Here is a 118,658-nt window from a genome sequence, read left to right as displayed (position 1 = left end):
CGAGCAACGCTGAGAAGCCAACCTTTGTTTCCAGGACAGGCCCCTGGGAGTCAGCAGCGTGACAGCAGAAAGAATCTGTTGATTGTGAGAGCTACCCCTGCCACTGCCCCCATGGCAGAAAATCCCCAAACACACGGAAGGAGGAAATTTTCAGCAAGGGGCCCGGCCTATAGCAGCGATCTATTTCCAAGCAGTGTCATCGGGACACCAAACAGGATCGTCTGTGGGCTCACCTGTAGCCTGCTGCCCTGGAAGCAGTGGTGTTGTCACAGCCATGATCATCTAAGACTGGCATGTCTCAAGCGGCTCACAGAAATGCCACCTATGTGGGGAATGTCTGTAGACCAGGCAAGCATTTGGAAGGAGGGCTTTACTCCATTAGCGAGAAGACAGCAGCGTTGAAAACAACACCACTGACATCCCTCCATGCTTTGCTGAAGAGCAAGGAGGACTTGATCTAGTTTCTTTCATATGTTTGTGTTTCAGTGCTATCTGTCTCACTCACATATCCTAGATTAAAAAAAAAAAAACCTTCATATTTCATATTCAGACCATGATTCATAATGCACATCTCATATTTCAGCAGTATTTAATAAAACAAACCTTTGAAAGAAACTGAGAAGCTCTTGCTTGCTCTTTTACATGTTTTAGGAAGACAGTGGTTTATCGATAAGCACACAATTCCTTTTTTCTGGCCAACAGTCCCTGGTATAAACGTGCAGCAGGTCAGGGAGTGTCATTAGAACTGGCTGTGAAAGGAAAGATCCCTGGAGTTGTAAGAACAAAGGTGACAATGTTTAGAAAATGAATAAGTGAAGTAAAATGCACCCCCTCCAAGAGTCTTCAAATGCTTAGAGTCTTAAATATGCTGTATTAGACCCCTTCTTCCTTCTTCTGTATCAATTAGAAACCAAACTTCCAGTTTGCTAGCTGACAGTGTGAAAATCCGATCATATGTCCATTAAAATCAAAGCCAAATATTTCAGTGCTCTCTGCAGGGGATGAGAGCCTTCCTATATTTCCATAGCAATTCTTTTTATTCCAGTGAAGAAGTTTATTTAATTCTGCTTAAGCTCTGTTCTATTTTAATAGGCATGCTTCAAACATTATTTGTGTGGATTTAAATATGCCCCCTTTGAGAATTGAAGAAAATAATTGAAAAATTCCTCACCAAGAGCTGATCTTTAGTTGTGTTTACCAGCTTCTGCCCTTCAGATGGTGATACAATTCATGTCATATAGGTAAGTTTTATATTAATAAATAAAAATGGTAAGCTGTCCTTCTAAAGTAGCATGAAGTGCTTGGATAACATTTAGAAATGGTATAAAGGGAGAACGCATCCCATCTGGCAAGCTGGGGTGTAAAATACGCTACATACAACCAGAAGGTTACACAAACTCGTGTGAAGTTACAGAAGGAGGTCACCACTTTTTTTCTGCCGACTGCAGGAACCTGTCAGCAAGGTCTAGTGTTGTGTAGGAGCTACCATAGGGCTTGGCAGAGGAGTTTGGAAGGCAGTAAGCAGGTGACAGGGTGGAACTGGGCTGAAATAAAATGTCTGTTTCAAGGTGTGTTGTTTTTTTTTTTTTTCTTCTTTTCCTGCAGCTGGTATTTAAAGTGTCTTGGTTCCTTTTTTTTTTTTTTTTTTTAATAACCTGTTACCTGTACTGTACATACAGAAGCACTGTGCTTTGTATGGGTTTCCTGCACACATGCAAGCTTTATTCATGTCTCTTCCAGCTACTGTCCCCATGCCATGGTATTTGCTTTCTCAAACCTATCTCACTACAGTCAAAGAGGAGCAGCTGAACAATAGGGCCAACAGCCCTGTGTGCATTTTAAAATGCTTCGCGAAAGACCCATTAAACCATTCAGTGAGGAGTCCTTTCAGCCTTGAAGTCAGAAATTTAGAGATGTGAAACTGAAACAGTTCAGAGCAGCTGAGCGATGGCTCACAGGCCGAGCGGAGGACTTGGTTTGGCACCGGCCTCATGGTCCCCGCTGCAGCTGGGCGATGGTGGCAGTGGTGCTCTGACATCCAGGTGGTTCCTTTTCACTTCTCTGCTTCCCTAAAGAGAAATGGCTGCTTTCCAGCTGCCCATGCTATCTCTTGGACGAGGCATTTAGGCTTGTACCTAAGCCTGAGAGATGCTGGTGTGCAAAGCAGATTTCCTGTTCTAAGGTCCAGTTTTTCCTACACACCTTTCCCTAAGTCTTCCCTCATTCCAGAGACTCCCTGTAGCCAGGATAAGCTGTCTCTTAATAGCAAGGATTATGCCAGAACGCCTTATAGTTTAATAGCATTAAGCTTTCTCAAAGCTTGGTTCCCAAATGCGTATGTCTGCCTTGAACCTTCAGCAGTCATTATGAATAACAGGAGGATAAAGACAGTTGAGGGGAATTCCCCTCACACAGATGAAGAATAAATTCTTGCTAAATCGCCAGCGTGTTGGGGGGTGGGTGGGCAGGCACTGCAAACTTTTAAAGTAAAACGTGACTTCTACTCTACCACAGCGCCAGAATAATTCCAAAGAAGCAAAGGGATATGCATTTATGCAACTGGGATTAGAAGCCGGGCTGCTCTTCCCACAGAAAGATCCAGTCTCTAGGCTTTGTATTGAATGAACGACTGCCACATATTTGGGAGTTAGAAATTTTCCTTGTTAAAGATGAAGTGTACTCCTCGTGGGTCAGCTTCCGAGTTACTGATGCTCTGCTTGTTGAGCGTGTCAGCTAGGCCCTCAGGTCCACACAGAAAAACACCTATTCTGGAACTGTGAAGAAAATGAAAACATGGTCAGGAACTAAATATAGAGCAGCTGGATGTTGTTTGTGCATATCAACCTTATGTTCTGTAGCTGCAAGTCGTTTTTTTCTCAGTGACAGAACTTAAAAGAGAACAGCATGTCTCCCCTTTAAAACTTATAACCCCTTCAAACTTGTAAGGCATCTACTACTGCTTCTAAAGCAGATGGTGGGCTACATCTCAGCTCAGCAGAAGTCAGTGAAGACAGTTCTATGGACCTCAGTGGAATAAATAAAGTGAAGCCTCAGAGTTTATGACACAAATTGTTGAAAGGAACTGTTCTATTTTTTCCTACAAATTTTGGGTGCTCAGCCAAAGGCCATCAATATTTAGTTTTATTTATTTATTTACTTATTTATAGGTAGAAAGCATTACTATTTGAGGTATTTAGAGGTCAAATGACTTTCCTATCTACTTCAGCTAGGAAGTTGTGATATGTGTTTTCTAAAACATTGCTAGTAATTGCATACTGCATGAAGTACCTCACCAAACATGGATGATTTTTTTTTTTTTTTTTTTTTAAGCTGTAGGTCAAGACTCCAGGTCATGTCCATGTCTGAAACCAGATTAGAAGATACTTGGAGATTGTTTTTTAAATACTCTAAAATACTCTCCTCAAACATTATTGGTCAAAGGAACAAGATTGTGCTATTATGGTGTTCAGACAGAGGACTATCAGTACAGGTTTACCCTGGATGCTGCCTTGCAATGGTTTTGAACTCGTTTTCCCAGTTAGGTCTTCCATACAAGGTTTTCTGCTTAAGGCCTGTAATCACATCCTTCTCTTCTTCATGATGCACTACAAAATGAGTGGCCTGTGGGAAACGAAAGACAAAGGACAGCAGCATGTCAATATGCACTGAATTATTTGCAAACTAAGAACATTCCTGAAGAATTTATGGTGTTTAGGAAGGAAAGTTACATGGGTATAGTCCTGACTAGTAGTGTCCATCTCCCTCTTTTCCCCTGATTGGTTTATCTCAAGACTTAAAGCCATAAAGTGTTGAACACTGAAATGACATTTCTTTTGGAATGAACTGTTTTAGTCCAAGAACTGTAATCAGTACATAAGGCAGTGATATTTTCTGCAGTGTTTTTACCTGAGATTCATCCCAGCCTGTAAGGTAGATGTTATAGCTGAGAAACTCCGCGTTATTTCTCTCCTGCATTTGAGTTTCCAGAGACTGCAAGAGGTCAGCAAACCATTCAAAGGCATGAGTGTCCCTGCAAAGCCAGTAAAAATAGATCTGGAAGAGACAAGAGTAAACTGTCAGGGGACATAGTCCTTTAGGTTTCCGGGTTTCTGTCTGCTGACTGAATGAGGATTTCAGAGTTCTTGTAGAAATTTTCCTGACCAGTTCAGCTAATGGGTAGGTAGTACTGAAGCTATTCAGGAGTTGTGACACTGGGAGGGTTGTGAAGCAGAATGAGTGACTGCAAGAACAAAGAAACATCTTTCTATTTGTCTTTCACTAGTGGGTTACATTTGTAGTTCAGGATGTTTCCCTAGTTGTAAAACAGCTTGTTAGGATGTAAAACAGTGACCTGGAGGTAGATTCTATCTCCCTGTCTGCTGGCAGGGAAGTTAAATTAAAGCAGGTAACGAAATCAGATCTGTCCTCTGGATATGCCCATAACTGTGGAGTGTGGCCCCACATCTCTGCACAGGGACTTTCCAGGGGCAGAAGGCAAGAAGAGGATGGCAGCAGGGTGCTTCCACTGTCAGAGTTGCTCTCTTTGTTGTTAGGGAAGGCACACAATGTTTGCATGTGCTGGGGAAGTATGGCATGTCTTTTTGTATCTAGCATGGCTTGAATGGCACTTCCACCACAGGTGGAAATCCCCAAATCCCCAGGACCACAGCCAGGATTTGCGTATAGGACTTTGCTTCTAGGGTTTTTTTCTTTTTTTTTTTTCTTTTTTTTTTTTCTTTTTCCATCCTTTTGCTTCCCTACCTGCTCCTCTTGTGAGACAACTGGGCTCTTCTTTCAGGATTTATGCATGTTTGGAGCCAGATCCCTTTTCTGGGCCTGTCTCGATTTGGGCTGTCAGCCCTCCAACAACTACATGAGTTCTGGGAAATTTCTGTGACAAAGAGGACACGTACCTTCTTAAGTTTTAGGTTGGTCGCATCGTGGCAGTATTTGTACCAGACAGACTTGAGCACGGATGCAAATGGTGTGACCCCTATCCCAGCTCCAACAAGCATAACAGTTTCATAACTGAACACGTCCTCACTGGCGGTTCCAAAGGGGCCATCCACAGCTATCCTGAAATCAAAAGTACTCTTAAGAAATCAATAGTGAATATTTGTTAGCACCATTTAAAGTAACAGTAGAAAGGTAAAGTATTTGTCTGTTAAAATGCATGTTTGGGCTGAATGCTAGAAAGTAGGAGAAAAGGTGGATTTGATCATAGGAGGGAACTGGAAGGAGCAGTCCAAGGTCAGCATCTGTGATGGAAGTAGTTAATGACTGCATCGCAGGTGCCACCAAACTGGCTGAGTACAATTTAAAGTGTTTAAGATTTTGGTTGGCTTTGTGGTGGAGTCTCTCTGTACATACTTGGGCAACTTCCAGGCCTCCTGGAATTCTTGCTTGTCACATCCGCAGGCATTGAACAAGCCCTCTGTCCAGTCCCCCACAATACGGACATGAATACTGAAGTAATCCTCTTCTGGGGCAGAGGTTAGAGTGAATGGATGCCATTCCAGTTTAGACACTGCTGGACATTTGACAAAAATATATTGTCCGACCTCCATCTTGAAACCCTTCTTCATCATCTGGAGCTCAATTGTCTTGAAAGGATGAATCACCACCTACAGCCAGAGGGACAAGGGGAAAAAAAAAAGACAAAAGGAAAAGGCTGTCTTCCCTGATCACTGGTTTTATCTGTCCTTCATCATCCTTTCCTATGAAGGCAAGGAAGGCAGGTGAAACTTTGTTCCTAGTAAACTGGGAGTGAGAAGCAATGCCTGACAGCCAGGTGAAACACTGCAGAAGATGCTAAATTGTTGGCTGAGGTACCTTTTTCACACTGCACGTGCAGTCACTCCAAAAGGGATAGGTCACACTGGCACATCTTGTGACACATCACCAGATCTGTGTATGCACATTGCTAATTCTAGGTGCACCTTACACAGTGGCACAGTGTTAATGAAACTGGGTGTATGTATCAACAAAGAGCTATCATAAAGGTAGGGAATTAGACAGATAGTACCACTGGAAACTGAAGTTTTCGTGTTATACCTGGGTGGGAACTATAGTTGTGCCTATTGTACCTATATTTAGCCAAGAAGTAACAGTAGGAATATTCTAGAAGCAAGGCGAGTATTTCAGTCACTGCAATTTTTTAATCCCAAAGTTGTTTGCCAATGTTATTTTCAATTTTTAGAAGAGAATCAGGTCTCTCTGTTTATTAATGTAGGTATCAATAATAGCACTCAGCATTGTGGAAGAAGCTTCCGGCCAACAAGGAACCAAGTAGGCACAATAGACATATGATGCAGAAATAGAGAGATTTTGGTAAAGTTACTAGAAAGCATGCTAGAGTACAGGAGCCTTCCAATATGTCAGCATGGTGCCAGGAACAGTAGAGGCATCTGCTATGATCCCCCAGATCCTGCTATGACTTGAACAGGGTAGGTCCATGAGATGCAACACACTGCCCGTGAAGAAATTATGTTGGGAAAGGCCAGGGGAGTTTTTGTATTTCTGAGTTTGATGCCATGATAATTTGCCTATCATACTTTCAGAATCAGCATTAACATCTCTGCAACACACCATGGGGACCTACCACCTAAGCTTAATGTTAGCTTTGGCTGTGCAAAATAGGACCCCTTAGCTCTCCTACTCAGAAGACATTTGTTCTGCTGAAAAATCAGAATTCCTAAATATCCAGGTAGTTTTGAAAAGAAAGATTTGTTATCCTAAATTACTCTTTATGCCGTGGAGTATTTACATTGGTGAGCATTTCGCTAGATCTGAAGAAAATTAATTCTCTAAGACTCAGTCCTGTGCCTTAGCTAACTTCTTCCTGCACTCTTTTAAAGAGCATCCTGGGGACAACTATCCTTGGATGTTAGAGGTTAGTATTATTTTTGTGTGTTAGCAGCCAGGACACACCTGAGAGGTCTTTAATTGACCACATTGTCTAATTTGTAGGGACTGCTGGCTTTGCTGCACTGTCTGGAAAAATTGGTAATGTTTTGCCCAGTGTTAAGCATACCATCAACACATACCTTTGTGATAACAACCTTCTGCTGTGACCTCCAAAACCGCACCAACCTCTCACAGAGGTACAAAAACATGGGACCTACTACCCACTTCCATGTCTGTTAACAGAATAAAATGAGAAGTCAGATCATGAAGATGGCAATTGACATTACACTGAGTTCTGGAAGTGCTATTAACAGGAGTTAATTTAAGTTACTTATCAACCAGAGAAGGGAAGCCTTAAAATATATGACACCTTCAAAATAGCTTCTGCTCAGAGAAAGAATTTCTTTCTTTGTTGAGAATTGCAGTTGGATTTTTAATGGATACAATAGTTACAGCAATGCACTTTCCTATGGGTGATTTTGTCTATACCTTAAAACTAAGGTAGGTAGGTGTAATGAGGAATACAACTCTCAATGTGTTACTGACTCAGGTCTGTATTACTGCAGGGAAGTTTTCTGTTAACAGCTCTGTCTGAAACATAAATGAAAGCCAGCCTGGTTAGTCAGTAAGAGCTGAAGTTTCAGCTCTTGATGTCTGGAGACAATCATTTTCTGTTAATGATTATCGATCCATTAATAATATGAAACTATTATGTGGATTATAGCACTTTTTAGGAACTGCCACAAGCTGCAAAATACATTTCGTAAACACGTTTTACGTAAAGTAAGCCGCTTTCTGAAGTGACTGTATACATTATTTAACAAAAAGTGAACTCTAAACATTTTTGATTGACTTTACACTCAGAACAATTGTTCTTACCATAGGAGGATTCCCTGAAAACTGGGGGATTGGGCAAGCTCCTTTTCTCCCCCACTCACTGAAGTTCTTATAGCAAATCTCTGGTTTATGTACAGCCAGACTTTCCTCAGTCTGTCCACGTACAATACGCCTGAAAAAAAATTGCAAAACATTAAGGGAATGAAATGTAAATGAACTTATTGTCATGAACTGTCACTTATTATTATTCTGTTTATGTACTAATCTATTTCCATGAAGTTATGGACTTCTGCAGTGCTGGTGTTCCTTTTGATTCAGTTCTATTTCTCTGACCAACCCACAAAATTCCTATTAAAATGATAATAATGAGGAGGAAAGTTTGTGGGGGAAAATACCAACAACAAGATCAGATGAGGAACTAAGGGGTATGTTCATTATCATTTCCAGTACATGGTCACAATAGGAAAACTTCATTCTTTTCAAAGCAATCCTACTTTTTCCTTCAATAAGAAAAACCAAACAGGGAGTGGGCTCAATAATCAGTTTCCTAGCGAAATTATCAGTTTCCTAGTGATCAGTGCAGAAATTATTACTGTTATTTAGCTTAGAAATCATAGAGAACCCATTCCAAAGTACCTCCTTTGATACTTTCTCTCTCTTTAAAGCTGCACAGTAGATGTTCAGTTGGTGTGAATGGGCACAGGTTCCTCTGGCTCAGTGGAGCTACGCCAGCCTGCCAGCCAAACCAGTTGATGTCAGCTGATGATCCTGACTCTATATTTCAGCTTGTGTTTTGGTTTGGTTTGTATTGGTTGTTTGTTTTATTATAGAGAAGCCTGATTGCTCCAGTTCTAGCTTTCTAGTAGCAGAGCTGGTGCTGGAAGAAAATTTCAGTCTTGAGGACGAAAAACATACTCAGAACTTGTTCGCCATTTCCTGCCTCTGTGTGGAGTTCTACCAGCCTCTGGGGCACGTGAGAGTCCCCAGAATGACAGTAATTAATAGGATGATGGTGATAGCAAAGAAATGAAGATTTAGATCTGATGACTTTCCCTGGAAATGGTCTGATTCTGATTGGCTTCATGCCAATATGATCCTGTTGATATTTTCTTTCCACGACTTCTCTTTCTGCATTTCAAGATTGGTTTCCTTGAACTGAACTGTGTTTCTGATGTTTCAATGAAATTTGGTATCTAAGTTAAATGCGTATCTGTCTTTAAGTGACAAATGTATCAGAGGATTATTGCAGTGCCTGTGCACTATCTTGAAAGTTAAAAGATTTCAACGCTGATAGATACTACTATCGAATCGCTTCCTCATTAAGGGTTTCATTGTCATCCTGCCTGAAAAATAAAGGGAAAGAATGACACTGTCCTAGGAGCATCACGAGTTGCAGTTTGCAGGATCACCAGTTGCAATTCACTTCCCCACTAGTGACAACGGCTTCAGCGGAGCCGCCCTCTGGGGTGATTTACAGGAACAGGAGGAGCCCATTTTCCGCCTGTTTTCTGACAACCCTCATCCCCATCACTTAAGGGAAAGAGTGGGCCTGGTGGCTTTTGCCCTGCCCTATAATCCACTCAGAGTTTGACAATGCTGGGAGCTTGTACAAGAAAAGGGAAACAATTATTTTCACTTACTGTGCAGTGTAGATGCTCTTCCAGTACTGAAATTAAGCGTTCAGTAATATAGCCTTATCATTACTTCTTTTTCTGCTACAAGTTTTACTTTAACTTCCAAGGCAGGGTGATCTGAATCTCTGTACTCTTTCCTCTTCACATTTACTACAACAGGAGGATTTGGACTTTTGTCTGTGACATAACTCGCGCACAGAATATCGGTGATGGAAAAATGCTTTAACAGCTTGTAACAGACAAGAATTTGCCCCCTTCATTCCATTAACTATATTTGCTTCAGTTTTCTGTATATACACGCATATATGTATGTACATATACCTATGTATAACACAGCCTTTTCTTTTGAGATACGATGACATCTATGCCTCTTTCAAACATACAACTTTGAGAGTGTCAGATCATACTTATTTTATAACATCTGTCTTTACACATCTAAGATTCCTTCCCTGAGCATAAAAAGACCATCTAATATTTTTTCAGTATAGTATCATTTTCTCTAAACTCGAAATGTCTTTTGCTTTTAAGGCAAAATAGGATGGAGCTATCTTTGCCTGAAAGTGATCTAACACCTATCCTGCATACAACTAACGGCCACTCTGAGTTCACTGCCAGAAATCATTCTTCCATCTACAGATAATAATATTCCTGTATTTCTCTCCTCCCAAAGTCTAGCTGAATCTCTCTGACAACACGTCAACCTCTACTGCTGCCCAAACTCTGTCTTTTCAGTACTATGTTATTAAAATGATGAAGATATAGTCCACATCCAAGTAACCAAAAAGTCAGCTTTTATGAAATATATGCTACTCACTGACTGCTAGAAAGAGCAATGCTTGCTTTCTGACAGCATTGTGTAGTAGCTGTTGACAAGTCTGGACATTTTGTTGGTAATTATAATGTGTTTGCTGAAGGAAACATGACCCATTTGTTCTTTTCCTTCAATGTTTTACTCAAACATTCTTCTTGTTTTGGAAGTTTAAATGGACTATCGTTGCTGGTGATCCTCCTCTGCCTTCTATTTTTGCTGTTCCTGTTGTAGTCTCATTTCTGTCGTCTTTTTTTTTTTTTTTTTTTTTTTTTTTTCTAGCACTACTGGACTAAGAGGAAGTGTTGTTGAATAGTCATTTTGGTTGGGCATTTTTAAAGGACGCTTTCTAGTGCTCTGAATCCTTAGCTATTTTTAAGGTAATAACACCTAGAATTTCATTGTAAATGGATAAAATGGATAAAATAGCATAATTATCAACTATGAAATGTGGCTTGGAAGATTTAGCTTTTTTTTTTTTTTTTTTTCTCTTTATGCATCAGTTCTGTAGTTTTAAAAAATGAAACTAAAGTTCATTTTTCTAAGCAGTTAAATTGCTTATGCGTAGTCCTAAAATTGTTTCAATAGGCTATTCAGGTAATTCAGAAGGTATGGAATGAACTTTCCAACTGAATGTTGGAAAAGAAAATGTTTGGCGTTTAAAAGTTACAAAAACTTACAGCTACCTGTATTTGAGCTGCAACAGCTAAAAATCTATTATGAAATGCTGTTGATACTAAAAGCCCCAAAAGTCATCCAAGTCTGAAAGATAAATGCATGTTGTTGTAGTTATCATTTATTCCATAAAATCCTAGGCCTTATGTTATTACTATTCCTTTTAGGACACAAAGATAAAATACAAATTAGAAACCAGAACCCTGGGAAAGAGCTTTCCAGTTTAAGTATCAGAAAGAGTTGGTTATCAGTGAACTGATAGGCTTGACTTTCATAAGCCTCATGCATGTGAATAATGTGTTGCTTGTATCTGAGGGCCTATTGGCCTCAGAACCCATATTGGTGCATCATTACCATAAAACTAACCGCTGTTTAGTGACTTAAGTCTCTATATACATCTGTGGGTAGAGAACTTTAAGCTAAAATATAGTAGTTATCTATAGTAGTTATCATGTATTGTGCGATAAATGAGAATACTCACCCAGCACCATGGATGACAAGGCCAATAAAGAAGATGACAAAGAGATGATGTGTGTACCAAAATACTTCAAAATATGACCTTCTGATGGTTTTGGTGGACGACGTGATGATTAGTATGAGGGCCAAAGTGATGATAACACCAGTGAGACCAGCCAAGTATGTGAAAGCCACATATAAGCCCCCCACGGGATTCTGTAAAATAATTGAACACATTGGTCTAAGGACGAGGCTGCATCAAAGCTGAGCCAGCTGAACCACCAGTCTGTCTCCCTTGCCAAACTCTTTATCTTGTTGCAAATCTTTAAGTCATTTTCTATGAATTTGCCAACAATGTTTTGAAAACCCACTTCATTTTTGTTTTACTGCGAATGTACTCTTACTAAAGTAAGTGGAAGTGGAGATAAAGGATTTTCCACATATTAGCACACCAAGGATTGTTTCTTACTCTGCCACTGCTCAGCACTACGGGCTTGGGGAAAAGCAAGATTTTTGAGCAACTCTGTTTCTAGAGCTGAGGTCCTACATCCATATTTAGGAAGCTAAATTAAAGTTCTCATTTTCAGTAGTGTTGTGCAGCTGTGGTTCTCAAAACTTATGTCAGACTCTTGGTGCTTCTGAGGAACTTTTGCTTTGATTTCTGTCTGCCTAATGAGAAGATTTCTTTATGGGGCATTTGTTTTTATGAAACGGTTTAAAGCTAATGTGAAAACCTCACGTGAAAAGATATAAAGTATTACCAAAAGTCAGCCACGTTATTATTGACCAACATAAGGGAATTAATTACAGAAGACTGTCCTGCAAGATGGTTCAAATGCAGATTGTGCACTCCAGAAATAGGAAATCTACTGGGATATTCTTGCATGATTATCTAGATGAATGGAATAATGATTCTTCACAGCCTGATGTCACTTACCGGAATAGTTTGCCTAAAAAAATTGACATAGCTTTCTTCTGGCTTATCACCAAGTTTCGAGAGTACAGATGCGAGAGTGTTTTTGTCCTCAACACGTGCTTGCACACTCCACTCCACATTGAATAAGTGTGCAATGGTGTGAATTGCTAGGAGTGACAGGAAACAAATAATTAGGGTTAAGCACAGGGTAAGTACTCAGTGTTTTGGGGTAACATTTGAGTGAACACTGTAATGCTTCTCAACAGCAGCTTAGAACCTTTGCCACTCTCACCCTCTTCATCACAATTTCAGATCACTGATGTGTGTTATTGCTAAAGTTTCACCATCTGAAGTTTACACCTTTTACTGGGTAGAGGAAGGAAAGAGGTAAAGGGAAAAAAAAATCTAGAACATCTTTGTTCAACAAAGGTTTTCAGCAATTCAAGTTGAAGAGCAGTGCCCTAATTTTATACTTGGGATGGCTTAAGTTATCTGTCAGGATCATACAGAAACTATGTAGAAGACTGAAGCAGTGAATCTGGATCTCTTTGGTGTTAGATTTTTTAGGGCTTCTTTGCCCTAACAAAGCTTCTTTGCTTTGTTTGGCTAGCAGTTATTAGAAAGTTTTTGCTGGGCTGGACTTGTCCATAAACTAGTTCACCTGAAGTATTTCACACTATTTTCACAGTGTGTTATTGCAGGGGTAAGCTATACAACACTTCTCGAATATTTTCCACTTTTATATAACTGGATATTTACTCACATGCAAATCAGGGCCTGAGTGGCCTTACATAAACTGAATTGCTCCGTTCCTTTCCTGTGAAATGGTGAGCTCAAGTAATCTACTGATGTTACTACTGTTCTAAGATACATGATTTGTTAGATACTTGAATTGAGAAGTGACAAATTTGTTGGGGGTGGAAAAAAAACAAAAACCAAAAAACTTTAGTTTACCTGATAAGAGATAAAACATGAAAATAATTCAACAGCCTGCCCTAGTTTTTACAATGCTTTCTTTAATTATTTCTATTATTTTTTCAGATGTGCCAGCCAATTTATAAGCCTAAACAAAAAAATTGCTAAAGTACCAGGTTCTCAAGGCTTTGCTAAATACTCTTTATTAATCAGTGTCATGAATTCTGCTAACAGTGCAACAGAAAGGTATCATTTCTTACTTATCTTTTGCTCTCTGCCAGTTGCAGATCAATGACTGAAAACTGTTCTAAGCCTTGATACATGCTGACTCCTTTAGGTTAATGAAATCAGCTCTCTGCCCATATCCATAAGAACTTGAATCCCACCTGAATTTTGCCTAAAATGAAAAAGCAAGTAATAAACAGAGAAACATTTGAGTACCAACCAGTATGAAGGGCGATCATCCATGCCACCATTTTGTGAAAAGTGAGGTTCCTGTCCAGCTGTCGTCTGACACGGGTAGAGCAGCACTTTGGGGTTGAAGAAAAAAAGTATTTGTGGACTACTTGTGATGCCTTTGCATATTTATTTAAATGCAGGGAAAACAAAAAAGTGAACAAAAAATAAAGGCCCTAAGCATAACAATTGCTCACATTGGTGGTAAAGAATATTTAGGAATTCAGAATTCCTAAATATAAACAAAAATATATCACTCCATACTTAGAATATAATCATAATATTATATTTTACTATGTCCCATTGAAACAAAGTATATGATAATGAGAAAAAAATAACATGCAGTATGGCAAGAATATATGCCTTATCTGTGTTAAATTTAAGTTACATGTTATAAATGGACGGGATCATCACACTCTGCCATGCTAGGACAAGGTGACTGTTTTGGTAGGGATTCAGGTTGCCAGCTAGCATCAGAATCCTGTTGTGGTTCACACTGTAGAAATGGACTGCAAAACCATAACTGTCATCTCAGAGAACTTCCACTCCAAACGCAGCAGGCACTTATGTTCCTAAGTGATTCCTTCCCCAAAACACTGGGTGTACTTGCCAGACATTCATTTGCAAATTGTCACTAATGTTATCCAACGGGAAACAGGAATAAAAAAACCTCTCTGCTAATACAAGCTGAAGAACTTGGTTCTTAAGAAAAACAGAATGGTATTTTCATTAACGATTATGACAGGTGCCTGAGACCCTATCTAAATTGCGTTGTAGTCCGTGGCTGTTCTCCTATAAATTGAAGTTCTTGTAAACCTAGCATTTGTTGCCTCCACGCAGTAGAAAGCATAAATATCCTGTGTTGTGTCCTTATATTGCTTTTGCTAACTGCCAAAAGTAACAGAACACTAAGCAAGCTAAAACATTATATGCCTTGGAGCCATATAAATGTTTCACACAAGAAATTAAGAGAGATCAAAATTTTCTTCCAAGTGCTTGCTGAACATTAACTTTGTAGACAGCCAGGTAAAGTATCTTCCCATGTAACAGGGTGGATCTGATCATTCCAGATCATTGTTTTGTTTTGTTTCATTTTGTTTTGTTTTCCAGCTATGACTTTGATTAAAAGGCAAACTTTAACACTACTACAATGACTTCAGCAGACTATAACAACAGCCAGAATAAATTTCACCTTCTCTGCATCACGTGCCTTGAGATATAATTAAAAAGCTTGTAGAATAAAGAGTAGTACAGCATGGAAGTGCCCATCCTGCTTTTCTGCCTTGCAAAAAGCAGGTAGGAACACTAGATCTTGCTGTTTAAGAGTTTAAGACCAAGTGATGGCAAAATGCTGTAGTGAAGTTCGGTAGTGAGGCTCATTAACAAAAGCAATGAATATAGCAAGAAAGGGCATGTAAAGACAACACAGCTGTTCTTTCAATTAATAATAAACAACTTTGTGGTGTATCATTTCTGGGTGGCAGAATGTAAAGGGCAGGAGTTTCCATCACATTCCTATTGAGCAATTCACCCTCTGCCTAACCCCAATGGCATTGCTACTGGAAAGGCCGCTGCCCCTTCAGTAAGTAACATGACATTTAAAAATCCTGATTTTCTTAAGAGATCCTCACAGGTTTTACTTCCAGAGCATAGCTAATTAGACAAAAGAGTAGAACAAGCACAAACAGCTGCACCACTGCACCATGGCCACCACAGTCCTGTCCCTACCAGTGGGACACTAAGCTGTGCATGTTTTGCTTAAGGTATACAATTCCTTCCTTCCTGAGGTAATACAACACATTGCTACATTGCTATAGATATATTGTATAAAATTGATTTATGTCTATAAATACATTGTATATGTAATATATAAATAAACAAATGTAAAAAAAAAGCTATTGAGATTTATTGAATCAAGCAACAGAAGTTAAAGAAACTCCAAACAGTCTTAAAATCCTATTTTATGTCCCTCCCTCATGTCCTTATTCATCCTCAGAGTCCTGAGCTTCCTCACACAGCCTGGTGCTGTCAGCTGCAGGCAGGCAGCAGAAATGAAGCTGTAGATCTCTACATGGTTCAGACTCGCAAACTGGGTAAAAGATGAGCAATTCAGGACAAGAAGCTTTAAGACCCAGTTGCAGTACAATTCTCAACCCTTGGAATCAGTTTTTAGCATTCCAGTAATGTTTCTGAAAATGTCTTCAGCTCTTTCATTGCTTTGAGCTCAGAAGACTTCTTCCCAACCTGCTTACAACCCAACTTTGGACAGCATTGGAAATACAATTTAGGAGCTTAATGTGGCAGAAACAGTTCACTTTTTCATCCACACTGATTGTCAAACCATATGTACTGGATGAGTGTACAGTGTGGGTTGTCTCTGATTATTTTCTTACGTGTTCCCTCAGCTGACAAGGGTCATCCATTTTGTATTAATAAGGTTTGCAACTTGTAGATGCTTTTGGAGGCCTAATCATCATAGCTGTGGAATGGGAGCCTTTTCTAGTATGCCTGAATAAAATCATTTAATCTTTCTGTCTGCATTATTTCTGCTGTAATAGAGATCTAGGTTTCAGTAATGTGATACAGTCAGTGCTATCAGAGGAAGCCACTCCAGATATCACCTAGAATTGGTTGTCCTTTTTCTTAGTGGTGGTTCCTTGGTGCTGTGCATAACGTGTGTATTTGGGAGCTAGAAATGGTCAAAAGGCTAGTGAACTATTTTATCCTGAGATAGAAATGCAATGCAGAAAAGAAAGAATGTAACTTATGAACCACTTGAAAAGTCCCATTCTAAGTCTGTGAAAGGATACGTTTGCTGTAAGAACTGAACATGCACAGACAGAAGACATGGGTTAATTTCTCCTACTATAAATGGGCATTGTATCATTGACAAATGAGGCAAATATGTGTAAGCATCACCAGTGGTGTCTGGCAGACAGAACAGGGCCCTTGCATCCAAGGCAGCATGATGCCCAGAAGGAAACAAAAAAGGGAAGAAGTCTAAGTCAAGGCTAAGTACCTCAACAGAGCTCTAGGCATGCCATTGGCATAGAGACCTCAGTCTTTCTCATAGCAAAACTTTGGCCTTCTCTACTTCTTCATAAAGGACATCCCCAAATAACAGTGTACTTGGGGAACTTGGGCTGTCACTTGGGTGTATTTGTAAGGCTACTTGGGTTATTATCTTTCATAAATTTTGAAATTCTTTCTTCATCTTACCGCACTTGATCCTCTGAGGAAGGAGAGCAAGTTTCGACATACTGGCAGCAGAATCAGCATGCAGTTGAAATTCAGACAAGCTGCAGGAGCCCTTGCCAGAGCCAAAGCATGCTGTAATTGGAGAGATGCTATTATTAAATGAATTACCTAGGACATTATCCAGGAGACACATAAGCAAAGATTTCATTTATGTATTATATCACAAGTATTAATGAGTGTGAGATCTAGAGTTAATTAACAATGCTTGCATTTCAGAGTAGCCATGCTCTGGCCTAGTTAGGGGCACATATGCAGAAAGAAAACCTTCCTTCAGACAGACACTTTCCATGCCCAGTTTTGAAATAATATGGTTGTATGAAAAGCTCCCTCTCAGACCTGACAGTTCGTGGCCAAGCACAGATGCAGCTCTAAGCCATCAGGAGAGTTTTCTGTCCCAGCGTTATAAAGAAAGAGGCCCTGTTGTGGTTTCAGTTGGCTGAGGGTTAGGACAGAGAGAAGGACAGCTAAAAAGGGAAGTGGCTGAGTGTTCCAAAAGACAACAGGACTGGATCAGGACTAGTCTTTCGTGTAATTAACATTCATATCACAGAAGCTTTGTCTTGCTCATAAAGCTCATGTTATCTTCAGAAGGTTAATGTCTAAGGCTCCTGCTCTGACCTGTCCCTTGTGCGTGCACCTTTGTTGTCAGTAAAGAGAGTCTAGGGAAATTCATTGCCCCGTCTTTTAGGCATGTGTTCCCTAGATGTTGATCTTCACATCCTGAATAATTTCAAATTTCGACTAAGACAGTTTGGAAGGAGGGGTTAGTGACCATATTAATACAAAAACACTGAAGGAAAGAGAAATATAGTGTGTGCTCTCCTTGCATTGACTGGGACCCTTTCAAGTTTCAGATCACAGTAAGAGTAACTTGGGATTACACTGAGTTATCCACATACAGATCTGTGCCCTGATAACAAAAGGCAGAATTTGATCCATAGATCTGAACCCTGCATGATCTGAAATCCTGCATGAGCAGGATTTCCTGCTTGGTAGAATTAAACCATTGATTTGCAGAGCTTCTACAAAAGGATGTGTACTGTAATGTGAAGATGAGAGTGATTTTTGAGTCTGTGATCAGGCTTTTAAACTATATGAACAAATGAATCTCCTCTATTGGCCATGACCCTTTGTAGCTTTGGAAACACCTTCACTGTAAGACACCTAATGTTGCATCAACCAGTTAGGTTATATTGAATAGCCCATGGTCCAGGAGCACGTGGCTGCTTGAATACTATCCACACACTTGATGAATTATGATTTCTTTTCAGAGCTGATAACTATGTAAAATATTCAGGCAATGAAAAAGGGAAAATGGTTGCACAATAGTTCCAATGGCAATATTTTATTCACCTTCTGCTAAATAAAGCGGCAACAACACGCTTAGTTTAATTATCAGGAGAATAATAGTTACCTGGAAACACCTTTAGAATGAGATATCTCTATTTTGCATACCAGCTTTCTATTCAGAAGCACTGGATGTCTGTCTGCATTAAGTTATCTGTTTATGTGTGAATTTAACTCCTACATGAACCTGCTGCTCCAGCAACTTGATCCTGTTTCAGTCACAAAAAAAATAGGGAAAAATGCTATGTCTATGCTCAGTCTATGACAAGATAATGTATGTTTTGTACTTACACCAAGGAGTTCTCTGGTGTAGAAGAATTTTTGTGGGACGTCATATGCAAGATAGAACCACCAAAAGAGGAAGACATTTAACCCCAGCCACACAAGCTGAAAGAGAAACAAAGAGGAAACTTTACAGTTTGTTGTTACAGATCATATAGCTGAATTTACACAGTTCAAAAAATCTTCAATTAGTTCATTGTGCTTCTATTTGCAGAGTTAGGTGTGCTGCAGGTGGAAATGGGAGCACAGGAGTGGCAATAAACCAAACCACAGATATTGGTAGCTGAAACTTTTGCATAGTCTAAAAGACTTACAGTTATGTAAGGACTGTCATATTACAGGTGTCTAGCTAAGTCTGTGAGTCTAGATAAATCTCCAAACATCATGAAAAGTTCCAAATGGCAGTTTGCCTGAAAATGTCCTTCCCATGCTGCACAAGTCCAGGAAAGTGAAGGGATTTCCATCAGCATAAGGCAGGATATGGGAAATCCCCAAATCCTCATTATAGAATTAATCTAATCTCAGGATTAAATGCTCTTGAATACACATTTAAAGTGACAGCATGCCAGTCCCATGTAGCCTGACAGCATGCCCAGGAGGCCAAGATGTTTGGTGTGATCCTAGATGGATTCTCACATTCCTTGGTGCTGACCCATACAGAACATGGACCCTCTGAAAAACACGGTGACACTCTGGCAACTTGTGCTGAGTGGTCGAGTTAGGGGCCATCCATGCTTTTCAGCTAGGGCCAGTGAAGATTGAGCATGCTGGAGTTAAGGATGCTATGTGTCTGTTTTATAGAGGTAAATCAATACAGACTGTGGCTGTCCTGTTCCTATCAAGCACTGGACATCCCTGTAGCTAGTCAGTGTATAATAAAGCCATAGTGAATAATGCAGAATACTTTGGTAAGGAAAGTGAACTGTGTGTTCACTTAGTTGCTTTCTTTATTGGTGACTCCTTTAGTTTGTTTCCCTACTAGATAACCTTGTATACCCCTGAGACTAAAAAAGGAAATAAAAAAATCCTACTTAAACAACCTAATGGCCTCTTACTTAATTCTGTTAATATTTCAGTTCTGATGCAAAAAATATGCCCGAATTCACCTCTTGGTAGTTTCAACTTCCTCAAGTCACTGAGGGTGACAGCAAACGTAGTTACTCCTTTTCAAAGTACTAAAGTGCTAATGCTTTATTCCTAAACTAGAGATAAGCATCTACAATGTTGTATGTAAGTATCAAATGTGCACGGCAGCAGCAATACGTTTTTTGAACAAAGACATTCACATTTCAGTCACCACAAATATAGATTGTCTATGGCTTTTTTGCATTACTTTCACTATTTACATATACTAACCCCCCTTGGCAGAAATCCCATAAATGGCATTACATTTTTATTGTATATATTATGTAAAATAATATTATCATATCATATCATATCATATCATATCATATCATATCATATCATATCATATCATATCTACACATATTAAATGTTATATATGCATAGCACTTGTATCACAATTATGTGGAAAAAAGTGAATGTTGAAATACTTTATCGTGCCTACATTTTCTTCAAGGAGGACTGCCTTGCCTTACTCTTCGGCTCTTTTAAATGGGAATGAGATTTCTGGTACTTTTAAATCTTGCTTGGAATGAATTTAACCTACTTCCACGGCTACTCCATGCAAGCTATATACAAACTCAGTTCAAATGCTAGTTGTCCTAACAAAGCATTCATGAATCTCTACTCTAAATTCTGGAATCTGACTCTAATATAAATTCTCTATCCTCAAGACACATCCACAGTGCTTTCAGTTACATCTACTTTTGTTTACAAAAGTGCAAGAAAGGCTTGTTGTTGTGATTGCTTTCTATTTTTGAAGTGCACATGGTTTACAGTGATATGTAATGTTATTATTTCCCCTTAAGTCACTGTTGCATTCAAATAAAATAAATACTTACATTTATTTCTAACAAATAAAATGACAGTTAACATAAGATCATTTCTAAATTGACAATAAAGCTGATAGCAATCAAGACACCAGCCAGGGCTCCTAAAACATCGTGTTCTTGAAGTGTGTCACTGCACTTGCTGCCCTAGTTTCAGAATAATCAGATAAATCATTCACTGACACAGTGAGATCTGCTTATTAAAACCTTCTGTAGAACTTTCTAATGGATACAAATCACAATAAAAATTGTACTTACAACAACAAAGATGGACAGTCCTTCATTCTCCACCCAGTTACCCATGATTGTCTGAGACGAGAGTGCACAACAGCCCTGCTCTTTCTGGGATAGTGTCTCTGTCTTCTCTCATAAGGAAGTGAGAGCAGAAGCTTGCAGCAACCTGTTTCCTTTCTCATTCATTTAGGAAATAAGTTAACCATTGAATCATATCCATAGTTCAATTTCAAACACGTTTCTACCCCTTTTTCATAGAACTTTTCATAACTCATACATATATAAACCATTGAAATACACTTTTCCTCATGATACAGAATTTGGATAAAATAAATAACGTAACTGGTGAGGTTTTATGCTGATAAAAATATTGCTACTTTATGTAACTTTTAATGCTGAAGTATAATACACAAAGCACAGAACAGTTATCTCCTCTCCAGTCTTGTCTTTTTTATCACCTCAGCTCTGAATTGCCATTCCTGCAGATCCCCTTTGATAAATTATCAATAGAATTATTTATCTTTCAGTAATTTAATGTTCACAGAAGCCTTCAAATGTAATCTAACACTCCTCTTGTCTGGGACATACATGCAAACCTTGCCACTTCCTCTTTGCTTGGGTCAAAAGCGAGGACGTGTCACTTGACAGTCTGTTTTTCATATTTGGTACTGTCACACAGTTCCAGTCCTGAGAATCCTGTCACTCTATAAGAAAGAAAAAAAGAAAAAAGAAAAGGAAAAAAAAAAAAGTAAGGTAAATATTTTTCTTCTGTGATTAGAGAGAAGAAATGGAAAATCATCCAAATGTATTTTAGAACTTGCAAGCCCATGGACATTTATCCCAAGTGTATTCATTTAAAAATGTATATATATGTTTGTGGGAAATTAATGATTCTGAATGTTTTGCCTCTGGTACCACAGTTCCCATACCTACAATAAAGATGGCAAAAAGATAGACTGGAGGAGGCTTTGGGATTGAGAAAGCACATCTTTTGGCAAGGTACAGTCCCTAGAGAGGAGAAATCCCTTTACACATGCCTCATGCTCACTTTTTTCTCCAATTCCACCTGTTGCACCACAGAAATACAGATCTCCTCCCAAAGTGACTGACAGAAGTCTGATTTCCAAGGAGGTGAGATGCATGTATGGATGATGGTAATGCATTCTACAAAGATCTTTTTAAACATTAAAAGCTATGTTCTTCCCTTCCCTTCCCTTCCCTTCCCTTCCCTTCCCTTCCCTTCCCTTCCCTTCCCTTCCCTTCCCTTCCCTTCCCTTCCCTTCCCTTCCCTTCCCTTCCCTTCCCTTCCCTTCCCTTCCCTTCCCTTCCCTTCCCTTCCCTTCCCTTCCCTTCCCTTCCCTTCCCTTCCCTTCCCTTCTACGGAAGAGTTTGGCTTGTGATCTCCCTCTGCCAGAGCCATGCCATGTGGTTCTGCTTGCTCCCATCCTGCAGAACTTCATGGCTTCCCAGAAAGAAATTTTGGGAGAGCCTGGTGGGGCCTAGCACAATACTAACAGCTATAGAGAACAGGACCATTTTCAGAGGCTTGATTCTGCGCCTACTGTAGTAAATAGAAAGCATCTTATCAAGCTTGTATAAATTAATTTCTTGGAGCCTGATTCTGGCAGTGATGTGATATTTGGTCAGGATGTAAAACTGAAGATGAGGGCACCCAGCATAATTCCCGATGCTCTTGCTGTTTTCTTCCTGTCTCTTCTTCCAGCATACTACCCTTATTAAACTTCTCCTGGAATATGGCCTCTGTAAGGTGACATAACTGGGTCTTGAACAGAAATCCACTGCAGAAACAACCTCATTTGTTGATTTTTTCATTCATTTTTCTCTCTCTCTCTTTTTTTTTTCTTTTTTTTTTTTCTTTTTTTTTTTTTTTCTGCAGAAGCAACCTCAAGCCTTTGGGAGCTGAACAGCTGGGGTGATCAGGGAAGGAAAGGAGTCAGAAAGACTCAGGGATGTCTGTTCTTGCTGTCAAGACTAGCCAGTTCTCCCCACACAGAAATAGCAGTGCTAGCACTCCATTTTCTTCCCCTGTTCAGGCCAAGTTACTCATGGCCTTTACAAGCAAGTGTGGGCAGCCAGGATGCTCTGAGCTTTGGCAGCCCTGGCTTGCCTGGCAGCTCCTCAGACACTGCAGCCACTGAAATGTGGGCTCACTGCTTCAGGAGGTTTCTCAAGGGCCATAAACCCAGTGGGGGCTGATCTTAGATTTGTCACAGTGGTCACAAACCTTAATATCCTCTTAGCAGTCTGACTAGCAGCCATGAAACAGAACATATTTTAGCTGCTCCAAGCCTAGCAGTTATCAAATACTTATAGTTTATCTCACTGCCTGAACTCAGAAGAAGAGGTGGAGGTCTTGGATCTCTGGATGTTGTGTTTTGTGTCTCACTGATGTTTGGAAGCTTTGCCATTAATGTGAAAAGCAACAGCACTACATGCAGCTGGCTTTCCCTGGCTTCCGTACATAACGGATGTGAGTAGAGCTGGTATCAAAACCACCCACTCATCACCCTTGATTTAATTCTGATGCTTGAACCTTCTGAACACGTTAAATATCATTGGTGTAGTATTACCGAGACTTTCTGGTTTTGTACTTTGGTCTAATTAAAAAAAAGAAAAGAAAGCATCATGTACAAGAAAAAGCATCACTGGCAGCTGTGTATTAACCATTATGTAGGAGTGTGTGAAACTCAAGTATGAGAAACTTAAACTCTTTTTTCTTACTGTGTTTCTCAAATTTCTTTCAAGGTCTTTGATTACTCACATCATTTTTCATCCTACTTTTAAGTGAAAAGTTCAGTGAACAGTGGTCCTCTCTCAGTGAGACAGTTTGAAAAAGTAAGTCTCAGGCTTCTTCATTTCTTTGCAGTTATTTTACCTCTTTGCTTAGGAGGTTACTTCAATTTCTATGCCGATCTGTGCAACAGTATTCTGTTTGTAGGCTGAAATCTTTGTTTTGAATGCTGTGCAGCCCTTGTCTCTCAACCTTCCCCTGATTCTACACCAAAGAGGTAGAAATGGAAAAAAAAAATCTTGTCAAGACGCCTTACCTGAAGGCTAAAGCCCCATCCTTAACCTTGTATTTGTTCCCAAATAGCAGAACTTCTGGAGCTTTCTCTGCTCCACCACACTTAAGACCTGCTTTCACACACAGTCTGAAGTTAGCACTGTATTGACTTCCCTTCACTCAAGGGAATGACATAGTCTGAAATTCTTTCCTTTCTGTTTTGTTTACAAGGTAAATTATTCTATGCTGAGTCCAGGACAGAAAAGTGCATAGATGTGAGCCAGGAAAAAAAAAGCCAGTGAGACTTCATAGAGGATTGGCAGATCCTTCCTTATATTTGCTTTACGCCACAACTGTCAGTGTTGCTCCCTGCTCCTGTACTTCGCCATGCTGCAAGTTGCAATGACCATGTCAGGCCCCTGTTCTAGTATTCAAAACATCCGAGTGTGATCAATACGATACTGGCCATATCAGCCCTGGCTTGTAGTCAAACAGCATAAGTCAAAATGCCTGCACACTGCTATGTTGGAAGGAAGAGCAACTACCAGTGATGCACCTTAAGTACAGAAAAAAAAGTTTATCATATTAAGCTGGCAGTAGTTTCCGGGTAGAGGCTGTAGTGAGCATAGCATTAGGATATCATGACCTCCCATGCATAAAGCCAGAGGCCAAAAAAAAAAACAGTTTTCTGTGGGACTGAGGAGGAGGGACCCCAGCTTGCAGCCTTCAGGCAGGCTCCCAGGCGTTATGATCTACCCGTCCAGCTGTGGGACTGGAACGTGGCCAAAACATGTTTGCTGCTCCCTGTGCAGCTACTTCTCTTCACATTTTATCCCGTGCTCCCACCACCCGCTGCCTAGGAGGGGTTCAGCCACCCAGGGCTGGCCGGCCGAGGGCCTGCAGGCAGCGGGGAGGTGGCAGGCACCAGGGGCCCTTGGCTGGGCACCGGGCCCCAGGCCCCTTCCCTTCTGGGCCTTGCCACCACAGGCCCCTGCCCTTTGCTGTAACACCTGCTTCAAGCCATGCTTGCTTTCCAAAAATCCCTCTCCAACTCCTAGAAGTCAGCCCTGGGATGTCATCTCCCATTTTTAACTAGCGGCTCACAGGTTGGGAAGGGACCTCCAGAGATCAATTGGCCCAGCTTTGTGCTTCCAGGCAGAACCGTGCTGCTCACAGCGTGCCTGCCTTGCCACATTTAGGTGCAGAAATAACTGAGGTGCTGAGCCTGTGCTGGGCAGAGGAGTTAAAAATGTCTGAGGGAAGAGGACTGCTCCAATTGTGTCAGTGGAGCAGGCCAGCACACCACTTTGTTCGCTGGATCTGTGTGTACAGCCTTTTTCATGGTCCCTGGATTGATCCCTACAGTGAATCTCCCATAGGGTTAGGGATGTTAGGGTTAGGGTTAGGGATAGCTCTGAGGAGAGATCTAATCTTTGCTGGGGCACATTTTCATTCATAAAGCTAACATGCAGTCTTTATTCAAGACACTGGGGAGTCCATGAAATTTTATTTTTTTAATCCTTTTATCCTGTAAAAGTTATATTAGAAAATGAGTCCACTAACAGTAAATGTAAGTTTACATTTTGTGTTAAATGTGAACTTACCAGTCAGGGATCTGCACTTCCACTGGGAAATACTCTGGGAGATGAGAAATCAGAAACAAGCATGAAAGTTACGGGTGTGAAATTTAGGTAAAATATCAACACACAGCGTCATTTCACTGCCCACTACGGCCTACAATCTCCAGGCAGCAGCTTTTTTTCTCCTATAACCAAAAATGTCACTTTCTCAGTGTTTCCCTTAGGATTCCATCCCTGGCTCATGTGGGCTGACCTTTGCAGCTGTAGATCTGATCCTAGAGGGATCTGAAGGACAGGTGAGTGGCTGAGCGTTAATCATGGGAGCTGGCCTTTCTAGCCTTTCGCCAGAGGAAGAGGCTATACTGAAACTATTATTTCAACTACTAATAAAAAGGGGAGTAAAATATGATCCCTTTAAGATAAAGCTACTATTGAAATTTTTGCAAAAACAAGGGCTCCCCTCAATGGCTTCTGCAGTATTTGATGTAAAAACGTGGGACCAAGTGGGGGAAAAAATATGGGAAGCGGCGTCTAGGGGGGATACTAATGCTGCTGAGGTGATGACTACGTGGCGGCTGGTGACTGAGACTTTTAGATCTGGAGGCAGAAAAGCAAGTACAGAACACTGCTACCCAGACAGTAACAGCAGCCAAACCGAGATCAGAGCCTGCAAGGTCCCCAGAGCGGTGCAAGTTGATAGACCTGGGGGATGATGACAAGGAAAAGGGCAGCGGACCTCCACTGCTGAGCCCCTCCCCACTGACCCCCTCAGCTCCCACCCTACCTACCCCTGATAACTCCTTCCAATGGGTCCTAATTAAAGAATTAAGAAAGGCTGTGACTACACATGAATTACGCGCACCATTCACTCAGTCATTATTAGAATATGTTATGACTGGTCAGTTGTTGGTGCCTTACGATAGCCGCACTGATTTTAACGCCAAAACAAAAATTGCTCTGGGAGCAAAAATGGGAAGAGGGGTGATAATTAGCTGCCCTAGGTAACATGGAGTGGCAGCCTGGCGACCCCCTCCGGGGGGCCGGGATCCCACAGCTGATGGGGGACGGAGCCGTTCCTTGATCCGAGATTGCAGGCTCGGCTCAACGATGCCATCCTGCGGCAGCCCGCGTCTCTGGCCCTCCAGGCGATGCTGAAGCTGCCTGAAGTTGAAAAAGCCGAGCCATCATTTACCAGCATCAGGCAACACGTTACGGTGCCTGAGGTGCTGGAGCAAGCACGGTTATCCCATGCCTTTCTCCATCAATCCGCCAAAGTCTTGACAAAACAATTCACTGTATCGATCACTGACGCCAAATTGATTGTCCAAACATGACTGTTTGGACAATCAAACTGACTGTCAACAACATGATTCAACCCCGTCTTTAATGGTAAACCATAGAGGGCTACGGTCCTTACAGTTATGTCAGACCGATGTAACGCATATTCCAGAATTTGGTTGCTTGAAATATGTTATAATAATAATAACTAGTCACCATGTCCAGGCTCACTGCTGTGTTGCTTTCTCAGGGCGAGGCATCCCAAAGGAAATAAAAACTGACAGTGGCCCCGCGTATTGTAGTCTTCATCTTCTTTCCCTCTGTATCTCTCCATCCCCACAACTTCTAATCCTCTTTCACTCCAGGAGCAAGAGGTAGCAGGTGTATCACTGAGCGTGATACACCGCCTTATCACACCTAAAAAGAGTGCTGATTGCTTGGCAGGTGTGGGCTTGCTAAGTGGTCAGCCAGAAGGTCAAGTAGGTAATTTAATGCTGAAACGTTGCTTATCAGTAGGTTCATTCTGTCAATCTGCATCTTCTCCTGGTAGATGATTGTCTTCACAAATGTGTATAAGTCGTTTATTTTTCCCCTCAGATTTCTACCTTCAGAAAAATTTTAAGTTGCCAAATGAATTTGGTATGTTCTGGGGAGAATGGGTAGGCAGAGAGACAGGATGGTTACCCAGACTCTTCTCTTTAAGAAACCACATTGAAGACCAAAAGCAGGGATTCTATTGAATCTGTAGGCAGATACTATCAAGATTTTTTAATAAAACAACCACAGAAATTATCAAAACTGTGCCTGAATCTGAAATATTTCATTTAGTTTTAAATCTCATTTTTTTAAAGTGTAGTTGTCATTCATTTAAAAATCATCCCCTGAAACTAAAACCAGTATCTGTAGGAAAAGATTAATTACTTTCCATGCTTTAGGGAGGGAAGATAGTGGTGTCCATCACCACCAGTACCTTTAAAATTCTGTTCATCATTTAGGTGGCATGCTGACATTTTAAGCTGATATATGTATGTATAAAATAGATATCACATGACTCCACCGTAGTTCTCAGTGAGGATTTTGCTGGCTATTACCAAGATCAGAGACGAGCATGTGGTAAACCCAGATGAGCATGAAAGGAGTGTTCAGGAAAATGTCACAAGGTCCTTTATAAGGTAATGACGATTTCTTTCTGCTTCCCAATGTAAAACAGTTAAATACAAAATGAAATCTTAACAACAAATAATCTAAATTGTTTTTTTATGTCACTTCTTTTAAACCACTAACAAATTCAGCTGAGATCCCCACCAGCTAAGTAGCATTAAAAGCACCACTGGATTTAGGTGAAGAACTCTCAGATCAATCACAGATTATTCTTCTGTCCGATTTACTTGAAAACATTTCTTCTGCTGTGTGGTACCAGATGACAGCGTGCTATATAACCTTTAACTTGGATTTCTGAGTGCAGTATACTAAGAACCGACACCAAAACAATGCAAGTTAGTGTTTCAACAATTTAATTTGAGTTGTTTTACAAGTATAAAAGACGTACCAGATCTTGCATACTCATATACATGAACAATCCTTATTGAGCAATCCTTTGTGTGACTCAGGACTACTCAAGTGAGTTAAGTTTTTAACATTAGCCCTATACCCTGAACATATACACCTCTAACATTGAAAAGCCACAGTAAACTCACAGCAAGACATCACTCTTTCATATACATACATCCTTCCTGGATAATACTACCCTTCTCTCTGTGCAGCCACAAGGTGTATTGATGATAATACTATCTAGACTGTCACTATCCTGGGAAAATCTGCATCTCCTGGCATTATAGCACACTTCAGAAACATAAACTTGTCCTCCAAAACACTGGTCTTGATGCAACAGAACATGTCTGTCTCTGACTCCCTCTCATTCCTTCTTTCTACCAACAATGACAGCACCGCAGGATCAAAACATACACAGAGCAGTGATATGGCTAGTCAGTCAATCTGCATGTGATGCTGCGGTGACACGAGGCACAGAAAAAGCAATGGCACTCACAGTTAATGAGGCACAGCAAAAAGAAGGACAGCAAAAGCAATGGCACTCATGTTGATGCTGTGTTTAAGCTGTATTTGGCTAGTATATGGCGAGTCTGTACCTAAGGCAAAACCATATGACAGTGATATAAGCCATACAATCTTATTTTCAAAACAGTGATGTAAATATTCAGGCTCCTATGCATGCACTTGAGAAGACTAGTATAAAAATAGGAAGTAATATGGTACATTCTCTAAAAATATGCATATACATTAGTCTTCATCGTTAGCATGTAAAGTTGAATGATACTCACTGCATATATATACTGGACTCCTGACTTGTTTACAGTTCCCTCCTGTTGACTTCCCTGTAGCATAAGCATTTAAATAGCTGAGGTTTGTGAAGTTTTCACTGTTTTCAAGTGGCAAAATCACAATCAGACCATCACTTCCAGTGTCCAAAGTCTGATTTAAAGACTTGAGAGCTCTATTCTTAGCTGTGAAGTACTTCTACACATGAAGTCAGTTTGTTCTCAAAGACTAAAATTTCTCACCTGGGTGCATATGTAGTTAGGCAATGACTTTAATTCCCTGATCATCAATGACCGTCCAACTATGAAGTTAGATATTCAGTTCTAAGAATACCTGAAAAATTGTCCCCATGTGCTGAACTATGAAGGTTTGGAATCAAGGGGTGACATTCTCACTTGCTCCTTTAACTCACCATTAAAAAACAAAACAAAACAAAACAGATACTCTTCTATATCTAGAAAAGTGAAAGGAAATATTATACTGTACCTTTACGTACAGAAGTACAGAGAAATACTGTATTGTCTTCAAGGAATCACTTCACTATTCTAATGCTACTCAGAGAGAAGTTAGAGATGTTGGTTTTGGGTGCCTTCCCCAAATATATCAAGTACATTCCCATAGTAAGCTCATGTCAAAAACTCCTATTACCACCCACCAATAATTTAATGAAATCTACATACACATACCACACACATACACACATCGAGCAAAATGAAAAACATAACTCCATTATAAAACTGAAGTAGGAAGACATTCATTCACAGTGCAGTAAAGGAAAAAATAAAAAATAAAAAATAAAAACAGCTTAGCTCTGTGCAGCGCTGCATGTGAAATCTCATTACAAATGACCTCAGACCCCAGCTTGAGACGTTTCCAATAAAATGGTGTTGATATCATCCCTACTGAAGAACTTCTCATCTTCCATAAAGTAGGATGGAAGTTAAGCTGAGGACACAAGAAGGTCCTTTGAATCATGAATTGCTTTTTTTCCACTAGCAGCCACAATGTGCCATGCACAGAAGAAACCCAAGGTGCTAAGCCATCAAAGTGCAAAAAGCTTTCACTTATTTTTTTAAAATGCAGTTGTTTTTGTGTATTTTACTAAATTGTACTTCTTACCTGTCCACCTGCTAAAGTTTTCTCAGTGATTTGCAAAACACAGAAACACTTTATTTGTGGTGGTGATATAGTGCATTGAAGAAAAAGTCAACAACTTCAATTTTCTTTCAGATTTCAAGCCTGTGGTAATTCTGAGGTATAAGAAGCCTGAGGTTTTTGCAGTACTGATATCACCTAGGCATAATACATCACAGCCTCAAAAAGGACTCAGTCTTTTCTGTCTCCACTTAACAAGTTACTGAGTTGCCTGCTTGGTGTACTATCAAACTGCTGACAAACACAGTAGCACTTGTCCCTACTAATTTTAGCCATCTAAAATGGAGACATGGTCAAGACTAGTGGTCAAGACATCTGGTTAACACTGAGAAATAGGTCTCCAGAAATGATCTGTGTCACCCAAGACAACATTTAAGATGCGCTCAATCACTCACTGGAGATGCTCCCTGGAGAGCACGTACCTGACTAGTTCATACAATCCACCCAGCTTCTAGATATTTCAAGTCATGTAAAGCGAACCCCACCCTAACAAAAATAATAAAGTATTATTTAAATGATTATATCAGAACAGTGAGCTATTCCAGAACATTACAATTAATGTGTTAAATTTAATTCCCTTACTAACAAGCAGCAAATATGAAGAGTAAAACAGTGCGTAAGCCAATAACCCCTCTGTCCATTCTCAGTTAACAGTCACATTTCAGTATTAGTGCTGTCTAATTAGCTGTTCCTTGGCAACCTAGGCTCCTGTGCAATGTAGAAGTCAAATTCTTATGCCACAGAGAGAAGAATTATTTTATGACATTGATTAGAGTGTAAAAAAAGTCTGCCATCTGAGGAAAGCAGACCACAGCTACAGTCAATATATAGTCAAAGACTATACTCTGTTTCCATGCTAGGGTGGCATGCCTTAATGACATCCTATCTGAAATAAAATGCATTTCCTTCCATTCTCAGATTTCCTGAGTAAGATGAGAATCAGGTTAGTTTTTGAAGGATGTCTTCTATAACGATTTCAAATTGAGCACATGATAATAAAACCATGTCAAAAAGAATCTGAAACAGAAATCTGCAAACAGTGACTGCTTTCTACATTCTACATAATCACGCACAGGTACACATACCCATAAACAACGTTTTCCATAAAGGTAGGCTTGTCAGTCTTCATGCAGTGTTCACCTGCAAGAAAGAAAACCCACCCACAAGACACAGTATCCAAGATGCCCAACATTCCCAGCAGGTGACCTGCAACCTTCCCAAGGCACATACTTGTTTCCAGTTACACTAGGCATTGGAAGAAACACTTTGATGACGATTCCCATTTTGAGAATCTGTTGTCTTGTTACTGCTCTGTGATCCATCAGCATTTTCAGATGATTTCAACTCTGCCTTGTCTGTTACTCTGGTGGACTTGGGAGGCTTGCAGACAAAGCAGAGGAACTTGAAACAGGAGAGCAAACCTTCGGTAATGCTGGATGAAAAGAGTTTTTTGCATGGGTGGCAGAACTGGTAGAACACCAACATGAAGAGGATAGCCATGCAGTAACCTATCAGGAGCTGCAAGACCAACAACGGGGCACAGACGTACAAGTAGATATCAGTTTTATAGATGTACCACATCAGCAGTAGGAATGCATTTTCAATGAATCGCAGCATATAGTATACAGTCAGACGATACCAGTTTTGGGACTTGTTAATTAAGTCAGGATCATTGAGCTTCACCTGCACTGCCGACCAGCAGAACATGTTAATGCCTGCGTACAAGAAGGTGAGAAGGCACAAGACAATGGTGGTGCCGACTCTGCTCAATGCCTTCTCTATGTTCTCGGGAAATGGGGACTTGCTTTGCCAGAAGAGAATCCACGGGTAAAAGAAAAAAACAAAGAAATTCACTAGCACAACAGGGAGAGTCCAGATCTGAAGGACTGAGCTGAAAAGGACCAGCACTATAACCCGTGTAGCAATCTCAAAGCTTCTCCACATGAATATGCAGAGGTAGGCAGCTGGTTTCACACTGATATCGTAATCATCATACTTAATCTTAATAGCCAGGATGTTGCAGCGTAAGGCGCCATATACAATTGATAGGAGAGAAAGGACCATAAAAACACCTACAAAGAGAAAAGACAAATCAGAACCATCATCTTCACAGAAGACATTGCATCAGAGTAACACAGAGATGCAACTAGTTGTTTTTACAGCACTTCTAGGGATTCCCAGCAGGGTATAAAACCAAAAAATCCATTCTTTGTATCCACTTCTGGGTTCTTACTCTAACCCTGTGTCCGTTTTGGTTCCCATTTGTTACATTTCCAAGTAGACAGGAAGAGAAAAGGTGGTGAAAAAAAAATCACAGGTGTCTCCCCACCACCTGCCCAGGACTCTTTGTGCACGTACTGTTCTTGGTGATTACACAGCTCAGTTGTAAGAGTATGCAAGTTGCTCTCAAGCAGTACTCTCACAGTACTCCCTAAGGCCCTGGGGTGCTACTCACCCTCTGTACAGATGAATGACTGAGCCACAGAACCGAAAACTTTGGAGTTAGTTGGGCACACAGACACCACAATGCTTTTGATGTTTTATGTTGAAGCAAATTGTCTAAGCTCACAGAAGGGTTATGGCATAGCGCTCAAAACTGAAAGTCAAAGCAGTTTAAAGCCAAAAGCATCTGTACCTTTTTTTTTTTTGGCCTTTGTAGACAAGTACTTGCTATATTGTGATTTCCTATACGTGTATTTTCCTTATGCAGCTATCTATATCATGCATTTAAAAACATTTATTTTAAAAATGTCTTAACATTTAGATCAACTCTCAGTATCTCCCATCTACCCAGTATCCCTCATGTGAAGGTTTCCCTCTATTAATGTTCTGTAGGAAGTAAAGCCAGGGACTGGCTATTACCTGGCTTCTACTCCAGAAGCAGCAGGGCCAAGCTTTCTAGCACTGCAGGAGGGACTCCTAACTTGTCACATGAAGGCTCACCCTGCTGTTTTGAGAGTCCTCAGGCACATTTAACAGCTGAGTCTCGCCAACAAGAATGAAGAGAAGCAGAGGACAGAATTCTGAACTGCCCCATAACAACCAAGATGCAGCAATGCACAACCTCTGGGCTACAGCACTCTGTCAACTGCCAGGTAGGAGATGTGCAAAATACAGTACTGAATTAACAAGTGCACTGAGATTGGGAACAAAGTAGGAGAAAGTTATGACCTAAGAAGGTATGGATGCATAAGAGCCCTGGACATCACAGAATAAACACAAAAGCATCCCAGTGTTCAAGAGTGCACTCTTTTGTCAACATCTGCATAGCTTCTACACAGTTTTTACCAACATGCTGAACAGCTGATACAGGGGGCTAATTTCAGGCATCCTCATGCAATACTTTGACTTTCAATCTGCAATCTGCATTGTTTCCATGCAAGGATCATTTCCAATTTAAGTCAGTTATGTACAGTAAAAAAAAAAATATTATTTTTTTTAAATTGTGTGAATGAAACTAACCAAGCTAACTGGTCATGCTACAGAGCATTATATTACCCCAGATAGAACCAGATAAACAGAGTTGGCAATTCTTGATTATGTCAATTACTTTTGTAATGCTCAGCTGCTAGTTCTTGCTGCAGCCTTCAATTAGTTCATGTCATTATCCAATACATGAACTGGATTACCTACTTTGCTATAGCTATTTAACCACGACTATCATGTTTTTCTAATTAAAGTTGCTAATTTCTGAGCATGACTTTGAAAGAAACAAGTGTATTTTAGGATCTCGAATAAGTTTCTCACAAGTTATTCTCAATCCTTTTAGCTAAACTCTTTCCCTCAAATGCTTCTGAATTAGTTTGGAAAAGAAATAATTTTTTATATCTAAATTTTGAATAGCTCAGTAAATTGGAATACTGAATTTTGAATACTCAGTAAATTGGAAAAAAAAATGCCATTTTATATTGTAATTTTGTACGTGCCAGTTTCATGTTGCATATATTATTTGAAAATAGTTATTTATTTTCTTGTTTCACATTTAAATTTTTATTGTGCATTTTTAAATATCTTTCCTACAGCCCTACACTTGATCTGAGTTTTTTTAAACATTAGAAAGCATTGCCTAAATAAGGATGAGCAAGTGAATAGAGTCAATAATACCAATGTGGTTCTTTCCAAAGTCACTCCTGTGGTTCCTTTCAAAACCTTTTCCTGTACTTTTGTGTTGAGTCTAGAACTGTGAGAGAACAGATAACTTCAATGAGCTAATTAAGCAAAATAATGCTCTCAGAATTTTAAAAATAAAAGCACACAGAGCAAGTAAACCACATACACAAACAAATCCACTGGAGAAAGAGTGCTTCTATCCTGGAACTCAAGCTTGTCTTCTGCTTCTGATTCCATTTTAGGGATTGTCAGTGAATCTCAACCTTGCCTTAATAACTCAAACCTTCAAAAGTAGCACTGCTCTACTGATAGGAACTACATTCCTGCTGACTCTGGTTTAGTACTGTAATCCAGTTCAGCCGCTTTTCCAAAAGCTCAGTACTGCCACCAGACTACCAGTTCAAACATCACTTCTAAGCCTGTGATAAAGATGGTTTTAATCAACCATATGCAGAAATGTGGAAAGGTGATGTCATTGTTGCTTTCCCTTATGAACTGTCATCTCTTTGCCTGCTCACGATAAAGGAAAGTATCTTCCTTTGGAGAGTTTAAAATCCTTTAGCAGTTCTTATGAAGGTGGCATTTCTGTTCTTCCTTCCTACTCATAGAAAACTATATTTTTCTCACAGATCAGAGTTGCACAGTCCCAGAATCATTCAGGTAGGCACTGTTTTACTTTTTGGTTTTATCACTACTACAGCTTTTAATGGAAAAAATGCATCCTTTTCAGCAGAATGATTTTATATTTAAATGGCTGGAAATCCCCTTTTTGGGATTATTTCATGTCTGTAAATGACTTTACTGCTGCTAATAGAAATTAGAAAAAAACAAAAAAAAAAAACAACAAAAACAAACAAAAAAAAACAACCTTTAAACTAACAAAGGAAACAGATCTTTCACATTTGATACTGCACACTGAGAACTGGCCTTTTTTCAACGATAGTAGGCCAAGTCATGCAATCCTTCTACCTCCAGCCAGCTATTTTTGTCATTTAAAATAACTCAGGTCTTTTCAGCACCTCCTGGCCTTGAGCTTCACCAGGTGGTATTACCTAAGCAAAGCAGTCCTGCTGGCTGCCCAGCACTGTGTAAGCAGTCATGAGCCGAGCCTGATGTCAGCCATACCTTAAATGCAATATTTCAGTTGGCTCTAAGACAATGCATGATAGTGACAGATGCGGTAGCGTTTAGTACAAAGTGAAGCCCAAATGCAAAAGAGAGATTGTATTGGATTTACATGGCAAGGTTTTGGTATCAGGCAGCTGCAGGGGTGGCCTCCATGAGAACGAGCCCAACAGCTGCCCCATGTCAGAAAAGGGCCAGCTCCAGCTGCCTCCAAAGGGACTCACCACTGGCTAGAGCCAGGCCAACAGATGATGTTGTCTGTGCCTCTGTGAGAACAGATATAAGAAAGGAAAAACAAACAAACAAACAAACAAACAAACAAAAAAACCTGCTGCACCACAGCAGTTGGGAGACAGGAGTGAGACCCAGCCCTGCAGCCCCCCAGGTGAGTGCAGCAGGAGGGCAGGAGGTGCTCCAGGCAGGCAGCAGCAGTTCCCCTGTGGCCTGTGGAGAGGCCCCAGGTGGAGCAGGCTGTCCCCCTGCAGCCCATGGGTCCCACATGGAGCAGATCTCCACGCTGCAGCCCATGGAGGAGCCCCCGTGGAGCAGGTGGATGTGGCCTGGAGGCAGCTGCGGCCCATGGAGAACCCCCACAGGAGCAGGCCCCGGGCCGGTGCTGCAGCCCGTGGAGGGCTTTATTCTGCTTTTGCAACTTTTTACTCCTCCACATCTTATGTTCTTGGCAGACAGTGAAATGATAATTTCAGACAATGACAGACACTGGCAAGAATCTGATCATCCAGAATAAAACATCCAGGGAAATCCATTAATGCCATGAACTACATAAGAAAGACACAACATGGCACGGCTCTGGTTAACAAAGGATTAGTGAAGGTTGCACATTGCTTTCAGAACTGTTTGATTCAATACTGGAAGTAGTGATGAGTTTCAAACAGATCTAAAAGGGACAAACCATATTACAGAATCATAGAATCTCTTAGGTTGGAAAAAACCTCCAAGATCACCAAGTCCAACCTAGCACTGCCAAGTCTCCTGAGTTGTCAGGAGTGGGAGGTGGCACGATGGTAAACAGTTTTAGATTCATGGATGTTAGTGTCTTTATTACCACTGACCAAGCAGAATCTACACAGAATAACAGACGAGGTAATGCAGGGATCCAGAAAAATATAGACTTATGAGAAGACAAGACAAAAACTATCAAAATCAGAAGACAAGAAGAAAAGCATAACAGCTATAACATGGACAGATGTACAGGAGTATGTCAAAAAACAGGGAAGTTGAAGACATCTGAAGTGTGGAAGAAGAGCTGGACTGGCTGCTGATTACTTTGATAATGCCATGAGATCCAAAAGGCTGAAGTCATGTCTCTGTACATAAGAATCCCCATGTACACATTACAAACAACAAGCTGATACTGTGCTATGTATCATTCCTGCTTGCTGTGTAGGCTGAATAACACTGCTGGACGAAAAGATATTACTGCTGAAATAAGCTGGCTGAAGAGCAGAGAAAGTCTCAAGACTTCAGAAGGTAAGATATAAACAGAAGTGGTTATGACTTAAGATACAAACAGATATTGTTACAACTTAATTTTTCATTGAATCATAAAATGGTTTGGGTTGGAAGGAACCTTAAAGATCATCTAATTCCAGTCCCCCTGCCATGGGCAGGGATGCCACCCACTAGATCAAGTTGCCCAGGGTCCCATGGTCTTGAACACCTCCAGGGATGGGGCATCCACAGCTTCTCTGGGCAACCTGTTCCAGTGCCTCACCACTCTCTGAGTGAAGAATTTACTCCTAACCTCTAATCATCTCCTCTTCTAGTTTAAAACCATTACTCCTTGTCCTATCATTAGCTACCAAATAAAAAAATTGCTCTCTATCTTTTTTATAAGCCCCTTTTACGTATTGAAAGGATGGTACTTTTCTTTTTCAGGCTGAATGTCGCTGACTCTCTCAGCCTTTCTTCATAGGAGAGGTGCTCCAGCCCTATGATCATCTTCATGGCCCTCCTCTGGACCCGCTCTAACAGCCCCACATTCCTCTGGTGCTGGGGGCCCCAGACCTGGATGCAGCACTCCAAGTGGGGCCTCACAAGGACAGAGCAGAGGGGCACAATCAACTTCCTCGTCCTGCTGGCCACTCATCTGTTGATGCAGCCCAGGACTCAGTTGGCCTTCTGGGGTGCAAGAATGCACTGCTGGCTCATTTTGAGCTTTTTGTCCATCAGAACTCTCAAGTTCCTCCCAAGACTTCATCAGAACTCGTTTTTCTGGTGAATGAGTTCTTATGGACACTGCCATTGTTCTAGATCATGGATTAAGAAAACATATATATTTTTTTTTCTTTTGATTTTTGTATTTTACAGTTACACAAGACCTGCTAAACAGGTAGCTTCTGGGAGACATGAGGTAAATACTGCATTTTCTGGTAGTGTATTGCCCTCTACTTCTATTCATACATATTCACCGAACTCCCTGGTGAGCCACCTTAGCTCTGGCTGTTTAACTTCACTTCACCCAGAGAAGATCACTCATCAGTCTGTGAGAAAGGATTTACCTTGGCAGTGACAAATAAAAGTCAAAAGTAATAGGGAGTTACAAATCATTGTTAAATATGCATTTTTCTAATGATCTGGAACTCAGGGCTTCTCCTTGGCAATCATGACCAATAAGGTCAACACTAGTAATAGAAGAAATACAATAAAAAGGTGACCTTTCTTAAGCAAATGCCATATCCAGCAAAGTGCTTGGAAACTGTGCTAATTACACTGCTCAGCAAAGGATTCAACTGCTTTGTCCTTATCCCAAATCACAGATTTCATGGTTATTTGAAGAACCTACTTTATCTGTGAAGTACTCAAAAACTCAGGAGCAATATCTTTCAAGTATCAACTGCTACAACATTAAACAAGTACTTTTGTATGAAGACCTTCACCTGTTGTAATCTCTTTATGCTGACTAAACCTTCAGCATGCTTTTGTCTTCCACCCTGAGTTGTGAGGAAAACCCTGACATCACTATAAAGGCTTCTTCAAAACAAACAAACAAGGCCTTCAAAAGACCTGTGGCCTCTCACAGTGTCATAGCTACAAGAGCTGTTTTGTATTTCAGAGGAAATCCTGCGAGTTCTCACAGGTGCCAAAGCCCTTTCTTACATCAAAAAGCCAACTGTCCTACCACTACATGGTACAGGTCCTTTTTCTAGCAGCTCAGCCACCAAATCAAGATTGTATTTCCACACAACTGGATCACATCATGGAGCAAGACGTGAAGAGTCCCATGGTAAGAGAGATGTGTCCTGGTAAGTCCATGTGGTGCAGCATTGCGTGGTGAAGACTTAACAGCTTGGGTCCAGAGATGAGATGGTAACATTTGCATACTAAGTTATGCCTTTTGATTCCAAATTCAGATGCTGGCACAAGTAAAAACAGTTTGTGGCCTCAGTTACACGCATTCCTGAAAGTACACCTTTCACAATGTATTGTGACAAAATATGCTCTGCATTGTACCCCAAGGAATTTTCTAGAAAGTTTGCTCAGAAGCCAAAAGGAGTTGCGTTTTTTTTCTCTTCATGAAGACAGCTCAGTCCCTTCAGCTGCCTCCCTCTCATGCCATAAGGGCCACTTATCAAATTAATACTTCTACAGCAACCAAAGTACACTAAAGGAAACGATAGTCTAAAACATGATGAAATAAACTTTGTCAGCAACACCACTGTCAAAAGCTAACAGATGAAACCATCTGCAATGTGTACAGCTCTTGTCAGAGGCAGCTACTCCTGACTGCTGACCCTCCTCCTCTCCCTCCCACCAAATTACGGAGGCAATGACAACAGCTCTACCTACTTCTGGCGGCCGTTATCTCCTGCTGCAGGACACAGATGTAGAGCTGGAGCGTGAGCTGGGGGGCTGAGCCGAGGAATGCCTGGATCACAGAGGCCCTGCTGAATGCAGACCTGTGCGTACACAGCTTGCCTTCGGCCTGGCCCACTTCCTTCTCAACTTCTTCTGAGTACCCATCCTTGGGCATCTGCCTCTTCTTCGTGATGCTGACATACGGCTCTTCGACTCTGCCGGCATGGAAGTAAATGTAAAAGACCTCCACACACCTACAAGCAAATCAGTAAATAGAATAACAGGAACAAATGAAACCACAGCATAGGGATTCCCCTTGCTTAGCATTTTAAGCCATTTTGTACAAAGTCACTAAGTCTTTTGTTTACAGAGCAAACCTTGCACATTTTCTCCTCTTGGTACATTTGCAATAGGACAGATTTTGTCATGCAAAACATGACCTGTATATGATGTTAGGGCAAGAATCTGGGAGCACTATTGGGGCTGCTTGTAGGAATACTTGGACATAGTAGGAGGTTTAGCTTTTTCTATGAGCTGCCCATGTCCTCTGCTGTCCTGTTAAAGTTCTTAAACTATTCATCCACCACAAGTTTCCCAGCCTGGGACCCAAGCTGAAAGTGTTTCTTTAGATTCTTTCACCTTCTGGTGTTATCCATACACCTATGACCAATTGGACACAACAATAAATTCACTTCTCATACCTTTGTCTTAAGCAAAACATCTCAAGACATCAGAGAGAAGCTCAGAGTACAAGTGGGTGCATGCACCTCAAACACAGCTGGACTCAAACCCTTGCTTGCTCAAATCCTTGCTCAAACTCTTGCAAACCCTTGGTCCAGAAATACGAGTAATAAGCAATAGCAGCAACAATGAGAACAAGCAGTTTAGCACCTCACAACTCATGATATTAGCTTGTTTTAAAAAGATACAGAAACAGCACCTTTACTTCTTACATTTGCTTAGCTTTACTGAAACACTTAAGAAATATGAAACAATCTTGCAAAACTATTCTAAATTAAAAGGTGAATGTTTCCAGTTCCTGCAGTTATTCTTCATTTTAAAACATTGCTGATCCAAACCTTCTTGTTTATGTAGCTCTAACTTGCCACACATTAACTTCCAAGGAAAAAAAAGTTGTGCCAGTACATACATTTTTATTCACAAATTACATACTGTTTTAACATGTTTTATTACAAGTTGCCTCTACCCATGCACAGAGAATAACCTACACACTAGAGTGGGAATGGAAAAAGGATGAAGGGGTTGGCATCAGCAAGTGCTACAGCAATGAGGATAATACGGCTCCCTGAGTACTGAAGAAGATAATACAGCCTCAGGCAGACTTCTGAAAGGAAAGTTTCTAAAACTTCCTTCCAACAATCAATTTTAGACTAGCAAAATTTTTACAGACACTATTTTAAGAGAGTTCTGTGGTATGAAAGTGTCAAGGTTGGGCTTTGGTGTCAAGCAGGAACTGAAACACTTAAAGGAACAGTCAGCATTGTCTGAAAAGTAATAATGAGCAACTATCTGCTGAGGTATAGGCGAAGTTGCAAGATGAGGGGGAAGAGAGAGGAAAGAAATGCTCTATTTCTGTCACATTGCATAGGGTCCTGAAGATACAGAGCCTGCTGTGGAGAAGTCTATATATAGAAGAAACATAAAGGATAAACAGTATTGGCTACTGAAAACAAAAAATCCTCTGAAACCTAAACCCAATGTGGACAAAAACTATTTGGTCTTTTACGCCTAACGCTGCCACTTCAAAACCAAAACCAACTGATGCATGAGCTGCACCATTAATGGCGGATGGCTTCCACTGAAGTTCTCTCCCAGCTGAGAGATGACTTCAAGGGGAGTGGAAACCCCAATTGCATGGGCACCCTGTGACACCATGTCTAGTCACAGCTCTTCTCATGGTTGGACACGTATGTCATCGTCCTCTTTTGTAGGCATCATCCTCTGATGAGGACTCAACTGTCTTCTTTCTCTCCACAGTGCCCTACTGAGGTTCATCTCTACCCGGTTGCTTCCATAGATAACAGCTGCTGGAATGCAGTAATCTCTGAGTCTTTTCTAGGCCAAATTTGGCCAATGTGTTTTTGCAATATGCAAATAAGGCTTGTCTTCTATTTAAAACTATCTCACAATTACAAAGCATAGACCTATGCTTGCCTGAAACCATTAGCTTCCATTACATTTTAACCTTCCCCCACTCCTCCTCACTGCCCCCCTAAGAACTGCCAATTCAGTCTTTTGGAGGAAAGCCTTTAGAGGCCTTTTAGAGGAAAGTCCATAGGCTGATCAAAAAGCAGCACTGATAAAAATTAATTTCCCCCCCTAACTGGACCACTAGCAAGTTTCATCTGGTCTAGATGGAGAGCAGTTTCAGTATACTGTAGTACTATCCTTAACTCAGTAGGCTTCAGCTATCATGCTCACTAAAAATATCTGAAAGGCCTGGTGCGCTGGAGGCTCCATTCACAGTGGTGACTTTCTATTTTCCCTTTGTTAAACTTTTCAGTCCCTGCCAGCTTTGTTCCATGTGAAAGAATCCATACAGCCAAAAATAAAGTGTGAAGAATTAATAAAGCACAATAGCTTATGAAGCCAATAGAGATTTTGAAAACAACAAATTGATTTTATTCCAAAAGAGAGGTCCCAGAACATTTATGTCTTGCTTAGTATTCAGCACCATCTATTCATCCTGAGCTGAGGGCAAGTCTGAAGCTATTATGGAAAATGAGATCTCAGCATCAGCCTCTGAACTCTTGCAGTGTATGATTAAAAGCAGATATAGCTGAGGGACCCATCCAACAAATTTGAGGTAATCCCATAAAAGAGGCGATAAGATTCACAGTATTTGCTACAGTCAGAAGGCCTATTACCAACAAAAAGATGGGTTTTGGAGCAAGCATTTGATTTGTATTTATTAGGTAGGTATTAAGTAACGGGATATTGGCTCCACTTTTATGATGGGAAACGTTTCCAATACAGTGTGAAATGAATGTTCTGATCAGCACACCTTACAGCCAGAGGAGACTTTAACCAGTACAACAGAGCAATACAAATGATATCTGCAAGCACTCAGCCTTCATCAGTAGTGATGCCCATCTTCTCTCAAGTCCTAACCACCACATACAGAAGTGTCTCTGGAGATGATGCCCTCTGGGGCCCACAACAAATACATTCAAGACTGCACCTGGTGCCACAGCCCATGCAGCAGCTTCAAGCTCTTCTACAGAATGGGGAATTCTGGAGAAGACCCCACTGATCACCGTTCATCCCTGCTCTGGAGGAACAGGAGTGGGATGTCCCTAGTTCTGCAGAAACCATTTCCTGCAGTCCAGGGACATTTAGGGCCCTTCAGCAGATCCTCATACGGAGTCAAGCTGAAGGCGTTCAGCTTGGGAGTTACACAGGATGCAAGGCAATGCCAGCTGTAGTACAGGCTAAGGAGGAACTAAAATTAATTCAAAGGAAAAAAAAAATCAAGCCTACTCTACACACTGGAAGTTAAGAGGTGGGAAAGAGATGTGCTGCTTTCTCCTTTGCTGCCGAATCTTGGCAGAGGGATGAGCTGTACTTTTTCAAGGGTCCTGATGGTGCTTGCAAAGAGTGATTCAGCAGCAACACATACGTCTTCCACACTGTCTGTAGGAGGAATAATCCTATGCCTGTTAAGAGCAAGCACCTCATTCCCTCTTTTAATCATGGATGCGTGGAATTTAAATACAGGCAAAATAATGGTGCTATGGAGAAGGAGCAGGCCATGAAGACATGGAGCTTCCCACATCCAACAAGTGCTCCAAGAGCAAACATCCATTTGAGAAGCCTACCCAGGTAAGTTCATTGCAAATGTACAAATGGATTTCTCTGATGCTTCCATTTTAGTAAATCCTTTCCTTTAGTGCAGCGTGCAAAAAGACTGATCACTCCTGCAGAACTACTTATCTGTGTCAGACAAAGACTTGTTCTCACTCATCTTTCTACCTTCCAACTGCACTGACTTTCTGTTCATCGCATCTTGGACACCTAACACATCTGCTCAAGAAAAAGGGAAAAATAAAAACAAAAACAAACCTGAAGAGGGTCTAAGGCATATTCATCCCATCTGGAAAAGAGGGAGATGCACCAACAGTTGTAAAGCTTAGAGCTAGCTGAATCTCCTAAAGTCACGTCTGCCAATGGTAGTCCTACAAGGAAAAGAGTTTTTTAGACCTGTGCTATTCTGAACTATAAAGCAGGTTGCTAGGAAAGAGAGACTACCCACAGGAGACAATACTTCTGCACAACAAGAATTATTAAACTAAAATGGTGAAGATAATGAGTATTATATTTCAAACTGTAGAATTAGGTGCCCAAAACATTAATAACTGATCATTTCAGCCTACCAGTGTCTTCTATTATTTTCTACAGCTCACAGATATCCAACATCAGCCATAACAACTGCTCCTCTGGCAGTTTGACTCAAACTTCCCACTACCTCTCCTTTGCTGCTGTCTGCATGGTACATACATGCACATCATTTTGTTTCTCCTTACGAAACAAAGCCTGGTCCCATTTAAAATCTATACTGTATATCCTTGTCCCAATAAAATCTGAGGAAAACAGTCATTGTTGTTCTTTATATGGGTCTATTTTATTTGCTTTCATTTTTTTTATTTTTTTTTTCACAAGAGAAATTCATCTGTCAGACAGAGACAACTCCATGACCACAAGTCCTTTCTGTTCAAGTCTGATGGAAATCTATGTTCCTTACTTCACCCCCCTCACCTACCAATAGCTTGCAGAATAGAAAAGGGTAAATAAGTTAACAGGGGTTTCTGTGGCACCCTTCACAAAGCGTTGTTTGTATTCTGAACAAATCCTTAGAGCAATACAACAGCAAAACCACATCCAGTGTTTTATTGGAATTGTTGAAGCATCTGAAATCTTGAGACGATCTTGGTGTTACAGGTGTTGTCTAAATGGACAGAGAACAAAGAGACAACCCTTGGTCCAGGAAAAGCCAGTAATAAGCCAAAAACATCCTTGTAGTCTTTTCCAAATAAAATAAAAACGTCTTCAATCTCTCATTGAACTTGGCTATCATATTAAGTCCTCTTTTGTGTCGTAATTTATTTTGCATGGTAAAATAATCTCATCTGAGAAAAAAGAAAGAAAGAAAGAAAGAAAGAAAGAAAGAAAGAAAGAAAGAAAGAAAGAAAGAAAGAAAGAAAGAAAGAAAGAAAGAAAGAAAGAAAGAAAGAATAGAAAAGAAGACAAATATCCAAACATTTTCTAAGTATTCAGATGCATTACTGCATTCACGAGAAGTGGCACCAACATGAAATGCTGCAGGACTCCCTCCAGTGCCCAGAAACCTGCAGTCAACTTGTTCAGCCAACTACTGCAAGCTGTTTCTGTCAGCCTATGCCCTGGAGATCTGCGTCAGGCCATCAGAGGGGATTAGGAATTTTACTTCACAAACTGCTCTGACTTTATAGAGACACTGTTCTTAGGGGGAGAAGGAATTAAGAAGGGCAAGCAAACAGTACTCTGCAGGTACAGCACGTGACTTCCGCAGGAAGAGGGGAACATCCTAATTTTAGTGCTTCCAGCGGCAGGCCAGTGAGTGCCTCAAGAACAGGTGGAGCGTGGGTGTCTGGGGAAAGCAGTAGCATGTAAGAAGGTTTCGTAAGAGAATATGTTTTTTTTTTTTTTTCTCCTGTAACACAGAGGATTCAAAATAGGCCGGACCATTTGGCTTGCTAAGCTAAATACACTCCCTCCCCTACCAAGATATTTCCATGCTGTTCTCCAAAATTCAGTCTGAATTTTTAGGGGAAAGAGAAAGGGGAGAAAAACTTCTTCATGATCATAAAGGTAGACATCTCCCACATGTACAAGTGCTGTCTGTCAACCAGTGTGCTGATGTTTGAGTATTTGACCAGAAGAAACACTAAATAACCTGTACCACGCCACAAACCCAAGAGAGATGGTTAAAAAGCTAATGCTGGCTTTCTTAAGGCCAGCCAAAGCAGACCGGCCTCTATTGAATTATACCAAGCTATTTAGGCTCCAGGCTATTTAGCATTTCCTTCTGATGTCGCAAGTGGACAAAGTCTGTGACAACTCTACTGCCTGTGTCCTGTTTGAACTAATTTGACTCAAAAAACATGCTGGGTGTGGAAGTGTGGAAGTTTGGGCCCACTAACGAGGGCCCAAAAACAGGAGGTGGCACGAGGCTTTGTGCTGTGGATGCAAATTCTTGGGGTCCAACAGAGCTCACTGTGCACCTCAGCTGGCTCTGTTGTGTGTCCTGGTGTGTATTTTGGATAGATGTGATAAAAGGCTATCATTCAGAACAGATCATCCAATTTTTACCCCTTTTCTTCAGTCCCTAGGAACTAGTGGGTATAAGTAGTTTTGAATAAAAAAAAAAAATAATTAAATACAAACAACAACCAACAACATAGGACAGAGACAGGGATAAACAAACCAGCAGCCTTTTTAAAACAAGGAAGCAGATGACTAACAGCATCAGGGCTCTCTCATTCAAAGCATCAAGGTTTGCCTAAATGGATGGGACCAAATGGCCTCAGGGACATTGTTTCTCTTCATCTCTCAGCGGTAAAAGCCACAGTGAAGTGATAATACAGCAACATGTTTTGCCTTCTAGCTATCCCCCTCCACTTGTGTACATTCCAGTCCACACAAGACAGAAAGCCTACTGTGCAAATCGGGGAATGGTGACATATTTCATAGAATATCCTGAGTTGGAAGGGACCCTTAAGGATCATCAAGTCCAACTCTTGACACCGCACAGGTCTACCCAAAAGTTCAGACCATGTGACTAAGTGCACAGTCCAATCTCTTCTTAAATTCAGTCAGGCTCGGTGCAGTGACCACTTCCCTGGGGAGCCTGTTCCAGTGTGCAACCACCCTCTCTATGAAGAACCCCTTTTCACGTGCTGAAACACTTCAGCATTCCCAGCTTTGATCTACACTTGCTGGGAATTGACATATTTCCTCTCCGGCCACACAACAGTGTTTAGTGGCAGCAGAAAGGAAGGCAAGGCAGAGTAACACAAAGTCCCTCACTGTCCATCTCAGACCAATCACTTCACCTTCCCAGCCTCCTGTAATGTATCCTACGAGTAGATACATTTCTCTGAATCCAAAGAGGTCGTTTTCTCTGAAACTTCCTCTTTACTCAGTTAATTTGTAGAGTCCCTGCAGCCTTTAGCCGGAAGCAAGTTTTTCAGGTGGCATGTGTACCACCCTCTTTTAATTAATTAATTTTGGTTATCCCGGGTCTAGAGAGAGGCTGATATGCATCTCCTCATGCTGCCTACATGATGCCATAGGAACTGTGGCACAGGCACACCACAACACCTCCAGACTCTCTGGAAATGCTGAGGTAGCAGATATTGGAGGAGGTGCACACACACTCACTGCAGCCTTCATGGACACGAGAGGGCTCCCAGATGCCCACTGGTTTCACAGCAACGACTGTGCCTGGGAGTTCACTGACAGCAGACAACATTTCCTATGTGACATGTGGCTCGTGTTGTAAGCAGATAAGCTTACTGTTGAGGTGGAAAAGAAAAGTGAAATCACACTTGGTTAAGGTTGAAGCAGAAGTCTGTGTCTCTTCCAGAAAATTAGAAAGAAAAATTACTAATTTGTTGTTGCTGTTTATGTCCTTTGTTGTTTCTTTACATCTTGCAGCTTGACATGACAGTCATTTCGGGTTTGTCCTCAAGCAACTGTTTTAGAAGGGCAAAAATCCTGAACAGCCTCTTTATTTTGGGAGTTCTCTTTGGGTCCACTCCTGTTTTCCAAAAAAAAAAAAAAAAGTGCGCAGGTATTTTGTTCTTCACTTTTAGAAAGCCAGAGCTCTTCAAGAACCTGTTATGCTGTAACACAGTAATTGTTATGCCATAACAGGGTAATCTCTTTAAAGTATTAACAAAAACAAACCAGCCAGAGTTACACAGGAATTCAATGTTGTTGTTTTTGTGAAGTGTAAGACGTTCTGAAACACCCAAGCTGTTCACCCTCCTTAGTTTGAGCTTAACAAACCTTCCATTTCCACACTGTCTGGGAGTTTCAGAAAGCCGGGGACACTTCTCCTAACCTCCGCTCCACAGATACCACATTTATTCCTCTTGCCTTTTAAAGATTTGACCGTAAATTGGAAACGAAAATAAATTCCCAAATAAACTGGAAACGAATGCCCCCAGCCAGTGTTTTGTCGTGGGTTTTCACTGACTCTCTAACTTTTCACCTGCCTTTTTTATTTTTTCTCCCTAAGGACGTTTTCCATCAGCTGGACTCGGGCTGTACAATTCTGCGAGGCTGATTTGGGGCAGCTCGGTGCCCGAAAGAAGCGACGGGTTAGGGCGTTACCGGCATTTCCAACAGGCTGGGACCCTTGCTGTCCTTTTAAAGGGGAGACTGAGCAAGCCTTCCCTCCTCTCGTGGAAGTAACCTTGGGGTGTGCGGCCGGGGGATGAAGCGGCAGCGAGCAAACCCAGCCATCGCACGGCTTATCTCGCATCCACCCGGGCAGAAGCTACGCGCAGAAAGCACCGAGAAAAAAAAAAAAAAAAAGCCAGAAGGACGGAAAGCAGCACCAAAACACGCACCGTAGGGGCTCTGCAGAACCACAGCACCCCTGCCCCCAGCCCCCGGGCAGGGTCTGCGCCTCCTCCCCCTCGGCAGCTCGCAGGCACCGCCGCCCTCCGCCTCCCCCCCCCCCCCGGGGGCTCCCCTCCGCCCCCCGAGCAGCAGCCGGGGGGGTCCCTCACCGACCTGACGAGGGGCCCGAGCTGCAGGAGGTGCAGCAGCAGCACCAGCGGCCGGTCTCGGCTCACGTCGCGGTGGATGAAGACCAGGCTGAGCTGCACCAGCGCGCAGGGCAGCAGGGCGAAGAGCAGCGTCAGCCACTGCCACATGCGGTCCCCCGCCGCCCGGTACGCGCCGCTCAGGCACAGCGCGGCCGCCGTCTCGGCCACGAAGAGGACGACGGAGACCAGGACGGAGCCGGGGAATTTCATCGCCGCTGCCGCAGCCCCGGCCCGACAGACGGAACGACAGACGGACCGACACACGGACAGACCGAGCGCCGCGCAGCGCGGCCGCCGCCCGCCAGAGGGGGCCGCAGGGCCCGCGGCCGCCGCCCGCCGCCGCCGCTCCCCCCTCAGCCTCGCCTCGCCTCGCCTCGCCTCGCACGCCCCCGTGGCCACAAAACCCAAAGGGTGGACCGCGAGAGCCGCTGTAGGGCGGTGTGCGCATCCCACAGCCTCTCCCCTTTCTCCTCAGGGGCCAGGAGACGCGCCCTGCCCCGTCCCTCTCCCCTGCGGAGCTCGGGATGTGGCTCAGGGCACCCTGCGGGTGGCAAAAGGTGCAGCCCAAGGGGCAAGGCTGGCCTTTGCAGGCTCTCCGTAACACCCCTGGAGAGATGAAACACCCTGATTATAAGCACCTGGCACGATGCAAAGCTCCTGGGGCATCAGCTGGGGCCTGCACACAGTGCCAAGGAGGGGTCTTCAGTCACTGCCTCTCGGCGCAGACCCTGGGTCCGTGCCCACCCGGCTCTCCCCTCCGAGCTCATCTTTCTCCTGGCTGGTGCCCAGGTAGCTGCGGACCTGCCCGAGCAGGTCAGCTAGGAACCAGAGACCGATTAGGAGTATGCAGGAAAGGCGAAGATGTGGAGTCTGGGATCCTTTTAGCCGATTAATGGCACAGCACTAATAGCTACTTCTGCATGCCAGCTAATAGGCTGTAATGCTACTTAGGTTGTCACCAGATTTATAGAAAAAGTGCCAATAACACTTTGTTTGGGATGTTTCTTGACTGCCTTTGCACTGGCAAATCGCAAGTCCCATCACTCACCTCTAGCTGAACTCAGCTGCTGATGCCAAAGGGGAAAAACCTTGCTCTGGGTGCACCTAGGTCATTGTGGTGCTCTGGTACTGGGAATGGAGGGCTTTTACTGGGATCGAAGCAGGGTGAAAATAAACAGCCGAGCGGCAAGCTTCAACCCACAGCCCGAAAGCAGCCTGTTACCTCCTGTGACACGACCATGGGACAGTTCTGCTGAATCACTAAATGCAGCCTGGATGTTTTGCCTAATTCTCACATAAATGATTCTTACCTCCGATAACACAGTACTGCTGAGAGCCCTGGAGCACTGAGTCACTGCTCCAGAAAGGAAAGCTGCCGGTGATAAAGAAGATAAGGAATTGACCGGAAGATGAGGAATTAACCAATGCAACACAAAATCATACTGTTCAAAGTTGGGCTTTTATTTAAGGCAAAATATAGTCACAGCTTTAATATTAGTATTACGGATATACACAGTTTGTTCTGCCACTATGAAGCTTAGTATTATCTCTGCTTTTAAAAAGCTATAAAATCTATTTTCTATCATAATCTACAATACAAAACTAATACAATAAACACATTCTGAAAGATCACAGTGTTTAAAACATCAGAGGAGCAGGGGTCCTGCTTTTAAACAATAAGGTGCATTTCTAAAGAATCAAATCACCTTGATTCTAAAGGGACTGTACCACAGTATGGCTGCGGATGGCTATTACGCTGAGACATGAATCTAGGGTGCAGCATGTACTCAAATCAACACTATGTTGGAATATACTGAATATTCAAGTGTCGCCAACACAAACTAGATGTGAAATTACACCCTTTATTGGTAATGCCATTTAGTTCCCTGCACTTCTAATTGGTATTGGCTTTCATGCATATTGCAGACATACTGAGTAAAAATGGGTGTAAAACTGCTATCAGATAGGGCCCTGCATATACAAGCACGTGTGCTTTCCTCTTACTATACGAACAAGTCTCGCTAATACCAGGGACTCATGTTGAGAAAAGCCTGCAGGTTTGGGGCCCAGAATGATGCAGTTCTGCCCCAGTTTCACACATGTGGAAGGCCCTAACCTCGCATGCCTGAAATCAAGTGGAGGTTCACCATTGACATCAGCGGGTCGCATATCTGGCCCTGAAAATGAGAGCATGAGGCCAAAACATTAGCAAAATTAGACTGTTAGAAATATTTCTTCTCTTGTGTGGTCATGGTAATGAAGACAAAAACAGAGCCCAGTTTCAGGTCAGACAGCCTTTCTCTTCGGTATGAAGTAGGACTAAATATTTTAATAAGATTTGTTTTCTGTTCATTACAGGTTATCATTAACTTCGGGACTTCTGGTAGTATGTGTGAATCATAGAATCACAGAATGGTTTGGGTTGGAAGGGACCTCTCAAAGATCATCTAATTCCAACCCCCCTGTCACAGGCAGGGACGCCGTCCATCACACCAGGTTGCTCAAAGCCCCATCTAACCTGGGTATGTATAATCATGCAGTATTGTTGATGAATATCACTGCATTACAAAAGATCTTTAATTCAAATACCATTTTACCACTAGTCAAAATAAGTTTTTATTGATTTTTCTGCCATTTTAGTTGGTATTGCTGTGTTTGACCTAAATGCCTTCACCTTCTTATTGGGTCATGCACTGAACAAAGCCAAGGGACCCTCCTTGTACATGTTAAACATAAATGCAGCTGTATGTATTTTCAAACAGATTGCTGTTTATGGATTTTTTTTTTCCAGAGCGTGATGTAAAGTTTTAAATATACAGAGTACAGGACTAACAGTGACATCATTGACAGTATAAATATATCAGAAAATTTATTAGGTGAAAGACAGGTCAAAAAGTTTGTGCATGTTGGCTTTTTTTTTTTTTTTTTCCACTTTGTAAGCATTGATAATGTACATCCCTTTTATTCCATTGAATGATAGGGGTAGGCAGTAGGTTCAGCTACAGGCAATTCCTTCTTAGGCAGATTTTTTTTTTTCAGCATATGATGACTTTGCTGTAATGACAATGAAGAGTTCAAGGCAGCTATAACCTGTTAAGTACAGCGCATACTGTACCACAGCAAACTGTGCTATTCTCTTGGAAAATGCCTATTCACATCCCTAAACTGCTGTATTGTTTTGTGGACCCTGAGCATTTTTGGGTTATGGCTTTGAAGTATGTCGTTCTGTCAGTAATGTGATTTTTGGTCATTTTCTTATTTATTTTTAATTTAGTTTTATGCCACTTCCTACTTAATCCAGGACATCTCTGTATAAACTCAGAGCAATCTGAACTGTGCTGTTAGACAACAATTGCTCATCTGTGTAATTTTTCACAGGAAGATTACTCTTTAAAATCCACAGAGCAATTCTTACTCCTGATATACTAGTTTTTCCTACAGATTAGAATATGCACTCATGTCAGTGAATATTCAATGTATGTAGGAAATTACTGCACCTGAGATTTATTTGGCAGACCTTTGAGATACACTCTGTCCATGGATCTTATAGGACAAAATTTCAAGACAAATAACAAGGTTATATTCTCCAAATGCATGCATATGCTAAAATAGTTTGCTGTTTGCATAAAACATGCAATATCTTGGCAGATGCTATAACTGTATATGCAGGTAATGCTTCACGTACAAAAAACTGATTGATCATGAAAGTTTCCATTTGTATACATTGCACCTGTACATTTTTGAATATATCAGATACCTACATTTATTTTTTTCCATGGGATTAAAAAAAAAATCAATATTCTTATCATGCTCACTTAATGTCCGTGTAATTATTATTAGAACACCAGAATGGCATTACTTAATTTCACCGAGTGGCGATGAGGGTGACCACTTCACTTGCATTCACTTGTGCATAATTCCTAGAACTATTTCAATGCGTATTTGGGGAGGTTTGGTTACTTCCCTTATTTCTGATTGAGATCCTAGATAAGTGAATGTGTTGCCTAGAGTCTTCCCCTTTTGTTTTATTCAATGACGCATATCATCAGTTACAGTTATTTTACAATATAATGATTTTTCCTTAGCAGTTGGGAAACGGCCAAGCCAGTGAGAAGAGACCACCTGGGAGCGTAAAAATAATGTAATGCAAATAAGTGGAACACTCCTTTTCGGCAAAAATCAATTGATCTTATTTTCAAGAATAAAAGACCCAGGCTGCTTGTTTAGCCTTCCAAAGTTAGAAGTCTTTCCGTAGACTGGGAAAGAAAGGCAGGGAAACCGAAGGAAACAACGGTGCAAACAAAGCAGATATTGAAAGCAGTGGCACAAAACAAAATCATTATCATGCTGGGAAGTTGTAAATGGCAGGGAAAAAATAAGATGTATGCATTAGAACCGTACTGTTGCTGAAACGGATTGCATGTGGCTCTATGAATGCTAAAATCACTAAATCTTGACATCACAGATCTAGTTTCCCTCAAAATTATTCTATGACAGTAATCTATGGATGACCTACCAAAAGTCATGGATAGCATATAGGTCCTTAAACTGCTTTGTAATCTACAGCTTTACTCACAAACAGCACCACACAAACACAGGTACATCACAAATAAGCACCAATACCAGCACAATGCATCCCTTTTGCTTTAACTGCATAATCAGAAATACTATTATATCACTTAAATTCCTATTGCCTACGCTTTAGAAACTTAACACAGTAGAGAGACTAATGTGCAAACGTGACTCAGTAACTTGTGTTTTACACTTTTAAAAGAGGCTTCTCAAGTTTCTGGTATCACAGTCTTTTGTCACAGCACCATGGCACAATCTGTTCAGAAGTACAATTTTTCAGTCTATTAGGCTTGGTTTTGGAGCAGGAGGAAGCAGCATCCAGCTGAGAATATCTAGCGAAGGACACGTAATTGATTTCCCCGAGCAGTACGAAAGGAACACAAAGGACCTTATTTTTTATCACACCAAAAAGTGCCAATGGCTCTACTCAGGTTGCTGTCCTGTCCATGCATTTAATGCAGCAAATAAAGGTTGCAACAGCGTATGTGTAAAATAGTAAGAAGGAAAAATAGCAATTAGAAGATTAAAATTAGGAAAAAGATAGAAAACCGTGCCCATTTAACGAGTGGTATTTTCAGAAGAGCCCTAGGGTATACTGACATTGTTCAGAAGCTGTGACTACAGCACATACCTTAGTCCAATTGGATCAGATAAGAAAAGCAACAAAGCTGTAAGAATGAGCTCAAACTGACACATACAATGTGACAGATGAGTCACTATATTCCAAGATTTTACACAATGTATCCTATGAGACTGGATGTCTATGTTACTATGATTTATATCTTAAGTTTCAGTAAACACACTTAGTGTGTTGCTCTTGCTGACCTCAGTGCTGAACTTGTGGAACTTGCAGAGAGAGAGTTGGGACCCAGATTTTGAAAACTGGGTGGTTGCATGGGTTTTCTCATTGCTGAACCTATCAAGTGAGCATTTTCTTTCTCATAGGATTAGTATCAAATGACGCCAAACACATGGCTTCATATACGGAGAAGGGTAGCAGACACAGAAGATTGTTTTGCTGGTGCTGCAGAAAGCAACACAGAGCAGATCTAAACCTTCTCTGAACCTAAATCAGAAGAAATGAAATCTACAAAGAGACGTGGAGTGGGGTGGAGGGAGCACCAGAAAACTGGCACTGAATTCTTCAGATAGATTTATATTATTATAGAGTTATATTAAAAGATAAACGACGGTTGGAAGTTAAGCATAATAAAATGGAGCGATTTTATCTACTACTGTTATGGTAAATTTTAACATATATGTGGTGTAAGTTACAATATCAGCATTCATGACCTGGTCAGGGTCTAAATTACTGTATTTATTTATTGTGCTCTAGACTTACTGAGGTTTTGGCAAAGGTTTTCTCCTTCAAGCATCTCCTGACAAATAAACAAGTAAATGGATGCAATTAAATGCTTTGGCATAGTGAAAATTAAAAAGTGCGTGCTGGGAAAATCGAAAGGTCATGATTACTCTGTTGATAGGCGTAGATTCTGTTAAGGCTTAATTTTTGTTTGTTTCTTTGTTTTTTGTTTGTTTGTTTTTTTTTTTTTTTTTTTTTTTGACTGTGTAGTTATCCGAACACTAGGCTTCTTTTTTTGTTTTGTTTTGTTTTGTTTTTGTTTGCATCTATAAATAAAATAATTGGCAATAAATGTAGGACTGCAACATCCTGTGCCAGATTGTGGCAGAACCCATTTATTTCTCTGTCTTACGATAAGATAAAATGCAATTGCAATAGCTGTCTAAATGCTCTGACACAAATGTTACTTACATATTTTAGCTGAGTGCCACTACCCTGCAATACAAATTGAGACTGACATGTTGTTGGTCATGGGGAAAAAGTGGATAGGCCACATTTACCTTCCTTCATCTTTTGTGTAAAAAGGTTCCGGTTATGACATAGATTAGCCCTATGCATTACAGTAAGCAACTAGAGGAGAATCCCAATGGGCTCAGGATCTGCACTGCTGAAAATGGACTTTGCTCTGATTTAACACGTGCTTTTAAACATGGCTGGGCAGAGCACATGGACTTCCCATTCGCTTCTGGATTTAGCCTCACATGTGTACCTCCCTATGAAATACCTGTACACAAAAATCGTACACATCTCACTGCTCACAGTGATGAAGTGACAGTAATGGCTTCCTTAAAAGACCCTTTATCCCACAAATGAACCTGTAACAAATGTATATTGAATTTTAACATTCATCAGAAGATTCCCAAATACTTGCTAAGCAGGTACAGAACTACATTGCTTTAGTCACCAGTGAAATATGGTTACTTCTATGTTTAAATAATTAATTAGAGCTGCACAGTGCAAGACAAATAGCAGAAATCCCAATCTGCAGCTCATAATAATGCAAGTCATCAAGTTAAAGTAAGAGTGGCATGAGGAGAAATAGGATTACAATATTAAAATATGGAAGGATTGCAAGACTTGGCTCCATGTTATAGCCTGACCAAGGCCCACTGAAATCAAATGGGAACTTTAATCCATTAGGCATAAAAAATAAAGAAATTGTAATCTCCCTCAGTTAAGAATGCAGGAAGAGAGACTGCAATGCTTGGCAGTGCACAGAGGTCAGGTTTTTTTCACTCTAACTGCAATCTTTGACGTACTGGCCTTCCCAATCTATCTGTAAAAGGTAATTGCATTACATTACTCCCATATAAATAAAAATAAATAAAAATATTTAAATATAGGTATTGGCTTTATATTTTTAGTACAAATTACATATTTTCTTTAGTTTTTAATTATCATAATATATATATATATAATACGTATAAAACTGGATATAATTGCAACCTTAAGTGCTAGTGCAACTAGTGATGAGGAAATCATTATTTCTATAGAAATAATTTGGGCATATATATTATTTTGTTAACCAGAAGAAGCAGTTTTGTTATCATTTTTTTCTTAAGCTCAGTATGCCACCAAGGGTTTGCATTCAGTTTGCAGGGTCTTTAATGAACAATTCATCAGGAAAATAGTTTTTCCATTCTCTGAACTATGTATGTCTTAGTTCAGAAGTGCTGCTATAGGTAATTAATTTTTAAAGGGAGCTTTTGTATCGCTGAACAATACCTATCTAGCAATGCTGTACTGTGAAGAAAGCACCTGCCTGCTGTGTCTTTGCTATTTAACTTCTTCATCCAAGTCTCCTCCACGGCTCCACTCATCTTCCCTGTGAAAGGGAAGGTATTGATGAGTGACACTGTTACGATAAATCAGTAAAGGAGACCAGCTCCCTACCACAGACTGTGCTCTGAAAAGAATGGTCAAATTCAGTCCTGATTTACATACGTGAGACCCCACTCACTGAAATGAACCTGTGAAACTGCCAGCTGAATATGTATCTACCTACATAACTGTCATTATATGCATATGATGATGAAAGAGCTCCAAGATACAGTTATTTCTAATACATGGTACTAGTACTAGTAAACGTGGTTTAGGTAGAAAATCCCAGATTTTGCCTTTGTGCAGTGTAGTGACATATCTACAACACCCTCCCCGTTAAGTGCATTGCTGCAGAAGACTTGCTTTTACAGGTCTCTTTTTAAAACATTCTGGATGTATCATTTTCTTCCTTCTTTGCGTGTCCCTGTAATTCCACCTTGCCTTTTCTATTCTCCTGTGTAACCACCAAATTAAAAGTTTGATAATGCCCCTTTCTCTCTCACTTGAATAATTAGATTTTACTTCTTATTACAGATAAATATCTACCCCTGTCAGATTTAATCACTTCCCCCCTTTTTTACTGACCCATTTTTTTGGTCACATGCTTCCCTCCCAAAGCCCCAGAGTATTTACTCCTTCACCTGACTCCCAGCTACATTAAGGCTAGCATTAGTGGTACCACTGGCTTGATTTTTGTAAATAACCTCTCCCGACACATAAGTGAAACTGCAGGTGCCCTCTCCCGTTGCCAATGGGATGCGGCCCAGAAGAATGCTATTCTCTAGACAAAGACACTGAAGAGAGGAAACTCAGCTTGGTTGGGTTGCAGCAAGTCAGTCAGGAAACACACGGTTCCCGAGAAGCCTTCATACAGACTATATACACTTTCTAATGCCCGGGAACCAGCCTTAAATTCTTCTGTAAATAAGAACTCTGCAAACCTAAGAAACAGAAAAAAAAAAAAAAGAATTTGTTATTATCTGATGTCCCTGTATATCTACTTCCTTGTTGCTTGAAAGCATCTTTTTAATAACGTTCAACAATTAAAAGAGTTAAAGGTTCATTATTTAACCTTATCTTCAATTTTTACACTATTTGATTTCCACTCTAAAGTCAGGTCCATTAGATTTAGAAGACTCAAGCCTTTGTGATCTCTGCATGTGCTGTGCTTCAAGAGCCACACATTGTTCTGATTTCTATAATGCATAGCATTAAGCAAATACTTTTTCATAACTTTTATATCAATTGTTTTTTCAGCAAGACTCAAGCAATGTTTTGAATTGACACAACAAATTATATAAAGCTGAAATAACAAACTTCCAAGAACATGGCTGAAAATAAGTCAGAATAATTACCAAACTACTTCTTCTCATTAAAGAAAACAGTAACAAACACAGAATACTATCATATTAAATGTATAATAAATGACAGAAATATAAATCAAAGATAACTGCAGCACTATGACAATTCTCATTGGGCTGTACTTTCCTGCATCAACCAAATTGGGCTTGACTCCACCAGGTAAGCTGGATAGGACAATGTCAACTGGGCATGGTGAATTAAAAAAAATGTGAAATACACAGCACAGCAGGTCCTGCACTTCTTTTCCACTTTTAGTGGTCAGGGGTAGCGTGAAATGCTCTGAAAACCAGAACAAATCGATACGATGAACAGTATCTCATCCCACCCTGCCTCTGGCCTTGTGTAGGCAGCTTGGCAGGTTTCTGACCTCAGGTCAGGCCGAGGCATGGCTGTGGGCCATTCCTTCTTTTCCCTCTGCAGGGATCCCAGGCTATGGGCAGGGAGGAAGGCGAGTCAATGCCGCCACCTCTGCCGCCACAGGCAGGCTGGCCTGCACCCCAACACTCCCATTACACCAGAAGGCTGGGATCACAACCCCCGAGCAGCTTTAAATTCAGTTTCTGAGGCTGTCTGGTGCTACCCTCAATCCAGACGGGTAGTAATGCTAACCTTTGTGCCCTGTAGATGTATTTTGAGTTCCCAGTCAGCCTATAGAGCAGCAGGAACACGTAAGCACTACCAGCCACTCCATGGCATATGCCAGGTCCCTTCTTCAGCAGGCCTTTCTGCCAGGTTAGCTCTCCGCAGCGGATACAAGTGTCCAGATACTGAGGCTTCTTGGAAACCAGATAAGCTTTGGCAAACAGATACGCAATGCCTAGGGAAACAGCAATAAAAATAGTCTTGTTATAAGTTGTACACATAATAAAACAAAGATAATGCATGAATACATAGTAGATTGACATGCAATACACCTACAGTCTCATGCTCTACACATGTCAATGTTACATGTCTACATGTGGAGGGGAGAGTATCTGCTACACTAAAAAGCGCAAGGTAAGATGCACTTTTGCACTCTGTGTGAAAACACCGCTTTCAGTCTTTTCAATGCTGTACTTAATTTCAGGTTTCCCTCTAATATTCCCAGTCCTTCAGCAATTTAAAACAGTAGCCACATTTCTGCCTTGAAAACAATAAACTCTTACCACTGCCTTCTACCCGTTTCAAATCCCCATTCACCTCACCAGTTTACAGTGAGAGAAAAACAAGGATGGGCAGGACAGGCAATATAGTTTCCTGCATTAGCAACAGATACAATTTTTCTTGAGAAAAGAATCTTGTCTTCTCTTCAGTAGGGCACACGTTGCTTTACTCTGGTTATGAACAGTAATGAATACAGACTTTTGTAACAAAATGCTGTTCAGCTTATTTTTTGAGGGATTCAAATAATTTAATCATAATCTTCAACAGAGCATTGCACTGTTTAGTTCATGGTAACCCTAAAAGAACGCATATGACATATAACCAAATCAAGCACCTGAGGGTATATTTTGAATAGCTCATTTGTGGTCTGAATATGAAATACACCGAAGTAGCTAAAAAGCTACTTGTAAGCTACATGTGCTTTATTACGCACGAAGAATGATGGGATGAAGGAATTTCTGGGAAAGAACAATAGCAATTAATGAATTTAGATGTCTCTAAATGTTTGCTAAATTAACTTCTTTATGCCCTTTGGGATTTTGTCACCTTGGCTGAGTCTCACTACGTTTCCACTAATAGTTAAACCCACATCAAAGTCTCAAGAAACTGAAACGAAGAGGGCATTTCCTCACAGATTTAATCACTAGGCCAGCCACACCATAGAAGTCACTTTTTCCCTCTTAAAAAAACCCGTTTTCATTAGAGTGCAAGAGCAAGAACCTTGTTCCTTAATCATACCAATAAAAATATAATGCATCAGCAGAAAGCACATTTGAGGAATATTAATTATGATGTACTTTTTGTAATTTAAATAGAAACCTTTAAAAGAAGTGCCTCAATGCTTAAGGCCATTCTTGAACAGAAGTCAGCTTCTCTGTAACCTATGTTCATGTTACAAAACCAATAGGACTGGTCAGCAACAAAATTCTGCCTGGGGTTAAAAGAGCAATTTCTACATACAGCATTACTTGCCAAACTTGGTAGGGTATAAGACTAGATTCTGATCAGCCTTAACTCATGAACCCAAACTAAGTCTTAATGGATCAGGCCTTTTTCTGCATGTCAGTGCTCAGCATTACAACCAGATCCCTAGAACTTTTTCAGCTACGATCACATACATTTATAAACTAAAGTAGGATGTATGCCTACCCTTCCAGCTGCTTGAGCAATATTTAAAACACTATTAACTGCAAGAAAAAAGATTAAATAGTTCACCTCCATCTCATAAAATGTCAAAATCAGTGACATTTAACCTGAGATTATCTTCTTCATGGCATCACCTAATGTGGAAAAACAATGTGATCAGAATCTGGCTATGCATAGCATCAATGGGGAAAGAACCTGGAGCTCCATGACACCAGTGGACAAGCTCATTCTCCCTCTCGATCGTCTCCCCCAGCTCAGGAGGCCAGTTGCTGTTCTGCTCTTGGTCCATGAGGAAATCAACACTCTGCCACACAAGCTCCTGATCTGCTGGCTGCAAGTACTCGTAGTAGGAAAGTAACATCTGAAGGATTGATGAAAGCCCATGTGCTGCACCTGCAAGGAACAGCAACAGTCAAAAGGAGAGGGTAGATTTAGGTGCCACCTCCATCCCCCTGGATCTTTCCTTCATGACTGATTTCCTTGTCCAGAGCATGGCTCTTTGGTCTTCTTTATGCACGTTACAATAGTGCTTTAAATGAAAGCATTTCAGGTGCATGACATGATGCTTCTGTCTTTTCCAGTTCTCCGAGCTAAGGAAAAATATGCATGGATTTTGTCTGCTCTCTCTCTGGCATGACTGACATTCTGTGCATGAAGTTAAACTGAACATTAACTGAAAACTGTTTTAAGATGTCATTTTTCTTGATACAGTGCTGAGTCTGAACCATTGTTCTGAAGTCTCTCTTGAACCCAAATTGAAACTGGGCCAAAAAAGGCATTTCCAGTTACTGACTGAGAGTATCATCCAGCTAAAACCTGAAGTTCAGCACAAGAACTGTCTGTACCTGCCAGAGTCCGTGGAGCAGTATTGCTCCGTGACACCTCTGTCTGCTCCCCTGCCAAAGAACTCACTAATATCTGCAAACCAGTCTCGTTTTCTGCACTATGGCACAGCGCCTTGAGGACCCCACTAGTGATATGCTCAACAACTTTTCATCAGTGCCTCAGAGGTGCTCCAGCTAAGCTGCTCATGATGGTGACCATATGCTTGAGTTGCATGGCAATTACCAGAAATGCTCCCCAAGTCCCTGCCTGGCAGCATCAGCTTACAAAGTACCTCCCCTGACACTTCTCTCCAGAATTCTTCTCCACATATGCATGGGGACCAGAACCTCTCCCTGCCTCCACCTGCCAAGGGCAAACGCACCAGGGCAGAAAGGAGGGAATGAAACTGTTCTGTTGCTGCATAGGCACCTTTTGTGCCCTCTAGCTCTAGAAATCAGTCCTTCCCTCTATCTCCTCGGTCCCATACAGCCAATTTAGGAAGCTTGATACGAGCCATGACACTAGGCTGAAGCTGCATTTGGTGCTGGGTTCCAGGAGCTGGGGGTCAGGAGTGTTAGACACCCTCCTGGGCTTGAGGACACTCTTATTGTGCTATCTGTTAAAATATCTGCTGCTACATGTTTTTTCCAACTGGAGCTGATTGTGCCTTGTTAAAACAGTTAATGTACCCGCAGAGAAATAATCTCAGTCACAGCTAGACCCAAACTGGAACCAGACGGAAAAGTATAAAGGTTCAATTATCCTATTTTAGAATAATGAAAATTAAACTTTTTTTTTTCTTTTTTCACACACAGGAATAAGCATTTCACAGCTAGAAACACTACTTTTAGGAAAGGAAAAGGTCCCAGCTCAGTCAGGAGAAATCCCACACTGTAGATTTTACTTATTTTATTTCTGAATCATCTACTGGCTCAGTATCTACACACTGCATTGCTTTGAAGTATTTGGTGTGTTTTACTCACCGAGATACTCTGTTCCATAGTAGGAATACATGAGTGGGAATGGTTTCCTCTTCTTCACTGCATACTGCTTTCCTGATTCCAATATGGCCAGGCAAATTGATTTTATTTGCGCTGGGGTCAGCACCTAAACAGACACACCAAAAACAAACAAACAAACAAGTCTATTATAATAATTTTGTATTTCAGACATTTTTCAGGACTGTGCTATTTTCCTGGTGCACAAGACAACGTACTGCCTTTAATCTTATGAACATGCTGTAGTGTACATTCCTGTTAAGAGTTCCTTACATAATACAGTAAATGTACATAATATTTCTCAAAAACAGAGTTTGATCCCATCTCAGGAAAGTGAAAGTCAAATCTTAGGTGCACAGAGGTGAAAAGAGGCCCACTAAGAGCCTTTCTTTCCCAGAGATACTTGAACCTAATGAAAGCAAACAGCAAGTATCAGGCAAGCTGCAGAACAACAGCTGTGAGACTGGAGGAAGAGACAAGATGGGAAGAAAAAAGACAACATACCTAGAGAAGAAGTAAATGTTACAGGCTTTATTGGGACATACTGAGCAAGGCAGATTTTTCTTCAAATAAGATTAAAAAAAAAAGAGTAAGCAAGGAAGAGGGTATTAGACTTTATTGAAAATCAACACTACCTATGTGGGTTCAGAAACATCTTACTCAAGAATCACCCCTTGTAACTTTACAGAAATGCTAACAAAAATGAAGTGCGGGAGATTCCTATGAAGGGAGGCTAGCTATGTTTACAGGACTTTGTCATCAAGAACGAGTCAATGCTGCCTTTGTTTTAATGGAGTGCTAGGAACTGTCTAACGCCTCACTTTTAGGTGTGTTGAAAGGAAATAGGATTGACAAATCACATGTTCCACCAGACATGAACTTTGTCAAGTTGCTGACCTGAAATATCCAGTGAGGAATCTGTTTTACAGCTTTTAACTGCAGCTCTAACGATACATATTTCACTGCAATCATTTGCAAGTTCCTCCATGTCAGCCACTTGTGCACATTACTGACCAGTAAGTACCTAGGTTGTTGAAATAATTCAGCTCAGCTCAGCAGCATTTTGGCTTTCGAGGAAAGCCTGTATGTCACCTGTGTTTTGCAAAAATACACTTCAACTTGTGAAAAGAGAACTGGGAAAGAAAGGGAGAACAAGCAAAGTGAGACACATAAAAGAAAAAGGTTGTAGGATAGCCTCAACAAGATAGATAAAAATCCTAAAACTAACTGGAATAACAAGATAATGTATTTAAAATGTTTTTGTACACATTTGTGCTTGTAAATTGTATTATCAGAGGTCTTACAATTACTTAAGTTTAAAAAATACCATTTGCAGTAATTTTGCAGGCAACATTTGTTATAAACTATACACTTTGGCAAGTAAGATATGCTACAGATAGTTAATGTCACTTAGAACTTCACTGAAAAATCTTGTTTGTCCATCTTACTTTACTCCCTGACAACAAGGCTTTTTATTACTGCTACTCCAACAAATTTGTACAACCTAGAGAACAACCCAGTTCTGCTCGTGATTAGTGTTCTTTCATTTAACTGCAGCAGAAGTAAATAAGCTCTTAACATCTGGAGACTTCACTCATTTCCAGTCATTTTAAGATTAATTGTTTCAGCTTCACTGAATTTAATAACAGCTTAAATCCTAAGCAAATGAGAAGATCACAGACGTAGAGAGACACACTGCACTCTCTCCAGGGTTCTGATTTATGGTCTTGTAACTTGGGACCTAATTCTCCAAATCCTATACTTTGTACAGGATCAGTAACATAACCCTTGAAAAATAAAAGTAAAGGTTAAGATCTCCTCTTTGTAATGCTGGAAGGCAAATGCATGCGGATTAGAAAACTCAAGATCAGTTCATTTTCTATGTGCAATGGTTTCTTTACTTAATAAATGAACTGGATTTCAATATAAACCATGTTTTGATCAACTTATTTTCATGTTTGGCACATTTAATTTTTAAATTGAATTAATGACAATTTCAAAATGCTGATTGTATTTTTTAAATGGAATTCAACTTCTACCCAAATCCAGCCTTACATGACACTGTGTAAAGAAGTATCAGCCACTAATATGTGTATCATCACCATCTTCTAATGTAAATTAAGAGTAAGAAGCAGAATGCTTAAGCACTACGTGTACAAACAGTATACCCTTTTGACTGGGTTAATGAAATTATGTCAGCTAACAACTTGAGAATGGAAAAAAAAAACAAAAAACAAACAAACATGAAAAGCCAGATGAAAACTTAATATTTAAAATCATGACTAGAATGGATGTTAGAAATCAACCTATCCTGAGGCACATCCGCGGTACTGAAGAGAAAATGGAGAAGCAAATAACCTGTATATCTTGAAAGCAACCTTCTTCTCTTTGGCCACTCAGAGTGGCCTGTACGCATGAGGTAGGTGGGAGATGTGTACTAAGAGCTAAATAAGAATTTTGTGCTGACTCCAAATACTTCTAGCCAAGCACCTCAATCCACATGTTCGAATAAGGCTGCTGGTTTTCAAAATACTTAAATATGAGACATTTGTATTTGCTCCTTATTCAAGAAAATGATTCACTGAGATGAGAGACTCTCATCATAATTATTAGAGGCCTTCCAAAGGTTTAATGATCTGATACCACCCTTAAGATCCTCATTGGCATGCTACATTTTATTTCAACCAAAAATTTGTATTAAAAGTATATATTTGTATATATTTGTATCCTCAAGAGATCTTTCATCTTGCCAAGAAATAAAAACTAAGGGCAGTATCTGTATGCTCCATCTCAGCATCTTTAAAAACTAGCAAAAAACATATCACCAAAACAGCAATCAAAGAATACGCTAATCATAACCACAGACAGTTTAACTGTGATGCCATGAAGTTCATTTTCATTTCAGCGTAGTCACAATGCCTACTTGCCCCTGGGAATTACTGAAGCAGTATGTTTAATTAGAGACAGCAAAGAAATAGACTGATCGTCCCAAGGTCTTTAAAGGATAAGTTGCATATTGCTATCACGTCCTCTGGAGAAACCTGTACAGTGCTTTAATGAAGAATAAAGCCAATATGAGAATCTGTTGCCCAGAAAACAAACAAACAAAACCCCATACACATCAAGCTATCTCAAGCTATATTTTCATAAACTTTGATGTCATTTAATATGAGCTTGCTATGGAGTAGGTAAAATTATTCTTTTTTACGTCAGTACTCAGTCAAAAGACTACTGATGTTAAGAGATATATTGCTAATCCTTTAATATTTCAGCGCTTCTTGTATTTTTAAAGACATCACAACCTGTCCTGTCACATCAGAAGTGCTCATTTCCGTTTCCTCACTAGATCATAATTTGAAATATATTTCCATATGTATTCTACATTTCTTCTGCAATTTCCATATCAATGGGTTGGTGGAGTTCTTTATTTTCTGTTTTACATCATTGCACGGCACTGCTGTGTGCTGTTAAAAACCCTGTTCCATTCACACTGGTGACAGCTGCATTCCCACACGCTTTTTACTTTAAGCACAATAGTTAAGCAGTGCTATGAGGCTTAGTATTCACACTATATTGTCAATGCCTTGGAGCCCTACTTACAGCCAGAAATGCTGCTGTGATTGCTTCTAGTCTCTCTGCTTTTCTCCTGTGTCGCTCCAGACAATATGCCTTCTTCTATTAAGGCATTCCACAAATATGTGAATTACTTAAGCCAGGTGCTTTATTCAGTAAATCCTTGTTACAAGTCAGCAAGGAAGGGCTATGTCTAGATCAATCACAGAGCATCAAGCTTTTTTGTTGTTAGAGGTCTTTCTCGACTTGAGATTGTTTAGTTGGAAGCAAATAATTTCACAACTCCGTTTAAAGTAGTGAGAGAGATATACTAATATATTGATTATGACAGTGCTAGGCCCTACAAATGTGCTTCAAAAACTGCAGACAGAAATCTTCACCTTGGGGAGTAGGCAGAAAGAAGCAGCAGAACTAGCTTCTCCTTGCTGCTGATTATAATAACATTTTCAGCGCCTCATCATTCTTCTGAATGCTTGATACAAACCCCTTGGCTCATGATTTGCCCTTTGAAAAAACTATTGCATACAACTGCACACGGTATTGAATATATTTGATGGCTGTAAACTTTAAATTCTTGTATCTCTATTTATTTCCTTTGAGCTCTTTTTTGTGTGTATGCCATAGAAGGCATTACTGAATACTAAGCATCATTATGTGCTTATAGATGCACCAGTACTTTTAGGAGGTAACTTGTACCCTTACACTATTATGGAAAAAGCCTTACTCAAAGAATCACAGAATGGTTTGGGTTGGAAGGGGCCTTAAAGATCATCTAATTTCCCCTGCCTCCCCTCCAAGTGGGCAGGGAAACCTTCCACTAGATTCTTCTATGCATGTAAAATTTTTTGAGCATGTATGCATCCCATCAGACCTCTGACAAACTTCTAAAAAGCCATGTACGTGAATTTGATCATATGATTCTTCTGATGCTATATAAAGCGTCAAAAATAAGCTGAAAGAATTGGGTCAGCCAAAAAACCTAACAGGAGCTTTGCCACTAGTCTCATATTTTGGAAGCCCAGCAGAGGGAGCTTGTGAATTACTTATGACACTGAAAAATGCTGTCCAAAGATACATCTCTTTTCAGCTGACTCAAGCAGAAAGGTGCTGGAGCCATCCTGGTAGTTCAATGACACCTTACTGCACTGCGCGATGTCTAAGTTCACTTCCTGAACTTGATCTTTTTCTACCAAAGACAGGGCTTGGGATTGCTCAGGGACCTTTCCATGCAGTGTCACAGACATTTTTTTCTTTCAGATGATGTTAACACCTGATGCCATGAAAGAGTAGCGGGCACAAAGACACAGGGGGCTGCCTCTCCGTAGTGTTATTCCAGTTTGACTGATGTGGGAAACCCGGCTCCAGCTCTACAGCTGGCTGCATTCCCTATAAACAGTGTCGAATACACTAAACAAAAAACAAAACAAAAAAAATCTCCTGAAAACATTTTTTGATGAATGAGATTAGTTCCTGATGTGCTAATGATCCTGTTGCTAATGCAGCATGTCTCATGCTGTAGTATCATCGAAAGTACTTTCTAGAGAGCATAATTTCCCAAACTTCTCATGTTAACACAACTGCAGGACAATACGTGTAGACTCAGCACAACTACTATTATGATGCCAGTTCACTGCCAGTGCAATCTTGAGTTAAACAGATTCCCCTATAGATCCCATTGCTGCTTATTTTTAACATGTCATTTTTCAATTCTTTCAGTCCTGTTCTTTTTCTTAGCAGCATGGAAATGGCAATGTCAGTCCTATCCTGTTTTGCGGGTCACTAATCATGACATCAACAGAAACAGAAGGGTGCATTTACTCCTGATGAATTATATTATTGGCAAAGAAGACAACACAGCACTTTTATTATTGCTAACAGCATAGAAAATTTTCCACAGGTCTCACTTGTCAGGGCTGTACAGCAATAAAACTGTAAAATTTTTGCAATTAAACCTCTCCTTTAGAAAAGGAAAAATTCAGACATGGCTGCAAATGAAGTGTTGCAAAACAGGATGAAGCACTGCTGTTATTGTAGCTAGCAGGCTGCCTGGGAGCAGCTGGTGCTGCTACAGAGCTGGCCAAACGCAATGAGCATCGTTACTCATTGTGTCTCAAGGTGAACGTTGGAGAAACTCAAGTTAAAAGAACAATCAGCCTTTCCTCAAGCTCTCCCTACCCTGGGTTAATGAAAGGAGAGGGAAGGTGTCAGTTTCTCTGGTTATGCCCTGTTCCTCTTTCCTATCTCCCTCTCCATTCATGACAGCCCCAAACATCTCTCACTCGCTGCTCCTTCCACAGCAGCTCTCCTAGATCCTGGGAAGGAAACAGAAAGTTCCCGTCACACTCTTTACTTGAAGGCACCAGGGAAGCACAACATCCAGCTCTGTTGTTGCAGAAGTGAAGCAGGAAGGATGCCATGAAGAAGATTACTGAGTAGTTCAGATAACCAATGCAACTCAGCAGGTATCAGCCTATCTACTGAGAGATTACGCACCATGTCCGATGCATGTCCTGTGCTACCTAGTGGGGTTAGAGTTACCAGAGAGCACAGAGAGACAGCAACTTCATTTTATGCACCTGTCCCTGGAATTGCACCCGAAATTCAGAGCATGAATTAAAGAGAATGCTTAAACCAGTACAAATGTAAGACTTGCAAATTAACTGAGAAGCAATCTTCGCATTGCTCGGAGAGGCTTCTTTATACATTACACAATTCTGCCCAAACTTTTGGCAACATACAGGTAAAATTGTGCTGTGTTTAGGCTCAGTCAGAAAGCACATCCATACATGAGTCCTGTAATTAACATATGCCAAAACTACAGCACCAAGCTGTCATAGCCTGACGGGGGGGTTTATGCTGCGCTCAAGGTAAGTGTTCCTGACAATTATGCATTATGAGTATAAACATCTTCCAAGCTGGGCGCCTTGCACTCAGGTTTGAGGAACAAGCTGCCCAGTGCGTTGTAGCTGTGCTGCCCCAGGATCCTTTCCCATTTTTTAACACGGCTAAGCAAGGAACATCTGCTCTACCCATGCATTTTGGATCATCTTACTTCCCCTCAGCAGTGGGTCTTCCAGTTCATTGGAAGTCAACCCGTGCCTTCATCTGTTCCACAGGTACTTTGTGTAGTAGCAGAGCTGTCCTGGTGCTTGAGTTGGCTGCTGCATGTAACCTGTGCTGAGACACAAGAACACTGCCAGCGCTTCCAGCTCCAGAGCAGCAGGAGACAGGATTCATGAAGCAGCCTTTCCAAAAGATTAGAGCTTTGTAACACGGATGACAGAGCCTCCCCAGACACCGCAGTAACCTTGGCAGTGCCTCTTGTCTGCACTCAGAAACGATGCAAGTCCAGTTTAATCAGGTGCTCCCATTTGTTACAGGCAGACCTCTCATTGGAAAATAATTTGTTAGTGTTGGCACATGTCTGCAAGTCAACATGAGATGGACAGAATGTCATCTCAACATACTCAGTAAAGGTTAATACTTTTCACTGGGAAGTTGACCTAAGCGTAGACCTCTGCACAACAGAAACCAAAGAAAGTTGACAGGCCATATTTTAAGATGTCCTGAAGGTCTCTAGAAAGAGCAGAAGGCTTCCATTCCTTCTTTCATTTCTCTGGAAAGGAGAGCACTCGGCATCTTGCAGGTAACTGGTCTAATAAAATGTAAACTGTTTACTTCTGAAGAATATAAATGTGCAAAGAGAAATGTTCATGCTAGGAACTCTTAAGATTATGCATTGGACCAGTGACAAGTACATGAAGACATAATTAATTTTGAAGGTGCCACTAAATCTAGACGTTAAATCAGGCACTGGAAAACGTTTTGCAAGGGGAAAGAGGAAATGAGGACACTTCCAGCTCACCACCAAATTTTAAACTCTGATAAATTTAATGCAGAAATCTAGTTTTCTATGGGAAAATAGTAAGTTATGTGTAAAGTTCCTTCAAACTGGTATTTGGTTAAAAAAGACAAAGACACAATGGCATTGTGTATCACTTCCTACACCTGGCTCAACTCAGCTTTGCTGCTGTAGTGTCCTGTCCCTGTAGAGGCTATGGGCTCTGTGGCTGGCATGCTCCAGTACTCTTCATCTCTGCTGGGAAGGGCCAGCTGGGTGCTACATTGCAAAAGGTACCACAAAACTCAGACTTGCATAAGGTTGGCATAACTCTTTCTGGGAGAGAGGGGAAAGGGGGTAAAGAGAGAGGCAGAGAGAGAGAAAAGAAAAAGAAAAGCTCTGCCGTCCACAGCCCGTGTTAGCTAGCTGTTCCTGAAGACGGTGCTCTACACACAAATTCATTGCAGTATTGGCCCACGGTCAGAAGTTTGCATATAGCTTATTTAAATGGTTTAATGTTTTGCTACTGCACCCTTCAATAAAGTATCTTCGTGGCCAAGTTACTGTATAGAACATGTATGGTTCAGACCTAATTTCTGGTTATCATAAATACTATTTTCATGCTGCAGTTGTACACATCATTAAAGCTTCGCTAATTTCAAGAACAGTGATTTCACTGCTCATGTGAGATTGCTGAAAAGAGGAAGGAAAAAGAAAATATTACACTGGAGAAAAACTATGTAATGAAATAAGTAAAAACTACAGGATGGGGACAGAAAGATTGATAGTTAGTTCCTTGACAATCTTTCTAAAGATGCTCATAGTTCAATTCATCATAGGCAATACGGTCATCTTAATCATCCAGGGTAATGGAAAAGAAAAAGAGGCTTTTCAGTCTCATATATTTTATTTTTTTTCATTTTGCCAAAGTCATTTCACCTATTAGATCATTCATATTGCTTTTAATATCAAAGTCCTCATGGACCTGAATGGGTTTTGACTTGGAGGGCGTTGCTCTTGGCAAGAAATGCTGGAGGTTTTTCCAGTTCACCTATTATCTAACAGTCTGAAAAATGGAGTAATTTCATGACCCTGGGAATGGAGTCCAATAATTCAATTAGCAACCAGGTCAATACACTAGAGTTTCTATGCCATATAATTAATCTTCTAAACTATTGTTGTTCCATGTCATACCAATAAAACTACTGGGCAGGCTCTCAGTTTGTTGAGAACGATAATAATTTTGCCTGAGGCAGCCTTTAAAGACTGAGACTACAGGAATATGGCTTACTTGACAGAGTAAAACGCTGACCTTGCTGGCAGAAGGTGAATAGAGAATCCCAACAGATATAGCTGAGCAAACACACAACGCTTCAAGGATTTGATCCTACTCTCCTTTTCGGCAGTTTGGAGGGAAGTTACTAGACAGATGCTTTCTTGTACACTGCTCTACACCAATGCAGAGTGCGTGGCTTATATGCAATAAAAAATAGTTATCTTTTTGACACTTTTTCTTCAGTTCAAGGTTGTGTACAAGCTAAGCCTCTATTGACTAAAGATACATGTACAAACAGCAGTTCTTGCTGGAACTCCTGGAAAAGCTTTACTTTGTGTCAAATATACTCAAGGACATTGTTTCCTGTGACAGGCAGGACATTATACCTTCTCCCTTACTTAAATGAAAGAAGCTTAATAACTTCTGCTTAGGCATGAGTCACCACCCCACTGCAGCTAGAATTCCAATATATAGTTTGCATTTTCTGTTGAGGCAGACAGAGCCTTGCACTCTTGCTGTAAAGCTACTGCAAATACTTTAAGGAACTAAAAACCTAGCAGTAAAATGAAAGATTGCAGCTTCTATACCCAGCATCAAAATGGATACCTATATTGGACATTACACCTATCTGATCTCATTCAATATGCAGTTCAACAGCAGGAATTTATTTGCCATTTGAACTGTTATGTTAGGTCTTGGTTTGCAGATGCAGCTATGATTGTAGTGCAAAGGTCAAATTTCCACTGTTTTCCAGGGGGAATTTTTTTCTGTAGGACTATAGGATTGGGTCTGGAGTATACCTGTCAAAAACATTTTATCACTTTTCAAATAATCAAATATAACAAGTAAGCAACTGCACATGCAGTTATTTAGGAATATGAAGCATGCTGCTGGATATTAAATGTTACTCGTTCCTCCTTTTTAGTTTTTTGTCTTCCTCGGTGTTTTGTTTAGCTTTGTTTACATGGTTGCAACTCACAAAAAATGCTGTGTACATTTGAAACACTGGAAGATGGAGACTTCATACTATAAATTATTATTTAGCCTTATGTTTTTTTCTCTTTGTGTTAAAGGCACTGAATTCCTCACCTTTCATCTTCATATAGTCCTCTTACCTTCCCCAGGGATCAATTCCTAATACATTCCCAATCCAAATGTTTGGGCCCTCCTTCTATACAAGTGAACATACTTCATGCACAGGCTTAGTGAATGGAGTGGAGAACAGATAGGCCTCCTCAACTTCTCATGGCAGAATTCCTCCCCCCCAGAAAAAAAAGTCATGCGAGAGGCTAGTAGCTCAGAGGACAGAGCTACTAAAGCAGAGCACTCCATTTCATACTCTTCTGCCCCAACCGAAACACCAATTATTTTGCTCCCGACTCACAACCAATAGTGCTCATTGCTAATGAATTCTGCTACAGAAGGTAGCATTTGGCAAACTACCCATAGAAGACTTTATGGCTTGTTACTGTGCTAAATTTAGAGAGGTGATCTACAGAAGCACAAAAGACCACAATAATATTATTTTTTTCATCTGTTTCAAATTAAGGTTCAAGAAAGAGAACACGGTTGCAGCCACAGTTAAAGGCTCCCAAGTGCAATGCTTTCAATTTTATTTTATTTTTCATTTACAACAAAGGAAAGCTTGGTTTTACATATTAAGATGCTACGTATGGATGCACAAAACGCCATAATAGTGGCTGCACAATACCTGCACAGTGGTAACAGTTTAATACCTTAGAGGAGTCCTTGACCTAAAAACTCTTATAGTCACGGAAGAGTAGGTCTGAAGCTGTATGTGACAGTTTCCATAGTGCTGTGAACTGCTTGGTTAAAATCTCTCCTAAGTGTACTGCATCACTGTAAAAAGCAAACAAAAACTGTTAAGAAGCATGAAATACTGAAATAGTTATGAAAAAGCTACTTTATCAGCCACTGTTTGGTTCTTTCTCCTGGTATTTTTCCATGTCTGTTCTCTCACTATCAAAAATACATGTATATATATCAAGCAGAAACATATTTTAGAGACAAATAAGAGATTCTTCTAAGAAGTGAAGCTCAAAAGGCTGCCATTCATTTTCTGGACAGGACGTAATTAATGTGATAAAGAACACAAGAAGTTATTTTATCTTTCAGCATAAGAAAAAAAAACATTATAGCTTATGATAACCAGCAAATTAAAAGACTAAATATTTCTCTGTTCCCCTAAGATTCAAATAAGCTAGGGAATTTATTCCTGCCAAATTTAGCTGAGTCCACGTGCACCGTGGATTTAACAAACTCGCTGAACTGCTGTGTAACTAAGGGGATAATTTTTTAACAGATTTTTTGGTTACCTGCAAGGAGTGCCCCACCCCTCCGACTGAATTAAATGACAGTTCTTTGGAATATTGTTTAAATAAACATTTTATCACATTTCAAATAATCAAATCTTACACTGTAAGAACATTTAGGCCTGATATCTGTTACAGGGCTACTTCAGGGAATCAACTCTCAGAACTCAACACAACAATGTAAAAAGAAAGGTAAATCCTTGTTCTTCAGAGCATAAAGCCAGTTCTGACAAAATGCAGGTTAGTAATGTTACAGGCAACATATTTCAAAATTGCCTTTCACAATGATTTGTTCATCTACTCTGAGCCACCTAGTACTGGTACAAGACATCAAACCAGATGGATCACTAGAAAAAAATCCTGAAGAGAAAAAAAAAACGTTTGTGTACTCCCATGAAAATGTTGCCAGCTCCTCACTGCAAGCAAGAGGAAGCATTTGACTGCTTGGACAATGTCCATGTTGTGCTGTACGCAACACAGTTTGCAAACTGTTGCTCAAAGCTCTTCTGCAATTAGTGTGCCTCTGCCATGCAGGAACAGATTCTCTCTGTGCTTACACTTTGGGTGACTGGGACACAGAATGACTTTGGAAGCTGGAGTTCGGGGCATTTCCCTCCAAGCACTGCCCTAAAGAATATCTGACTACTTTAGATAAGTAATTTCAATCAGAGCTGCAATAAGGGATACTTGCTCTAGCAATCAGCACACTCAGCTTAGAGGTGTCAGCTTCAATTCGTGCACCATGTCAGAAAAAGAAGGGATGTGAATTTGAAGTTAGTGATGAAATCTCAAGGTCATTCTGTATAGGAAGGAAGAGACTACAGCCTCCACTCAGACTGTGATTTCCTCCGAGTCCAATTTGGTCTTAAAACCTGTAAGGGTAACCAGAGATGATTGCATCCTGCCCTTGCTAGTGGGAAAAGGTAAGATGCTTAGTTTGCTTTTACCCCACACCAGGCCAGACCCTACCTGGGTTTCTGTGAGAAGAGCACCTCTTGCACATTGGGAGACACTGCAACGAGGAGACGGGAGCTAGGTGGGATGTGTGCCCTAGCTGCTGTTCAGGGCTGCAGCCCAACAGCCTCCTTTGCAGGATGTAGAGGAGAGGATGTAGTTACAGCAGGTGAGACTGAATGCACAATGCCACTACTGTGTGAGGGCAACTGGAAGCTGGTGCTTTAACACCATGGAGAAAAGACAGCACTGTAAATCTGTACTAGAGCTGCACAGACTGTCAGTGATGCAGTGGCTGATAAATTCTGTCAGGGCTGAAGTGCCCCTCAGTGCAGCACTTGGGATTTGCATGCCTATCAAAAGATGCCCAGGAGAGTTTAAGCACATAAAATGGGTGCCTTGCACATTTAGGCACATCCAACCTTAGTCAGCAGCAGGGGAACATTCTGACTACAAATCTTTTGGGTCTTGGCATCCAGGGTGGGTTTTAGGCAATGGGAAGACCCACAGAATCACAAGGAGCAAACCCATAATGCCTCTGTAGGGTGGTAAATCTGTGTGGGCAGTCCAAAATTTCACTGGCCTTCCTGATGCCCTACTGTGTTCACCTCTGTTAGGACTGGTTATGACTTTTCACTTGTACTAGTTGTTCATTCCTATGCAGAATAAATGCAAAGCAACAAGATGTTGATTTACACAAAAGTGCTACGCAGGTTCATCCAGATGTACAAACGGAGATGCGACAGCCGTGCAGACAGTATGCCAACACAACCACTTCAACTGAGTACATGAGTAACTCAAGCCCTGTCATGTTCAGCTTACTTCAATCTCAGCTTCTTCCTAGCAGAGAGGATAAGTATTACAGATAATTCTCCCCAGATACATGTACTTGTACTGCTAAAAATAAACCTTCTTTTAGCTCATTTTTTAAATCTCTTGAACTGTTTTCATACCTTCCTTCTTCCTGCATACAGTATTTGGCACTTCTGTCAGTTTAGGAGCCAAAGCAATTCTTATCCAGTAAGCTGCCTCTTCTGGATCATTAATGAAGATAATACATAAGGCTGGTTCCTACATCAGCCTTTTATTAGCATTTATGATTAGCTTTGCTTGTGGTCTTTCAGCCAACTCTAAATTTTCAATGTCCCCATCCAAGTCAGCATATATTAAGTTTTCAAGGAAGATTATATTTAACACTGTATCAAAACCTTTATTCAAATGCAAACAGGGTATTGGCTACTGCTCTTTCATCAGCCACTAATTTTATAATTCTGTTATTTACAACAAGAGATCTTGTTTGTCTCACAAGACCTCTTTGTTCTTCTGAGTCATGCTGCTTTACACGCATAGTCCAGTTATGTAGATATTTATGAGGCATGTGACATCTAGAAGTATGTCTAAATATTTGCTGTTGAGGAAAAACACTGCTACCTGCAAAATTAGTTAAATGAGTTAAACCACACAATAGGATAATTCACTGGCTAATTGAAGCATAAATGGATCGCTTCAAAGCAGCATCAGCACTGCTTTCAAGCAAAGGTAATTCTAGAGAACTCCACGCTGGCCTCACGCCACTTTTACTTTCTGTGATGATCTGCAATTTGTGCCACGCCAGTAAGCCGCTGAGTAGAAGTATCAGCTGAAACTACAAGAAGAATGCTGACAATGTAATGGAGGAAAACCAGATGAAGGTGATCAAGTCCTCTGAGTCATCTGAATTTTGCCCTGCTCTCAGACCATAGGAACTGACTGAGGTAGTAAAAGTCCTGGTGATCTCCGTGCTGGCTCCCAGATTTTCCCAGGCACATTGACAAGACAGTTCTGAAAAAGAAGACAGTAGCCTAAGAGCTTCCAGTGGCATTGCCTGGCAATACGCCCACAAATCCAAATGCAATTCTGGCCATACATCAGATACAGCCAATTGCTTCTAATTCAATACTGCTATTCTTGAAGGGCAGAGTGAGGGTCATGGGATTACTCTGAGGAAGTGTGGAATACCATGCTCTTCAAAAACATAACTAAGCTGGGAAGTAACAAGATCTGCATTTTTCTCCTTGTTAAAAGGTTGCCATTTGATGCTGTAATAAAATTAGGAAATGCTACCAATTTTCCCTTTGTGCAACTTCTTCTCCATTGTGACTGCACGTACTGCACACTCTGGGAGTACAACTCCGCTGTGCCGCAAGACATGGACGTGGTTCAAACTTCACCAGGAAAAGAGTACGAGGATCAGCACCCGTAAGGCAAACCATCCCACCGCCAACAAAAATTAACAAGCATTCCCCGCACTTAGCTGTTACCTTGCATTTGAAGATGTCAAAGCGCTGTGTAGTTAACTAATGGCAATCACTGTTACCTCATGCCACAGGCTACATTGTGTGATCGCTGCCCTGGGAGCACTCAGTGCCACACTTCTCTGCCACCAGATTCGCCGTTTTACATGATTATTCTCAGCAGCTCTATAGAGTAACTGTGTGACATGAGAGAGGACGGCCTGGGCAGCTATTTCTGCTCAATTACCTGGAAGAACTGATAATAATTTTGTCAACCTTAATATTTAGCTGCTGGCAGAAGAGTTTGTCTTTCCTTGATACAGCTGAGATTGACAAGGAGGGACGTGACTGGTATTAAAGGCTGCATGGCAGCTTGTGGTGCTGAATGGCTGTTTTTGACCTTTTTGGACTTCACGCAGGATCTTCCCTGCTGACAGCTGCAGGGGATCGGACATGACTGAAGAAACTGCAAGGCTTTGCCCACCGAAGTCCATAGAGGAAGTCAGAGTAGGTGCAATAGTGATGAGAACCTGGTAGTGGGGAAAGAGGCAGGAATGACTGCAATTTGTACTTAAAATTGAATTTTTCTGCCCCTCAACAGGTGCTTTCCACATACTAGCTCAGGGATTATTTAGCCTAGAGAAGAGAAGGCTCAAAGGAGATCTTATCAATGGGTGTAAACACCTGAGGGGAGGCAGTAGGGAAGGCAGAGCCAGGCTCTTCCCAGTGGGACCCAGTGGCAGAAAATTCTGCCAAAATACGAGAGAGAGCTTTTCTGCTGTGAGGGTGGTCAAACACAGGAACAGGTTGCCCAGAGACGTTGTGGAGTCTCCCATCTCTGGAGATCTTCAAAATCCAGCTGGACATGGCCCTAAGCAACCTGCTCTGAGCATGGGGTTGGACCAGAACATCTTCAGAGGCACCTTCCAGTCCTGGCCATGCTGTGACTCTACGCCTCTGAGCCAAATCCAAATATAAGTGAATACATGTCATTACACTGCTCAGCCACTTGTGGGGATTTTACCCCTCCAAAGATTTTCAGATTCAACTCTGAATTTGAATCATCTTACCTGTGTTGGTTTTTGTTAACATTTACCTCACAATATTGTTTACCAAAATAAGCTGACAGTTCTGTAGTTCTTAGATAACAAAATCAAAATATGAATGCATTCCTACTATGACTCCATCTACATTTTGTCTTCTGGATTTGTAGAAGTACATAAGCATCATTCCCAGACATTTTTGCTGGCATTATCAAAAACGTGTATGTATGCAAACAGCAGCCTGGCATAAGCACGCTCATGATTGATTCAGCTCTGCAAGACCAAGAACAAACAAATCAATATTTACTTAAAGGGTCTGAAGAAGTTTGTTTTGCTGTTCTAGTGCAAAGAATTTTCACCGAGTACATATTTGACTATCTTATTTCTGATCACATTTAAACAGGTACGCGTGAAATGTGTATCTTGGGGGCCATTGCTATTATAAATGCAATTTTGACTAATCTATCTGTGGTTTAGCCTGAGAAAACTGAAACAACAAAGTGTAAGGTTAGCCTTTTCAAAGCTGGCAAATAGAAATACCTAGAGATCCAAAGTCAGCTTTCCAAAGAAATGAAGAACCTAGAGAAAGTGGCAAGCTTAAAATACTATGAACATCTGCAGCAAGGGTGATGCTTCCAACCCGACTACAGTATTATTTTACTACAAGACAATCTCTGCTTTTGTTAGAACACATTTCTGGTGAGCCAAAACACCTTTGGTGATGCTGGATGAAGCTATAAGAAACTTTTATCCAAATAAAAGGATAGATTTCCATTGACTCATGCTGCTGGTGAATCTAAGAATATACAAAACAGTCCTCACCAAAGACAAAAGATGCAAGATAATATGGCGCTTTATATCTACATTAGCAACAAAAGCAAATCACGAGAGCAGAGTAAGTTTAAATTCCAGACACTTCTTCATATTTCATTTATTCCTTGATTTCTAATGTGGACTAAATAATGACTTAATATGGGTCTCTGAAATATATTTTCAAAACTTTACTTCCAGAAGGAAACCTCACCACTGCCTGATGTCCCCTGAATATGTGATGGTACTTCTAGTATTACAGCATTGAGTAACATACTTCCATTTTTGTTCAGAGAACAAAGGAAAAGAGATTATCTATTTGATATTAATGAAACGACCCCCCTGTAGTTAAAGAAACTTCTCACTTTGCTTATTACAGCACAACTTCTGTGTCTTGGTGATTCCCTGACTTTACTTGACCTCCTACCTGCTTCGCTTATTCAGTGGTCCTACTGAATACCCATCCACATAGCAGCAACCTATTAAAAGTCTGCTGGATTATAGCAGGTCATGAGATGGATGTGAGTCAGTGTCATGCTGGTGCAAGATGCAAACACCTTACTGAGCTGTATAAATAGAAACACGACCTGGAAGAAACACAAAGTTAAATCTCTGCTCAGTTAGAAAGAGCTGTGCCAGAACTACATGTCCAGCTTCTGTCACTCTTCAGGAAAAGCTGGAGGGAGTCTGGCAGAGCACATGGGAATGACTAGAGGTGTAGAAAACATGATGCACGTGGGAAGATTAGGAGGAACAGGATGGTTTGTTTAGAGAAGAAAAGATTATGGGCAGAAATAGAAGCACTCCTGAAATATATGAAGGGCTGCTGTAAAGAGGAGCAGAATAAACTTTCCTTAGTGTTTCTCAATGGAGAGGACAAGGAATATCAGGCTTGAATTACAGCAAGACTCAGATTAAGCATTAGGCTAGACTTTCCAATAAGCAAGGTAACAAAATAGTGCCTCTGACAGCCAGGGCAGACTGCAGAACCTCCACCACTATCAGATATTTGGAACAGGTTGGAGAGAGGCTGTCAGAAATGACACAGGCATGGGTAAACCTGCTTGGGGGCCAGGCGACAGCCTAAGCCACCCCTCAAGGTCGCCACCAGTTCTTTGGTTCTGTGTTATCACTGTCAAGACTGAGCAGACAAATTATGCAAAATTGCCATACAGAATCTGCAATACCCACCACATTCCAGTAAGTTATGCACTGACTCATCAGTGGAGAGCTGCTTAAACGACTGTCCTGTGCTGCTGCTAGCCCCAGGCACACACATCAGGAAGAGCAGCTTCCACTTCCCTGACGCCGAAATCTGAATTGGATGAGTACGCTCCCAACTCACCATCCCCAATTACATTACTAACAATTTATTATTCTACATGAAATAAAAAATAAATAAAAATGCACCAATGAGAGGACAGAAGTATTCTGTGAAGAAAAGAATTAGCCACACAAAATAACCAAATGCCTTGGACAACCGGGTCTCTCTATCTGGCATAATTCTTTTTTCCTGGACCATTCAATGCTGATATCCATTCCATCTCACTCGTGCTACACCAGTCTTCTACAAGAGATATTAAGCCTTTAAAATGAAGAATTCAGGAATGCCAAACTGTGGCAAAAATAGATTTATGTTTCTGTTCTCACACATCAAAATACACCAATCTGAGAAACACGAAATGACTCAGCAACAGCTTGGACTGCTATTAAGACACTTCTGATCATGTTTGCCTGGAACGAAATACCTATTTCAATTATTTTGCCTTCCTACTCCTTGAAAAAAATTAAGCAGCTCACTATCACTTGAAAATAATCCTACAACGTAGATAAGGAATAATTGGTTTTGACTGTATTTAGCTGAGCTCTGCCATAACGGAGTGGACAGAAGGTTACACAACATCACACAGTGCTAATCTAATTCTTGTCAATAGTCAAAGAACTGCATGACAGACACAAGACAGAGGCATCTTGACATAATGCCTGAGCAAAAATGGTGACCTGACTGCATATATTGAATTTTGATTAAAAAAGGGGGGGGGGGGGAGGAGGAGGGGATATTGAAGTTAGCTGACAAGACCCCAATTTTTAACGAATGCCGTACGCAATGCTGTGCTAGGATGCTCCTGCAGCAGCAGAGCAGGCCCATGGGACTCAGATGTTTTAATTGCCTCCAGCTCCTTTATACATAGAGCTCCTCTGCTGCCTGGAGGCAAGGCTGAGGGTAGTGGCTTACTGGCTGAGCATCCACAACCACAGGACATCTGCTCTGCAATCTTTACATAGGCTGTCAATAGGGTGCTAGGTCCATTTTAAGACTGTCCAGCTGAATTAACGGAGAGAAATTAATTAACAGAAAAAAGAGGGTCTATCGACTTAGTGGAGGAAGGAGAGAAAGGGATGGTTTCTACACCTGAGCCCAGCTAGTTGTGGTGCACAGCTGTGCTGTGATTTATACACACACCTAATATTTTAACAACGTGTACTAAATGACTATCAAGAAATGCAAGGCTTAATTTTATCCCTTAATCTCAGTGCTGTAAAGTGCAGAGGATGATACTTCTTCATTGGTGTTGTTAGCCTGGAGCTCCTTTCTTCTCTCACTAGAAGCTCAGTCTTTCATTTTTCTATGTCTTTAGTCTTGTAAATAAGGTTTCCTAACAGAATTACTCTTCAGGTTACACAGTAATTTATGATACTATGTGCATGTAGTAAGAGAATTTAAGTGCTAGAAGCAAATAGAGGAATATCCACGAACATGTCCGTATTTGCTTCCAGGCATCAGGTAGTTATCTCAGTTATTCGTTACAGAAAGAAATCATGGTATAAGACATAATGTTGTGTTCTGAATTTGCAAGTGCTGAATTAGATGACAGCTATTTCTGTAAGTGTGTGTGCTTATGCAAAGAGAATGAAGTAACAGAAGAGTGACAAGCAAAAACCACACAGACAAAAAAAGTATGTTTCCTCAACCTAATGCAGTGATTAGTCATTGACCCCCTCCATAATCCATTTTCTCCCTGTCCATACTCTTCCGTTGTATGCTTGTCTTCTAAATTGAGTACATTATCCATCAAAACCACAACAGTTTACCAGATAAACTGGTTTTGTTTGTTTGTTTGGTTTTTACTTTCAGTTTTAAATCTCCCCTGCTCCAGGGCCCAAGCTATTTCTTGCTTTTTCTTATCCCATTCATCTTTGAGTTCTACTCCTCTTCAGACTTCGGTTTTTACATTCTGCTAGTATTTTATCTCCTTTGCTTTTTAATATTTTTAATTGACTCTTTTTTCTCCTCTCCATTCAGTTTCTGTGAAATGTCATTTTTTTCCCATGCCTCTACTGTTTCTCTGCCTTTCCATACTCCCCCCCCTCACACGTTACCCACACACACTCCTTCTGCTGTGTCATTCAGTGCTGCCTGACACCTCACCCTTGCAATTAACTGTGTCACCTGGTCTTTTGTCAGAAGAAAGCCAAAAAATCACTATTAGCCTCTGTCATGGAGAAAAACATAAATGTCAAGTATAGCTCTCTGTGGAAACACAATTATAATAGCATATACGACATAGACATAAAATACAACATAAAAAATTTTGAAAAATATCACGCAACGAGAATGAGAAACTTCTTGCAGACTGCTAGCAAACTGTCCATAACACACACTTTGAAGATCACCAGCTTCCACCCCAAGCCCTGCGCCTCTGCTGGCCCTGGTTTGCTGATCGAAATCCCTAGGCGGCTCTGGGTGCTTCGGGAGATTCAGCCACTGCATGCACTCAGCAGAATGGACACAGCACCTTTTCTAGAAAAACGCCCTCATTCTGATTGCTTTATTTTACTCTTCAGACCCCATTACTCACGCTAGGAGCACATCAGAGGCAGCTCTGCAGAGGGCAAAGACACCGTGCACTCAATACCTCCGCTTCCCGCAGGCCAAGGAGAGGTGCTGACAGACTCCAAGGGGTGACCTGAAAGCACTCCATGGCGATGATGAGCATGATGACTGAACCGTCAAGGCTTAGAAGTTAACTTTGAAATTTAAACTTTGCTAACTTTGAAATTTAAAGGAGTTTGAAGGAAGATGGCAAAGTAAGGATCTATTTTGGATATAAGAAACTCCTCTGGATATGTGGTTTTTTTTTTTATTAAACACAAATATTGTAATGTCAGTATTACAGCTTGGGTTGCTATTTCAGCAAAAAAAAGATGATGCTACACTGGGAAGCAATTTTCCAACAGCACAAAAAAGTGCAGAGATATCTGACACTGCCTTTGTATAAAATTATTTTTAGCAGACAATGGCAGATTACTACCACTCTTTAGCCATAAGCTTTTGAAATCCGTATTTCTGCAACAGAACATAAAATGTCTGTGCACTGTCAAACCTGCATCAATCAAATCTCCTGCCCTGGCAGGATCCCCACCAAAACCTCTTTACTACAGCACTATTTACTGGCAGTTAAACAACGTGCTTGAAATTCAACATTTTAAAACCTCTGCTTTACCTCTGCAATTGGATATTCATCTCCTACCATGTTGAGCTGATTTCTGGTGGCCATTATTGAGGTGCCCCGATCTCTGGATTTGAAGGCTGCTTAAAAATAAAGATTTGTGTTGCCTTGCTGAAGAGAAATGGAGTGGTTCTGAAATGTAGACCCAAACCATTTCAGAATGCTTTCTAAACAAATCCAGGTTTAAATAATTCCTTTTGTTTCACTTTTTATTTTAGAAAACTCCCATTTTCAACTGCCGGTTGAAATTCATCAATTTAAGCAAATTAATGCAAAATCTGTCCAGTGAGGCTTGGGAAAGCATGGACAGAAAAATGTACATTTTCAAGAAGCTGGCTAGGATCAAAAGCTTTTTTTAAAAAAATCTTTACTGGTATCTCATTTAAATCCTCTATGGCAAAATCTGACATCCTGGCTGTGTAGTGGCCTGTGTAAAATGAAATAATGAAATCAGTAGAGCTCCAGCTAGCATCACAGTGTTTAACATTACAAACACCACATTTCAGATAAACAGGCAAATTCTTCCATAGATGACTTTAATGGGTATAGAAAGGGAATAAAATCTCACCTCAAAGGACAACCCTTCCATTTCAGGCATGGGTTGGATAAAAAGCCCAACATAGGTACCTTGAACTCGGGGGTGCACCTCTTCAGTGGGTATTTTGCAGATCCCCCCTTTGTAAGACCAATCCATCGAGTGTCTTTCATAAACAACATGTTCAGCATGAATAATCTTACATTGTGCTTTTAAAAGTCCTAAAGGAACACGTTCTAGGCAGGATTTAGGAAGCTCCTTCCTCTCATAATTTCTCTTTTTCTAATAGAGAAGTAACATACAATAGTGTTGAAACGCTAGGTAGAAGGAAGACACCGAGGAACAAGTAACGGCATCCAGAGACATCTGAGGATATGAATGAAAAATATGAGGATATGAATGAAAAATAATTTTCATTCTCCCCCAGAAATACACTGGCTGGACCTGTCAGTTCCCAGGCACTACATGTCATAGCATCTCATTTGTCTGAAAAAGAACCCGAGGCACCTCTCTGCTACAGAGATAGAAAGGTTACCCACACGTGGTGGGTAAACTCTTATGATGCTCACGATGTCTTTCAAAACTGCTGCTCCTGCTTCTCGACTGAAACCACACCATCAGGCGGTGATGCAGTTTTGCCTCCTCAGTGGTATGTAGTGCTGTTGGTCACTGCCTTTCTTGCTGCAACCCAGTTAGTGAACGTCAGTCAGGCCCATCGGTCCAGCCAGTTACTGAAAGAAACCCTGAGCTGCGCTAAAAGGCCGTAACATCCTAGCAGATGGTGATGCAAGAAGCCGCTTGAACTTCTGTACCTTCTCCTCCGTCATCTGACAGTGACATTGCCGGAGGCACTGCAACTGCTGAGGCACACCATGCTCCATCGGCCATGAAATGGGACAGAAACATCGCTGAGAAACCATGAGGAGAGGATAAAATACTGTCTGAACAGGGGGGCAAGACCACCATTTTAATGGTCTCTTACTGCTGTTTGCACGAGCAAACAGACTCAGTGAGCTGAATTGAAAGAAGAACTGACGGATTTCCCAAAGAATGCATAATGAAGCAACACTGGAAACATCAGAAAAAGAGCCACCTGGTGAAGACAGAGCAGAAACAAAATTTCCCCTTAACAGTGAAAACACAGGGGCTAAGGACTGCTCAAGTACATGCACCTTATCTATGCCTACCTTGTACAAATGATGTGTTGTTTCTGCAGGAACAACATTTCACCTCTCTCTCTCTGCAAAGTACTGATTACAACATAATAGAGATTAAAGAAAGGATGAAAACAACCATCCTTCCTAACGCACGGTGTCTTCTACATCAAGAAGGTCAGCTCCTCTTAATTCTTGCCTGAGTAATCCTTACTCATGCAAAATCTCACAATTAATTCATTGGGGAAAAATGCTGTATTAGCCTAGAAGTCTGAAAACCAGCAGAATGCAAATGCCTTCTTCACAGGAGGGCAACGTTATTCAACTGACAGCTCCTTTCAGGACAGTCGGTCAACTTTCTTAAGAATATGTGAAGCCTTAAAACCCTGAAACAGTTTAGCAAGGACCAAAACATCACAGCACAGCAGCTGAGCTAAATTAGTATTGACTGAAATAAAGCAGTCCCCTTCCTGCCCTGCCCGGAAAAGATAAAAACCAAACCCACAACAGTAATTGTAAAATTTGCTCAAAAAGCCTTTCTTCAAGGGCAATCGATTTCTCATATGTAGGTTACAATTTGACTTATTCAGAGGAATAAATACCCATATGGGCAGCAATGGCCAAATTTCAATGTGAATGGATTTCACTTTGTGTTAGAAATATTTGCGCAGCAGCATCAGAAGAAGAACGTGGGCCACAAGAAAACATGCTGCAATGAGCCATGTGAGACTGTGCACAATCAAATTACAGGAGGTAGCATTTTCCAGCAGTTAGAATCACAAGGCGTCGCTTCTATTCTGGGATGTACCTGGCCTTCTGTTTGACCTTGGGTAAAAAAAAAAAAAAAAGCATGCACTCTCTCTGGGCATCCCTCTCCTCATTTGTTAAAAGATGCAGGATCCGGTTTGGCAATGCACTAATTAAAATAACCCTGTATTAGGAAGGGAATTTTTATCAGCACACCCAAATTTTGCTAAAGCACGGGTACACAGGCTACTGATCATTATCATCTTGCTCACTTAAGGAGCACAATATTTTATTTAAAAGTAAAAAATGAAACTTTTATTAATACTTAACAGTTTAAAACATTTTGATTTATTTCTTTCACTGAACATTTAAAATTACAGGGTGGTGACAGAATAAATAATACTACGGAAGGATGTGTAAGTAACTGATTGAAACATCCGCAAGGGGACACAGACTACGTCTTACTGCAACCATGGCAAAATAGAGCCCCTACGGTTGTCCTTAACTCACCTGCCAGAGGGATTCCACCATATGTGCACACCTGTGCTCACCTGTGGGGAAATTTAACTCTTTCCAGCTGCAAAGTATAATTTTTCAGCAAGCAAGCAAAGAGGGAGAGCTTTTCCCCTTCTTTGCTTTGCCCGCTAGAAGGCTTCAGGAGGTTGCACCTGCTCTCCCAAGCGCAAGGACTGTTCAGCGATTGCTCTCAAGGGTGCAAAACAAAGAAAAGGGGGAAATAAATGAAGCAGCGGGGTCCAGGGTGCGATCTCATAGAGCTGGTATGTCACAGTAACACCAGATATATAGGATATAGGTACCGGGACACGGTCCCCCAGTGCAAGCTGAGCTACAAAGGTGGCTTATACCTCTGTGAGGAGCCATCATCCCCTCAGACCGGTCCTGCCGCATCTACAAAACTTTCATCGAAAATGGTGTTGGAATGAAAAGTTTGGATATGTTGATGGATAACACAACCATTTTTTCGTTTACAGCTCTCCCGGGAGGAAGCAGAGCCAGCAGCACACCAACCCGCGAACCGGGGGCTGACAGAGGGAGCGCGGAGCGGACCTAACGCGGGGCGAGGGACCCAAACCTGACGAACACCGCGCACACACCGCGCTACCCACCGCGCCGGCAGCCTCCAGCCCCGGTGCCGTTAACCCCGGTGCTCGCTCCCCGGGCCCTTACCTCCATGCCCAGCCGCTGCTTCAGCACCAGGGCGGCGCACAGGTACCCGGCGCGGCCGACGAAGAGCTCGTCGGAGCCGCACTCGAGGAAGGAGAGCGGGGCGCACACCTCGCTCAGCTCCCGAAACTTGCCCAGCGGCCGGGCGAAGTCGGGCAGCCCCAGGGCTCGGTAGACCAGCGCGGCCACCGCGTAGACCCCGGCGCCTCCCAGCAAGAAGGCGGCGCGGGTATCGGCCTCGCCGCCGCCCCGCTCCTGGGCTCGCAGGCAGGCGTCCACCAGGCGGCGAGCCGCCCGCAGGTAGGCGTCCCGCGACGGGGCGAAGAGCGGGCACTGCGCGACGTGGTACAGCATGTAGGCCACGCCGGCCACCCCGCCGTACAGCCCGCCCTGGCAGCTGCCCCCCAGGGGGGGCAGCTCCCGAAGGATGCGCTCGATGGTGGCGGTCACCAGCGGCACGGCCGCCTCCGCATCCGGCCCCGCCGCCCCCGCCGCCGCCCCCTGGTAGTCATCGAAGCGGTTGGCGAAGCAGCGCTGGCTCGCCATGCCCCGGCTCTGCACAGCGGGCGGGGAGGCGGCGGGCGGGGAGGCGGCGGCGCGGCAGGGAGGAGCGAGGGAGGCGGCGAGGGGCCGCCGGGGCGGGCGGGACGCGGCCGCCCTCAGGGGCGCTGGGGAGGCAGCGCCCGCGGGGCCCCTGCCCGCGGGCCTTCGGGGGGCAGCCCCCTGGGATGAGGGGAGCGGGCGCTGGGTGGATCGCTGGTTAACACAAGCAAGCGAACAAAGCCACCAACGGTAAAGGAAAAGCTCGAGGCGGGCGCTCAGGGCCACTCCTGTGTGAGGCGAATACACGGTTGTCACGTCTGCCCCTGGGTACGTGAGCTGGTGCAAGCAGGAGTGAATTTATCGTCAAAAATCCGTGACTGCTGGTCAGCTGGCAGCCCCTGGCACTTCCTCTGGTAGGTGCAGCTTCAGTGATTCAGGGCCTCCCCATGGATGCTGGAAAAAGCGTCTTGCCAGAGGCTCCAGCCAGGGCTGGCACAGCTTTTAGCAAGACCAAAACCACAGTCCTCTAGACGCCAAAATATTTTCCTAGAGCTGTGGCTCCATAGCTCCTTTGCACGTAACACCTTTCTTCCAGTTCCCCATACACTACAGCAGAACAAATAACGTGGTTTAGCTCAAAGAATCCCGTTGCCTCTGGTAGGCTTTGGGTTAAGACACTTAGCAGAATCACAGAATCGTCTAGGTTGGAAGAGACCTCCAGGATCAGCTAGTCCAACCTCTGACCTAACACTAACAAGTCCTCCACTAAACCATATCAGCAAATATTTCAAGCACCATGCTGTTGCTGTTGGATTCCTTTGAATTCACCATGTTCTGGTCAACGTTTTCTCCTCAGATTAGTTTTTTCCTACATTTCCCTAACAGTTCCCTACATTTCTCAAACAGATATTTCAGTGGCTTATCAGCAAATGCTATACATTTAAGCTTAATAAACCAAATAAGAGTTGATACAAATCAAAATGTTTCTTATAAAGTCATCTCTTTTACATCCATTTTTGGAAACTGTGATGTGCTGAGTCATAACAAAAGATGACACCATTGGCATAGAAATGTAAGTTAATAAACAGAAAATTAATGAAGATGCTTGGTTGTCAGTTTCTGAAAGCAAAACTCTTTATACCTCTCTAAAAATCTTCGTGGTACTTCTAGGCTTGTATTAGCCCATTCCATAAGCACTGATATGGACAGACTTTTGCCCACTCCATGGGTATACATATCTGCACTGTTATGGCCAGCCTTGGGTGTCCAGGCTTAAAAAAATGATCTTGTAAGTGAAATTTTGGAATTTTTGTTTTTCATTCTGACACATTTTTTTCCCCACGTTTTGAGGATGCTTGCTTCATATTTTCAGTCTTATTCACATTTAAAGGGCTGATAGTTTCCTTCAGGCTTTTTGGGTGTCCCAGATAGTGTTGTCCCATTGATGATGAAGGAATCCCTTTACTGGAGGTCCTTATCTCCCTGCACTGAAAGAAACCAAGTGAGTCTCTGTGGTTTAGGTACATCTTTTTGAGAATCTCACCAAGTGGAAATGGATCTTTGCCACTCTCAGCAGCAAAGACATTAAGAAAAATAAAGACTTCACAGGAAAATCAGTGCATTAGCAATGCTATTCTTAAGGAGGGTCAAGTAAGACTGCTACAGTGTTATTCAGAAAGGAGTCAGTAATCACATGCAGAAGAGGAATGTCTTCAGTGCTCTCACGAGTCTTTTGACAAAATGAAGAGTGCTTAGACACTGTAGGGTTAGCGGAAGACATGGAGCAATCAGCAAGAAATGAGAATGACAGTTTCTGCTGTACCTTTTTTGTACAGGAGTATTAAACTGCCAAAGGCAACAGAAGAGTTGAAGAACAATTACAGAAATGCTTCTTATAGCTGTATACATATTTATTTTTTAAAATAAAGGGCCAAGTCTTAAACTGCTTGTGTTTTCATGTACGAAAGTTTCATGCTTACAGATAAGATGTGTTCTGTATCCTTTTCACTCAAAGCATGCATAGATGCACTCCTGATTATGACTGGAAGAGAAGGAGGAATCATAGAGTCATGGAATCATCAAGGTTGGAAAATCCCTCCAAGATCATCTGGTCCAACCACCCCCCTACAACCAGTGTCACCCACTAAACCACATCCCTAAGCACCACGTCCAACCTTTCCTTGAACACCGCCAGGGAAGGTGACTCCACCACCTCCCCGGGCAACTCATCCCAGTGCCTGACTGTTCTTTCTGAGAAGAAATGTCTCCTCATTTCTGACCTGAACCTCCCCTGGCACAACTTGAGGCCATTCCCTCCAGTTCTATCTTTAGTTACCTGTGAGAAGAGGCCAACCCCCAGCTCCCAACCACTTCCTCTCAGGTAGCTGGAGAAAGCAATAAGGTCTCCTCTGAGACTCCTCATGTGTCTCTCATCAGATCATAGCCTGAGGTGTACCCTCCTTTGTGGTCCAAGAGGAATTGTTGGCCTATGGTGTGTGGCTTCAGCTTGAGAAAAAAGTGAATTTCCTCTGTTTCACCCCCTCTGCACTGGTTTGTGCCCCCTAGGCATACTGTGCTTCTGGAAGCCACACAGCTGGAGGCAAGCTGCATGTTATACTAGGAAAGGGTGTGACACAGGTGTGGTGGGTGGAGGTATTGGGGGAGGAGGGACTGGAAGCCTCGAAACTGTTCTTCATCTGGGTAAATCTGTCCTTACAGAACGCATATTCTGGGTATGTGTTTGTAGCGTGTTGATAAAACGTGCAACGATGGAATAACTGCAGTTATTCCATGGCTGGGAGGGTCCCCAGGAGGTCATCTAGCCCAAACCCTGCTCCAAATAGGGCTGACTACTTGGTGGTGTAGTTGTTCCTGCGTGCTTATTCACATCCACTTGCTTATTTACATATTCCTTTAGGGAATCAGAGCCATCTGATATTTCCGACAGAGCACAGTAGTGTGTCCACAGTTGTAGTGTCAGGACTGGAGGCATCCCCTAACAAATACCTTAAAGTGTAGTCTGTCATTTGTCTCACATGCTTTTTTACTGATGTATCAATTTAGTGGGCCTTTAGGGTTTTTGCATTCCCACATGGTTGCCAGTTTTGTTCCTACTCTGTATTCCACCTCTCTCCCGAGCTGAAGGTGAAACATTGGGCTCACATACCCAGGCTGAGCTCCAGCAACAGATGTGTGATTAGTGGTGTGAACTGCCACGTAGCTTACATGAACAGGGTTGTGCTAGTGGCTGTTCAGGCTGGTTTGAGCACACCAGCTCTTAAATTCAATGCTAGTTGAATTCCCACGCTGCATATGGAAATCAGCTATCAGTACCCTGTACTGCCTAGTGCTGCTGTTCCCTCTCAGGAGAGCTTTGCCACTGTGGGTCACATTTGCAGCTAGCTCCTCTCCCTGCCTGCTCAGGCTTTGTTCTGAGTATCCACGCTCCTACTGAGTGGCTCTGGGGTTTACAGGACCATCTGTGGCCCTGCCCTGCAATCAGTGCGTGGTTGATAGGCAGCTGGATTTGAGCATTTGGCAGAAGTGGATGAATTAGGCAGAGCGGTTTCATGTCCCCATTAGAAAAGAAGTACCCATTTTCCCCATATGCCTTTCATCTACCTTCCCTGCCATGGGTTCTTGAAGAGTGAAATGCCACTGTGCACTGCAGAGACCGTGCTAGCAGCCAACACACCGAGAAGGCTGAGCAGGAGTGACAGTCACACAGCAGGGGTGCTCCCAGGGGCTTCACACCACTGTCATTCACCAGCCACATCCTTGTCCTGGCAGTCTCTGGTTGCTCAGAGACTTACACTTATGGTTTCTTACCATAAGTATTTTTTCATTTCTCAGGTTGAGCTGTCCTATAGTATATGGACTCTGCTCACCAGCCGCACAAAAGCTTTTGAATTTTCATTCCTTGACAATAATGGACAGTGACGTGTGAACCTATTTTGAAAATGAAGTACTTCTTGGCATCGCACAGTGGAAGCTCTTTTCCTAAGCCAGCCTTTTACTCCTTTACTTGTGCATGGTCGATAATACAAACAAGATCGCTGCATGACAGAAGTGATGTTTTAGTGCACATATTGCCATTTCATCACAAGGAAAGTTGTCTATCAGAAGATAAAGCATGTCATTTCACAGAGATTATGTTAAATACTGTGTCAAATATTTAAATTATCCCACATCATTTGAATTCCAGTGGGATTACACTGACTGCTCTTGCTGCTTTTATGCAGCAGACCTACGTTCTGGGACTTGCATGTATTTGTTGTTAAACAAGCCAGGCTATGAACAGTGAAACTAATAAGATCTGGCATCTTACTTGTTTGTTTTCTACTTTTCACAGTGGCCATCTTATTCCCAGGCCTGTCCTGTGTCTGCATTTCTCACCATGGTCTCTGCCTCCTAGCCAGGCTGTTCCCATTCAGTTGGTGGGTGGAGTTAAGTTATAGCTGGCCCATGCAACCAAGGGGCTGCATTGAGTTGATTTTTGTTCCAAGGGGGCATTAAATTGCTGTACACAGCCCAGTGTCATGAAATTTAGGAGTTGAATAGGAATTTAATTTCTTCAAGGCTCAGTCTTTATTACCAAATTTGGATGAAATTGGCCAACAGGTGCAAAATTACAGGAATAGTGTAAAGCGATGAAAGGTAGATGGGCAGTTATGCATGACCGTGTATGCCTTATGCCTTGCTTCCTTAGGAAACAAGGCTAGAGAGGTTTTGTTTGGTTTAGTTTTAGTTTTTTTTTTTTGTTTGTTTGTTTTTTTGTTTTGTTTTTGTAACAAGTTACTGAAAGTGTGGGCAGAGGTACTCATTACTTACAGAATTACTTCTGGTTACAGAATATCACATTATCAGCTTGAAAAGGCAACTTTACTTTAGAAAGGGTATCGGGATAGATAAAAACATAGCTACTGGTATGAAGTCTCTGAAGATTTTTCATTGGGGAAAAGTATTACATTTTCTCAGTACCTCTCTGTATGCTGATTTGCCCATTTATAGACAGGTGAATCACCACACAGTTGTTGTCAAATGCTGAGGCTCTCTGTGGAGCAGGAAGTTTGACATTCTAAGTTTGGGCTTATCTGGCAAAAATCTGTCTTTAAAACAGCATATGCAGACCCCATCCTGAGCCACCCACAGGCATGGTTATTCCTAGCGTTCTTCCCTTGGCTTGAACCTACTCAAACTGGCAGGGTGGTAGAGTTCTTTTCCGCAGATACATCTCTCACAATCTTCAGTTTCTTTGTCATGCAAATTGTGTCCGATTTTGTATGTTCAAGGTGATTTCTAATGAACCAAGAGTACTTTTGTATGCTTAGAGAACAGTAGTTAATTTGCAGTTCTCTGCATGGTTCCAGCATTAGCCAACACAATAAGGAAGCAAAAAATCCCGCTGTGCACTCCATTATTGATATTAAAACAAACTAGTTATTTTTGTCTGACTAATTAGTCTGTCAGTACAACATACATTGTCAATTTTAAATTTCCTTATGTGCATCTATTCTATCATTGATGTTAATGTGAGATCTGAGATTTTAATTGTAACGTTTTTGTCAGATCCAGAATTTGGAACCATTTCAAAGTACAAGAGCAAAAATCAATACCTGAAATCAAGTAATGTTTTTACCTGAAAGCAGCTAACATTTTTATCTGTCACATTTTACTTCAATTTTCTTATCTGTACATTTCGCTATTCCCTTTGTGCTACCTGATCTCAGTAATTGTTGTGATAGAAATGTTAGCCTTTTATTAACAAATCATGCTCCTGCTTGGCAGGGCAGGGACCTCACCCAGCAGACCTCATCCTACAGCACCTGCAGGTGATGAAGGAAGCTGGGGACGGTGACCGAGCTCATCGCAGCCCCAAGATCAGGCACAGCCCCAAGCACGAATAGTAAAATAGTAGTTGGAATTTCAGGCTATGTGACCAAATCTGATAAGAAAATGTCCTGGGGTCTTAAATACAAGTAACTATGAAGTTGCTTTTATGTCCTTGAGAAAAGGTAGCACCTCCAGAAACAAGGCACCCCTTAACCGTATGCTAGGAAGTTGGATTCATGCTGATTCTAATGTGGATAGAAGATTTCCAAGTCCCGAGTCATCAAAAACAGCGCAGCATTTGCACTTTTTAAAAAATTTCCATCTTGGCCACACATACTGACCAGATCCAACATCTCTTAGCTTGATGTGTTTGAGAGGTTCAAGTGCCGGGCAATACAGCATGAGTTACAAGATATGTACTCCCACATAGAAATACTCTCTTACCCAGAAACAAAACTTCTTTGAGGTGTTGCTGTTTCTGTTTTTTTTTGCCTTTTGTTTTTGTTTTTGTCAAACTAGTGAAACTTTTTTGCAAGGCTGGGTTTGCAAAACTGAAAACTTTAATATGAGACTTCTAAGAACTTTCTATTCCAGCTATGTTCAGCAGACCCCAAGGAGTAACAAGGCCTAAGTTAGGGCACATGAAGTCACACAAAATTGCATAGGTCTAACTTTGTGCAAGGGGGAGCAGCCTGGTCTAGGTGCTTTCATGAGTTAGCAGAATGCTGACTTCTCTCCATGGGATCCCAATCCGTTATACTTTATGATGGCAGACCTAGAAAAACAAGATAACCTGGCTTAGCGTGTATAGTTATTTCCCACTCAAACAATAAAACAGGTGACTTAATTTAGGACATTGAAAATAAATTAGGTTGATATTTAGAATCATAGAATCATAGAATATCCTGAGTTGGAAGGGACCCTTAAGGATCATCAAGTCCAACTCTTGACACCGCACAGGTCTACCCAAGTTCAGACCATGTGACTAAGTGCACAGTCCAATCTCTTCTTAAATTCAGTCAGGCTCGGTGCAGTGACCACTTCCCTGGGGAGCCTGTTCCAGTGTGCAACCACTCTCTCTGTGAAGAACCCCTTCCTGATGTCCAGCCTAAACTTCCCCTGCCTCAGCTTAACCCCATTCCCGCGGGTCCTGTCGCTGGTGTTAATGGAGAAAAGGTCTCCTGCCTCTCGACACCCCCTTACGAGGAAGTTGTAGACTGCGATGAGGTCTCCCCTCAGCCTCCTCTTCTCCAGGCTGAACAGGCCCAGTGCCCTCAGCCGTTCCTCGTACGTCTTCCCCTCCAGGCCTTTCACCATCTTCGTAGCCCTCCTCTGGACACTCTCCAACAGTTTCATGTCCTTTTTATACTGTGGTGCCCAGAACTGCACACAGTACTCGAGGTGAGGCCGCACCAGCGCAGAGTAGAGCGGGACAATCACCTCCCTCGACCTACTAGCGATGCCGTGCTTGATGCACCCCAGGACACGGTTGGCCCTCCTGGCTGCCAGGGCACACTGCTGGCTCATATTCAACTTGCTGTCTACCACGACCCCCAGATCCCTCTCTTCTAGGCTGCTCTCCAGCGTCTCATCGCCCAGTCTGTACGTGCAGCCAGGGTTTCCCCGTCCCAGGTGCAGGACCCGGCACTTGCTCTTATTGAACTTCATGCGGTTGGCGATCGCCCAGCTCTCCAACCTATCCAGATCCCTCTGCAAGGCCTTTCCACCCTCATTTGAGTCCACAACTCCTCCAAGTTTGGTGTCATCAGCAAACTTGCTCAAAATGCCTTCTATTCCTACATCCAGATCGTTTATAAAAATATTGAAAAGTACCGGCCCTAAAATGGAGCCTTGAGGGACCCCACTGGTGACCGCCCGCCAGCCTGACGCAGCCCCATTTACCATAACCCTTTGGGCCCTGCCCGTTAGCCAATTGCTCACCCATCGTATGATGTTTTTATTTAGCTGTATGCTGGACATTTTGTCCAGTAGGATCCTATGGGAAACCGTGTCAAAAGCCTTGCTGAAGTCCAAAAAAATCACATCAGCTGGTTTCCCTTGGTCCACCATACGGGTGATCTTATCATAAAAGGAAATCAGGTTAGTTAGGCAGGACCTACCCTTCACAAACCCATGCTGGCTGGGACCAATGACCGCTTTGTCCCCCAGGTGCGCCTCAATACGTTCGAGAACCATCTTCTCCATGATTTTACCAGGCACTGACGTGAGACTGACAGGCCTGTAATTGCTAGGGTCTTCTTTCTGACCCTTCTTGAAAATCGGCACAACATTTGCCAGCTTCCAGTCTACCGGGACCTCTCCAGACTCCCAGGATCGTTGAAAAATAATTGAGAGAGGTTCCGCGATGACGTCCGCCAGCTCCTTCAGCACCCGGGGATGAATCCCATCCGGACCCATGGACTTGTAGGGATCCAGGTGGAGTAGCAGATCCCGCACACGTTCAGGGTCGGTCGGGAGTTTGTCATCCCCACCGTCCCGGTCCTCCAGCTCGGGGCACCCTGGGTCCCGAAGCCCATCATCGGCATTGAAGACAGAGGCAAAGAAGGCGTTAAGCGTCTCTGCTTTGCCTATGTCATCGTCTGTGAGAAGACCTTCCCTGTCAAGGAGCGGCCCTATGTATTCTTTAGTTCTCCTTTTTCCATTCACATATCTAAAAAAACCCTTTTTATTTTCTCTCACAGACACAGCCAGCTTCAACTCTAGGTGTGCTTTAGCCACACGAATTTTCTTCCTACAGACACGAGCAGCATCCCTGTATTCTTTCCATGTCACCCGGCCCTCCTTCCAGTAGCGAAACACTCTCTGTTTCCGCCTAATCTCCATTAGAATGTTCCTGGTCAGCCACGCCGGCCTCCTGCCCCGCCTGCCTGACTTGCGATATTTAGGAATCGCCTGATCTTGTGCTTCTAGGAGGCATAAGAGAACTCCAGTTACCTTGGAAATTTTCCAGATGGATACGTTTCAAAACACAACTCTCAATGTATTCACAGCATGGCTGGGTTTGTAAGGGAGCTCTGGAGGCCACCTGCTCCAAGCCCTGCCCAAGCAGGGCTACCCAGAGCAGGCTGTCCAGGACCATGCCCAAGTGGCGTTTGGCGTTCCCCAAGGAGGAGACCCCACAGCTTTCTGGGCAGCCTGAGCCAGGGCTCCTCACTGGCACAGCACAGAAGTGCTGCCTGCTGCTCAGAGGGGGCCTCCTGAGCTCCAGTTTGTGCCTGCTGCCTCTTGTCCTGGTGCTGGGCATCACTGAAAAGAGCCTGGCTCCAATCTGCACCCTCCCTTCAGGTACTTATGGACACTGATGAGATCCCCCTGAGCCTCCTCTTCTCCAGGATGAACGTCCCCTGCTCTTTCGGCCTCTCCACACTGGAGAGGTACTCCAGTCCCATAAACATCTTTGTGGCCCTTCACTGGACTCTACAGTAGCTCCAGGTCTCTCAAAAGAGAAAATGCCAGAGGTCAGAGTTTTTAATTCTTAGGAACCCTGAAGCAATGTATGGAGTACCTTTTTCTTAATACAATGATAATGTTTTCTTGGGAAAGTGCTAAGAACACTTCAAAATCAATTTCTGTTCACTTTTATTTACAGCTCTTGTGATTAGTACTCCGTCTGTCTTCATTTCATTGCTATATGTTAGTCTGATGGGATGCATAGAAGCTGTGATGAAGATTCATCTATCAGAGTTTATGCTATTTTGCTTGTTCAGCATCCCAGGGGGAGGTAACAGAAATGTGAAATACATCGTAATCTCTGTTGCTTTTTTTTTTTTTTTTTTGGTAAAAGCAAGCTACAAAATCATAAATTGCAATAGTATGAAGTATTGGACTTTGAACAAAAATATTTTTGCTTTATTTTTTTTTCGCCCTCAAATGTGTAAACTGTGATGCTGTAAATGTTTACACCTGGGATTTAGCTTATATACATGAATGGTACCTCACTGTTCTCAGTAAATAATGTGTGCAAGATCATGGTCGAAGATTGTTCCAGAATGCCATTAAACATTTTTGTTTTTCTAGTCTTCAGTTTGCAAATGCCTTCAAAAAAAAAAAAAAAAAAAAAAAAAAAAGCTGGAAGATGCATAAAAATAATTCACAGCGTCATGAATTATGCAAGAAGACATTCTTGTTCCCTGTAGATAAGCAAAATGTTCAGGTACTGAAATATAAATTTTGGATTACAAAATTGGGCTCTGATTCAGAAAACCATTTGGGTCAGAAGTACAGCTAACATCCTTAAAATAAAAGATGCATGTCTGTGGGAAGCCCCTGCAGGATCGGTTCGGGAAGGACGGCATCCCGTGGGAGGGACCCCACGTGGTTACTATAATTTGCCTATAAGCCAGATGTTTGAAGTTTGTTAATTAAAAAGGCAATGTAGAGAAAAGAACATATAGGTATATGATAGGTATACACAAACAAATTCTATATATGTATGTGTAAGCTCATTTCAAATTCGAAAATAAAATTTGCTCTGGCAAGTCTGCAAGTGGTTTTAAAACAAAGGCGCTGCTTTCTCTGATTATTACCTTTATTTTTACACCTTAATAAAAACAAACACAACCAAACAGTTACACCTACTCATTTACCCTATGGTTTATTTGCTGGTTTCCTCACTGCTGTTGGTGAAGTCAGTCTGTTTTGCTCCACTTCACTGCTTTCAGCACTTTTGCAAAAGAGATGAACCTTGACACTACCTTTTAGAGTCACAACCAGTTTATATGAATTTGCCTGCATTTGCCTTTTTCTCTGGCTGCCCATCCTTCTCTGTTCCCCTTTGTCAGATTCAAAACCTGGAAAAAAAAAAAGCCATCAGCTTTCTGAAATCAGGCACTGAAATACAGCTTGGTGAGCAGCCCCTCTGCTGAAGAGGATGCTGGACTCAATCATCAGAAGTCCCTGCAATAAAAACTTCTGTCTTTGTTCTTGTAAGTGCAGCTGTGATGCTGGCAGGGCTGGACTGGCTGGCTTTCTGGATGACCCACATTTGGATTCTTGTTCTTCAACACACAGTGGCTTTCACAGATGTCAGTGCTGGCTACCTACTGTGGAGAAATTAAACCTCTGCATGTTAGCCAATGTACAAACTGTTCCCTCTCTTTAACATCACTTCACCTTCCAGTGTAGGAAGGCTCAGAGGCACACACTAGGGTACTTAGTCACATTTTCCCATATGCACCTTTAGATTTCGCTGTTGTTTTGTTCAGGAGATGGATTTAAGTCTAAAATATCTCTTCTGATTGGAGCAACCCTGCATCAATAGATCAGACCAATGTTTTCAATGGGCTTGACTCGTGTTTGTGGTAAGGTCCTGGACTTCCATTTGTATCAAACTCTTATTTTTGCAGAATGTTTCCTGGAGCTGAGCCTGTATCAGTCTTGGCTGTCACTCCAGTTGCTTGGGCTGTTAAAAAGATGGAAAAACGATATATCCGACCTTGTTCAGCACAGGAATTTTCCACTGGCTGCCTCCCACCATTGCCATAGAGAGAGTTTCTGAGTGAGAGGGGATGTGTTCCAAGCATTATATGGCCCAGTGATGACCTCTTCCTAAAATAGCACCTGAAGATCATTAGCTTCTGGAACAAGATAGTGAGCTCCTACTCTCCCACCCACATACCCCTGCACGTATATCCTGGGGAGTGTGGGCGCCCCCAGCTCTCTGGCAGGCAGCTAACAGTGTGAAAGGAGCTCTGTGGCACTCAGGATATGTTTTGCTGCCAACATATGACCTTGTATCGCTGTTCCTGACCTTATGGCCCACAGGCAGAACTGTTGAATATATGAGGTGAGGAACAGAGGTTTACACTTGTTGGCCGTGAGATTATTAGTTAATTCACCCTAATTCTCACTCCAGCCCTTGGCTGAAAACAAAGATTTCTGAAATGTCTTCTTCCTCCAGCAAGTAGCAGAGAGAAGACAAGTTTTATGGATGGTGCCTAGCTGGATGTGTTTTTTTCATCACCAAAAACACGCACTGCCTTACTTTGATAAATGTTCATCCTCTTTGATGCTTGCCTTTCAGGCCCAGAAAACTCAAGTTTCTCTTCTCCCAAGTAGTAAGATCCCACACATGAGGTGAGGAGGCACTCCGATCACCAGGCAGAAGAGGTGGTATAGCAGTCAGGGAAGTGTGCTGTGATATAAAGCTCCCCCGCTTACTCGTCTTTTTCTCTTCCCTTGTCCTGCAGGCCGGAGGAATCAGGGCAGGCAGTTGGAGCAACTGGCTGCTTCTGGGAGGTGGGTTTCATCCATGAAGAAGGAGGGCATGGTAAATCATTGCAAACGAATCAGATGTAGATGTAGCCAGGGGAAATGTGAGGTGAGCCAAGTGCATTAGTGTCACTCTCACTGTGTGGGACTTTACAGGTCTTCGTATCAGAGGCATAAAGGTCATTTGTGGTTTTGGAGCCTGTCCCTTAAGGCAGCATAGGCATGATTAAAGACTTGAAATTAAGCTGGGTTACTTTAAAATCATTTCACAAGATGCTTCCTTCTCCCACCTCTTTCTCCTCCATGTAGGTTTGTTTTTAATGATGCTAGGCATTAGTAAGAATAATATCGCTTCCAGCATGTGGCATAACTGAGATTAGTTAAGAATTCATGAATGCATCTGGAACAAACAACCCCATGTTATTGAAAATAAGACCAGTTATGTGATTAAAATGAATGCAATCAAATTTGAAGCTTCAGACACTGCAGCTAAACAAACTGATATATCTAATCAGCAAACGATGCACTTTTAAGGAACGTATTATAATTTAGAAAGAAGAAACTACTTTAAAACTGTCTTCCCCATACAACGAATGACTGTGCAGCACTATTTATACAGTCATAAATAGAACCTTTTAAATGGAAATCATGAAGATTTTGTAATTGGACTTTACAGTTAAAAACTTTGCACCTAAGAACTTGATACAAGGGAGACATCTGGTGAGGCATCCCCGTAATGCCATGCCTCAGCACAGAGTCACACCCGCAGAGCAGCGCTTAGCTTGCTTCACTAGAGACTTCCTCTGTACCCTTCAAACATATGAGATACCCTTAAAATTCTCATGTCTTGGAAAAATCTGACTTCTTTGTCATAAATTGTCAGTTGAAGTATTTATAATATCGGCCTCGTGGACTTACGGAGATGGTATTATTACAGAGAGCTAAGTGACACTACGGGTGTGCTGTTAACCTTGGTAAGTGAATAGGAATCCAGAAAGGAGAGGTGAGGTGAGACGAGGTGAGGTGAGGTGGCGCAAGGACAGGAGAGAAAAAGAATTTCTGCATATGCCATATTTTATACTTCTCTGTGACATCTGCATTCACAAGCAATTTCTTATGATTTTTTACAAGTTCCCTGTCATTCTTTCATCTGAGGCCCTTTAATCAAAATGATAGTGATGTTATAGGGTAGTAAACGCCTTTTAGAATTACTGCGGCCTGCCAGTACCTGATCAGGGCCTACAGGAAAGCAGAAGAGGGACTCTTTGTCAGGGAGTATAGTGATGGGACAAGGGGGAATGGGTTTAAACTAAAAGAGGGGAGATTTAGATTAGATATGAAGAAGGAATTCTTTACTGTAAGGGTGGTGAGGCCGTGGCACAGGCTGCCCAGAGAAGCTGTGGGTGCCCCATTCCTGGAGGTGCTCAAGGCCAGGCTGGATGGGGCTTTGAGCAACCTGCTCCTAGTGGGAGGTGTCCCTGCTCATGGCAGGGGGCTGGAACTACGTGATTTTAAAGGTCGCTTTCAACCCAAACCAGCCTATGAATGTAGGATAATTAAAGATGCATGTTGTATTTTGTTTAACGGCTGACATGTTAAGTGCTCTAGATTCTACATACAGACTCTGCTTGTCTTGAAATTGCTGTGTTTAATGGACGCAGAAATGAAAATGCATTTCATTTATTCCATGCTAATGCATTTTTACTCAGATACTGCTGAAAAAATGATGCAAAGCATCCACGTCCTGCTGTGGTGGCTGTGTGATTGGCTGTGTGCTGCTGTTTGGAGGGTACTGGCTGTGTGATAGCCTGGCACCTTCCCACCAGCTGCCTGGTGCTGGGCACCACATGGAAATGTCAACTGTCCCATGTGGAAATAATGCATTTTGTGTCATATTTTCCTATCTGTAATCCTTTTTTTGATCTTTCACAGAATGTTTTTCAGGCCTGCAGGAACATTTCTGTTCATGCAAGGGTGTCTAGGCCACGCTATGTCCATGAATGAGAAGGGTCAGGAACATAGACTGCCTCTCAGGCCTGCCCTTCAGCATGTCCTGCTTTGGGAAAGGGTGGTTATGTTGGTGGAGTCATTGGACAGGACTTTAGTGAGTCTTGGTCCCACTACCAGCCCTTCTTCTCATCTGCAGAGTTAGCAGAGAGGTGAACTGATCCTAGGCAGGAGGGCAGCTTGCCTGGTCAACAAAGCCCAGGTAACTGATGTGCCTGTTCTTCAGAGCTGACATCCATGAAGATGTCTAAACCATGCTCAGGTAGCTTGATAAATGAGACTATAAAAGAAAGGTATGAAAAGCTAATAGTAATTTATTACCATGGCATTTTATTATTTTATTCTTATAAGCATTTATATGGAAGGGGCACTTTTAGTGTGCAAAACTGTGTTTTAATTCATATTTTTGAATGCACATATTTGTCTGTATGCCTCAGTGCAAGCACAAAGCAAGGGTGGTCTGAAAAATTAAAGCCATTCCTAAGTTTGCTGTCATATTTGTGTCAGAGACCTAGATAACTGTTGTTTTTGGTTTGTTTATTTGTTTTGCATTTCCATTTGCATTTCCATTTGCATTTGCATTTGCTATTTTTTACTTGCTGGAAACATTTCTGGTAACCACATGTGAGAAATACTGCAGGCATTGTTATTTTTTTTTTTTTGCACCCACAATTAGAAATTGAGCAACTCAATAGAAATTCATTAGACCTACTTACTCTGTGCTAGGGACAGATTTGTTCTGAGATCATCTGTGCAGTTCGCAGCAGCCTAATGTTAGACTGCAGGTGAATCTTTACTTGAGGCTCTCTTGACAAATCTGGTGACTTTCCAGATTTCTTCTTGTGTATAGACTTCAAGTCTGGGTGTAGGGGAGATGATTTTAAATGACCCGTTCTGCTGTCTGTTTATAGTGCTGACTCTCAGGCTCTGGCTGTGGTAACACAACCCTTCTGCCTACAAGATTTCAGTTCTCCTGGGATGCTGCCCAGCCTTCCCTTTCCCTTCCTTGGAGTAGCACTGTTTGCACTGCTTCTTCTCCTAGCTCCTCTCTTCAGAGCTCTGAACATCCTTAAGGTGTAATGACACACACTACTAAAGGTCACCACAATGCTTATCACTAAGCATAACTTCAGTTTTCACAACGAAAGGTGCTGGTCCCGGCAGATAAGGCTGGCTATTGTATTTATACTGTTATCTATCACAGGCACAGCAAAAACTTTCAAAAATTAACAGAACTGTATACAGTCTTTTCATTATAAGCATCTCATAGACCCTACCGAACACAGCCTGCAGAGGCAGCCTGCAGAGGGCTTCTAGGAGTCTTGAGTCTTTCTTGAGTGTTACAAATGATGGCTGAGACCATACTCTTTAAATGTAACATCAGAAAAAGATTTTAGACTTCATCCTATAATTGAATGATGTTCACCTTTCCAATCATTGCTGATTTTGTTTAGAAGAGTGTGAAGTCAGCACTTGTGGTTCTGTTGCATGTTAGGTACTGAATGATACTTATGCATGGCAACTACTTCAGAAATCTTATTTCCTTGCCACTTTTCTGAAGAACAGAAAGAAGGCTATGAGGTTGTCAAATTCATCTTAAGGCCATTGTACTAGCCAGAATATTCAGAAAAACAAAGAAATAGGCCCTCAATAAAAAATACACTGCGATGCACTGCTCTTTCATCAATCATTTTCTCTGCTAAGCTATATTTTCAGTTTGAGTTTGTAGGCTGCCCTAAACAGTGGGTTTCAGCTCCCTGCCTGGAGCTTGCTAGATTGTGCTGCAGTGCACATAATAAAGATTGAATACTTGCTTCTGCAATAAAAGCTACCTAATCAGGTGGTGAGGACACAGATTCACAAATCAGAGAAACTCATCTCAGCTCTTGCCTTAGCTAATGACCTACTCTGTGCCTTCAGTATCTGTGGCAATTTCTCAGATATAAAGTAGGGAGAGTGGTACGTGTTTTCCATTATAAAGAGAAGAGCTTCTTAGGTTAAAAATATTTTTGAAACGTTACTGTGATTTTATTATGTTTTAATTCCCCGTGATAAAGAACAATGATATCTATAAATGAGAAGTGAAACATTACTAAGACATAAAAGGGAAATGGAATTTTTACAACTCAAATTAGGACCTGTATGAAAGCCTGTGGGCTTCGGTACTGAGCTTTTTAAAATTAGATAAATAAATCTACCATTTTAATTGGCATATTTTTTCTCTTCACCCTTCATGACCTCACTGAGTAATGAGTGAAACAACCAAAGAATGATATGTCATACCAATATGCAAATCATCTTTAACATGCTTATTGTAAGAGATACAAAGATTTAGAATTACTACAAAAAGAAAATTTTACTTACTGTGTTTTTCAAATGCAGGTACATATATGCACACTGACCTTTTAGAATTACTGGTGTTCTGAATAACCACAAGCAACAAACAGTTTGGAAATCTAGAAAAAGTTAAACATAAGAACCAAGACCAAAAAAAAAAAAATTGTCTCATCTTCTATGATTACTTAACTATTCCAAAATAATTCCTTTAGATATTGTTCTCTTCACATCTTCAGAGAGCACAGCACTGTTTATCTTCTCACAGGGGTAAAGCCAACTGTCATTGTTCTTTTTCTTCTGTATAAGGGAGATGAGTTAATATTTCTTCCAGATGGGGAATTCTGCCTCATATGAGGAAAGTTGTCAAAAACAATCAAATCAAACAGCAGTATAAAGTACATAACAGAATCCCTCTGAAAAAATGAAGAGAAAATCTTTTCTATATTCCTACTCTCTTTTGATTAAATGCAAGTTGAGAGTTTCCAGCCACACTTGTTTTTCCAATGATTGATTTATCAATGAAGTGGCCAAACAATGAAAATACTGCAGATCAACCCATCTCCCCAGTATTTTATCCCACTGGTGAATGACGTGATTTGTTTTCAGACACTTTTCATAATTTGGTTAATAGAACTGAGCCAGACCTAGATCAATAGTTGCTCTCTCTCGCAGGACTCTTTGCTCTCCACATTTTATTGTATGACTTCAGAAGCAAGTGCAAGCATCATCATTAAGGCACCTTATGAAGTTACCTTGTGAAGTGAAACAATTCATCTTTATCACTGGCCAGGAAACGGGACTAAGCATACTCGTAGCATGGTGCACCAACCTGCTGACAGAACAAATGACTTTGAATCATTTTGTCCATTAAGTATTTTATATTTTTTATATGTATATTATATATATATATAGTATTTTATATAAAATTGGCCACTTCAGTGAGTTTTCAAGCCTTGTGGCATACAAGGAAGCACACACATCTACCTCCTTCAGTTCCTTTCTCACTTACCATAAACCCTAGAGCACAAATCAAGGTCAGATCCAAATTACATGCTATGTGAATAGTGCCAAGTGAACCCAAACTGCCTTTTCAATCCATGATGTATTTATTCAGTTACAGCTAAAATTGTAAAATATGATTTTTTGTTTATAATGTTGATAATATACCCTTTTCATTCTCTTACATATATATTAGGGAATGTTATACCCACTCACAAGTATGGCTATATGCTAAACTATAATGAAAGAAATAACTTCTCCATCTCAATCTGCTGGAAGCCCGTTTGACACTACAACCATCTGTCTAATCCAAATGATAGCCATTACAAAAAAATATTTCAAATTTTTGTTCTGCTATAAATCCCTACTTTCTCTCTTCACATCCATCTACCACATGGGAAAATTAAGTTCCTCAACATTACTTTCTTCTAGCATTCAATATTCCATATTGGACATGTATTTCTAGGAGGATCAATGCAATGAAATTCAGAACTGTGCAACTGTTGGGAGAAGAAAAATAAAGTGCCATTCTGTGGGAAAGGTGACTAAAGCTATCAGATACACGTTCAACAAACTAAGGGAAAGCTTCATGTTCTCAAGTTTCAGTAAATAGTCTAGGATCATGCTAAATTATCCCCCTATATTTCACAGGCACATTTACAGTCTCAAAAACCCAGTCCACTGGCCTTCATTCAGATCTAGTAGACTCCTTTGTGCTCTTCATGCAGAGGTTTCATTCTAAGCAAGATCAATCATACTCTCACCCCAGGAGCCTTCCAGACTCAATGCTGTGAGACACAGGGATCTGAGGTTAGATGAAACCATTCTTCCCCAAATCCCTTTACTGGAAGTCTGGGACCACTGATTGAGAAATCAGAAAGAAGTGGACAAGAAACTGAAATAATCTCTGCCACATTACTGCAATTGAGATGAGACACCTTGCCTTCCTCAGAGCTTTGGGAAGAACAGGAAGAAAGACATCTGGCAGGTATTGCCACCTCCAAAAGACAGGCAGGCTCAGGAGCAGAGATTTGTGGCTTACCTTCCCAAGTCATAAGAAAATTGACCATGGGATGTCCCTGATCACAGAAATTTTTGTGCAGATAATGTTTTGAACTGCTTTTACTGAGTCAGGCTGTCTGTAAGAATGGTAGCATGACCCCTGGTTGTTGTTGCTGTTGTTGTTTGCAGCCCTAAGAGAGAACGTGCAGTTGCAGGGTCTGTTCTGTCTAGTTTGTGGGTGCTGAGAAAATGTGAGCTCAGCAGTCTGCCCATGCTCACTGCCAAACAGGATGCAAAAGAAGCTACTGCTAGAAGGACCGGTGTGGGGGAGAGAAAGGTATATATCATATAGCCACTACTCCATAACGCATCTTGGAGGAACTTAATAACTTTATACATACTTTTCCTAGTATGTATAGTCTTTATTGTTTTACAGGGTCTGGACAGGTGCTGGGAAAGATCCTGACTTGAGACAGGGGCCCAGGTTTGCCACCTGACTGGTGCCCAGAGACATACATGGGCTCTGTAATCTGAACTCGGCTATGTTTCTGATGAGCCAACAGCCAAGGAAATAAATCCAATTGTTAAATAAAATAAGTTAAGAATGAAAACAAGCTCAAAAAGAGTAAGGTCTGTCTGAGGGCAGCATGCCAAAATGTAAAAAAAAATAAAAATAGAAGCCTCATTTGGCTGGCAGATAGGCAGTGATGAGTGTGCTGCTCTCTTATGATTATTACCCAGCTAAGCAGGAGATACATCAGCATGGATGTTGTTAGAACTAAAAATCTTGTCTTGCATGTTTGGATATACGCACACCACAGTTTGCATGCTCATATGGACAATCACTTGAAGGGAAAACACAATCTGCTATAATGCCTATCTGCTAGACAAAATGTGCGTGATTACTTCCATATGGCTTTTCTTTCTGAAACAGTAGAGCTCCAAAGTGAGGGAAGATTTTAAACAGAGGTGATGATGTATTTCAAAATCCCAGTTCAATAGTGCACTTGTGGGGAAAATTGGCCTTCAGTGGGATGTAAGCACGCATTTCTGTGCTTTGCTGAATAGTGATGTCCTTAAACATCTGCTTAGAGATGTATACGTACTAAGACATGATCTTCTATGGGTGAATTTTTAATCAACTCCCAAGTGATCTCCTGGATGAGGATTCAAAAGGAGAACTCTGTATTCTGCAGAAAATCAGGATCTGTTCCCTAATATCACTTTTTTTTTTTTTTCTTTACTGCTGTGCTGGATTTTGAAGATGAAAAGAGCTAATGCTATTCATCATCACACAGTCATGTTTAGGAAATATTCACACCACTTAATGGAAGGAGGTCCCTAGTTTAATGTGCCTACTCTTACAGTTGGTGGGGAAGGAGTTCTTCAGATGACAAATCAGAAAATCCAGATGTTGCACTGCATTTTAATGTAACCCACCACTGATCTGATGTAACTCACCCCTGACCTTTAGTTCCAGCTTTGGAAAGTTTCAGGGTGAGCTTTTCTTTCCACACACCATGCAAAGGAAATGAAGCAGGCTATTTTCCTAATTTCATGTTTAAAATCTAGTTGCCTAGATTTAAGAGCTGTTAATAAGCAACGTGAACGATCTTTTCCAACCAGAATATTTGAGGGGAAATAGGCTCTAGGGTCACTAATTGCTACAAATGCGAGAAAGAAAACAGAGCAGCCTGTTGGTTTACACATTCAAGAGCGCTTTAGCAGGCCTGCAGCGTGGGGCTGTAGGAGCTGCAATGTACAGTGGGTGGCATCACTGCTGCCAGCACCTGCCCTGCCGCTGCCCTCCCCAAAGGGGACTCGCACTCTCCAGCAGAGACAGGGAAATCAGGCGTCCAAGTGGGAACATGCAAAAGCCAAATCACTGAGCGCAGGGGAGTTTTAAACAAGTCAACCAGAAACACCAAGAGAGCTATGTGTCTAAAACCTTGTCTTTGATGTTTCCCCAGGGATGCAGGAATTCACAGCCCTGAAACCACTGCCTGTGGTGTCTTGCCTGCTCTCTTCCACAGCCAGGGATTAGGAAATGCTCTCAGGAGGTGAGAGCTAAATCCCCAAGCAGCATCACCCCTACAGAACCTTGTACTGACGGATCTGCATTACACTAAAATACGTTAGCAGCCAGCTTATGGGGCATTTTGTATGGAGGTGATCCTTGCCTCTTAGTGAGCTCAGTCCACTCCAGAATCAGAAGTGCTGACTTTTTGGGAGCAGCAGGCAAGGGGCCCCATGGGTGAGTGGGCTTGGGATTTAGTCTGGAGAGGGACATTCTGCAGTTCCTCAGACCGCTAAGAAAATTGAAACTCAGTGCTCTTAAAGCAGAGAAAATACTCTAGAATAGGAGCCAGACTCCTCATCTCAGGATATTCACTGCCCTCTGGGCTCCAGGTCATGGCTGCTTTCTTCTGATGCTAAGGTCCTTCCATTCTCAGATGCACAAAGGCTCAGCTTCAAGAGTCGTAGGGCGTATTCCCACCCCAAATATGCACAGCCTGATGTTTGGGAGATTTTTATAAGTTCAGGGAGCTGGGGACTCAAACTTCCATGACTTTAGAAGCGCCTAGGATTTGGGTTTTGTGTTTTCTAGGTTACTGGACAGAAGAAAGCCATTGTGTTACATGATAGAGTCATCTAAATTCTACTTCAGGATAGTTCAGGCTGGTGCAATGAATTCTGAATGCATGCAGCAGGTCAATCCCCAAACAGCCTCCTTAAACATACACCTGCTTGGTCAGCTCAGTGCAGACAAGACGACATATATTGTGCCTGTTAGCACTGCAGCAGGCTCTCAGGGACATTTTTCCTCTCGGGTGGTAGATGTCATGTGCATCAAACAAGCAAGGCAACATTTTCCTCAGCTAGTCACAGCAGGGTAGGACAAGATCATATCTTGATTCTTTCCCCTCTGGGAGCTTCCTAGGCTGTGCCTCCTCCTCCTCCTCCTCGATGTGACTGCTAGCAGCACAGGCCGCATGTTGAGTCCTCTCTGAAAGCAGTCTTATTTGGGAGCTTCTACTTCATATACAGAAATGAATGGCTTGTACCAGGGAGCTGAACCACTGTCACTTTCTGTCTCCCTCAGGCAGAGAAGGGAACTCGCTGTAGCTTTCTGTATGCCAGCAGACATCTCTAGCCATAGAGAGGGGCTTTTGACAATGCGCATTTTGGATAGAGACTCTTAAAGCCTGCCTAAGCACCACTTTATATGCATAAATCTCTTTTTGGATCTGAGGATTAATCTCTTGCCTCACTTTGTCATCTGCAAAATGGAGAATTTCCCTACCTGACAAGAGAATTGAGAGGATAAATATTTCAGAGACCATGAAGCACTCAGACAACTCTCTCAGTACGGGTGACAAAAGCACCTCGGATAGACAGGAGAATGCTGCTTTAAAATTCCCAGGAGAACAGCGCAGAATAGAGATGAGATATAACAATGTGGGAGGCAATTGTAGCAATCTAAGTGATAGATAGCATCATTCACAGGAAAGCAAGATGGATCTGCCTATAGACTCCCATTCACAGAGTTGGACTCACTTCTGGTGTGCATTTCAAGGCACGCACCATGCCACAAAATAATGATGTTTATCCACCTGCTTTTTGATTGCTATTTCCCAGCTTAACTCCCATGGAAAAAAAAAAAAAAAAGCTCAGGATTGTTATCCTATTTGGGCTGCTTAATGTTTTGGCACTCCAGGATGATCTTTGCAATTCCTGAGGTCTGTGGACTTTTTGATTACCTGTTTAGGATGTACAGGTCTCTGAACACTCTTCTCAGGCCAGGCACCCCTGGGTGCTTGGCTCAGGCCAGGGAAAACCTCAGCGACACCGAGGAAGGAGAGCTTGCAGCTCGGGCATCTTTAGCTGCTATTTACAGGCTCGCCCCACGAGAGGGCAATATGGCAACATCCACTGTGCTTCCACTCCTTAATAAACCTTTTAAAAAAGGATCAGGCTCTTGAACCGGGAATTTCATTCTACAGTGTATGCACAGTATTTATAGAAAGAGCATTTTCTCTTTTAAAATGTTACTATTTTGCTTCTAGCAGTAACATATAATCAGTATGCATTAAATTTCTTTCATCTCACAGGCGATAATGTGACCCTCTGCTGGTATCCAGTCTAGAACAACTAGACATGGGAAGGAAACTTAATTCTGTTCGTATTTCAGATATTCCATAAGAGAGTGAAACTGGAGGCTCAGTGCCACAGCTCATCCTCAGGGAGCAGCCCATTTATCAGTAATTTTAAGAGGATTAATAATATGAATAACATTATCTAGCCTCATGTCCTTACGTTCACTGACCCTTATGCAATTAAATATCTTATTTTGTGTCTTGCCCTCAGGTCTGTAACCTGCCTTGTTTAGCTGTCAAATTTCTGCATCACCTCCCAACCTGGCTGATCTGAACATGGTTTTCGAATGTGCTGTTGAAAGCAAATCACGGCAGCTACTATAGTCTATAAAAGGTTTATCTTCCACTTGAGTGGAAACTGCTAACCATATGCTAAACATTTTTGATAATGTCATCCAGAAATGTTTTCTCTGCATATTTCGTATTCTGTTTTATCCTCCAAAAGGCCATGCATATTTTGCAGCTGTCTTCTCGGATGCAGCTGAAATATTTTTCTTTTGATTTAGTTCTGTATGAATGATTTGTCTTAGCTTTGTCTTACACAGAAGTTTCTCGCCAGCTCCCGGCTCCGCTAGTGATTTGCAGTGTCACCTGCTATCAGGAAGGAGAACACAACATTGTTAACCAGATCTTGACAGGTAAATGATAGACAAACCACATCAGAAATGCTTTGAGTAACGCTGTTGGGGGGAAGGAGACACATTCTTACACACAACAGCTTAAAATGAATAAATAACTGAGGTGATACAGAGCACACAGGCTGTGCCAGCACGCGATGAGGGCAGGAATGTGGGGAGGATGCTGCAGCCACCCTGGGACCAGGCAGGGCTGCCTCCTCCAGCCGTCAGCCCAGGGACTGAGGCACGGCTTGTGCCTTACTTACAGCCACAGAAAGGTCAACGTGTTTAGCATGGTATAGAAATTACTGTTTTTGCTTCTCCCACATATCATGATACCTAATTGCTGTAAAGCATTGGGCAGCCCTGTGGAATGGAGGAAGTAGTTAATTGAATTAGTGATTGCTCGTGCAGTCATTGCTCAGACACGTGGCCCTCTGCACGCACCGCGTTGGACACGTGTGCTGCGTGGCCACCAGTCTCAAGGGTGCGCCCCTGACATCTGAGCTCAGAGGTAGAGATGATGAAAAGCAAAGAGGCATTCATTGCACGGAGAGGAGGACGTGGTGTGGAGGGTCAGAAAAAAAACCTGTGCTTTGAGAAGTGCTTGGATGAAGTAAATTGTTTTGTACAGATGAGGACAGGGTTGTCTATAATAATCCTGTAGCCTTTTGTGAGAAGTGGCTGTGCTGCCATCATGAAAAATTAGAAATTAATTTACTCTCATTTTCATTTTGTCTTTACTTTGGACACCACCATCAAGCAATGAGCAATGTTACTGCTACACTTCTGCTGCCAGTAGCTTTTCTGACATTCACAGAAAAATCTGATTTTGTGCCTGTCCTCATGATATGTATTTGGAAAGAGATCTTTTGCAAGTCTTTGGCTTCCAAATTTACTTCAGAAAAGATGCCAGGAGGCTCTGCTCAGATGAAAGGTTTGGGGATGCCCCTGGCAGTGCTGGTGCTGGAGCCATTCACCCAAATGCGGGAGCACCGAGCAGCTGCCAGCACAAGAAAAACAAGCCTGATGCTGCCAGAACAGAGGGAGAGAAGATGTTCCTGACAAGAGGATTCACAGCAGACTAAAGTATGAGTTAAAACAGCTGCTGTCCCTTCCCTCTGGCCATGCCCAGTGATCCCCTGGTCTGTAGGCTTGCTGGTTGCTGTCCTCACCCCAGCTCTGCTCACTGACTGGGAACAGTGGGACAGGGATGCTTGGGGAGGCTCCTGCCCTGCTGCCAGCCCTCACTGTGCCAGGACATCCTTTGTAGGCTTGTTCCTTTAAACGAATATAATGGCCTTCTCCAGAATACTTTTTTTCAAAAAAAAAAATAAATGTAGTTTTTGATGATCTTTAGTAATAGTGAATTGCCGGACAGAAAATTTCCTTTGCATCAACAAGATTTGCTTAATGAAAGAGGATGTTGCTGTCTGGGAAAGCTGATTTTCCAGCCCACAGAACCAATTGCCAGACAGCCACAATGAAAGAGGAGGAAAAAAAGATGGAAACCATAAAAAGCTCTATAACATTTTAAATGTGATGTTTTAATTGTGTTATATATTTGACCATAAATTGCAACAGGCTTTTAAGCAAAAATAAACTTGAGTAGACTTTAAAGAAATTTGATCTGTGAGGCATATATATAAATAGAGCTACACAACTTTTATTAAAGCATCATAAAGAAGAAAATACAGATTTAGTGTGACTTTCAGTATGCAACTAATTCATAAATCTCCATTTAAAATTTGTACGCTGTGAGGAATGTGCATGCATAGAGGTTGGACTCTGGATAATCCCCACTACTTAGCCAGAGTAAAACCAGAGCGGTGAAACCTGGTGAGTGGTGAGGTGGTGGGAGGATGTTCAGCTACCTCCAAAATTGTGTGCCACCCATGGTCCCTTTCTCACAGGACAAGCTGCTGTGCTAAGCTACGCAAGCAAGTCTGCAACAAAGTGTTAACCAAACAGGTTAACAAGAAGTAGATAAGATTAAAACCACACTAGCCCAAAACTTTAACCCAAATAAAGAACTTCACAGGGTAGGCCCTGGATATTAATAACCTTGACATATGTCTATTCAATCCTGTCATATGTCTATTCTGGCTGTTGCTTAATTTGCCCACAATCTGATTAGAGTTTTTCCAACCAAGCTGCAGAAAAAAAAAAAAAAACAAACAAAAAAAATCATTTAAAGACTAGAGACTATACACGCAGGGTAAAAATTTGTCAGGATGCTTGGTGCACCTTTGGCTCAACTCTCAAACTTGAGTTAAAGCTCGGGAGCTGTAGTGACTCCTTAGCCAAAACTGAAAGACATACAAAAAAAAAATTCTTCGAGGGCAAGTTTCTTCCTCTTGTGTTTGGACCATAAGATTTCCATTTTTTGTATCTGTTTAGGAATACATATTTTCAGTCTCAGGATATCTTTGCCAAAGTAGGAGTGTCTGAAGATATTAGGTACTCCGGTGCTGCCACCTGAGACCAAGGATCTGAAGCCAGCAGAAATGGAGGATGAGCTTCATCCCCTTTCTTCCAATGAGTGCTACTTGGTAGAAAAATCCCTCACTTGTACTAGAAGACCTTGTTTCCAGTGAGCATATTTTATGTGGGAACTTAGAAGATACTAGACACTGAGGTGTTTAGGTGTCCAAAAAAAAACCAGAAGTGTGTCACAGCACAGGAAATGAGGAATTATATATGAAGAGACTTTTGTTTTCCATTTGGTGTAGAGATGGAGCTTGCAAGGAGAGCAACATACAGATAGAGTTGGGCTCAACAGGTGCTGTTTGGTAGGGTTCTCTGCACCTGAGGATTGTGTACCAAAAGCTATTATGTCTCAACTCTACTCTGGATAACAATGAATGATCAATCCCCAATTCAGAAAAAATGATCCCAAAACAAAAGAAAATATTTATAGCTCCCATTCAAATATCTCCCTGTGCTTTATAGCTGCAAGCTGCAAATGCATGTAAGTCTTTGGGAGGCAGGTAAGTAGGAGGTATAAATTTCAACACAAGGGTAAGTGTTCTGCTGATTGCACTGAGTTCATGCCCTGTCTTTCATACAACTTTGCTTTCCGTTAGGATTTTTTTTTTTCTTAGAGGACAGTAACTAGTCGTAGAAATTATAGGAAGTACAGGTGGAGTAGGTCATGCATGGGGACATAAGAAATGCTTCAAATCCAAGAAATGGGAGAACTGAGTAGTCGTCAGTTCTGTAGGAAAGGATCTGAGAGCTGTTGTGTGAATAAGCAGGAGGATCACCTGTAGGACATGAGCATGATTGGACATAACCCTTTCCACTCTGCTCAGCATGGATCAACCCTCAGCAGGACTGCTCTTCCAGCTTTGGGCACTACGTCTCCATAAAGAAATGGACAAATTGAGGAAAACCCATCAGAGAGTGATGAGAGTAGCCAAAGTTGTAGAAATTGGACTATTACAATTTAGAGAAGACTAATTACATGATAGTGATCTTCCAAAATGTAAGAGGCAACTGCAAACAGTTCTTAACATCCACCAAAGACTGTACAAGAGAGGGTTTACACTACAGCAGAAAAGGCTCGGGTAATTCATCAGGAAAAACCCTGGCAGGACTCTGCTGCCTGGAGCTGGAAGTCCTTACATGATGTATGATGGTCATTTGCCAGGAGCTGGCTCTGCCTCGTGGCAAGGGGAAGGAGCAGATGACTTTTCCAGCCTCCTCCAGACCCCTGCTCCCAGAAGCAGCCTGTGTGGATGGTGCTCTCTGAAGTAGGCAGCTTTTCTGCTTTGTGAAGGTTTGTTGCACCATAAACCCAAAAAAGGTCACAGATATATTACTTAGAATAGAAAGACACATTACTTTTAGCTGAATTATTTTAGCTATGGTTACACTTCTTTAAATCAGCTAGCTGTCAAGGTGTCTATTTACATTTACTCTTCCCACTACCTGGTTAAGTAAATACATGTTCTTAACAGCTAAACATAAGCAAAGAGGTTCTTGTGTTTATATCTTATTTGATTGCCTCTTCTGTTACGAGATTTGCAATAAATATTGTACGGCATTTAGATGAATAATGTGCTACAGGATGAGGACATCAAACACAACTAATTAATTCTAGTCCTTTTCTTTATATTTAGCTCCATTCATTAATACAGTTGGCTAAATTGGCTTAATATTAGGGGAATTTGCAGACCATTTAGAGCTTTTGCAGTCAAGTGCATGCCAATTTCCCCACAGCTGCAGCCATTTCCCTGAGTACCTGTGGATTGTTTTCCTGAGACATTTATGCTTGGGATATTTACCTTTTATACCAAAAAAGCAGACATTCCAACTGAGACAGATTGGCAGATTTAAACCCAACGAGATCCTGACCCCAGGTTCCATAAGCAATAGATTAGATAATAGAAGTTTATTACTTTTCAGAAGAAATGACAAAATTGAACATTAACAGACAGATTGACTTTCCTGTGGGGTCACTGTTCATTAAATTTCCCACTGCTTTTACAACCTGAACCACTACAGTCATTTAGGTTTTAGTTCAAGTCCTTAAAGTGAGAAGATTGTTTCTTTATTACCTTGCAGCCATTCTTCATTTTAATGGCATTTTTCAGACTCTCATCTTAAAACTGGCGAACACTGTAAAAAAATGAAAACTGTGCCTTCTGTGGCTTAAACATAAACAAAACAAGTTGCTTCCATCCTTCTCATTTACCATCTGACAGGCACCAATTTGTATCAGGCAGGTAATGAGGTGCCTAATGGAGACAGCTTGATAAGGATGAAACCTCATTCGCAGAAGTTAAGGTTAGACTTAGAGCAATTACCAGTGAAAGTGTGACTCTGCAAAGCAGCAGGCTTTGGGAGAGCCTTTAGGAAAACGTTTGCTCAAACAGGTCCTGGCAGACAGAGGAATCAGGGCTAGGAACTGGGGACAAGCAGCTGAACAGAGGACAGAATGCCAGAGAGGGGTTTTGCCACTGGGAGAGTGCACAGATGCACCAAGGCAATTGTAGCCCTGTAGCTGGACCAGAAACTGGTGGCTTCAATAACCCTGATATCTTCTGTCTGCTTCTCCTGGCTTCTCCCAGAAAGTGGGAGGAATAAATTCCATATATATTCTGTTATATTCCAACATATGGAATATGAACAGAAGGCATTACAGGTCATGCAGGTATGGTAGAGAGGACTGTTGTGGGAAAGGGGACAGTAAAAAAACAGTAAGCAGCTTTGCAGAAACAGCCTGCAAAAGGATTATGAAAAAGGATTATTTTTATTTTTTTTATTCTTTATTTCCTGCAATGTAGACGTGATATAACATTGATAAAATTGTAATAAAAATAATTCTAAAAATGATTTAGTACTCATCTTAATCACTATGTATTTACAGATAATGATAACTACCAGGACAGTATCTTATGGACCTTCTTTTTTAAGGTCACAGGATATTTAAAAATACAAGGGCTACAATTCAGAGTGTTTAAAAAACACTCGTTGTTAGAGTTCCCTCTTCTTTTACATCTCTGGTTTCCTACGAAAAACACTTCTCCTGCACATACTACAAGATTTACAGTAATCTGGTTGCTTTGTTTTCTGAAAACACAGGGATCATCTACTAGATTTTACATGGTTTGATGGAAGATTGAAAAAAAACAAACTTGGTTTTATGCCAGCATCCTGCAAATAGATTTTGATTCTTTAACTCTTTTTTCTTATCACAGACAGACGGTGGAGCACCACAACCCGACCATCTTCCTTTTTGCCTACTTCAAAAACCAAAGGGTGATAAAAACAACAGGAAAGATGGGAAGAGGCGCACATCTGTTGAATCAGTGTTCTGTGACTTAATGAGATTTTTTAGAGCCCTTAACCCAGCGGACTGTAACCGCTAAGGATGCCTAAACCAAGAAACATTTGGGAGAACTTTGCCGCTGAGCAACAGCGGGGGAAGGAGGATGTGCAACATCATAGGCTGCTCCTAACATTACAAGCGCCAACTGATTTTCCTTTCTAAATCCAGATTTATTGTTTGGGGCCATCACCAAAATGTTCTTTGTTTTCCCACTATGAAACAGATGGCATAAATGTGCTCTGCAGTTTTATTGCTGTGTTATAATTTCATTGTGTCATGCTCAAACCAATAGGTTCGTTCACTCTACAATAAAACTTTCATTCTGCTGTGTTGTCTGTGGATGCATTGAATAAAATGGCAGTTTAAAAAGTTGCAAGTTGCTAAATCAATATTCCATTATTTGTCTCATATTGGTTTTATTAGTGATAGAAATGCAGCTCGACAACTGATAAGAGCTTGAAATGGTTACTTGAAAAGATGTAATGAGAATAGACTTGTGCAAAACCATTGCATTTTTAATCTTTCTTTTCATTTCTTAATAGCAGTTTAATACATTTCCCCAACATGATTACGATTGACAAAGTTGCTCAGTTCTTTTCTTTGACAAAGTTGCTCAGCAATATTCTTTGTGAGGTTGCTGAAACTACGAGCTGAAAGAATCTTTCTCAAGGTTATACACAAGTGAAACAAAGCTGCCAATATAAATTTACCTTGACACAGACTAGAATAAAACAGAAAGCCTAATCTGTGAAGAGACGTTCTAAGGAGCGATTAGTTCAAGAGGAACATGACTTAGAGGGAAAATACTTGCAATAAAGCAAGATACAACTCTCCCCTGTTCTTTATTAGTGCTTTTCAAACAGAGCAAGTCATCTGTGCAGCACATTTAATCATTTAAGGCCAGAGGCAGGCACAGAGACTTGCTACTCTAACCTCAGAAGTATTCTCATTACCCAAGGTGGAGTGGAGTTGATACCTGAATATATAAACACGTACAGAAATCCAGCTTCAACCACTCTTTTGATTTAAGGTGAAATAGAGCAGACCACACTCTATCGGCATTTCAAACAGAGCCTTAAAAGAGAAAGGCCAAGGAGAGATGTTGATGACAGAAATTCTCTTCTACAAGAAAAATAATGCAAATCTCTCAGCTCTAGGGGACACTTGCCCTGTACAATTAACCTTACACACACTGCCAAAGGAGCAGAAAGGCAATTTCTGCATGCCAGCGAGCCTCCCATTTGCCCTCTCTCAAGGCTGACTCTTTCACACAGATACCATGAGTGCCTGAACTGGCCAGTCCGGTTCAGTGGACCAGTGTCTCTGGTTACCCATGATGGTGACTGGTCTGATGTCTCCGTTTTGATGATCTCCCCACTGGGGATTTGCTGGGTAACTTGGTATCAACCTTTGCACAGAGGCAAGACACATCAAAGCAGAAAAGTGTGCATTAACTTGATCCAAATACAGACAATAATGTTGTAAAGATATAGGATACATGTACGTGAAAAAATAGTGATCCGAAGGACTTCTAGCTCTCGTGTTCTGTTACCAGTGTAATTGTTTCAAATGACCTTCAGGCCTCTTCCTTTTCTTTTTCTTCCTTTTGTTTTTAATTAAAAAAGAAAAAAATCTTTGACCATTACTTAGTTGTATCACTTTATATTTGGCATTAAAAGAGACCTTTTAACATTTCCAAGTGCCCTTCCAGTAATTAGACTTGCAGAAACCACTCTGTAGCATTCCATTAAAATAAATTCTCACCTGCCAGCAGCTTAAATAACGAAGTGAAGAAAACAATGTACATCAGACACTGGACAGCGATGGCAGGAACATTACAAAAGCACCCACATAATTTCTGTAGCCTCCTTTCAAACCCTTATAAGAAATGCAGCTTTTACATAAAGTTAAAATTTGACACAAGTCAGGGAGAGACAACTGCATGGACCTGGAGAGCTCCTGATGCACACACAACCTCCTTTGCAGGAAAGAATCCCGCTGAGATATTGCTACCTGTGGTTGCAGGGGCATGGCACAAGGAGAGCAGTGATCTCTCAGGTAGATAGGTCCAAGGCAGCGAAGGGGTTTGCAAAGCAGCCCTACTACCTCGGTCTGCACAGATCTCACAGCACTGCAGTTATTTCTGTGTCTCACTTGTGGACTGAGCAGTTCTTTCTACATGAGCTTTGGTCGCACAGAGCACGCTGCATGGAAAAAAATGGCTTTACACTGTGAGAATATCTGCTCTAAAGGGTCTAACTTTCTGGTCACACACGGTTAGCAGCCAGGTGTCATAGGGCATGCACCACAGGCACTCCAAGACCACATCCTGTTGATGACCTCTCCATCAATGCTGGATGCCCTTCTTCAGGAGGTGGAAAGGACAGCATCTCTGCCATCCGTTTCACCCAGAAACGTCTCCAGAGCTTCTGTGCTGAACCACAGCCTCAGACCAATATTGCTGCTCTGGAATATATGTATTTTTAATAAACTGTTCTATAGTGAAAAGTAATTCAGTGGAGTTGAAAGTACTCATGTGACCACACTAGCTTTGATGAAAACAAGCAACAAAACTTGCCCTGACAAAGACTTTGCAGGTTCCAAAAGGAGTTTGTGATCAAGAAAGTGTAATGGGAAGGTTGGTGTCACCCAAGAAAGTGTAATGGGAAGGTTGGTGTCATCAGCATACAAAAGCCAAGGGGATTGGCTCAACTCCAACCGCAGCGATATACCTGAGTAGAAAACGAATAGTCTGCTTCCAGCAATGCAGAAGAAGCTAATTAAATAAAGTTTTTTTGGTAAGTAGTTTAAATTCACTGTACATAAAAAGCTGCATACAAAATAGTGAAATTTCAGGGCATTTTGAAGTTTGAAAAAGATGGCTACTAGCCTTGTCTAACATGCAAAGCAGCCTAATGCCCTGCAGTGGAGAAAACCCAAGTACAAATCCTGGCTGCAGGGACATGGGAGAATGGTGAGGTGAGGGCATGAGGCAGTCTTCCTCGTGGGCTGGGGTCTGCTGAAAGCACCAGGCTACTGCCTGTGGTGGCATGGATATTGTGAGTTTGTGAACGAGCTTCGGGTGGTCAATCTTGTGCTGATGCAGAATGGTAGATGTTGAAATCTGAAAGCACTGCGCAGGACAGAAAAACCCCTTTTAAACAGTTCTCCTGCAAATGGGTGAGATGGCAGCATTTTCACAGAGCCAAGCTGCCAGTGCAGGAGAGCTGAAAGGTAACGAAGGTGGTAGTACAAATGGGGAAGAGAGGGGAAACTAGGCTATAAATAACATTTTGTAATGCTAGAAAAATATTAAGAAAGAGAACTTCTCATTAGAAATTATTTCTAAACCTACATTTTTTCCTAAAGAATATGTGCAATAAATACACCAACTTTTACATACTTTGCTGTAACAGCATCTGAAAGATTTTAGTGGGGGAACAGGTATCGTTTTTCAGCAGTGCTATTAAACTGCAAAAATCAACAAGTTAGGAGGGAAAAAGAGAAAAGCTAAGCACATAACTTTTTACTGTTACTAGTTGTATCTGATTAAACATGTTAGATATTTTTTCATTTTTGCAAAAGTTATTAAATGGTTAAGAAAAAATATCTGGAGTTCTGATTGACAGTGAGACAGCTCCATAAATGTTAATCCCAGTTCTTACAGCCCACAGCTCCACTCCTAGCACT

General features: G+C 41.6%; 3 protein-coding genes and 1 long non-coding RNA gene across 4 annotated transcripts; all 4 read right to left on the bottom strand.

Annotated features, from left to right (window-relative positions):
• Positions 1-1,690: 1,690 nt before the first annotated feature.
• CYBB (cytochrome b-245 beta chain) lies at positions 1,691-20,858 on the bottom strand. The gene is made up of 13 exons (XM_013094535.5): positions 20,701-20,858; positions 18,500-18,595; positions 16,823-16,933; positions 13,593-13,677; positions 12,254-12,399; positions 11,342-11,532; positions 7,786-7,915; positions 7,047-7,139; positions 5,371-5,624; positions 4,914-5,076; positions 3,907-4,053; positions 3,497-3,621; positions 1,691-2,774 (listed from the first exon to the last, which is right to left on the bottom strand). Exons 1-13 carry the CDS (start codon positions 20,743-20,745, stop codon positions 2,648-2,650), a joined length of 1,713 nt encoding a protein of 570 aa, XP_012949989.1. The 5' UTR covers positions 20,746-20,858; the 3' UTR covers positions 1,691-2,647.
• A 7,198-nt stretch (positions 20,859-28,056) lies between these two features.
• Positions 28,057-48,257, bottom strand: XK (X-linked Kx blood group antigen, Kell and VPS13A binding protein). Its single transcript, XM_027449019.3, has 3 exons — positions 47,908-48,257; positions 39,097-39,359; positions 28,057-32,123 (listed from the first exon to the last, which is right to left on the bottom strand). Exons 1-3 carry the CDS (start codon positions 48,150-48,152, stop codon positions 31,297-31,299), a joined length of 1,335 nt encoding a protein of 444 aa, XP_027304820.1. The 5' UTR covers positions 48,153-48,257; the 3' UTR covers positions 28,057-31,296.
• Positions 48,258-49,382: 1,125 nt separating this feature from the next.
• Positions 49,383-85,999, bottom strand: LANCL3 (LanC like family member 3). Its single transcript, XM_021268723.4, has 5 exons — positions 85,411-85,999; positions 61,158-61,281; positions 59,545-59,742; positions 57,670-57,877; positions 49,383-56,639 (listed from the first exon to the last, which is right to left on the bottom strand). Exons 1-5 carry the CDS (start codon positions 85,951-85,953, stop codon positions 56,480-56,482), a joined length of 1,233 nt encoding a protein of 410 aa, XP_021124398.3. The 5' UTR covers positions 85,954-85,999; the 3' UTR covers positions 49,383-56,479.
• A 721-nt stretch (positions 86,000-86,720) lies between these two features.
• Positions 86,721-88,525, bottom strand: LOC106015338 (uncharacterized). Its single transcript, XR_001187295.5, has 3 exons — positions 88,286-88,525; positions 87,930-87,991; positions 86,721-87,437 (listed from the first exon to the last, which is right to left on the bottom strand). It is a non-coding gene; the product is annotated as an uncharacterized lncRNA (long non-coding RNA).
• Positions 88,526-118,658: the final 30,133 nt, after the last annotated feature.

The sequence above is a fragment of the Anas platyrhynchos genome, chromosome 1 (genome assembly GCF_047663525.1).
Source record: "Anas platyrhynchos isolate ZD024472 breed Pekin duck chromosome 1, IASCAAS_PekinDuck_T2T, whole genome shotgun sequence".
NCBI classification, from domain to species: domain Eukaryota; kingdom Metazoa; phylum Chordata; class Aves; order Anseriformes; family Anatidae; genus Anas; species Anas platyrhynchos.
This window is presented reverse-complemented; position numbering and strand designations above follow the sequence as displayed.

Bases quoted from the DNA above. Each gene is read 5' to 3' on its own strand.
- CYBB (XM_013094535.5), bottom strand. From the start codon at position 20,745: ATGGGTAACTGGGTGGAGAATGAAGGACTGTCCATCTTTGTTGTT. The intron at 5,625-7,046 runs GTATGTGTTGAT...CTCTGGCTGTAG, and splicing joins AGAAGGTTGTTATCACAAAG to GTGGTGATTCATCCTTTCAA. The intron at 4,054-4,913 runs GTACGTGTCCTC...TGTCTCTTCCAG, and splicing joins CCAACCTAAAACTTAAGAAG to ATCTATTTTTACTGGCTTTG.
- LANCL3 (XM_021268723.4), bottom strand. From the start codon at position 85,953: ATGGCGAGCCAGCGCTGCTTCGCCAACCGCTTCGATGACTACCAGGGG. The intron at 61,282-85,410 runs GTAAGGGCCCGG...GTGTCTGTTTAG, and splicing joins AGCAGCGGCTGGGCATGGAG to GTGCTGACCCCAGCGCAAAT. The intron at 59,743-61,157 runs GTGAGTAAAACA...TGTTCCTTGCAG, and splicing joins CTATGGAACAGAGTATCTCG to GTGCAGCACATGGGCTTTCA.
- XK (XM_027449019.3), bottom strand. From the start codon at position 48,152: ATGAAATTCCCCGGCTCCGTCCTGGTCTCCGTCGTCCTCTTCGTGGCC. The intron at 39,360-47,907 runs GTCGGTGAGGGA...ATTTGCTTGTAG, and splicing joins CAGCTCGGGCCCCTCGTCAG to GTGTGTGGAGGTCTTTTACA. The intron at 32,124-39,096 runs GTAGGTAGAGCT...TTCTCTTTGTAG, and splicing joins GGAGATAACGGCCGCCAGAA to GTGTTTTTATGGTCCTTTCT.